Consider the following 106,160-nt stretch of genomic DNA (forward strand, 5'->3'; position numbering starts at 1 on the left):
TGTGCTCTTAAGATCCATGAGATGATCCATGCTTTTTAAATGACAGACTTCTCAGAGTTCAATTAGCCCAATTTGGACCACAGGCTCACGAGGAGCAGGGTATGTACCACTGAGAGGTTTGGAGTCAGAGAAAAGACTGGCCAAAAAAAAGAGAAATAAATAATGTGGCCAGTATTGCTGTTAGTTCCCAAAAAATACATCTTTTAAGAGGTTTGTTGCTTTTCTTCCACTTTTTTTTTTATATTTCCAAGAAGGGCTAGACCTGAAAAATGCTGTCACATTGTCTTTGTTTCTGCTTTCCCAGACCCATCAGAAAGTCCATTGCCACCAGAAGATGGAAACTACAATTCATTTTGGTGCTGTCCTTGCTGCACAAGCTGTTACCAAACCATTTATTTATTCTGAATGGTAATTCTGCCCCCATAAAGCAGCTGAAAAGATGTCTCTTGCCTCAGAGCTGGAGTTGCAGCCAATTGTGTACATTTGTGGAAGGGACAAAGCAAGGCCAGGGGGGTGACACTTACAGAGTAAAAGGTGCCAGGGGCACAGAAGCCAAGCAGTATTAACCCAGGTGAACTCTTCTGCTATAAAATTGTTTCTGTTCAATTTTCAAATGAGCCCACAGCATCCAATTCAGCTTCATTGCATGGTTAATTCAGGTTCCCTTAGCTGGGAGCCAGGCAGAGTGGGAGAGCTCTGAACATCTGAGGACATTTTCTGTGCCACACGTTTCATGTTCTCTCTTAGTCATTCATTGAGGTACAGGAAGAACAGGCAGTGGGCCATTTTGGGATCAGCTTCTTTCTAGAAATGGCAAACAAAACTCTGGGAGGACTTGCCTGACTGCATGACTTCTCAGAGAGGTGGCTGTCATGTTCTAAAAACGTCACCCAACTGGTTGTGGCTTGAACAACATGATGGCTTTGGTGCACCTTGTGCCCCCATGGACAGCCTGGCAATGAGAGTGACTGAATGTGGGCTGTGGCAAACAATTTTACTCGAGAATATACCATACATAGAGAATATAGTACACTGATACTTCATGCAGAGCAGATGGGCAGGGTCAGCACCCAGGTTCACTCCCTGGGGCTGCATTACACAGGGTGAAACAACGTAAGAGTTCTGATCAGCTGAGTGAGATGATCAATGCTCATGCAGCATTTTTGTGTTGCCACTTGATGTCTGAAGCACCCCAGCGTGTTACCCTTCCCTTTGCTTGAATTTAGTGCTCATCTGCAGGCAGCTGTTTTCCTTTTCCAGACTCTCCTGGCTGCTTCACAAACACCAGTGTTTTCTCTCACTCCCCTAAACTGTTCTTTCTGTATTTTGACCATGACTTTTTTTTTTTTCCCATTAATCTGAATGAGTTTAATCATGAAATCAAGTGTAATTGAGATGCTCAAGCAGGAAATCAGTTAAGCTTAGCTGCAAGGGCAGCTTTTCAATTGATTTTCTTGCAAGTGAGGCTGAGCTTTTCACAGAAGTGTGTGGATCTCAGATGTTCCCAGCAATACTTGGGATGCTATCCACACTCTGCCTTTCAAAGATCTGTGAAGCAGTACAAACTAGGCTTCTGCTCTTCAAAAACATTTTGAAATGTGTTCTCTGCATGCTGCACATGCTTCAGTGTTGAACTTTTAGACTTACAACTCTCTTGAAATCCTCTAAAGCCCCTTGTTGTTGGGAGCTCTGTAACTCCAGGCTCATTGATATGATGAGGGAAGTTGGGACACAGGAATGTTTCATCTACAATGCAGCATCTTCTCTTAATTAAGAAGTGTCTCTCATCAGGATGACAGTCTGTCCATGGAGACCTCTTGATTACAGAGTTCTGCTACAGCAACTTTCCTTTCACAGCTATTCACAAGAACCAGCCTGGGTTGCATTTTACTGAAACTGGGGAGAGAGATTTTTCATGCAGGCACATTACTGGCCTGAACAGAAGGCAGCCTCAGATCTCTCTTCTGAGGAGTGAAGACAAAAAAATTTATATGTATAAATATGTATTTCTATTTAAAGAGGAAAAAAAAAGAAGGAAAAAAAATCCAAACACAGACAGACTGGTCCTTAAGAAGGACACAGCAGTGGGCAGTGTATCTTTACACCTTTTATACACTTTACACAAGGTAAAGCTTTTAACTTTTTGTGCTGCTGCTTTACCTGATCTCCACCCTACTGGATGTTAAAACTCCTTGCCAATACTTTAATTCCAAGGTGAGCAGGCCTGAGGCCTGTAGAAACACACACTGTGGTTTTGCCAGGAAGCAAAGAACTTTCAAAGACTAAATTAATTAATGATTTAGAAGGCTCTTGACTGTGAAATGCAACCAGTTGGAGCCCTGCCTCTCACTACCCTGGAGTACCTATTCAGAGACAAGTGCACTGAGTGATTTGTTGCTCCAAGAGAAGATCTGATAACTGGGACATGAAAATCACTCCCACCTGCTCTGGAGAGGCTGATGGAAACCAACATGACATGTAAGCAGAAAGGATTTCTGTCACATAGCAGGGACTAAATGAAAACACTACACCTGCTGTAATAGGTGGTCCTGTGCCATTTGAGGCAATTTTTTCAGACTCCTTTCTCTAATTCAGAAATGGCCCTGAATCACAAACCTGTACCTACAGCCAAGTGCTTATGGATATGTGTACAAGTTGTAACCAGGAATTGCAGTGGGAGCTGCAGGGCACCTCTCCTTGGCTGGCACAGACACTTTCCCACCCAAAGTGATTTCCTGCAGAGCTCTGAGCTGGGTGACCTCTCAGTGTTTCTGCTGTCAGGTCTTCCTCACCCTCATTAGTCTTTAATGTATGGACACCTTTCCTGCTCCATGTTGGCTTGGAGACTTCTGCAGAGGGGGAGCATTGAGGGATGGACAGAGGAGTGATAAAGAAGCCCAAAGAAACACTGAGCACTTTCACAGGTGGTAAAATAGAGAATGAGTGACAATTTTCAGAGCCAAGGGATGGCTGTGCCTTGCAGAGGGAAATACAGGGCAGAGCTGGGAGCTGCTGCTCCTGCACCTGACTGCTGATAACACCTATCAGACACGATCTAAACATGTAAATGCTGTTTAGGTTACACCTACAAACGATGTGAGTCTTAATCCATTATTTACAACACTGAGACAGGATCCAAATGAAGTTGATTGTGACACAAAAATAATCAGTCCAGAGTACTGCAGACCTTAGGACAAAGAGACCACAAGAACAGAATATATTTGTACTAAGAAGATTAAAGTTTTCTGAATAAAAAAAAAGTTTTACATCTGCAAGAGCAGGGGAGAGTTTATCCTTTCTCTGAAGGAGTGTGGCTCCACAGGGCACCTGCATGGATTTTTTATATAAAAATACTGGGCAGAATGGTTTTTTGTATGTTATCCTGTGAATGGTATGAGATTTATAAAGGGTCTGCTGCTCCACTGGAAAATATTTGGTTTATTGCCCAGTAATCAAAAAAAATGGGTTGAAAACTACTCATGTAAACTGCTCATATCTTAGCAAAACTTGAGCAAATTATTTGCCTGCAGGATAATAAAAAGGCAAATTGGTGGGAGCTTTTCCTGCTTTTATTCTCCATGGTGACAACTCAAAGCCAACGACTTCGATGCTGTGTGCATGGCATATGTATAATGCCTGGTAATTGGGGATGTGGATGTCTCCCAAAAAGCTATAAAAGTGTTACATTTTCATTATAGAGTATTGTTACGTCCTTCTCCCCCTCATATTGAAAAAGTTCATTACAGGGGAGGACAATCTAAGTAAAATGACAGCAGCAAAGAAAGCCACTCACTCTCTGTGTAATGGCTGGGAAATGGCTGTGGTAGGCAGCAACTGTGGCAGGAAAAAAGCCCAGGCATTTGTAAACAGCAAGAGAATTGTACCCCTGGGCCAGGGCTCAAGCTTCCCTGGACTGAATTTTGCTTTTAAGCCAAGCCTGTCAACTTCTAGTTCACACTTCTAACTCACCTGCAAGTAACAGCACCCTGGAACTCCATTTGCTTTCTGAGTCATTAAATGCTGCTCCTTTTTGCCACTGCTCTCACCAAGGACAATGAAACCTGAATGCATTTGCTCCTGCTCTTTGCACTCCACACCTCTGACTGCAGCTGCCCTGGGGATGGAAACAATACGGACCCGTTTTGAAATTATGTTCAGCTTTCATCTTTAAAATGTTTCCAGTAACACCACTGCTTAGGCTTGAGAGAATATCTGGAGGGCTTGGGGTTTTGTTGTGGGCATTCTGTAATTTTTGTTTTTATAGGGGGTAAAAGTGCCTTTTTACAAAATGCCACTCATTCTACATCCAAACATCTCCATTGGAACCCCTAGGCACCACACTGAAGGCTGACTGGAAAGAGCCAAAGGAAAGCAGAGGGGTCAGAGAGGCACTACAAGCATGACAAAAAATGACAGGCAAAAGGGAGAGGAGGTGATGGCCTGCCCTGGCAAGGCCCCTGTGCAGGCAGGGGTGAATGTCAGAAAGAATTATAAAGGTCACAAGAGAATTCATATGGGAATCATGGCAGGTTCCTTCCTTTGGTATTAGCTAACTTTATTCTTTAGATTTCTGCTCTTTCTAATGCTGGTAAATCCAGCTGGCATTTCTGAGATCACATCAAAATGATTGCTGTTCCTTCACATTATGCAGTAGATACCTTCTCTGATCTTCCAGGAAATGAGAAAGGGACTTCATGAGCCCCAGGTGACATGAGGGTGGTTTCAGCATCACAGCTGTTGTAGAAAGCATGTACAGCCAGCACAGCCTGATGCAGATGCTACACCACAGAGGTTTCTGGAATTATAGAGGCAAATCTGCAGCACCTGGTAGATGCCAAAGGCATCTTTGCTCCTGGATTCTATTTGCTCCAGTAAAAAATGGGCTAAAGCCCCTTTAGCTTTTATTACCACGTGCCAAACCCTGTAACTGGTGACCAAGAACAGATCCTCATGCACATCTTGTGTGAAAGCTACGTGGAGAAACAGCTCCCTGCAGTTTCTCAACACTCTCCACATCATTAAAACTATTTTCAGTAGCCCAGGCATGACAAACACTGTGGTGCTGCATTTATGTACCTGGAACAGTTTGTGGGAAGGTTTGACTGCTGCAGTATTTTGTGATTGCTCCTTCTCAGGGATCTCTCCCAGCAGCTGTCCTTTATCTCTCAGAGATGCAGCTCTGGGGTGCTGATGGCCCCCCCTGACCCAGCTCCAGTAACAAAGGTGGGGATGTCACAGCTCCAGTCCCCTGAACCACGTGCCAGCACAAAGACCTGAGCAATTCTGGCTGCCTCTTTCAGCTCATAAATGTTGAGGGTTTCTCAAAAATGTAAAGTATTCAGAGTGCTAATTTTGTTAATTTTCCATTTCACTGGTAATGGAGTGTTCTGAGGATCTTCACACTGAAGCCACCCATTGGAACTTTTACAATGTACTTTGAAGGAATAAAGGGATTGATGAAAAGTCATTACCATTGATATTTATTTTCCCATTCCTTTTTTTTTTCCTCCAGTAGCCAAGACCACTTTTTTTGACAGTACAGCCAAATCTACTGCTAAAGCTTGATCCTGCATTTGCTCTAGGGGCTCTCTAAAATTTTTACAGGATCCTCTCTCATTATCTGTTTTCTTAGCAAATCACTGTTGTGATGCTGTTATTTAAAGACCACAAAACTCTCCAGGTCCTTGACATAACCCAGACATCCATATCCAGTAAGAAAAGGATTTTAATTTTATGTCAGCAATAAAAATTCATCACTGGAAAACTTATAACTTAAGACCCCAGATTAACCAGGCTCATTATTTCCCAGCACCAGCATTCTGCAGGTGTTCTGAAAGATGGCATAGACACAAACCATTACTCCTCTCCTGAAAAATGAGCTGTCTGTCAGTCTCTGGCCCCCTGCTCCCCTGCTGCAGGAGTCACAGGTCATTAGGGTTGTGTAGCTGTGCAGACAGTCACCCCTCACTTCTTGATTTGGTCCATTTGCTGCTGCTGCTGCAGACATATTTCTAATGGGAAAAATAAAGGTGGCCTGAGGACAGACATGATCAGTAACTGAAAATTCCTGCAGATTTGTACAGAGAGATAGGGAGTCCAAAATTGTAGAGCAAGGTTATTGCTGCTCAGATGTGACTTCAGGAAATTAAGACCTCCTTTTTTTTTTTTTCTTCAGCTGAATCTTTTATCATCTGGTTCAAACTCACAGAATCACTAGTCATAAAATATTCAGTACTTTTCCAGGTACTTCGATTCAAGAGATGCTTCCAAATTCTCACAAACAGTTGTCTGTACAATTAAAACAGTTTTCTTAAAAGAATTGGCTTGCAACTACTATTGGCTTGCAACTATTTATAAGCTAGATACACAAATGGCAACTTCTTACACACAGTGTACAGATGCCCTAAAGTACCAGCACTGAACAAACAAAACTGACTCAAACAAATGAAGATCTGTATTTTTAATACACACAGCTCATTCCTGAGGGCTTGATCAAATAAACTACAGTGACTGAGATAAGGAACAGAACATAACTGAAATGAAGAGATTGTAATGCTCAGGCTTTCAGTATGAGCTTAAAATATAGAGGTATTCAGAGACTGTAAAACCACTGGTTTGACCCCTTTTTGGGATAGTCAGATGCATTTTCAAATTTCTGTCAACTGTTTCCTGGGTCTGATGGAAACGATAGCAGGGCTAAGCTGCCTTGAAATTCATGGCACAGGGGTTGCCAAGATTGAAACTTTAAATCTTTAAATCTTGAAAGGCTACCTCTGCACAAACAATTCTGCAATTCCACAACTGTATGTTCCTGCTGGCTATTCCCTCTCTGGCCAGGAAGACCCAGGACAGAGATTTCCAAAACTACAGCCATCACTAGAGGAGTGTTAGAGAAGAACATCATCCTTTCATCAACTCACCTTCTCACATGAAAACTGGCATCAAATCAATGGAGATTATTTCTGTGGAGAAACATCAAATCTATGGAGATTATTCTTCCTCTCCCCTGACAATTCCTGGTGGATAAACTATCTGGCAAAGGAGTAACACAGAAATTAATCTATCATTTTTATAGAGAACTGCAGTGATGTTAATATACCTTGTGTTCCAAACAGTACTGCCAGTATGAGCATCTGAGGCCAGACAGTTTCCCAAGTTCCCAGAGGAGCAACAAAGATGTCATTTCAGAGGGTGATAATGTCCATAACACAATAGGGCATTATGTTGTTTCTAGGTGTAATAGGGATCAAGATACTGGACCTTAAAATGTTCTCATCATCTTCCCTCACATGGTGATTTTAGCAGCTAAATAAATGACTGTATAATACTCTATGAAAACCAGAATGTCAGGCTTCCACATGGTGTGAAGCACTCACTTCTAAATAAAGCTATTCCTGAGACAACAGCCACTAAAACCACATCCCAACCAAAGTGAATGGAATGGTTTTAAGTGAAAAGGGTGACTTTCAAAGCTTGTAGCCATCCACAGCGCTTGTTCTTTTCCCACTGTTGTTACTGCTCTCTTCAGTAGTAGCTTCTTCTGGGAAACTATTCCCAGAAAGGAGTGATACCAGTGGCACAGGATGAAGGTCTGCAGCTGCCCTCTCACTGAGACTGTCCCCTTTTTGCTTCCTTGGAACAAAAAGGCCACTCGCTAGAGTGGCAGAAGTGTCTGGTGGTGCTGGAAGCAGAGCACTAGGAAGGCCAGAGCACTGCTTTTAAAACAGTGGAGCAGGTGCTCCAGCTTGAAGCTCTACAGGCTCACAGCTGAGCTGCAAGGAAATGCAACAGCATCAAAACAAAACACAGTTGGGGGGGCAGGGGGGAAACAAATCATGCTCTCATCACAATAAAAGCTACTTTGACCCACTTTCAGAACAATACATCAATCTCACCTGCAACTCTCATCACACAACGAACAGAACTAAATATATTGAACAAACCAGCTCATAATTGTCTCTTTCCCCATTCAGCCCTTATCAAGGTAACATCTCATCAGTCATTTTCTTACAGTGTCTGAAAGGATGTGGATTTTCTTTCGTGATTTAGGGCCTGATCAGCTGGAGGCAGTCTGCAGTTGTAAGAACAAGGCCTCCTCCCAGCACAGGGGTGATACAGAAAAGGCTTTAGGTATGGAGACAATTTTGATCCAAACAGAGAACCGAGGAGACAGAGAGAGCAAGAGGCCTCCCTCTGCACATGGGACAGGGCAAGAGGCACCAAGGCAGCCTCACTTGTAGTTCAGGGCTGCAGGGAGGGCTGCAGAGGCAGTAGGGACGTGGCTGCCATCCAGAGCAGAATGGAGGGCACTGGAAAACAGGGTGCCAAAGAGAGCCCCAGCTTCATTTTCCTGGCAGACTCCCAGAGCCTCTGAGAGCGAGTGCTGTCCATGGGAGTCTGTCCCTTACAAAAGCCTCAGCTCCCCTGGATGGAACAAAAAGTTGAAACAGTCCATGGCTGATGGCTGCAAAGGTTCACAGAGGCATGTCTTGCTTGTTGCTCTGCATCTTCTCCACTGCAGTCACCTCATGATATCCAGCCCATCAACATGACAGGTCCACAACAACTTCAAACCACAAGGGACATCCTTGTTGGGAAATCATTCTGAGAGGAAAGAGAGAAGATTAAATGTCAACAGGAAATCTCCCATTGGTACAGACAAAGGGACAGACAAAGCTTTGACAGAGACAAAACTAAACAGCAACAGCTTTGCCCACTCACAATCCAGTCCTCTCTCCCACAGTCAAGTTACTCTAATGATAAGGTTTCCCTCATGGTGCAGATTTCCCCAGCTGGGTTAGATGGGGAAGATCCCCTTCCCCAGCAACTATGACCTTATCAGTCCTCAGCAGCTTGGGCTGTGGCAGGATGTTTTGCACTTGCTGGCATCATGGGTGAGGAATGCCTTTGCATGAATGGCCCCCAGGGGACCCCATGGGCCCATGCACCCATGGGAGTCTGTGATCTCACCCCTTTCAGAAAGATCTCCTTACATCATCCCCTGCTAGCAGCCCTGTCCCAGTGCAGAAGAACAAGAGCCTGTCAACCCTTCCTTAACAAGGATCAAGGCCAAAGCAAAGCCCTGTAATTTCTGCAGGGTCTGGGTAACTTCCCTACCACAGTCCTCCTGAACTCTAGATAAACTCCCTCCACCTTGGATTACCAGGCCAGATATCCCTTACCTCCTCAGTCCCAGGCACATCTGGCTTTCCCCTCCATCATGGGCTCCTGTGTAGGAGCCATTACCCTTTCCAGCTTCTTATCCCCCCATTTCCTTCCCCCCTTTCTACAGGGAGTGACACTCAGGTGTCACAGACATCTTTAATGAAAAATCCTTTCCTTAGGATTTTTCCTCCTGAGAAGCTGAGAGGCCTCAGGAACAAAATGTAAACAATGGTTATCTGCTGCTGTGGAATGCAACAGGTGCATCTGTGATTGGTCTCATGTTGGTTGCTTCTAATTAATGGATAATCACAGTCCAGCTGGCTCAGACAGAGAGTGCGAGACACAAGCCTTTGTTATCATTCCTTCTTATTCTGTTATTAGCTAGCCTTCTGATGAAATCCTTTCTTCTATTCTTTTAGCATAGTTTTAATGTAATATATATCACAAAATAATAAATCAAGCCTTCTGAAACATGGAGTCAAATCCTCGTCTCTTCCCTCAACCTGAGACCCCTGTGAACCCGGTCACACCCAGACTCCAGGTGTCACCCTCCTATAAAACCCCCTTCCCCATCAACTCTGGTTGGTAACCCCTGCCTGGTGGCTCTCCGCTCAGCCTATTTGGACCAGGACCACCAGACATGGCCTCACTGTTTTCTTGGGGTCCTTTTTCCTCTTCTTGTCAGAGGCATTGAGGTAGGCCTGTTCCCTGGCCCTGTAGGAAGGGCCTCGGCTCAGCTCCCTCTCACTGTAGGGAGGCAGGCTGTCCTCCTCCTCCTCGTCCTGCTCGGGGGACGACGACTGCGGCGGCGGCGGCTGCGACTTCTCGCCTTTGTAGGTGGAGGGCGGCGACCAGGCGTAGTAGGTGCTGCCTCCCCTCTGGCTGGGCTGCGAGCTCAGCTTCGAGGGGGTGGCACAGTGGTCACCGCTCTCGTCGTAGCTCCGCGATTTCCTGTCCAGGACGCTGCTGAGGTAGGAGTGATCGTATTTCTGGCTCCCTCCGGGCGTGCGGCTCACCAGCCGGGGAAGGTGCTTCTCCTCGTGGGCGCGCCGGCGGGGCGGGCTGTAGGACCAGCCCCGCTCCGAGTCCGTCAGCGGCTCGCGGCTGGCCCTGCAGCGCTTGCTGTAGTATTCCTCCATGGAGCTGTCCTGGCGGGGCAGGGCCCCGCCGCGCCCGCCGTGCGACTCGGAGCGCTCGAAGCGCCGCAGCTCCTGGCTGTCCGCCCGCCGCGGCCGCTGCGGCTGCTGCCCGTACGACTCGGCAAAGGCCGCCAGCTCGTCCATGGACACGGCCGGCACGCCCACCGAGAAGCTCTTACGGGACAGCATCTCCGACTTGGATCTCTGCTGGCTGCAACAGGGAGGAGGTAGAGTTAGATCCAGCTGCACTCTTCCCCCCGGCTGCCTGCACAGACAATGGAGGGAAACACGCCCTCCTGGGGGCATGAATCATCTGAGCTGTTTTCATCGTCTTCCATAGGAAGAGAATCTATCACATCCTTGAAACCTCGGGTTCTCTCTGCTGAGTGTAAAGGCAGCTTAGTGCACATAGCTCAGGTTCTTCGTGTCTAATGTTACCTGAGGTTATCCCCAGGGTGCACCTGCCCTGTCCTCCAATATGCAGGGCTGGACCTGCTTCTCCTTCATCCCAGAGCTTGTAGGTGTATATCCTGCTGGAAAAACCCAAGAGCCCAGCCATAGAAGCTCACAGCAGGGCAGTTTTGAAGCAGGTTTAAAGACAGTGAGCTGGTACAATAACCCAGTACCAAAGGAAGAAAATCCCTGCCATTGCTTTTGGAATACTGGGCTGCTTGAGGGAAGGTTGGGCTATCTCTCTTTAGGCACCAGAGTGCGAGTCCTTCAGCCTGGAGCACTGGTCTAGCTGCACCAAAGCAGAAGGGTGTGACTCCTATATAATAAAGCACACCAGCATTGGGAAGCGCTGCATGCATCAAGTACAAAGCTCAAGAGAGAGATTTGCACTTTCCCACCATGGGAAGAGTGGCATAGCTCCCTATTGAGCTCATTTTTTACATCCCACTGGGACTGGGGCTTGTACCTAGCTTTACCCAGCTAGGGAATCTTCAGCAGGCTCATTGTTCCTTAATGGATATGGCTTTGCAATACTCAGAAGGGGCAGAAATAAGAATAAATATCTACTTCAGGAAGAAAAAAGTATTATGACTCTTAATATCAGCAGGAATAGATGATTTTTACAGATCTGCTTGCCAGTGCACAAATGCAGCTCTTGTTACATGTTAGAGTTGCAATCAGCTTCATTCTGACCTCATCTAATAACCCATCCAGATTTCCTATTTCTCTCTAGCCCCTCTCTCCCACTAAGCAGAGCAAAGGCAGCAGGAAACAGGGGAGAGCTACCAGTCCATCTGTCCCTTCTGCTTTCTTCAGCCCTTTGCCAGACAGAGCAGCCCCCTGCCGTGGTGTCCCTCACCTGTGCCAGTAGCTGTCCCGCTCGTCCCTGTAGTCAGACACAGCCTGGGAGCGGGAGGTGCTGCCCACCATTCCCGCCCAGTACTCGGCGTCACCGTCCGCGTCCCCTGCGGGGGGCAGGGGCTTCCTGCGCGCCTGCCGGTAGGGCTGGCGGAAGTTCAGGTCCTCCTCGTGCAGGGAGCTCAGCTCAGACACGGTGTTGTTATCTGCAGGGGAGAAATGAGATGGGCACTGCCTGATGGCAGCCAGGCAGGGATTCTGAGGGTATCACAAACAGCGGGAGATGCCTGCTTTCCACATAACTGACCTCACCCTCTGGGAAGAGCTTTCCACCTGTGAGCTCCCTGTCCTTGCAAGGTGGTCACCCAGCTTGGTAGGACACCACTACAGCACACAAGTTGTGCCCCCTCCCCTTTTCCTGGCTGCCTCTGGATTTGGCCTGACTTGCCCAGCTAAAACAAAAGCAACCCCCTCAAAAAAAGATTAAGGAAAAAGTAAAAGTCTGTCTGAATCACTGTCAGTCTCTACCCCATCAAGCACACTGACATCTGTAGGCCTGACATACCAATCTGCAGAGGTCTTTTTATAGTAAATCTTGTGGGTGGAGAAGACAGTGTGCTCAGCAATGACTGTTTTAGAAGTATATATAATTTGTTCGTTATGCCTAATCTGTACAGAGCTTTGATGTAGTGTCATTCCTTAAAGCCCTTCCCTTCAATGATTTGCAGGATCCCACACGTCTGTTTCAAGTGAGCCTCTAGCAGTGCCTAACATGGGTTAGCTCTGTGTGCTGCCCACAGGAACCGAGCCCCCAGCCTGCATTGCACACAGCAGCCACAGGACAAGGAGCAGCACTGCAAGCCCTTCCCACACTCCTTGTTCCATTCTGCACCTCTGCCTCCTAATGTGGAAAGATCCTCCCTTGGGTTTGTATTCTGACACACATTAAGTGCAGCCTCGGCCTTTATTTAAGGAAATAAAGCTTGCCAGAGGCTATGGGAAGTTGCACAGAGAAGCTCAGTTCTCAGTTTGCACCATGTCCCTATTCACCCCCCTGCACCTTCTGCAGGGCAACAGCCACTCCAAACGAGCTTCCTGCTTCCTTCAAACCACACTGTGGTCACTGAGCCCACAAAAGACACTTTCAATAAAATCATCCCTCTCCTATTTTGCTATGCTGGGAATATACAGACACCACACTCTCAAGAAATTGTGAAAACAATATCCCAGCTATTATCACACCACAGGCTGTAGAAGGTATGAGTAGGATTTGGCTTTTCAGATGCTGACGATCCCAAAGTTTAATTATACAAGTGGACAATTTTAATGAGCTTTTCAGTATCCCTCATTTTGCTGTAAGAATGATTAGGTAAGCACCAGACTTTTAAAATCAGAACATACCTGTAGATACCTACAACCTAGACTTTATCTGTCCCAACTAGCTTATCCTGGATATCATATCCTAGGGGCTGACTCTGAGACAAACCAAGTGAACTTTTAAGTATGAATTTTCCAGTCTTCCTTAGGTCAGTGGGGAAAAAAAATCAAACCATGCTTGTTTCTCACATCGTTCTCGCATCCTCCTGGCCGGGTCAAACTGAGCCAATTCCTTCTCCACATAGTACAGCACCTTCATGGAGTCCCTGTCCTTGTCAGCCTGGATCCTGTACCCTTTGCGCACTGCTAGGGAGACAAAAAGAAAATATTAGAGGAAAACCCATGTAAGAACAAGGAGCCCTTCCCACAACACTGCTAATTCTATAGCTGAGCTCACGTCTGCAGGCAGGTAGGCTGCGTCAAAACACACTGAGTCAGCCGCTGCTTCACAAGAAATTCGTCTACAGTGTGGGATGTGAAGTTGTAAGAACTTGCATCATTTTAGAAGTTTGCAGGAACAGCAAAAACAGTTTGGAAATGCCCAGTTTGTACAACCCAGCGCATCCAGTGATGGACACTGAGCATGGTGGGACATCCTCACAGCACCTCACCCTCCCTCCTTTGAGACAGGCTCGCTCTGGAGTTGGTCTGCTTTGCCCAGCTAAAACAAAAGCAACCCCCTCATTGCCACAGAGTGATTCCAACTTTCAACTCCCACAGATGATGGCAGAGAGAAAAGCAAAACTCTTTTCTCCTTCCTCAGCACTAGTGAAAGGATTCGTCATGGTATGGGAGAAGCAGTCTCAGAAGATCAGGCTTCCTCTAAGCTCTGAGTCTGCAGGAGAAGCAGGTGGCTGAGCATTTGGGAGCTGTCACTGTGCAAGACCACTCCACCCTCCCACCCCCAAGAATTCTCCTCACACAGGTTGAAGAGCATGTGGCAGAAGCTCCAGAGAATATAGAAGGAAACACCAAGTCCCACAAAGCACACCACAGTGCTTTGAGATTTATACTGACTCCAGGGATGAGGCCAGCCAGGTCACTGGTAGCTGTGAAACTGTCTGCTCTGGGATTTGTTACAAGCTTTACTTTACAGAAAGGTATATATCTTAGACATGCATGAAATGCTTGACTTCTGGGAAGTCTGGACAGCTTTTTGACTTGTCCATATACCTGTGTGTAAATAAGAAGGCCCTGTACACCTGGAGCCAAAGCAGATTTAACTCTGGCAGGTTAGCTCCATGCACACTTTACCTACTAATAATAGCTACCAACAGCCTGACTACCTTAAGGCAAGTGTATGATCAGCAAGCAGAGAACTCCACCTTTCCACTCTTTCTTTGAAGAAAATAAGGGTTTTATAGCAGATTATTTAAGAAAAGTGCCAGCCAGGAGCTATTTCAGGATCGACAGAAATTCAGGTCTAGGTACAAGAGAGGACTACAACCCTCAAATTCAGCCTTATTAGAGAACCATCTTAAGGACAATTCACTGAGCACTACAAAATGGAACCTGCCTGCCTTGCATGGGGTTAACATGTTCCCTTGTGGGAATACTGCAGTGTTGCATGAATGCTCCTGCTGGGGAACAACTTAAACACTTGCACAGTGGTTCTGAGCCAACCTGTTCCTTCTGTTTTATCCCTCAGCACCGCAACACATTGAGCTATTACCATATGGGTTGGGTAGTACGTCGCATAGTATGTGCTGTGTGGGCTGAGCAAGGACTTGGCAGGGGTATTCTTAGGCACCTCCTGCCCTAAACTGCTGTGCATGTGTCTCTGTGCACTAGGAAATAACCATGCTGTGCTTCAGGAATGGCTGTGCCATGGGCAGACTTCAGAAGCAAAGTGCTTCACTGTGGGTTTGACTGTGTAAGATAAGTGATTACATCTTGAGATATTACCTTGTGTGTCTGCACTTGGGAATGGTATAGGATGTAAAAATATAGCAGAGGTCTATCAGGGTCCTTCTTTTAATGTGCCTCCAGACAACTGAGCTGACAGCAGTGTGTGCTTTATTATCCCAGTGAGTGAGTGAGTGAGTGCACAGTGCTGGAAATGCAGACAGTGGTTTACAGAACACAAGGAATCCTGCCTCTGCCTCCCAAAGTGGAAGCACAGCAGGCCTCCTCAAGTGAGGCTGCACTGCTGGCCTCAGAAGTGACAGCTCTGGCTGTACTGCATGAGCAGCAAGGGCAGTTCTCCACCTCACCATCATGGCTGGCACCTCACTTCTGTCTGGTACCGTGCCAGGAAAGGCCTCTCTCTATTCTTTCCTCTAATGTGTGGGCTAGGAGCTCAGCTAAGCTGCCACCTCATTTATACACAGCCAGCAAACCACTCTGACCTGCTCATAACCTCTGGGGAACTTGAACAGGCAGCTCCCAGACTCTGTCTCCCCAGAGCCACTGCTCACACTGAGGCTGTGCCAAACACTATTTGGGCAACCTCTACAGCTCCTGGAACTGATGGAGAATTAGCCAGGCTTCATGCTAGCTTCATACTAAGCTTGCTACTGCAGCTGTGTATCAAAAAGCAAATTTCTTGGTTAATTCTGCAAGCATCTAGAAATCAATTTTGGATTTAAATCTCCGAAGATGACTGTGAACAGCTCATAAAAAGTATTTTCCACTACAGAGGAAGCGGTTTTGTCTCTATGTTTGTTTATCAAATATTTCTCATAATGATACTAAATGTACAACTTATTAAATCTCTTCATTATTCCTTCAGCTGAGAACCAAAGATATTGTTTCTTCCTCACACTCTTCATCTGTACACTGCCATAATCCTTTAATCAGGTCTGAAGCATTTTAAGCTCATTTTAATTATAAAGAAATAAAGATGCAGAGATGTTGACCACATGTCCAGAACCACTTGCTGAAGTGAAAGGGAAAGGAACATTCTTCCCATATTTTCTTCTCTTGAACAGTTAATAAATTTCTAATCTTTAATTTGTATTTAAGTGGACACTATTTTTACTCTTCTGTGGGTGGAACCAACTCAGCCAAAACTGTAAGCTGTCTCCCTCCCCAGAAAGGGCAGCACTACTATTTTTTTTTCAGACAAGTCTGTTTAGGAAGTAAATGATGTCTCATCCTTATACCCTTTTCATGTTAAAGACCTAGGACCAAAAGCTTCCATGTGTGCAGAGTTTAAAGGATCTATGCAAGAGCCTTTAGGTAACCACTGCACTTAAAACAGAGCATAAATTTTAACTTATGTGGTGTCAACACTTCTAAATGAGAGAGCTAAATATTTTGGGAGTTTTTTTTTCTTCATTCAGCCCTAAGTTTAGAATAGAGTTCCTAGGCTTAATCTGAGCTTTGCCACATGGCGTTTATGTAACCCCAGAAAATTTTCTAAATATCCTCAGGCCTGAGTTTTCCCATTAGATCCCCTCAGAGGGGTCATTTATAAGCATGGAATCTATCTAGGGCAAAATGTAAGTCAAAATTACAGAATCTTCCAATCTCTGTCCCCCAGCACTTCCGATCCCATTTTTTAAATGGACTTGACAGAAAGGTGGAAGTCCCAAAGATACACAGCTTCAGATCAGACCTACACCAGCTGTGTGGAGGACACAGAGGCTTTTTATTCTCCTTCTGAGAAAGGCTTTTATTATAAACTCAACCATTACCTGTTTTGTTTAGCTTGCTGCCTGGCCAACAAGCAAATAAGTAGCTTGGAAAAGCCACACAATGTTTTCTCTTCTATAGCCTGTCATTAGGGGATATTCTGGCATTGTGGAGGACCTTAAAAGAACAGAGTACAGGCTATAACTCTCCCTTAGCTTCATAGCTCAAGCACCTTGAACAACAGATCCACAATCCTGACTAAGGGTTTGTCCACATTATTGCAAAAAACATTAACTAATTTTTAAAAAAGCTTAAGAATCTCTGTTGTCTTGCTAGAAAGGTTAAAGCTCTGTGATATATATACTACTTCCTGTCAAGTCCTGAGGTGAGGGATTGAGTCCAGACACCTGATTTGGCTGCATCATCTATTAAATGCATCCTTCTGTGTAAGGAACATAGGATCCTAAGAACCATTCCATTTGGCTACCAAACATATCCACTGTTTTTTATTCTGAACTTGTGCTCTGCTAGCAGAGACAAGACGGGGAGCTGTGATCTGACTCTTAAAAAATCCCTGGAGTTCCCAGAACCAACACCACACTCTATGTGCAGTGACATTTTTCACAGGAGAAAAAAATTGAAGCACTGGGGTGTCATTCATCATTTTCTGACAAAGGTTTTTGAATTGGATACATTCTACGTTGGATCAGTGATTGATTTATTTCCTATTTCAAAATAGGAAATTTCTCCATTCCAGAGCTCTGTTTTGATTTCAGTGACAAAAAAAAAGAGTATGATTGTAGAAAGAAAATACTTTTTGTTATTCCAGAAAGATTCATATACTGACTGGGGCAGCAGAAACACGCATAGGGTTGTTCCAGAAGCTTAATTAATTATGCTACCTAATCTTGTCTTTTCAGATGTGTTTTATCAACACACTATCGTGAGTTAATTTAACAACTGATACTTAGTGTGGTGCTTTGAAATCAGCCATGTAGCTGGGTCAGTGATGACTCTACATTGGTGAGAGTCATTTCTGCTACAGAATGTTTGAATTTAGACAGCCACTCTGATCCTGAAATGCATGTGGCTGAATAGCTGCCCTCTTTTCTCCTTGATGGCAGCTTCCTTTGCAGCAGCAGAAATGACCCTCCCCGAGACAAGAGGCATCACACTGAGATTCTAGGTCTGCTACTGCTCCACAACTCCTTTCTAGTCAGAAGCCTTTCATCACTCACATTTCACAAAGGCGAAGGCTGAACAAAAAAAGTGACCTACTGACTCCTGTGAAGTAGAGGACAGGGTCCAGCCCCAAAAGATCTTGGGCAGAAATACCAAGGGAATGGGTGACTTTGCCCAAAATGCCACAGGGACAGTGAAACATGCTGCAGCAAAAACTGCTGCCAGAGTCCAGACAGTGCCCTACAGAGGGTTGGAAGGACAGTTTACAAAGAGGAAGCAGCTTGCAAGGCATTAGCTCTAAGGGGAAAATGCCTCCTGCCTCTGCTCTCCTGAAATCACCTTCATCCTTTTGTCCCCTGCAAGCAAACATCTGCAGCAGTAATGAGAGAGGTCCTGTACACAAACTTGGCTTCCCATTCCCTGCTGACCTAATTAAGCACCCACAAACTGACTCTGTGTTGATGGCCCTAGAAAAGTTAGAGCACTTGGCCCTAATGCAAATGTCATTGTCAGAAACAGGAATAAAATGCAGTTTCCCTGTGTTTCTTCTCTTCACACCACTCAATCAGTAACAACCATCCCTCCCCTTCCCAGCCCTGCTCCCAGTAAGAGGACTGAATGTTGTGCCTGGTACTGCAAATTACCATTTTGGCTTCCTGCACTGGCCTCACTTGGGGCTAAGGGAGGGGGGTGTGACTTGTCCATCAGCACAGCAGGAGATGGGACACCAGCTACAGGAACACTGGGGATGTAGTATGGACCTGGCATGGCAGAGACTGCAGGAGGGTATCCAGCTTTTGCTGCTTTGCCTGCCACATACACTGAAAAAGAAAAAGAACAAGAATTAGCATCACACACCAGCCCCTCCAGACCCACTGGACACATGGACAAAACCTGCACCACCAACCCCACAGGAGACAATCAGAAAAATGAATTAACAGGGACCAACCCAAATTTCTCTAAGCCTCAAAGGGTACTGAGGGGAGTCTAAAATATGTGCTGCATATAATAATAGTGCATATAGTAATAATGGCACCGAGAGATGCCCAGCATTACCGCTGCCATGATTTAGTGGCAGTTCAGCTTTAAAAATAACTGATGACTCAAGCAGCAGGATGAGGCTCATGGAATCTGACAGATCTGACTGAGCCTGACCAGGAACCTTGCTGGGTTGCAAGGATTTTGCACTGTTGTAGAGGACATCTGATTTGCATTGCCAGGAAGAAACCTCCCAGGATGCTCTTAGCTCTGACCCACAACATTCACTGACACAACAACAACTTTGGAATGGGAGCACGACACTTTTGAAAAGCAGGCACAGCTGCCAAGGCAGGGAGGGCTTGGGGAATTACATTTGTAATTAACTTTGAGCATTCAACCATTGAGTAATAGGTCAGATGCTTCACTCCCTAAGAACCAGTTCTTTAGCCAAGCAAAGTGCTCAGGGCAAAGGAAACAGTATTAGCAGATTCTCCTCCTGTTCTGCCAGGGAGCAGAAGTAGCAGGGCAGATTTGCAGCAGGGTCACTCACGTGCCCGGGGACAGCAGCAGGACTCAGGACAGCAGGGGCAGCGGACATAACAGCAGCAGCTGTGTGGGCAGCACTGGCACCAGCAGATCCCCACCAGGAGGAAGAACAGGAACGCCCCCAGGATCACCAGGCCCACAAAGACCCACTCTGGAAAACAAGGGGAGAAAGGGAGATACTTACAGGACTGCACTTGGCTGTGGAAGAGAACGTCAGCAACATCCTCCCAGTGGAGAGCACAGGGACAAAACACACAGGTGAATAACAGAAATGGACTTGTTCTCTGTGGGTCTAGGACTGGGTCAACTCCTCCTCTTGTGTCAGAGCAGAAATGGCACATGACAGTATGAAATGAGCTACCAAAATGTGGTCCCTTTCCAGCAGCACAGAGGCAGGAGCCCTGGCTCCCCGGCCAGAAACCCTTCGCCCCACAGCAGACCTGCGCCAATGCCGCAGGACGTGCTCCATTAGCACTTGGCCCTCATCAAAGACTCATTCTTCTTGGCCATGTTCATGCCCTGCTTATGTGTTTGTTCCCTAGCCACATTCTGGTTTTAATGGGACAAACCATGGTGAAAAGCAGGCTATAAATAGCCCAGCAAACGAGCCAGGCCTGCCCCTTCGCAGCGAGGCCTACGCGCGCAATTATTCTTTTGAATGCGCCGAGCGAGCATCCTATTCAGGCGCCACTGCCAGCCAGGAAACCTAACAACCACTTTTTTCTTCCCCCATTGAAGCCTCAGATGATGTGTGCCAGGCCCCAAAAGGGAGCAGCTGAAAAACCCTACAAGTGAAAGCACGCCAGAGCTGGCCCACAAAAACCAGGATGGGGCTTAAAGGGGAAGCGAAGGGAGAAAAGGTTTCTCAAACTTTGCTGCTGGAAAATGTGGTGGGAGCAGGGCTCAGCCTGTGCCAGGGCAGCACCTACTGCCACACAGGAGTTCCACAGACCAAAGGAATGATCAGTGAGCACATGTGGATCAAGAAATTACAAGACTCTGAATATACATAAGGCTTGGAGTTGGTTTTAAGTCAGAGAAATGCACCAACCTATCTCAAAGCAAGAGACAGGAGATAGCAAGAGATTCTCCCCACTGCTGGTGGGGAAAAGACTTCAGGTGTACCCAGGTGGTTATTCAGCCACCTAGGAAACATGGTAAAAAGCAAATAAAGACATGGTGGGGCTGCAGAGGGAAAGGATGTATCCCCACTTCAGATTAAAAAAAGCAGCAGACCATTATTTCCAAGCAGAAGTCCAGCATTCACTAGAGTCTCTGGGTATGGTATTATTTGAGATTAAGAAGTATTGACACAAGGATTGCAATGTGCATGAATAATCACACTGGAAAAACAGTGCACCCCTCACCTGTGTTGCTAAGCTAAAAAGTCAAGTAAAAATGTTTCACTTTGACCATTCAAAATATAATTTTTCCTAGTTCTTAATACAATACAAAAATAAGAACTGTCATTTTTGATCCATCCACAGCATTCTGTTTGAACAAAAGTATGATTCTTTACTTTGCTGAAGTTTTCCTTAACTCTTTTACAAACAATTCCCCTTTTTAAAAAATGCCATTTTGAAATCTAGAATTTAAAATTTCCTTTGAAAAATGTCAGTCAAAGATCTGGCATCTACAAATCAACACTTCAGAAGTGTGAAGTGAAATTTTTTTAGTCCTTTAGTTCTTTTTTGGCTGACACACATGAATTTCATTTAAATTTGCATTTAATTTTGGTTCCTGTGGAATAATATGTTGGGGTTGAACTTACTATATGCTGAGAAAAATTCAGCTAACAAGTAAGGAAAGGGCAGAAGGGAAGCATTCATGAATGGGAAAGCAAGAGCTGAGAGATTACTGACCCAGTGCCTCAAGTTCTGCTTCTAGCAGCTGTTTTGCTTAATATTTTCATAAATTACCTTGACATAGAAAATAAGAATGTGCTAAAATATCATGACAGTAAGCAGTAGGGATGCACTAAAGGCTGGGACATGTTATACAAAGGGCCAGTTGTCCTTGGGTCTAAAATAGGAAATATGAAAAGCAGTATTATCCTGAATTTCAAAGTATGCAGTGTCACAGGTTCAAAGATAAGAACAATTTCTGTTCTGAACAGGACTTCACTGGTTGAGAAAAACTGAACAAGAGAAATGATCCAGTATACATAGCATTATTGTCACCACTCATGCAATACAGCCACAAAAAATGGCAAATGTAATCCTAGGCCAAATAAGGGAAGAATTTCCAGCAGTATTAAGAAAATATCTGTGCCATCACACAATGCCTCCTCTGCACTTAACTTCATCTGGAGTTACTGATGTTATACAGCTCTGGTCCTCTTTGCAGCAGAAAAGATGAATTTAGGCCAAAGCCAATGGAGAGCTGGGATTTATTTGAGGGATGAAGGGACTCTGGAGCCTGCCTGGCAGCAGGGGAGCTGAAGCCTGCTGAGTTACTCTATTAAACAGAAGGCTGAGGGAAGATGTAGCTCCTGCCTGTAAATATGGTAGGAGGATAAATGCAGCAGGAAAAGCAGGTATTATAGTTAAAGATCTTACATAAATGGACAGAAATAGATGAGCAGTGATGTAGAGAGAAGCTAAAAGAAGCCCATCAAAGAAAGTGGGCCAATGGGAAAGAGAAAGGCCAAACCTTAGGCCACTCCTAAGCTTGCTGATCTTACAGAAGGATGAAATTACATGGTGCTAGGGAGAGAATGGCAAGATAGAGAGCCAGACTATCCTTTCCCGTCCTGTACTTCCTAATCTGTGCCAATCTAAGCAACATCTTAGTGGCTTTTTCTTTGTTCTGCTCTCATCTTGTTTTCTGCAACCACCATGGACACAGAGAAAGAGTTGAAATGGTACTGCTTGACACAAGTGGCCAGCCACAGCTATCCAGTGAAACTCAGATGTCAGATCTCCAAAGCTATTAGTGAACAGTTCACAGCCACTCCATAAAGGACAAAAGCCTGGTAGAGGAAAAAACAGACAGCAAGTCCATTAGAAGTGTATCTGTGGTCTCCCTGAAAGCATCCTAGGAGTACAAAAGGGGGTCAGATTAGTGTGTACATTGCACATTGCAGGATACTCACTCAGCATATAAAGTGGATGTTTGAAATCAGTGTCCCAGCCACAGGGACCTGTGAGTCAGGACTTTACTTCACAGGAAGTTAGACCATTTCCTTTTCTGATGAGGTTAACAAAACAGCAAAAAGAGCCTGCTGGCTCTTCCTTTAAAACAAAACAAAACTGGGATTTAACCAGTTCCCAATACAACTGTGTAATGCCGAGATTCAAATGACTACCAAGCCGACATGCTCTGTGTCCCCCTGTTTGGAAACTACTGGTTTGTGTTCACAGAAGTATCTGCTTTTCTTTACTCAGGCAACACCAACAGCTGAAATGTGGTCTGCTGCTGCATCTTACACTTTCTTGTTGTCTACCCATGCAGTGAGGGTGCCAGAAAGATATCTGGCCTACACACCATAATTTTATACCCATTCAATAAAATTCTAAATAATGGGGGGAAAAGTGTTAGGCAATAGAGAATCAACTGTTATCTATCTGTGCTGAAAAGACCAATCCCTCTCCTGCCATGCAGGAATTCTAGGGAGCTTTGGTTTACACTGGAGGTGGGTGAGTGTCTGCCTTCTCTCTGTTTGCATCTCTGGGACAGGCTCTAAAATAGCTTCACACGTTTATGTGGAGTTGCATTTTTGCACAAACGTGTGAAAGAAACGCTCCTCGGGCACCACCAGGGAATGATCAGATGACTCGAGGGCTAAATATTCTCACAGCTTTTCCCCTTCAAGAACAATCTGTTGCACAGCCTCTGTCTCCTGTGCAAGCAGTGCCAGAACTGGTGGCTCTCGCTAGTTTTGGCTAGCAAGGGATTTATCGCGGGCACGGAGCTCTCGCGTCGGGCCCGGCCACCTGGTGCCACCAAGAACATGGCCTGGCCGTGCAGCACGAGAGGGGCTGTGCCACTGATGGGTGCTAGCCAATGCTCCATTCCCAGCACCTGCTGTGCTGCCATCTGTGCTGATGCTGGAGCAGAGCACAGGCCAGCTCTGGGGAGCTGTGACTGCACAGCTGACACACAGAGCCACCATGCAGGGCTGAGGGGTCTCCCAGGCTGAAGCACACTTTCCTCTCTGCTAGCAGAGGGAGAGCAGAGAGCTTGAGAGAAAACATCCCCAGAACAGCTCTGGCATTTCTGCTCTCACACTGATGCATGCTGGCATGACATCACCCATCTCTGTATGTGGCTCCCAGCATCAGCTCCCTGGGATCCAAACCCAGCACTTTCCCAGTAACTGAAAGGCTTTTCTCTTTAAATCCCCAGGTAAAACACACACACAAGTGAAACATACACCACATAAAGATGCTGCAGAAGGATAAACAGACAAGATGACAGAAGAATGGATGATTAAGGGTGAAATGACTGAATACCTGGCATAATCTCCACAGCAAAACTGGGCAAGAGATCAGCAAGCAGCCCTGTCCTGCCTAGAAAAGACAGAAGGAGGAGAAGGAGAGAGGTTACTGCAAGAAAAACACACTCCCCAGCCCCTGCCTTAGCCTCCAGCTCCCTTCCTCATCAGCCCACTTGCACTCTGTGTTATGTGAATTCCTATCAACCACAGATGTCATCCTGCTCGGTGCCTCTGCACTTCTGCCATTTCTGTGTCCTTGCATTTTATCAGCAGAGCTGGGGGGAAAGAATCTGGAACAGAGCTTCTCCAATCTAGGCACAAAATGACAAGGAAAAGGAGTCCCTTTAGCATGGTTACACATGGTAACATCTTCCTGGAGTTATGCTCTACACATGCAAAAGCTCCTGGAAATGCACAACAGCCCTTAAACAAAAGAACACAGTTTATTTTTGAAACATACTGATGTAGTTTCTACAGATATGAAACATCTTTAACTTAACCCAAGGCTATTGATAAATCAGCCACGTGCTTCCAAAACCCATGGATGCTGCTCTCCATGTGGGGCTCTGTGAGTGCACTGACAACTCCAGGAAAGGAGCCTCGGAGGAATGCTGTGCATATCTGCTAATTATTTGGAGATGCACGAGAATTATTTGGTGAGACTGTGTGACAAAGCCAACACCCAATGGAAACAAACCAGCCAGGGAAGGATTCGTGTAGAAATTTTAGGATCACTTTGCAAAAGAAAAAGGAAACAAACAAAAACCAAAAAAAAAATAAAAGGCAAGTCAGCTTCAAATTTATAATTTACAACCAAATACAAACAAACAAACTCCAAGCCCAAAGGCAGCTTGGTGCCTGTTTGTTTTGGCACAGAATGCCTGGGATATTTCCAGTACACAGCAAACATCCTGCACAGTGCTCAGCTGTAATTTACTCACACCTGTGCATTGGCAGAACAGCCCAAAGTGCAGCTGTGCTGTGAACTCTCCCATAGAGCCCCAGGATCATGCTGGGATTTTAGAAGACATGCATATGGTAGGAGAGCTGCACTCTGAAGGGAGACACACATTGTGGGCATTACAAAGGAGCAGCTAAGGGTAAGCCAATGCAAAAGTGGTATAAAGCTACCTTTAACCTCCCCACATGCCCTCCAGGTCCTGCACTAGCAGCACTCAGACACAGTGATGAACTGGATCCCAAGCTCCTCGGCCTCTAGTCTGTCCTTGAAGGTTTTTACAATCAAATTCCCACCAGCCGCTTTTTCTCAGTGCTTCAGCAGGGGCTCTGTAGAGATCAAAAATCCACAAGGAAGCCTGCTGGAGCCATAATGAGTGTACCATGACTACAGGCAGTGCTTTGCAACTCATCAGAGCTCACTAGTACTCACAGGAACGCCCGTCCTGATGAAGTGGTCCAGAATCCTTAGCAAAAGGTAGCATGGTGATGCTTCACATAACTGCTCCCCATCTACCACTTTGAGGGAGGGCTCCTGCCACCAGTCTGCTGCAACACTTTCATCTACATTTACAGAGAGTTTCATGATATTCTTTGCAGTCCATTTCCTGGAAGGATCAAGTGTCCAAGCCGCTCACAACTAGCTTGTTATGTTCCACGTGCATATTAATTATATTCCTTATTTTGAAAAAATATGCAATTCTTTTGCAGGCCTTTTGAGCATATGTGAACAGCACCCACATGAACCACATGCATGCAGAATACGGACAGACATGAGCATGTAGCTCACCTCCCATGTGTTATTTCCTCTGCACAAGCTCACATGCAGCCCTAGTGTGAGAGCAGATGCCACTGGACAGATTGCTGGAGGTACACAGCTAATTTAGGGTGTCTATTTGTGGTAAAAAAAGCCAGGAAATTACACCTTTAAACAGCAGAAACTCCTTCCAAATGGTCATTAATAAATGGGTGCCTGCTTCATTTTGAACCTACCTGGAGAGCCTCAAACTCTGCTAGTGCTGGGTACCTACTATGTCCAAAAGGAATCACATGCCCCTCAGGGGAAAAGCATCACTTAATAAAACAGTGCCTGAGAACTTGGTTAACAAACAAACACAACCAAAGCAGCTCCTGTGCGCTACCCACAAGCAGCACAGAGGCTGCTTGTGCAGCCTCACTTGGCTTGTCAGAGATCTGCCTGGGGAATTTGCATCCCTGCCTTGCCAAGGGGACTCACAAAGCCCTGGGGGCCCCAGAGCCCCCAGCAGGGATGCACAAAGCCTGGGAGGAGCCGAGGCAGCAGCAAATCCCACCACAGCTCAGCCTGAACTCTGCCTGCCTCGCCCAGCCCGGCTGAGCACAATGCCCACCCCTGGACTGCCTGCCCCAGCAGCTTCCACAGCTCAGCCCCCTCCCTGCCCCAGGCTGGACAAATCCCCTGGTTAACCCTTCCCCACACCATTCCTTCAGGGAAGCCAGCAGGCTGAGGCTGCCTGTGGTTGCCCCAGCAACAGGAGGCTCCCTCCACTGTCCCTCATTGAAGGCGACTTCCCTCCCTCTGCTGCTGTGCCAGCAACAAGTGGAGCAAAAATCCCTCTGTCCTGCCAGCCAGGGGACACAGGGACAGCACTGCCACTGGCTCTCACCTCCTGCCCTCTGTAAGCCTGGCCCACACAGGCACAGCCCAGAGCCTGTGGTGGCCACAGAGGGGATGCCAGGGCAGCAGCCTTGTGGGTCACACACTGCCCAAAAAAGAGAGCAGGGCATCCTTTTGGACTCATGGCTGTAAGAGCAGGCAGGAGGCAGAGCACCCATGGCCAGCATCCACCCATCTCTCCATGTCTAGGATGCTCCTTTCATGGGCTTTAAGCTCACCTCCTTCTCTCTTGTTTCTTTAAAGGAAGTTTTTAAGTGGATGCTGGGGCCAGGTAGCAATTGGTGGGGAAGAAACAATTCAGTAAAACATGCTGCCAAGAGACCATCTGGCCACACCATCTCTGCACAGAGTTCTGCCCACCTGAGAAAGGGCTGCAGGCACTCCAAGCCATGGCTGGGCACCACTGCTGGGTCACAGATTTGTGCCCCCACCCAACACAAGCTTTGTGTCCTCTGTGCAAGCTCCCACCACTGAGGGGACAGAGGGAACAGACAGTGGCCCCGATTTCCAGGGTTGTCCCGGGTGACTGTGTCAGAGCTAGGAGCTTGTCCTCATTCTGCAAGGATCTGGGACACGTGGCATGTCTATTCCCACCGTGCTGCTGAAGGGTTTTACCTGCCCACAGTGGCCTCTCACCAGGCACCTCACACGCCCCAGGCCCCTGCCAGCCTTGAAATGCAACGGAGCTTGCAAGCACCCCATCTGCACTGGCAGAGCACGGGAGGAGGGATGGGAGAGGAAAAGCTGAGGGGATGCAGAGCAGCTCCAAGAGGTGCAGACACACAGCAGAGGCCAGCGAGGACAGGAGTTAATACACAGCAGGCAGGCAGGCGACAGAGCAGTGAGCAAATAGCAGCGGAGCAGGGAAGACCTGGAGTCAAGCACACAATTAGCAGAGAGTCTGCAGAGAAGAGACACAAAAATAATTAGGGTAAGTGGTGCAGCTGAAAAGAAATGATGGCATGAATAAAGTAGGCGCAGGTGCAGTCAGAAACATGGCAATTGGGTAAATATGGGAACATGGCAAATACTGGCAGTTGCATAAATGTGATAAATATTGGGTAACTATGGCAGGAACTGCTGAACTGTTTTCCTGTTTGAAGGCTGCTTCCACAGCCCAACCTGCTGCAGTGTGATCACAGGACACAGCAACTACAGAGGGAATTATTTCCTTCTCAGTGGTGGAAGACTTTGCCAAGCCATGTCACAGCAAGAGGCCCCTGGCAAGGGACACTGGCCTGAGGAGAGGCTGGAAAGCACAGGAGAGGAAGTGTGGCCCTTGTAAATCAGACACTTTTCCAAGGCAGCTGCTGTGAGATTTACTGGGGGAGCACGGCTCTGCAAAGTGTCCCTCTGTGCTCCCTCTGCTTGGAGTAAACTTTATCCTTTCTTCCCATCCTTCCCTTCAATTGGAGGGAGAAACAGCAGCAGCCCCTTTTGGAGATCAAAGTTTTAGCAGGCAACAAAGACCTCCAAGGAGGCTGTTGCCATGGCTGCCTTGGTAACCGCGGTCTTTTAATCACACCGGTCTGCTTTGTGAGCAGCAGCGTGTGGCTGTCGCTGGCAAATAAGGAGGAAAACAGGGGTAAAAAACCTTGGCAACAAGTAGCACTTCTAATGGGTGTGAAATAAATAACCAGGAGTAGGCTGGGCTAGGATGAGGGGGACTGGAAGCAGGTTCCAAAGGAGGCAGCACAGTGGTCTGGGGCAGTGCATCCCCACTTTTCCAGGATTTTTAAGAGGAAGTTTGCAATCACTTCCTTCCCCTGCAGGCACCACCCACCTCTGGTCACAGCTCAGGGCTGGTGAGCCCTCTCCATGGAGCTGCTCACAGACATTTTCCCAGCTGAGATGTGGGCCAACACATCCCCAACACAAGGCCACCAGCACAACTCAGCCAGCTCCTGTGACCGAGCACTGGCTCGGATGCTACTGGCAGCTCTTCAGCAAATCAGAGCAAAATCCTAAAACCAACATCATGTAAGGGAAAATTCTGCCAAGAACTTTTCAATCTCCGAAATCATGTCAAATTTTATTATACAGTCTCTCCTGGCATAGAAGAGACTCCAAACCTGGCTATATTTATACCAGCTATTGAGTCACTTTGCTGAGTAAGAACTGCCTTATTAGCATTGCACACCATACACACGTGTCCCAGTGGAGATTTATCCTCACTGAAAGTCAACACATGTCTCTATTAGCACATTAATTACTGTACAATATGCTGTGTGGATATGTATCTACATTCTTTACTTTACATTCTTTACTACTATTACTATGGGTGTGAGACTTTTTAAATTTTGGGTTTAGCCTACATGGATACTGGCTGGTTATATAAACAGCAGAAGATGTCAGCTTACCAATGTTATTTGCCAGCTGTCTCCAGAAATTAACACAAACCTCAAGTGCTAATTGTTGTTATTTAAAGCATAACAATGGGAGAAGCTTCGGCTTCTTACTTGGGGAATTTCAGGTCTGTCAGACTGACCTTGGTGCTTGGGAAGGTTATGGAATAACACACGGCACATACAGGACAACCAGAGGATCAGAAGGATCCAGCATGGGTTTAGGAAAGGCAAGTCCTCCTTGACCAAGCTGATCCCTTTTTATGATGAGGTAACCCACTCAGAGGATGAGAGAAAGACTGTGGATGTGTCTTCCTGGACTTAATAAAGCCTTTGAGAATGTTTCCCACAGCATTTTCCAGCCACAGGCTGGGGAAGAGTGGCTGGAAAACTGCAATGAAAGAGGACCTGGGGAGCTGATCAACAGCAGCTGAACATCAGCCAGTGTGCCCAGGTGGGCAAGGCCAGTGGCATCCTGGTTTGGATCAGGAACAGTGTGGCCAGCAGGAGCAGGGCAGTGATTGCTCTCTGCTCAGCACTGGTGAGGCCTCTCAAGTCCTGTGTTTATGTCTGGGCCCCTCACTCTGAGAAAGGCATTGAGGGGCTGGAGTGAGTCCATAGAAGGGAACGGAGCTCAGGAAGGGTCTGGAGCACAAATCTGATCAGGAGTGGCTGAGGATGTTCAACCTGGAGAGAAAAGGAGGCTCAGAGGGGACCTTACCACTCTCTACAACTGCCTGAAAGGAGGGTGTGGAAAGATGGGTTGAACTCCACTCCCAGGGAAGAAGTGACAAAATGAGAAGAAATGGCCTCAAGCTGTGCCAGGACAGCTTCAGGTTGGACATCAGAAGAATTTTGTCACTGAAAGGGTGGCTAAGCACTGGAATGGGCTGCCCAGGGAAGTGGTGGAGTCATCATCCCTGGAAGTGTTCAAGAAACAACAGGATGTGGCACTTAGTGCTACGGTTTAGTTGAGGTGGTAGTCATCAATCAAAGGTTGAACTCGGTGACACTGAAGGTCTTCTCCAACCATAATGATTCTATGATTCACCATAAAATAATATTTTACTGATACACAGTTTATGTAAAATTAGCTGCTGAATTGGATGGAAAAGAAAGCTGGCAATATCTGTCTAGCAAAGTGCATGGATCACTAACCAAAGCATCAAACCAACAACTGGAATTAGTGGAGTACTTTCTGGCCTCTTCCAGAACCTCACAGGGAATGGAGTCACTGTTTTGTGAAGCATGTCTAAGCTATGTAAAATCTCAGAATGCAAACATCACCGAGCTAGCACAGACCTATGGGCTCCAGGGTGCCCAGCTGTGCTGAGCTGTACGTTCAGGCACTGCTCTTTAGCTCTTCCAGCTTGGGAAGGGAGCAGTGTAGCAGCTTCCATAGGTCCCTGCACCTGGTTAGTGAATTCTGGCTCTTGGGAAGGCTTATTGGGCTGTATGCAAGGCCATGCAATGAAGCTGGACTGCCTCCTGATGTGAGCTGGCGACACGAAGCCAGGATGACACGGCCACTGTCCTGTGGTTCTGGTTTGAAGGTTACTCCAGGCACGCTGCATCCCTGCACTGGTACACGTGCAGCTCCCTTCAGAAAGGCTGCAATGAATTACTTCACTGAAGCCCATTGACATTCTCATATAAAAAAGCAATACACAGGGGCTACAAATAACAATATGATTAATAGCACTGCCTGTGTTTCAAGAAGCAGGACATTAGCTGCCAGCTACTACAACAGCAATGTAGACTTTCATCAATTTAGGACTGAGCCTTTCAGATTCAATCACATTAAAAAGTTTAAAAATTAAAATGTATAAAGTTTCAAAGGGATTCATTAACGCAGCTGTAATGTCAGCAAAGGTTCTCCTTTTCTAATAAAACACATGAGTGCAGGGAGATTCACTTGATTCCTGCTGTGGAATTGCTAAGTTCTGGACTAGTCTGCAGCAGAAGCAGAGTTCATACAACTTCCAGCACACTACATCCTGTTTGGAGATTCCAAATGCCATCAAAATGCACATATATCAGAGAATCAGAGTCTTGTAGGTTGGAAAAGACCTCTGAGATCTTCAAGCTCAATGTGTGACAAAACACCACCAGACCATGGAACTGAGTGCCACATCCAGTCTTTCCTTAACCACCTCAGAGACAGTGACTTCAACACCTCCCTGGGCAGCCCATTCCCATGTTTAACCAACCTTTATGTGACAAAATTCCTTCTAATGTCCAACCTGAAACCCCTCCCAACACAGCTTGAGGATGAGGCCCCACCTTGCTACAACCTCCTTTCAGACAGTTGCAAATAATAAGGTCTCAACTATATTTTTAAAATATAATAAATATGTAATTGTATTTTTTAATTTAAATTCTCTCCTTACTCTAGAAGAGGTTCACCATCCCAATCTCCTGTGTTTCTGAGACAGAGATTGCCACTCCTCTTCCCTCACCTGCATTGATTCCCTTAGAGAGGGTTAAAGTCCCTGACTAAGCAGAAGATACCGAATGGTCTTTTCAGCAAAGAACATAATAAACACATGCCTAACATCAGGTATGCTTTACAAATCCTATCAGCTTTGCTGAGCACAAATGGATATAAACAAATGCTTGTATGCTTTTCTGAAACAGGCGTGACATGAGGACAGCACATGGGATTCTCTGATGCTGACCAGCAGCTTTGAGTGTCAACATGACACATCCAGGTAACAAAACCAACTTGCAATCCCATCATGACCCAGGCTCCCTGGCTACTCAAGAGGCCACTGAAGGTCTCTGTGATCGCTTTCCTAAAAAATAAAGGAAATACTGTAATTTGCCCAGGTTTTAGATTTTGCTATAAGTTGTGATAAAGTGCCTTTTGATCAATTTTTCATGGTATGATTCACTGTATAATATCAGGCCCCTGCACTTCTAGCTAAACAAACTTCCATTAATTTATTGATGCTATTAGTATGATATCTACCATTTTTGCTTCTCAGTCCTTTCATGGTTTCAACAGGGTATTAAACTGCCCTTTTATCCTGGCATTAATATGAAACCACTTGAAGGGATATTTTCCTATTTCCTTTTCCGTTCTGATTTTTCTGTCACCCCAAGGATAACATGAGTGGATAGAACCTCTGCTCTATTCAAAATTCTAATTTATGCTGAAATCATGCAGCAACCCCAAAATAAGCAATGTAAATTGTATCTGAGAGACCACTGTCAGCAGGGAGCAAACAGCAATGTGCTCTGGGAATCGTAGCATCTCTCACACACTATCCCTCTGCTGCTCCAAACTCTCTAACAGGGAATCTGGGTTCCACCCAAAGAGCAGCAGAACAGCAAACAAAACCCTTTTATCACATGTCCTCTAGGACTGTAAAATTGCTGCAACCTACATCTGTATTCAGTGTCTCCCTCCAAGCAATGGGAACAAAAAATATCCCAGAATATGCAGAATATTAAGAAACAGTATTTTCATCACTGGCTGTTTCATCCTTTAGCCATCAATAGGGAGAGATAAAGGAAAACAAAGAAAAAAGTAACAGCAAAGGCAGAAGGAAAAGAAAAAGGTGGGAAGGGGAAGAGGGGGGAGGAGGAAAACAGGCAGGTAATCCTGGATTGCACCAAAAGCTGGAATGTTGCCTCTACCCAGGAAAAGCAATATACAGAAGCTGCCTAACAGCATGAGGCAGAAGGAAGCCCACGACAAGTCTGCTCTCATGCTGCTGCCAAACTTGGCAGAGAGCTGCATGGAGGGCAAGGTCAGCCCCAGAGGTGGAAAAGGAAAGCACATGTGGTCAAGGGTGATGCAGCCTAAACCACATGTCCCCCAACATAACCACAATGAACTGGGGGCAGAGACATCAAACCAGCTCCAAAGGAGGGGATTTCTGTGTTTTCTCCCCACAGCCCTCTGCACACACTGAAAAAACAATTTTTCCTGTTACCATGGTACTGTCTCATCACTGGTGTCTGAGCACAGTTGTAGATATACAAGAGGAAGACACCAAATCCCAGACAGGAAGGTGAAAAAGGGACAAAAATTCAGCAGCTCATCACTGCAGAGACACAGGACCTCAGGAGAGGATTTTAACAGCTACCACTGCCACCTGGCAGAGATAACCTCACCTGAACCCACACAGGTTGGTCCTGGGTCTGTCACCAAGTGGCAGATGATACACAGATGTCACACTGTGGATTTACACAGGCGTGTGACACTGTTCTCTGGAGTGACCAGACTGACCTTCCACTCTCTGACCTTCCACTCCAACTGTCCATTGTTTGGCTGACATTAAAGGGGTGAGGAGAGGCAATGGCACTGTGACAGCCACTCACCCATTCAGTCTGGTTTACCTGGTGATGATAACTACAGCTCCAAATATAAACACCAATTAAACTCTGACCTTTGGTAGGAGATGAAGGGAATGCTTGACATGTTCTACTGTACACCTCCACAGATCACCTACACACTATCACCCCAAGCTTTTTAATATTTCCATCACAAGATGCAAAATCTGTACACACAAGAGCCATGGTGAGGTCTTAAGGTAACTTGGAAAAACTCAGCTTGCTCTCCTGGAGCATCCAGGGTTGAAGTACTACAGCCAGCTCCAGGCATGTCAACAAAAGTCTCTGAAAGGCCCATTCCACTCTGTTTTTCTCCTCTAGCTTTTCTGGCCTTTACAGTGAGCTGTATCATGGAAGCCACCATTGAAAGCAAACCCTGCAAACAGGGAAGAAACTGATCCTGCTCAGCACCCTGCTCAAGGGAACTTAACAGAAGCAGAGCCAAGCACACACACCACAGAGAGGGCAGGTCCTGTTAGTGGCAGCACCAGGTCAGACCAGGTTAGGATGACTGTGAAACTGCACCTCTAACTGGACAAGTGTTATCAGGCACACAAAAAAAATCTCCCAAACTGACACGTTCAATACAGTGCTTCTTGACAGCCTCACAGGTCAGAGGAGTGGGATGAGGACTGCAAAAATCACAGGATCTGATGTCTTCTGGGTGTCTGCTGATAAAAGACTCTGTCTCAAGTGTTCATTTTGCTGCAAGTTTTTGTTTTATCCCTTAAAAACAAGGGTTCTGCCTTTCCATAGCCCCGCACTCTCTGCAGTCATTTACGCCTGTGTAACGTGTGAGCAGTGTGGGTGTAAACATTACTATTCTGGTTTGGTAGCATTTGCCACCCACTTTGCCTAGGTGTGAATGACTGCACAAGGTGCAAGGCAATGGTGACAGCACTGCAGGGACTGTTTTACATAGCTCTTACACCCATAGTAATACAGTGCATGGGGATGGAGAGACAGCAAGAGAGCAGGAGGAAAGATGCATCAGGTATCTGCTGGAAAAGCAGCCCAACAAGAGGCCTCACCAAGCACAAGCAGCTCCACTGATTCTTCATTCTTGCCCTCCACATCATCTGGTGTGATAATAAGGCAGTAATAGAGGCCACTGTCTCCCCACATCAACTTCCCAATTTGCAGGTCTGCATCTGGAAGGCAAAAAAGAAAAGTCAGGTTTTCCCTCCAACACTTACAGGAAGAATGCACTGGATCCATCTCTGTGCCCCAAATCCATTTCATTTCCTTTCTAAGAAGAAGGTTTAACCTCATCCAGAATATCACAGTATTCAGGAAAAAACAACAGGTCAGGACTTCTGGCTGTAGGTGGGAAAACAGATAATGCTGCAGAGGCAGCTCACCCTGCAAGTGCCAAGAGCACAAGGGGTCACTAATGTCTGTCTGTCCTTCCTGTCACCTAGGGCATGGGTCCCAACACTATTCCTGTCATGAAAGAAGGGCTTAGACAGTGTCTCCTCTACAGCACCTCAGCCATTTGTGAAGAGGTTACACAGAGACAAAGGAAAACACTCCCTCTTGTGAGGCTGATCACATTCCCTCCACACCAATGAGTCTCCACTTCTGGCTAGGGGGTCTCCCCGGTCAATCAGACACTTTGTACTTTTGAGGGACAAGGTCTCTCACACAGCCTTCCAGACAAAAATGTTTGAGGACCCTGCCATCCCTCATCTCCACCCAACCTGACTTCACCCCACAGAAATCTCTTCCTTTCACTCTGCCCAAGGCTGTGTGAGTTCAGGTTCATGACAGGCTAAGTCTGTGGCTGAGCAAACATGAGGTGTAGGATAAGCTTGGTATTTCAGAACTAAGAAAACAGCAGTGGCATTTGCAAGGAAGAAAAACCTATTCTGCAGAGACTGAATTTGTATCTCTTGCTACCACCCCTTTGCTAAGCAAAATCTATATACACAGCAATATGCAGAAGTCAGGAATAAAAAGCTTCCACTTCATGGAAGGGAAAAAAGGATACTGTGTTTGAAGACCTAGAGTTAAATGAAGGGAAGTGCCAAAGGAAATTATCTTTGGATCTAGGACTGGTTGGCTGAATCCTAAATGTCTGACATCCAGACATCTCTTCCCACAGCCTTTTCTGAGGGAGTCAAGTGAACAATTTCTGCCAGACTCCAGTGTCCCAAACTGCTGAGGGTCCATCCCAGCCCCCACCAAGCATCCCTGGGGTAGGAGAGTTACCATGGACAATGCTGACATCTCTTTCCTTGTAGAAGTCTCCTATGGTGATGGCAGATCCCTGCTTGGAGGCCACAACACGGACTGTCCTCCTGCTGTCCACACAGTCCAGGTAGGGATCCCAGTCCAGGTTCCTCTTGCTCATTGTTTGCAAACCAGAAGTCACCATTCCCAGAGCTTCTCCCATCCTGTCCTGGCAGTAGGATTTGTACCTCCACTGTACCACAGCTGGCTGGGTGGAAGAAGTAGAGAAATGGCAGCGAAGCAGAGCAGGCTGGAATAACATGGCCACCTTCTTCTTCTCAGGCACAGTGACCTGCAACCCTTCCACCTCAGCTAGAAGACAAAAACATGAGTATCATATGCCTTGGCACTGCTTGAAGAGGGAGTTACTGCATTTTACCCCAGCATTATTCTCCTCACATACAGAAAATTGTCCATCTGTTTCAGGTGCTAGGGAGCAACACTCCTCAACGTATGTAAGCACGGATGCTGGCAGCAGAAATAAGTTTGCTTTTTCATAGCTTACAGTCACAAAGAAAAACACAGCATGATAGGGCTGAAGGCTCAAATGTAGCATCCTCATGCTATGGAAGCCCTAACACAATGGTGTGATGATTCACAGCTTCTGGGGCAAGTTCAAACATAAGGAAGAGGTATTTTAGGGATGGCCATGCTCCACTTGTACAGCAGGTCAGCCAAGGGGCCGGATCCTGAATCCATGACAATCCCACTGCACAATTAGTCACCTCCCTCCCCATTTCAGTGGCACCACACCTCCTCTTTACAAGTCAGGCAACAAACAGTGCCTGGACCAGCACATTCTGCACTGGTGCCCAGTTAGTGCTGCCTGCTCTGCCAAACTCCAGAGATGCACAAAGGAGCGGATCCAAACCACACAGCTCTTCCCAGGGCTGGCAAGAACCACTGAGACAAACTGCTCCATGTGGGAGGTGTGGAGAAAAAGGGCCCAAACCCTCAAGTTTTCCCAGGGAGGAGAGGGATCTCAACATGTAATGTTTATCTAGCAGCTGACAGGGGAGCTGCAGCCTGGACCTGATGCATCAAGGCCCCAGAGAAGATGCAGGGGACTGCTGTTACACCCTTGTGCAGCTGAGGGAGAGTCAGTGAGCAATGTCAGCCCTCTAGAGAGTGAGGCACTCCATCCACCCACAGGGATATGGCCAAAACTCCCCCACATGCCCTTCATTGCTTCCCTCCTTGTGCTGCAGGCAGCGATGTCTGGGAGCATTCACACAACACCAGGAAAAGAGAATCAGGCTCAGTATGGAAAATGTTGGTGATACCACAGCCCTCACCCAGAGCAGGTGGAAAAGAGGGAATGCACAGGGAAACAAGGAAAAAGAGGAAATACAAGGAAACATTCAAGACAATAAAGCAGAAGAGAGTCTACACAACATCTGCAGAAGGAACTGGTGGACTTGGGGAAGCTTAGTGAGGAATGAAAACACTGAGGACAAAGAAAGACTTCCTGATATCAATAAGGAGAAGAAAAGGGAAAATGCAAGAAAGAAGAAAAACAAGTAAAGTATCAGGGCAAATATAGGAAGCAGAATGATGAGCAAGATGACAATCAGGAAGCTCTCATTCAGTTGGAAGAAGCTGGAGAAGGTGTCTCAGCCCAGGTCAAAATAAGTACAAAGGGCTGCAGTCAGGTTGCAGGAGATTCAGAAATGATGTAGAGAAGAGAGGAAATGGAGTCAGCAAAAATAACCCACCCACTCCAGAAAGCAGAGATGAAAAGGAGATGGAAATTGGCAAAAGAAAGTGAAATGACAGGAGATATCTTTAGAATGGGGAGGGGGGGAAGGCACAGACTAAAGCACTGGAGCTTGAAGCAGACAGAGAGCAATAAATGCATCAACTGTATAACAGCAGGCATGAAGAGACAAGGTCAGGCTGGAGACAGCTGCAGACCTGAAAAGCAAGAGCGAGCAGAGATTGCATGATCAGGATTCAGAACCAAAGGGAAGTGAAGAGGCTGATAAAACAGTGAATATTAAATTCAACAAGTTATCACTGTCTGCAGTGAACTGTAGAGCACAATGAAGTCTATAAATCCCAGCTGGAAATGGAAAACACAGCGTGGACAGAACCCTAATTGCAGAGAGGCAAGGTGGTCACTGCTACAAACAGAGTTACTAATCTAGACAGGGTTTGACCTTTGGGACTTCTATGTGAAGGCTTGAGGAGCACAAGGGTGCTCTGGCACTTGCACAGAAATGCTGTGTTACGCATATAATGAATGCAGGACACCGTGCACATTGTGCTTGTGCCATGTGGAAGTTGCACAGGAGATTTTCAGTTTTGCCAGAAGTGCCTGGACCCAAATCCAAACACTGATGCGGCTGCTCTCCAGAGTACCACCAAGCACAGCTGAGGTCTCCCACAGGACAGGCAGGGAATGAGGCAGCTCCTGCACTCTCCTGAGACACAGGCAGAGAGATTATTCAGGAAGGGGCAGCTGGGCCATTTCTGCCAGGCTTCCTTTACCCAGGGACCACGTGGCACTAAGGGAACGCCACCACTTGCTTCTCAAGGTGAACCCAGTGGTGATGTCAAACCCTCACCTCTCCAGAGATTCACATTTTCTGGATTTCATCTGAGGGCAAGAAACATGAAGAACACCTTGAAAGCCCAATGGGTCCATGTCAGGCCAGTGCCTGGCAGCTCCAGGACCCCTCAGAGTGTGAGGCCACAGCCAGGATGTGGCATGAGCTGATCAAGTGACTCATCACGTTACCTCAGCTTCAGGGACAAAACAGTGACACACTGAATATTTAAATCTTTCCCTTGTGAACCAAGTACACTGCTTGGAAAACACAGTGCTCTCAGCTAGCCATGCACCACAGCACTCCTTCCCTGTTAATGAGATTAATGAGTTTGGCAAGCCAGGGACTGCTTTAATAAATGATTAGCTGAGCTTTAGCAAATTCTCATCAGACTAACTTTCCCCACCCTACCCCCATGTGAATGTCTATATCAAGAAAAGAAAAGCAGCTTTTGGGAAAATACAGGAATTCTTTTTCTACCGAAAAGCATTTTGGAGATGTGCAGAAAATTATCTGGCACGTTCTACACCCTATCCCAAGCTCTCTATTAACTTCTTAAGTATTATTTTCAGATTCCTTCCAGGAATAGCATTTGAGAGCAACAGAGTGCCTCAGATTGGGAGTGTGGAGCAGAGGAAACTTTAGATCTATTTAAGTCAAATTATATATAATTATATATGGCTGAATTGGGAAATTATACACCTGTTATTTCCTCTACCAAAAAAGAATTACTGGAATTGATTCATGCAGTATGTCACTGCTGTAAGAGTGTCCACCAAAAAGGCCACCAGGATGTCTGACTGCCTGAAGACAAGATGGTGGCTTTACACTGAGCAGTTATGTCCAGGCATGTGGATTATAGGACTTCCTCACCTCCAAGAAGAAACTGCTGACCTCAAAATGCAGTGTAGCCAAGACAAGAAAAGCCTCAGATGTATCAGAGGGAAGAATTCTGAGTTGTTAATGGAGCAGAGAAAAAAAAGAGTGAAATATGTGAAAAATTATGAGAAGCTCAGTGACAGCACCATGGTAGCTCTGTCTAGTTTAATACAACTAGGACTAAAAAGAAACTGAATTGTGTTGTGCTATGTTTTGACTGATGCAGACAGAGCAAAATTAGCCTTTACTTCAAAGTCATGATGGAAATGCAATTCCTGCGCTCTAGAGAAGGAACCTGTTCATCGTGAATTTCACAATGTTTCAAGTTCAACAAGAATAAAATCCAGCTCCTGGGAATCTCATGACTACATGACTGTTCTCTTTCCTCTCTTCTTGCTCTCCTAAACCCAAAGAAAAAGGTCTGAAAATATTAATCAATTGCATCTTATAAAGACAGTTATCCTTTCTCTTAGAAAATAAAAAGAATCCATGATTTTGTGTGTCTGTACAAATATATATACACACACAGACTCCCGGAGAAAGAGCTTAAAAATAATCACACTTCCGAAATATAATTGTATGGGGTTTGTCTGTTTCAATTGGCAATGTGCATTTGTCTCCTTGCTCTGATTCCTTTCCTGAGCTATCCTCAGATTATGCATTCAAACTATGCAATCAACACTCCACACAAGCTACCACTAATACATTTCACTGGTGATTAAAGAAAATTCCAGGAAGCGATTACAGAGGGGATATTTGTAAGGGCGGGTTTGAGCCTGGTGAGCCTGATCTTCCTAAGCCCCTTCCCCGAGCAAGAGAGAAGGCAACTGAGAGGTGATAACTGAGGCTTTTGCTTTGCCATTGACCTCCAGAGAAGCCCATGCCTCCCCGAGATGAAATGAATCCCAGGAAGATTTAACTTCACTACACAGCCCCTAGGAATAGCATCACAGAATGGTTTGGGTTGGAGGAGACCTTAAATATCATGTGGTTAGAATAAAATTGATCTGAAGCACCAAACCCTGGAAGTAATGGCAAAGCCCAATGCTGTAGTTCAGTGGAACATGTCTCAGGCTGCATCCTTCTGGAGCACACAAGACTGCAGTCCAAGAGGAGGAAGGCAGCACACATTATTCTTCAGGTCACATGGGTCTCCCTATCTGTTCATCATATCATATCATGCATCTCATCTCTTTCTTTGCAATTATTTGGCTCATGCTACTGCTTGTCTGAGGTAGTACAGCTGATTCTATGAAACTACAAAAATTTCAAATTTTCATGTTCCTTTATTGATAGGAGTGGCAGCTGAGCACACAGCAGAATGGAAATCACTGGATCCTGAACCAGGCACCTCAGGAAAGCTACTCCTAGACTTTAACCTCAGGGCTTTGGCAGAAAAGCATCCATTGCCTGGTAAGAGACAGTGCCCTTAGGGAAGCTTATACCCCTACCCAAATAAAATTAACTGTTGGGCAAAGTATCGTCGGTTTTGGCACCTTGGATATTCTGCATCATTTCAAAGTGCTCTCTCCCCCACTGCTGAATACTAGCACACCATTTATACTTTCATATGTGGATCAAGCTTGAATCAGGAAGGGCAAGATCTGGGCTTTGAGACCAGAAAGTCAGAAATTATAAAGAGATGCATAAACAGATGAATGGAGAGCCAGTGGGATCACTGAGATTGTATTGTACAGGTTCTTGCCTACTCACGTTGGACTAAATCCAATCCATGCAATTTATCAGCAAAAGCCGTCACCATCAGACTGTGTCCAGTGCTTATGGGAAATTAATTGGATGTCTTGGTCTGGTTCCTATCAGACTTAGCAACATGACCACTAATTGTCAACTTTTTTTGGAAGCAAGAAACCAATGCCTGAACAAGTCAGCTGCAGCTGAGGTGAAAGCATGGCTCTGTATTCAACAGCTCCACAGCAAACCAAGAATTTCAGCTCTCCAGCTACTTAACCTGGAAAGGGGAAAACCCAAAGCAGCTGCAGAAGAGCGTGGCCTTGCACAGGCAGCACTCACAGCACAGAGCTTTAACACAAAAGCACTCCATGTAGGACAGCCCAGGCTGTGCAGAATGACTGCAGCAGGCACTGGACTATTCCTTGCTTTTCCCCATTCTCTGTGGTGCTCTCCCCAGGCACTCCCTGCTCCTCACTTCTTTCTCTTTATCAGCTTCCCTGTGCTCCTTACACTCCCTTACCACAGCCCCTTTCACACACTCACAAAAGTCACTCTGGATGCTTTCAGGTGAATTATATCTGCCCACCAGATCAAACCCACCCTGTATTACTGCTGTCTGAAACCTGTTACAGTTGTCAGATGCCTCCTGATCTAGACTTGGTTCAGCATCCCAGAAATCATTCCCAGAAATATCACTCATCAGAAGCCTGAGAGCAAAGCAAAAGAAATGTGAAGAATCCCTCCAAGCCTTGTAACACCAAGTCATAATACCTGTCCTGGGGATGGCATTGGGATTTCCACTGCTGCCAGTCTCACTCAAGGTGACCTCACAGGAACACAAAGTAAGAAAAACACGAGATTTCTTCCCAGTTATCCTACACTGCTATGCTCCGTGAAGCCAGATCAACACTTTAAATCAGGACCAGTAAAAAAGTCCAACCATTTCCCTGCCTTCCCAAGAAGTGTGGTCAGCTGGCCAAAAACAGCAAAGACACAACTGTGCTCCAGCATGCCCCCTCTGCCTGCCCTCCTGAACTGTGGCTGGAAAGAACAGGTACAGCAACAGTATACAGGGACTGAGTGCTGAATTACTGGTGGAAAAGCACTTATCAGAGAGAAAAGATCTCATTTTAACATGGACAGTCTTCTAATTGTGATTTTTCCAAGCTTGGTCCAAGTTGTGAGGCAGGAAAAATTTGATCTGCTTGTTCTGTACTAAAACTGAAGTTCAGTAGCCAGCACAGCACTATGCTCTTGTTTCAAATGCATTAGAAATTACAGCATTAATAAGAAAATGGTAAACACAAGGGGAGGATTCATTCCAGAATCAAGCTGCACTTGGTAATTTACAAGAACAGGCTTTACACAGGGACTGAGGATACTTGGCAAATTGCGTCTTCTTTTTATAGAATGAGAGCACAGTTCCACACATATCTTAACCCGTGTGACCTCACAGGAAGGAATAAAGAACGACCTGCTCTTCATCCATTTGCTGTTATTAAAACACTCGCTTCAGGCACGTGGGAGAGCAGGACAGGAGGGGGAGAAGCCAAACCAAATCCATTGTGCCTCACACAGGATTTTCTGAAATTGCCCTAAGAACTCACAATGCGCAAAACCAAACAAAAGATAAACGCAAGAGCCAAAAATTAAAGACAAACAAAGGACAGAGAGGAATTGCTGCTGGGAGGAAAGGGACTGAAAGTGCTGATTAGAAATTTCTCAGCCCACCTCGAGGAGGGAGGAGGGGAGGGAAGGGAACGAGAGCCTTCTCTTTCTGGTCCCTTTTGTCTCCCTGCTTCTTCCCCATCCTGCACTCTGTCCCCTGGCCCCTCCACCTCCCAACCCCCACTCCTCCTCCCCAGAGCGGAGTGTACCACTCTGGCTGGATTAGGGCTCCTTACCTCGGTGCAGACCTTTCATTCCTTTGCACAGCCACTGGGGAGAGGAAAATCTCGAATCCATGTTTGCTAGCTAGCCCCCTCCTCCTTTTCCGTGCACACACACGCACACACATTCACACACCTTTGCTTATTTGCTTTCTGCCGGCTGTGCAAAAGGACAGCAGCACCTGATTTATGGCTGGGCAGCAGCGGCGGGAGGCTGGAGGGGAGCAGGGAGCACGGAGTGCCTCCATCCCTCAGCACACAGCTATGGGGAACCTGTTGCCTTGCCGGAAGCCGGTGCCTGCCAGCTCTCCACAGCACCAGCTGCACGCAGCCCTGTCTCCAAACCACAGGGCTGGAGGAAACTGGAAGGTCTTCCCACTGCAGCGGTACCTCTCTCTCTTCCTCTCTCTGCATTGACCCTGCATGCTCCAAACACTGCTCGCTGCCAGGAATCGTGAACTGCCCTCAGTGGAAGGAGAAAAGTGTCAACAGCCCGGTCTTTTAGCTTGATAAAAAAAGTCCTGATTAGCCTGACATGTGCAGATAAAGAAGCTCTTTAGGAAGAGGGAGGAATGTAATGTCATGGGTGCTTGGATGCTATTTATCAGCACACCACTGTGGCTAGTAGGAAAGGAGGGGCACTGTGGGTGTGCTGCCACTCCGGACCAACTCACTGAAGCGGGATACATTTGGAAGCAGCCAAATGGCAGGGAAGGAGGAAGGGAGAGAAGGGAGGGAGAATGAGCTGGAAGCTGCTGAAGCCCCAGATGAGGCCGTGAAACCCTGGAAGGGAGCAGTAGGCAGGCACCGGTGTTGAGGATGACTCAGAGTGAAAATGCAAGGAAAGGGGTGGGTGGCTGGTGGGAGAGAGGTGTTATGACTAAAAGCCGAATTTACTGCTTGTGAATCCTAAATCTGAATAGGAAAAGGGAAGAGGCTGAGGTCTTTTTTGTGGGATACATAGGTGACAGTGGGAAATATATGCCACTTAACCCAGGTGTGTCTGTTTTTCTTCTTTCAGCCTGCCTGGCTAAGTCATCCTACTGCATCTTTTCCTATATCCTGCTGCTCCTGCCTGTGCCTGGCTGCTGCACCGGCTCACCGGAGGCAGATCTTTCTCCTGACCTGACACGGCTTTCTCTTTCTCCCCGGCTGCCCCACCGCTCTCACCCTGCTGTAACACCCTCCCTCTTCTCGCTGCCCAGCTCTCAGACCCAGCCCCTTGTCAGCTCGCCCCCCCTGCCCTCTCCCCATCACTGAGCCCTCTCTGCTCGCCTCTCCGGCTCCCTCCCCCTGCCCTGGGGGGGACTTGCCCGACCTTTAGGGGAGGCGAGCGGCGGGCTGGGCTGGGGGGCAACCGGGCTGACAAAGGCCTGGGTGAAGCTGCACCGTCACGGGGAAGGGCCCCCTGGAATTCTGCCCCTCTGGAAGCAGAGGCAGGGCAGCCCCCTCCTCTCACACCTCTGTTGGACGGCGTGTGCGGTCAGGACACGGGGTGAAGGAGAAGTTCCTGCAATTGTTCCCAGCCGGGGGTTCGTCGCCATCCCTCTCGCCAAGGACACTCCGACACCCCCGGGCAGGCCGCCCCTTCCCTGGGACGGGCGCGCTCCCTCCGAGCGCCGCCGGGCCGCTGAGGGAAGGGAAGCGCCGAGGGCCGCCCGGAGCTGCCCCGAGCCCCGGCAGGCACCGGCTGCCCCCCGTTCCCAGCCCTCTCCGCCAAGTCCCCGCAAACTGCACCGCGGGACGCCCCCGAGCATCTCCCGGCCTCACGCCGGCTCCCTCAGGAACATCTCCCCAACCCCCTCCTCAGTTTTCCCCCTCGGGAAAGCCGCGGAGCCCGGCGGGCTGGGCACGGCGCGGGGACGTCGGAGCCAGCCGCGCCTCTGCCCGCGGCCCTACCTGCGATCCACAGGAGGACGATCCATCCCAGGACGTGCCCATCCATGTTCCCAGTGGTCCCGGCGGCGGCGGGAGAGGCGCGGGGGCGGCCCCGCTCGGGCAGCGCCTCCCCGCAGAGCCGGCCGGGCTGGCGGGGCGGGCGCGCCGTGCGGCTCCGCTCGGCTCCGCTCCTCCCCCGGGCCGGCTCCCCGGGGCCGCCCCCGCCGCTGTCCGGGCTCAGAGGGGAGGGGGACGCGGCTGCCCGAAACTGCCTCTCTTCCCGCCCTCCCTCCGGCAAAGGCGCGTTTCGGTTGCCTGGTGCCGCTCCTCAGCCTACGGGCACGTCCCTCTGCAAGTCCTGCAGCCCCCCGGCATCCCCGCTGCTCTTACAACTTCTCCAGTGAGCGCTGGAAAATGTCCCCCCGCCCATCATCTGTCCTCCCCAAATTAGCCAAGTGTATACCTGGGGAAATGAGCGTAGAAGGTTCCTGTTCTAAATTTCCCTGGGGTTTCCACTTCCAGCATGGGCACGGCAGCTAATTATCGTAATTTTAGATAAAGGAGTATCATTATAGATGAGGAGGTGTTCTGTCTGCTAACAATGGGCAGGCGAGTTGCGGGGTGTTAAGTTTTCCTGGTAACATGATACTGAAAGGTGATGAGAATTTTTTCTTTGTGTTCGGTTTATTGTGGGGGTATTTTTGTGAGAAAGGGGTCACATGCAGCCTTAAAGGACATTTTAGAATATGGATGTTGCTTAGAAATTAAATGGTCCTGGCCGCAGCAAACCCACGTGGATACACATTAACTGTACTTAAAACTTTTAAAGTTTCTGTGAAAACTTAATAAGTCAGTGGAATTATTCATGGGCCTAAATAGCTGGCTAAAATAGCATCACGCTTTCTTTTGTGGCTCAGCACCGGCGAGAAGCACAGAGTGCAAAATGGCCCTCCCCATTCACAGCAGCCAGCACGGCTTCCCTTTGAGCGTTGTTCATCCTCAGGCACTTTTCTTACGGGGTTTGGCTGGAGTTTGAACCAAAGCTGGGATGCTGAAGGCATCAGTGATCCGCATGAGAGATGGGACTAGTCTCCAACTTCGTCTCATCTGGAATCTGCCAAAAAAACAAAAACTATTCTGATTTTTCTAAAGCAAAGCGCTCGGTGTGTCCTGCTGCTGAAGGCTCAGGGACGCCTGCAGCAAATCTGCACAAGCTGTTTACATTCTAGCAGGTGTTCTCCGGTTGCTTGTAGATTTCTCATCATTTCGCCTTTCAGACTGAACTTCTCTGCAGGCAAAATAAGCTCTTCTTTAAAAGTGCAAATAAAAAAAGATCAATAATTTCTGAAGGAAAACCAAACTAGCATGTTTGCTGTGATAAAAAAATGTGTTGAAACATCTTTGGTTGTTTTCAGACAAGAGTAGTCCCTCTGTTAGTACAGTTAAAATGGAATTGAACAAGGAGACAATCCTTAGGCAGTTGCTCTGGTTTTAAGTGTTTTATTTGGAGCTATTCAATGCTATTTAAAAATATTTTTTCACATGGAAGTTTATTTTTATTCAGCATTGCTTTGAAAAAACAATACACACCCACCCCAATCAGTGTCCTGATGTTTCTCTGACCTGATACATTACGAATTTAACTGTTTTGCAGTACTAGCTAAAAGTTACCATTAACAAGTTCCTGTTACACTAAATAATGTATATATGTGCAGCAGTGCTGTTCTCCTTCGGCACACTGATCTGACACTCCACTGCCTTCCTGCATACTCGCAGGTGGAAGACAAAGTAGAAACTCTCAATAGGGGCACAAATTCAGCCTCCAGCAACGTGTGGCTGCAGAAAATTCTGATGGAACTTTGCATCAGCACAGGGCCTGCCTCACCACTGTTACCTATCTATAGGATATAATTCTATGAAAGTTTTTATGGCTTGAAGTAAGACTCCTAAAAGGAAAACACAAAGCTATTTTTCTCTCCTCCCCCTAACCGTTTTTCCTGATAACCCTCAAAATTTTAAGTGAAATCCCGGTTCCTTGCCTTTTTGTAACTTAGCTGGCCAGGATTCTGATCCGGAGTTTCCTGAGACAATGCTGATGTTGATATTATCTCATCTGTTTAACACTGGGAGCAGTACAATCCCTTATGCGTCACTATTGTTAGCTACCAGTGGGATTTTTTTGTTAGTTGTTATTTTTTAATCTACTCCAGCTTTTGCAAATAAATTTGGCATGCATCACTTTAGCTAAACTTTTGACTCACGACAAAGGAAGGAAAGATTTTCAATAGAAGGAAGCACCATTGTTTCACATGTAACGTTGGATTTATATCTGCTTTGAAATTCTCATAAACTTACTGTATGGTCCTTTCTCACTTAATTTTAGCTGTCATTTGTATACATCCACCTAAGATGGATGACCAGGCCCTGAATTGATGTTCCAGATCTCTGTAGACCTTTGATCTCCTGATTGCAACATCCGAGCTGGTTTAATAGTTAATGTTGGGATGTTGCCTTTCCTTTTAGCCCAAGACAGAAAGCTGCAGGACTGCAGTTAGCCCCAATTCACCTTCAAACGGTGGGGAAATTCCTGTGCAATTAGCCAGATGGCTCCAAGCCACAGCCCAGCAGGGATTCTATCCTTTAAAAACAACACACTGGACTTAAACCTTCATCTCCCTCAGTCACTAGATAACCTTGTGAGCAAATTCCCGGTGTTTGCCCTGCGTAATTTAGTCCCAGGCAGAATCGGAGGAATACCGCACTGCAACCCTGTTTGATTTCGCTGCTGATATCCGCTACTCCACCTGAGGGAGTTCTCTAAGCCGTGGGATCATGAACAAATTCAGCCGAACAATGGGGAAACAAACAAACTAATTTTTACTCATGCTGTAGCAGCTGCTGGCTCTTTTCTTGCCTTGCCAAGTACTTCATTCCTCCCTCCCTCGTCTCATCTTCCAGTACCAATCTTTTGTGGTCGCTTCCTCTGCTGATAAGCGGAGTCAGCTTTTTAAGTTACCACCACGTGGAACGATTTACACCAGCACCTCAGTCAGCATGACCCATCTCGGCAGCATCCTTGCATGAGGATTCTCATGCTGCTCAGCCCCCTGGATTTCCCTTGCAAAAATTTCCATAGAAACAGTGATTCCAACAGCTTTTCTGGGATGCCATGCTAGACTCAGGCATTAGACACTGCTCTCTTGATTTAGTACTGGGATCAGCACGTCGCAGAACTGACACACCATCAGTTCACAGCGTTTAGTGACTCTCTTCAGATATCTACTAAGTAAAACTTTTCCTCGTTTGCTGCACTGGAATCTCCTATTAATCCTTGATAGCTTCACAGCAAGACACTGTGGAAATATATTCACTCTCTGTGTTGTTTTTTATCCAAGCTGCCTGGTTGCATTTGATAGCACAATAATACAGAGCTTTTACATCCCATTAACATCAGGAGTGAGTGATATGTATATATAAACTGCTACTGTTTTTTAATCATTATGTTTGTACCAAGAAATGCTTCGAATATTTAATGGAGAAATTTGGCTTTCTCACTACAATGAACCTTCAAGTCTGTAATATAAATTCAGCATTAGGAAGAGCCCAAGAGAACAGCATTCTCCTATAGTATTTACTCCTCTGGATAAATTTCCTGTGCTGCTCCTGACTCATTTTTAGACACCAAAAATCACAGCATGCCTTTGCTACACTTACTGACTGAACCTGAAATTTTCATTTAAAACACTAATGGCATGTCAGCAATAATGTTTTGTGAAGTTATCACATAGGTAAATGATCACAAGTGAATCATCCCAGCTTGCCATCTTCTGTGTGTCATTATAGGCAAAAATACACAATGGGACAAACTCTGCTTGCATATCTACAGATAACCTAGGAGGTAACAAGCTGCTAAATCCTCTGCGGTTTTGGCTGTAGAGGAACTGTGGGCAGCACAAATACCTCCAAGGACTTTGAGTTCACAGCCTGGACTTTTGTGATTGCCCAATTCAGCTCTCCCAATAAAATAGGCCACATCACTTCACCACACTACATCGATTAGTTTGAACTACAGCCTGTATGTTACAAAAACGAATCACAGATTACTTTGGGTAGGAAGGGACCTCACCCTGCCCCTAATTTAATCTAACTTCACTTTCTAGTACTGCCAAGTCAGAGGGCAAGGCATCCTTAAGGCACTTCTGAAGAGGTAATGGCAGGCTGTGATCAAAGCATCCTTAACATCCTCTCTGGAAGTTCAACAGACTGTTAGTTTGTTTTATTCCTGAGCTAACACCAGAACTGGAGAGCACATCCCAGGCCCGGTTGCTAAAAGCATGAAAGCAGAAGTATTACAGTATCATCATCCCTGCTCAATATTTGTTTATCCATCCAGGGATGATGCTGTTACTCCTTTTGATGTAGCATCACTTAAAAAGCTCCTCTTTGGTCAATATCCCACTCTATCACCTACCTTATTAAGTATTCCTTCAATCTTTGTATTTTTTGCAAGTAACTGTGATGACTACATGTTTTGTTGAAAGCTACCAACAAGTATTTAGTAGTATGCAGCCAAGAAACAACCTAAGAAAGACCTTAATAAGAAGTGTGATTACAATTCCTCATTTAAAATTACATTTTGAGACACCTTAAGATAATGCTTTAACCAGGGACTGGATGGTCTTTGTATCATAAATCTCTATCCTTAATTCAGTGTTGTGTGGTCGAGTCACATGCTTCACATGTCTGAATGCATTACCTTTAGTAACCACACTTAATATCTTTTTGATGCAATTACAAACCAATGTGACAGAATGTATTTGCTGCTAACCCATGTTGATTGGCATTAATTACATTACTTTTCCTTAATTCATTATTGAAGCAAATCCTGTATCAGTGATTCTATTCTTTTGCCTGGGATCTCTGTCAGTCTAACAGGTCTGTAATTACTCAGGTCATCCTACTTAGAGCCAGATCCAAAACAAGACTTTGGAAAATTTTTGGTACCTAACATTTAGAACTCATATCTAAAAAGAAACCTCATTCAGCAGCAGATTGAGACTGAAAGCACACATGTCCTGTCAAAGTTGCCTAAAGGCTTACAGTTTTCCTTCTCTGCACACCCAGATAGCCCTGAGATGTCTAACAAACACCCACGGCAGGGCTTTCACACATTTGGCGTGTCACAGCCAGGTCCTTGATTCCTACCTAAAAACCTGGTCTGATCTGATGCTAAGGATTTCCCAGACTTTGTCCAGGGTGCCTGGAACATGTGGTGGTTTCACTGGAGCCCTGGCACGAACAGTGTCTGGAACTGATGGCACAGAGGGGATGCAGCTGTAGCACACCTGGGCTGCTGGTTGCCATGCACCAGCTTTAGTGCTCCTGGTCAGCAGGGGTACAGCATTTGCCCAGCAGGTCCTGTGCATCCACAATTCCATGACTGCTGCACTGGAACCCCAACACAAATGCTACCATTTCTGGGGAGAAGACAGAGGCATTGTCAGCTGTCATTTGAGTTCCCTGAGAAACCTGGAAGAAAGGTGCTGATACCACTCATGAAGCCTGGTCCAGGACATTCTCAACAGGTCCAACACTCAGCAAAGCCCTGCATGGGAACAGGGCAAGGGGAGTTGTAAAAAGGCCTCCTGACTCCTAGGTGTACTAAGTTACATCCTTGATCACATAGGTGAGGTGTAAGGCACCCTGCACTCTTGCAGTCGTGGCACTGTTCAAAAAGAAACCCAGGATTCACTAAGTCAAAAGGTCAAAAAAGAAAGCTGACTGGTTAAATCATTCACCTGGGGAAGGGAGGCCTGCAGGCTCTCATCCCTGAGATGTTTATGTATGCAATACATATGAAACAAAAAATAATTACTGGCCTATACTTTGTATCACTCTCTAGAGAATTTGTATGTTTTTTAATTTCCATAACCAGGCTGGGAAAGAAATCAGCCGTGAGATTATGTGACAAAAGCTTGTCTCCAAAGCACACAAAGGACTGCAGAGGGACAATGGCACTTCAATGGTTGGCAGCCCAACTAACAGCCTGCCCTGGCTCGTCCCACACCCACCACAAAAGCTCATCAATGGCCCATTTTCACAAGTCCAAAGAAGCATGGGGACACAATGGCAGATGGGAACCCTCAGATAGGAACTCAGAATGAAGGAAAGCCATTCCAGGCTCTTCCTAGGGCTGTCCCAGGAAAGTATCAGCTCCAGGATAGACTCCAGGATACAGACTGGAGCCTGTCACGATGAGCCAACACTGCTGCAACTTTAGCACTGAGGGGACTGTATCCTACAGATTTAGGACTCATTAGGAGATGCAAGGGAAGAGTGTCGCTCTAGGACATGAAATAAACGAAGCAGACGCTGGACTCTCCAAGGTAAAAAGGAAGGAAAGTTTAATTCTGACTCCAACATTTATAGCTTTCTAAAAGTGACAGTGGATTGGAGGGTGACAGTACCACCTCTCCCATGACACTGCCCTGGTCAAACCAACAGTCCATCAAATTTCTCCTCCTCCATAAAAATGCAAAACAATACGTTATTTACAGAAAGTGTCTGAGAAAGTTTGTTACAAGAATGTAAACATCAAAAGGCTTAAAAGAACTTAAAAAGCCAGGGTGACAGAAGAGCATCTCAGGATTGCATAGCACTCCTCGTGGGATGCTTAGGGAAAGAATCAAAGGCAAAGAAAGGGAGAGATCTAGGTGGTTTAGGAAGGAATAGGTAAGATAAATAGATGGATAAGGGGATAGAAAGAACCAGTTGGTGTGAGGGAGTGACCAGGGTTACTGTCCCCTAGAGCAGACCAGCAGCCCTCATGTCAGTGGTGCCAGGAGGGAGGGACAGTGACAGTGTTAGTTACAATCCAACTGGACTTCTCTGTGGGAAGGTGCTGTGCCCTGAGAGCCAGGGAGGGGGAGAGGATGGCTCATCCCTACTGGGAAAACCACAGCAGGAGCTGGGTTAGGCTGGGAATGCATACTTGACCTCCCTTCACTTGGATCTGGGAGTGTGGAGTTGCATCAGCCTTGCCTCTCCTGGGCTGATGGATCTGTCCTGATTCCTCCAACATAAACATCAAATATTTCCCTTTGTGAGGGAGTGCTGTAGCCCCAGAGCAGCAGGTAAGTGGGCAACAGCAGATGTAGTCACTGCCATGCTTTGTAGAATAACTTGGCTCATTCTTTCTGACAAAAAAAAAAAAACCAAAAACAAACAAACAAAAACCCTTCAAAGAAATAGTATAGCCTTGAATCCTGAATTTATGAGAATACATTACTGGCAGAAAAGTTCCAGATAGTTTTTCTGTCTGTATAGTGCCAGGGTACATAGTCCCTATTTTGAGATGCTGGCAAACTCCATACATTGATGGAAAAGCAAAGGCTGGCAGAGGAGTTCTCTGGACCATTTATACTGATTTTGTAAATTCTGGAGCTGTGTTTCCAAAGCCAGGTACAGAGGATTTTAAGTGTTGGCATATCAATTAACTAAATTAAGTGCTTAAATGAAACAACAACAAAAAAACTCCCAAGTAATATATAAATACTGGCACAAGACTTGTTATCTGCTGGAAGGGCTCCAGTGGTACAAATGTTATTTTCAAATCAGTGTAAATGGTGCAGAAAAGTCCTTTGCCCACTAAGTTAAACAGCAGGCAAATGAAGATTTAAAACATGAGCTCTTCAGAGGCGCTGGGCTCTCCTCAGGGCCCTGGGGAAGAATACTGATGCTATGATGCTCTGAGGATGATCTGTTCCCTGTTTTCTTAATCTGACCCCCACCCCACAGTGGAAACTCCTTTCTCTCTCTACTGCTTATGAATTTTATTTTCCAACCACACCTCTAGCCCTAGGAGAGCTATCACTGGAGCCTTGTGTTTTTCAAACAGTTGATGCACACATTATCTGAATTTCTTTAGAAGGAAGGGCTGCTGAAGGGTGGGTCCCAAAGCTGCACATGAGAGAAAAGAATATGATGTGAAGAAAAATAAAGCACAAGTGCACAGATGCACTCCTAGCAACGACTCTTACAGTAATATAACAGTAAACACTTGCCTTTCTGCCTGAAAGAACTAGGCTCTGTGCAGATGTTTATATTTACAAGATACAAGTCATTTCTTGCAGTCTTTCCTCAGAGACTTAGCATTAATGTATCTGGCACTAGACTGGAATATAAATTGTTTTCCACAGCAGTAAAAGTGACTTAAGAAATGCTTACCTTGAGGTTACATCATGATTTTCTACATTTTTAGCAATGTGATTGACTCCACCTGTATGTCTAACTGCAAATTTCCTAAGTGGAACACAAACCAAACTGTTTCTCAAGATTTGAGCAAGACAGAACTGCCTCCAGAATGAGCCAGCATTTTTTAACCCTCAGAGAAACCAGCCACCAGGGAGATGCAAGAGCAATCTGGTCTGAGCTTACCTGACAGCAGTTCCAGCATTGACAGACATAGTCAGCTAAGTCAAAGGTTTAAGCCTGAACCTCCTTGGGAGCTGAGCAGACTTACCCAAAGATGAAAAAAAGTGGCTAGATTGAGGAAAAGAGGCAGATTTTTTCAGTGATTTGGAATGCATAGATGTGTTTCATAGCTGTTTTTATCCTCATGTCTGAGTTTATAGCAAATTCAAGAGGATTCTGGGATGGACAGTTGCAAAGAATCTTCCATGTCAGTGCTGCACCATTTATTTTCACGGAGACTGGATGGCTCCACTGAAGATGGCTGCATGAGAAGCAGATGGATACTGGAGGAGATTCCCCAAAAGACAGGGGAACAGCAAGGAATGTGGGAGACATCACATGCCCTGGTCAAGGAAAATAAGGCCAGAAGTTAATCAGGGCCTATGCCAATATTGCCACTTCAGTAACCCTGTCTTATGTCAAATGTAGGGTCCTCTGGTCCAGGCAACCAGATTTCTGCAAACTGATTAAACTTTGTTTTAAAGCAAATTGTGATTATTGACCTGCTGTGATTATTGCCCTGCTAGCTTCTCTTTATTTATTTAATTTTTTTTACTATGGCCAGTGAAGATCATTTGATTTTTGAGAGATCAATAGAAAGCTTAAGGCAGGAAGCAACTCTGTGCCACTTATCAAAATGATGCAGATCAGATTATTTCCAGCTTTTATTTCATCTGAACTGTGGTTCCCTATGCAATTTCAGCGAAGGAAGTGTCAGTCAGGTCAACGAGATAAATGAAGGGAAAAAACCCCAACAACCACAAAAAGCAACCCAAAACCACAAGAAGAGAGTCTGAACAGCAGCCTCAGTTTTGTGTAACATGAGCTCCCAAATAATTTTTAATAAACAAGTTTGCCATTCCAAGTGCACACATGCCCACTCACCTCCTCCACTTTCCTGCCATATATCTCAAAAGAAAACCCAGGGCTCTCACCTGCTCCCATGGGGTATTCATTATCCTTCAGCACCCAAAGAACATTTATAAAAAATAATTAAAGAAAAGCAGCCATGCTACACTCTCATCAGGACCTGCTGTGAGGTTGTTGTCCACAAAATCATCTATGTTGTCCACAAAATTCCTCTATGTGGTGTGCAACAGGCCAATAATTACACACTTGAGAGAGACATTGATTATTTACTTATTTTGGAGCTGCACAAGCCTGGATGCCTGGTGGTATTTCACAAATCAAGCACAGCCCATTGGGCTTTCCATGCCATTACTTACACACAAAAATGTTGTGTTAGTAACCTCCCAAGTATGATTGCTAATAATTACCATACAATTACATAGTTCCACCAGATTCTTATGCATGCTCAGGGGAAGGATCTTCACCTACACAGGGATCTTTTTGACCTGCAGGTGAGATTTTTAATATTGTAATGAAGGTAGTTCACCAATATCCAGGTGTGTTTAAGATGCACCTGGATCTGACACTGGATGATGTGGTTTTGTGGTTTAGGGATTACAGTGATAGCGCTGAGTTAGAGTGGTTCATCTTTAAAAATCTCCCAACCCTAATTTTAGGATTACACAGGATGCAGGGGCTTTAAACCTTTTGCCAAGTTGGCAATATATGCATCAACACCTTGATTTACTTCATCCATCGAGCTTGTTTTCTACACAATGTCCTTGACTAAGGGATGCTAACAGCTTACCTGGTTCTACTGACATACAGCACCTCGTTTTGTTTTATTTTATGAAAGACAGGAAACCTAGGTTGGGTATTAGAAAGGAATTCCCTTCTGTGAGGATGGTGAGGCACAGGAACAGGTTGCCCAGGGAAGCGTTCAAGGCCAGGCTGGATGGAGCTCTGAGCAACCTGCTCTGGTGGAAGGCATCCCAGGAACTATATAATCTCTAAGGGCCACTCCAACCCCTTCACATTCCATGGTTCTGTTCACATTCCATGGTTCTGTTCGCATTCCATGGTTCCTTGGGGCTTGTTGGCAGCTACCTGTCCCACTGATAACTCTTCTTTATTGCTGATAAGGAGCAGGCTATGAAAAACGCTAATCACTTGTTTTTAAAATTTTAAAAGTGTAATAGTCATAAAATGGTTATAAAAATAGCAATATAATTAGAGTAATAAAGAATTTGGACAATTTGAATTAGGACAATATGAGACAATAGAAACAAAGAGTTATGGACATCCGGGTACCTTTTTCTAGGCAGCATAAGCCTGAAAAAGGGTACAGTTAACAGAGGATCAACCCTTAAAAACAACAGCCTGTTGCATATTCATACACCTCATACATGATGCATAAATTCCATTCAAACACAGGATTCTGCCTGGTCAGTGTCAATTTCTTCCTCATAATCCTAATGGCGTTGTCCTGCCTGAGCGAGGCAGGAAGAAGTTAGTTTCTCCTGATAATGGGGCAAAAAACTCTCTTCCTCTGAAAGATTTGGGTGTCCTGTGACTGCTATCCCGCTGTGAGTCCTTTCTTTGGAAAAAAAAGTATCCTACATAGCGCAGTTTCTATTTTAACATTTTGTTATCACCTAAAACTACATTTAACACGCTACTTAAGAGAATTAATACAGCATCACTTCCTAACGCAACACATATAATATTCATTTTAACATTTGCGAAAAGCCAAATCATAAAATACGCATTTTTCACACTGGTGAGGAGCAGGCGAAGCTCAAACAGGGCAGCACACGCCAGGCCCGGCGGGGCTGGAAGGGGCCGCCATGGCTGCCCCGCCCCGGCCCGGGCACCGCGCCGGCGCCGCCCCGCCCGCCCTCATGAGGGGCCGCGCCGCTGCCGCGTGCGGGCAGCGCTCTTCGGCGAGGCCATGGCGAGGCGCGGTGGCCACCGCACCGCCTTCCTGTGGTTCGTGCACGATCAGCTGCCCGGGCTGGAGCGCCGCGGGCTGTCCGTGACCTGTGTGGGGGACGCCGTTCCCTACTGCTCCCAGGCATGGGAGGTGAGGGTGGGATGCCGGCGGGGCCTTTCCCGGAGGGTGGGCTCGGCGCCATTTCACGCGGCTCTCCCCTCAGCCGCCCTCCCCTCAGCGCGGGGACTGCTCCGGTTTGTGTGCCGTGGGTGGGGTGGGGTGGTGGCGGCGGCATCCCCGGCTGGCAAGAATGGTTCCAGGAGGTCTCTTCATTGTGGCTTGCCCTCACTCGGAGGTTCTTCGCCTTGTTGTGTATTTCTAATCAAGGCTTACGGCGTTTTTAGGAAAAAAGCGTCTGGGAGTGTTTTAGTTATCTTGGCGGCCATCAATGATGTCCTTTGGAAGGGCAGGAGTGACTTCTTACACACGGAGTTTGTTGGTTTGTGGGACTACTAGAAGGAAGCAGAGAAAAAGGTAGAAACCTTTGTGTAACAGCTAATTTTTCTTCAAGTCCCTGACAGAGGAAGAGAAGATGATGTATGCAGAGAAGGCTCGTACATGGAATAGCAAGAAGCGCTCTCAGAAGACGGTGAAGGAGGTAAATGCTGTTAATGGAAGGCCCTCAGTAGGGAGGAGGAGTAGACGGTATCGGGCTCTGTGTGCTCAGTTCCGTAGGATGCTGTGCAATTTCCACCTGCTCGCCTCATCCTCCAGCCTCTGGAGGGTATGGCTGCACTAGTAGTACCTATCATTATACGGTTTGTTTTGGCTTGAATTGAAGGTGGAAATACTTGATACCTCTTTAAACCATCACAGCTTGTTCCTTTGGGCTCTTTTACCAAGTAAAATGTAGTTCTCTAACACACTAGCTTTATTTTTAACAGTATTCTGCAGTGCTTGACTTAATTAATTTCTTTTTTTTAATTTATGCTGAAATTGGCATTACTTCTTGTCATAGGTTCATGTTGCTTTTGCTTTTTGGTTGTCATTGGTTTAGGTAGTTCTTGTCTGATGGCCTAAAAGCACATCTTAGAGGCAACTGATTTGTTGTTCTGGAGGGGTTGTGTAGTGAACCAGGTCAATGAAGTGTTGTGGCCTATGCACAAATAGAATAATTACACCCTGCCATTATTTTTAAGTTGGTTGGATGTGGGAGAGAGTAGTAACAGTATTGGGGAGAGCAATACAGAAGTAGGCAGTTGGTTGAGTGTGTATGGTTGTGTCTGAAATGGTGCTAAACAGATAATTTCTGCTCTTTACTGCCTTGAAAAGGTGTTTGTCCCTTTTGTTTGCCTCTGTCTCTTTTCCTCTCCCCGCTCTTCTCTGAAGCAGTTACTTAAGAGTTTGAATTATGTGAGGTGTCAGCTTATTTTATTTAATTTCAGTGTTTGTTGGTAGTGTAAAAAATGGTGTGTCCAAGGAAAGAAAGTCACATTTACTGTCTGAGCAAATGGACAATACTGCATTTACTTCTTAGTGCTCTATTACTGGATAATGACTGTGAACTATGAATTAATGGTGAGGATAAATTCCAGGACTTACATGGTGATAGAGGGAATGACAGGATGAGTGTAGTTTGCAGTAACTAGTAAAAATGGATTAGTTAAATTAGTCTAGACTAGAAGGGATATGTTAGGCAATGTTTTCTGGTTTTGAGGGCCTGCATGTCTGGGAAAAAGCTGTTTAAAATGTGATCATCCTTGTGTCCTGTAGCAGGCTGAGTGTGTGAAGAACTCAGAACTCCATTTTTATGTCAGAGAGAACTAAGTGAAATGGCAGGTAACTCACAAATGGTGGCTTCTGTGTTTCCTTCCACAACTTGTAGCATTTTAGAAGATTGTAATCAGGGAGAGATATGAATAATTGCTTTACCAGAGTAAATAACACCATCCTTAGTGTATCAGTGGAAATAGGCAAATATGGACATATGAGATTATGTGCTCTTGTTTTATTAATCCCAGCCCTGTACATAGACAACCACGGTCACTTTGTGTAGTGAAAGTTCATGTTCATGGGAATAATTACTCATTTGGTTTTAAATAGTTCAAACTGATAATTAGCTTTGGCTGAGATGGTTATCTGCAATCAGCGTACCTGGGTGTGGATGTTATTCCCAATTTGGGTTTGAGTGATCGGGTCTGTAAGGCTGCCAGGTTTCTTTTCCCTTCCTATTAAAAGCTTATTGTTCATTAATGGATTTTCAGAGCAATCCAAAGACTTCCTAAAGGCTTTATCAGCTTTTCATGAACCTGTTTCCTAGTCAAACACAACTAACACATGTGCCTGGTGCTTTTTTCATAAAACTTAGGGAGAAAAGTTATAAATTCTAGTTGGAAGAGTTCCTTGCCTGTGGCAAGAGGTTGAATTTAAGAAAATACTTCTTTTTTTCTTTGCATTACATTTTGTAAGTTTAGCTGTAGTTCTTCAAAGCAGTAATGGGTTGACAGAGATACTGAAGAGAAATGTTGCTTTCCTGGCCTGCAAGGATCAAGGCACTTTAATATGTTAAACTTTTCCACCTAACCACAGCTATTAGTGGATATTGCATTTTCCTCTGATGTAAGGAGCTGAAGGACTTGATTTGGAGCAAGAAGACTTTTGTTGTTGTTGGTTTTTTTTTTTTAACTCTCTCATCTTTTCCAGACTCGTAATGTGCCTGATCCAGTTCCTGCTCCTCTGACCACAAAGATGCCCTGTGTTACTCCTTTGCCAGATGCCTCTGCTCTCTCTTGGAAGAATGATCAGGGTATGGTGATTTTAGAGCAGTTGATCCTGGTAGATAAGAGCTTGCCCTTTGAGGTGTTCTTAATACCTTTGAGGGTATTCTCAGTGGTACCTGTACAAAGACTGTTTGCATTTTGCTAAAAGCCATCTGTGTCAATTATTTTACACTACTGGGCTACTGCTGTGAAAGGTAGAAGAACATCAAAGAAAATATTGTTCCCCCCTCCACCCTCCAAGAATTGTATCCTCTGTTTTTTAGCTCAATGAGAGTATAGCCACTAACAGTTTCTTAACAGTTATTTCAAGGTTTTAAAGAAAAAGGTAATTTTTCAAGTCCTATATTTATGATTTGACAAGGTTAATCCAAGTTCAGCATAAAAGAATACCTGTATTGATTTCAAAGGGTTAAGAATTGCTAGACATCAATGTTCAAAGTTGGTATGATAGAGGTATTAAATAAAACAGGGGCCTGGCCTCATTGGGAAAATAAAAGAGGGAATATGCACTTTATAACATCCTGACTTGCTTCCTTATTGAAAGAACTCTCAAAAACTAAACCTTTCTAACCTGTACCTGTCTTCACATGGTTGTAGTGAACACATTTGTGATCTTCTACCCAATGAATATTACATTATCCTGAAAAATGATAAAAGGTAGTGCTTACAAGGTAAGTCAAGAAGCCAGTTCATATAAGCTGTGTCTGCTGTGTGGTTAAGTCTCAGCTCCAGCTTTTTACCTCAGTCTCTTGAACTGTTTTCATGTTGTCATGGTTATGGGGGAGCAAGAAACAGTAGCTCCATAAAAAGTGAAATGCTTATTAGTGCCCTCTGTGCCAGGGGTCATGCTCTCCTGTCATTGTGATGCAGATTTGATTGGGCTGATCATGCTGGCTGCCTTGAGTTGGCACAATTCATCTTTTAGCTGAATGAAAAGCATTATGATAAAGGATAATTGAGATACATTTCATGATGCTGCTCTTAATATTTCCCAGTTGAAGTTCTGTATGGTTCCCTGGAGCTGTATCCATTTTTTCATAAGGTAGGAGAGGTGTCTTTCTTGTGACCCCTGGGCTTGTACAGTTTAAAACCCACATAAGAGGGAACATGACCATTGAGGCTTAGGGCAGCTGGTGTTAAATGTCCTAAAGACTGGCATATAAAATTATTTATGTGTGAGTTACACATCTCTAGTAGAGCAAGTGGGGCTTTTTTGATGAGGGGCAGTAGAGTAAGGTTTAAATAGCTGTGTTAAACTTCACTGACAACATTGTGACAATCATGAAGAGAAGGATTAAGGTGTACTGTAAAATATTTGTCATAGTTGGATACTTTTTAATTAGTAAATGATAAATCTGTTCCTTAACATTTGTGTTGGGTATTCTTGCCACTTTCTTTGGGAGCTCATTTGGTGGAGAAACAATCCTTTTAATTAGCAGACTTCTCATCTTCTTGCCCCACAGGATTCCTACCAGCTCGTTTAAGTGGTGTAAGCTGCCAAATTTAGCTTGTGAAGCTGTTTTGCAGCCACTGATTTGGTTTTTCCCTAACCTTATTTTATGAAATAGCAAAGAGATCTATCCTTAAAAAGAATTATGGTTCCTGTTGAATTGCAGGCCTCTTAACATCATGTGGGTTCAGTTGCTTGTACTTGTTGGGTTTTTTGCCCCATCTCTGCACACAGCAGGATCTCTGGAAGGTGTCCAGCGTGCCTGAGTTCTGCATGAGTGTTGTTATCTGGGACACAGAGCAAGAGCTGTGTGTTTTGCATGGTTGTTACTCTTCACTCACTCATAGGAGAAATTTCACCAAAACTTTCCCTGGGTGAGGGGAGACCAGCATGGCTTCTGTAACCTCTGAAGGTGGGTTTGTTCTTTTTCTTCCAGATATGGTTGCAGACATCTTCTACTTCCTGGACATTTACAGCTACGGGAGGCTGCCGCCGCACTGCGAGCAGCGCTTCCTTCCCTGTGAGATTGGCTGTGTCAGGTACTCCCTGCAGCATGGCATCCTGGCTGATTTCCACCACTTCATAGATCCAGGTGACTTCCAGCAAAGGCAGAAGTACTGGGGTGAGAGGGAGGCTTTCTGGGCTCACTGCTGCCCAGCTTACACTTCTGGTATTCAGACAAGTTTATTTCTTTGATTGTAAATGGTCAGACTTCTTAAAGTACCACAGCAGTGCTGAGCTTGTTTCTGAAGAGAATTACTGTCAGAACTTCATGTAACTCCCAAGAGGGTAGGCTAAACCCAGGAGGTCCTGCATGTATTTTTGCTTTATATTTCATGTCAATGAATGTTTCTTTTAGTTGGACCTAAACCCACTCTACAATGCACTTTGTTTTTTAAAGTGCATAGAACTGAAAATAAGTTTTCCAGAAATAGTTGTGGCACGTTCACAAGGCCACAAGGGAAGATGAAGCTGCTCCTTTCTGTATGTGAAGCTGTGGTGTGTAGTGGAGAGTTAAGGATCTGTCCTTGGTGGTGTTGGATGCTGATTGTGCTTTCTCCTCTTGTTTGCAGAAGTACCACCACGTGGTTTTCGGTACCACTGCCAGGCTTCTAGTGAGTATTAATGGAGAAAAAGGATGGTGTGCAAAGATGTGCAGTTTTAGACTCAGCTTATCTGACCTCTGTCCAAATGTTTTGTAAGTCTTGATAGTCCTTGTGTGTATCTTCAGCATGGAGTGCTGATTATCATCAGGGTAACTCCAAGGTACTGCTTTATATTTAAAAGTTCTTTTTAGCAGCTTGGCATATATTAGGAAAATTAAAATATCTGCACCATTGTTGTGTCTGGCTTGGCCTGCCTGTTTCCTTTGTGACTCTCAGTAATGTTTATAGACTCCAGTTTGTTTCTATTAGGACACTTCCTCTCCTTGTGTACAGAGGGAACAAACTTGGCCTGTGTACATCTAATACTTGGATAATGGCCTTTTAGAAGGGGCAGGAGTGTGAGTGTTTGCTCAGAGCCCAGAGCTGCTGACAGAAGCAAGGTTTTGGTAGCTTAAACACAGACCCTGTCTGTGGAGAGCAGTTTGTGTGCATATATATGTATACAGATAGATAAAAAGGAAGAGGGAACTGTATCTCTTAAGGAAACTGGACTTCTCACAATTTTGTGATTTTTTTTGTTGTTGTTTGTTTTTCCCTGTCCCCCTTGCCCCTCCATAGGTGATGAAACCCACAAGATCCCCATATCTGGATTTCACCATCCTCGTGCGTGTTACGCAGTCGTCCTGCGGGAACTCGTTGAGTTTGCCCAGCCAGCCAGGGGTGCTCGGCCTCGCTTCTTCTGCAGGGTATGGCCAAGGGCAAATCTGCATCTCCCCTTCTGCTTTCACTCCTGCTGGGTGGCTAAGGAGAGAGTTTACTCTAAAACCTAATCAGTGGGCAAAGACACTTTTACCAGTGTGTCCCAGTTCCGGGCAGGAAGAAATGGCCTCTAGAAGCCAACCTTTTTATAAAGCAGAGACCTAATTTTCTGCCTTTTTATTTTCAGCCTGCACTTCTGGCTCTAATCTACTGATGAACAGGGTCTTTTGTTCTCTGACATTGTTATGACTTTGGTTAAGGGCTCCTAAGATTTGACTTAAATTGGATGTGCTCAATAATAGTCAGAAATCCTGCGTTTTTGAAAGGATATTTTTACGTTTTCGTGACTCTTTTTCCCATGAGAATTACATGCGTCTTAAATTTTTGCTCAAGTTTCATTTTTCCAGGCAACAGAACAAAATGTTACGATTCAGAGATGTTAAAATTCCATAACAGGTCTATTATGTTTCAATTTCATTCAAACCTAATCTTAATCCTTAAAAAATAGGGAGGGGCAAGATACTGGGTTCCATCCATAAATACAGGGCTCTGAAGAAGTATGCATGAGATTTGGGTCCTCTTCTAGACAGTCATCAGGGAGATTGCATTCATTGCCACAAACAATTTTGCTTTGGAGGTGGCTCTTTCAGACCTGGATAGAAGTCATGGAAGTGTCAGAATTCTTTACTGTACTCCTTTGAAATGACAGCAATTATTTTTCCTCCAGTCTAATGACAGATTCCGAATTAACTGGTGTCTTGGTCGAATGGCCAGCATAACAGGTAGGGAATGGATCATTTTTGTCTATCCTTTTCCCCTCCTACCCCCAGAAATAAGGGCTGAGTAATCATGGACAGCTGTCTTTGTCTAAATAGCATGTCTCAAAGTTTTCATAAAAGCTGGTTCTGATAGCTAGAACTCCTTTGCATGCTCCTTCCTCTTCCTTTCTCCCACCACTTTCCAGGAAGCCAGGTTTTATTAAATCCACTGGTGGAATATCTTGGAGCTTTGATGCTGTGATTAGAGGCTGGGCTGTGAACAGGGACTGAGGGAGAAATGAGCTGAGCAGGATATCCAGTGACTCCTGTTCTCCTGGCCTGGATTTTCACTGCACTGTAGGCATTGAGAGCCACTGGGAGCTTTTTGCAGTAGAAGACCTGATAATGAAACTGTACCAGAAGAAATACCAAAAGGAGCCATCCAACGTCTGGGTGTATAGAAAACTGGATGTGTGCCTGTGGGATTTCTCCAGTAATACCAGGTGTGTGGGGTGGTTCTTGGTGTAAATGTACCTGCTTTCAGATTCTTCTGTGTTGGTACAAAAAGTGATATTTGCTTGCAGTGCTGTAGGAGCATATTGGGTGATTATGCAGTTAGTTTAGAAAGAGACTCTAGTGCTTCCTCTGCTACTAATTTAAGAAAAGAACCAATAATATAATCTTAAATTCCAGTACATTTTAAAAAACTATGTAAATTATTCTTGGAAGTCTGCTTGGAATATGGATTTTAAGATCCATTGGGTTCATTGTTGTCTTTTTATAGTTGGGCAGTTTTGTGTTCCCATGAGTGTCTTCACCCTAGAGGGGGACCTTAAGGAGGATGGAGAAATGTACTTTAAAAGACAGGTTTGGAGAGGAAGGTGAGGGTGTTTATGCTAGGAGGAGCTATTTCACATTAATGGGAAGCTTGAAATGGTTCAAATGGTTTAAATTCCATTTGTCTCTTAGAGTTCTCTTTTCTCCCTGCCCCCCAGCTCAGCATGAAGCAGATTTCCTGATAAGCAGACCTTTAAGCTCTGCATAAAGTACTTGAACTCTGTGAAATTTTAAAGGTACTGCATGATCACAGCAACAAAAAGATGCCATTTTTAATATTTGTTCCTGTTCATCTGGCCAGACCAACTGTTCTTGTTGATTAACAATGTAGGTGCTTCTGAAATAAGCCTGAGCTTCATTTCATGTAGGTGCAAGTGGCATGAGGAGAATGATATAATCTGCTGTGCTCTGGCATCCTGTAAGAAAATGGGGTGAGTATTGCTTGAGGAGTTGACTCCAGAATGATGGCTTTTATTTTGTTAGCATTGCAGTGCTGAGAAAAGTGTTAATTACATTAGATTTCATTGTTTGACTTCAGAGGTATTCTCATTATGCTCTGGCATATCTCTGCTTTGGAAACTTCTATACTGCCTGACTTAGAGTGTAGATACACAAGGTTCTGTAACCTTTTTTTGGGGAGAAAAGAAAAGTAAATAGTTTGGAAATGAGGAAATGTCATTTATGATCTCTGGCAGCAGTGGTAGCACTTAAAGAGGCAATAATAGATAGTCTTTCATTCAAAAAATTCATCATGGACTGCTATGCCCTGAAAAAAGAAAAAAAGTTGCTTTTCACACTTCTAAGTGCTGCATTTGATAATGTGGAGGAGCAGTTTGCTTTTATTTCATGTGTAGTTGTACAACACGCTGGTGCTCTTGGAAGGATGCAGGGGTGCTGGCAGAAAGTCCTTCTGCCCTCTGCTATCTGTTCTGTGCATCTCAGGCTTTGGCTGCTTTTGTTTGCCAGCTGAAGAACATAAAATGCTGTGCTTCCACACATCAGCATTCAAACCCTTAGCCAGACCTTTCTTGTTTTCCTTTTTTCCTTGGTCAAGTTACTGCATCAGTAAATCCTTTGCTGGTGTGTATGGAGTCCCACTAACAGCAGCTCACCTCCCTCTGCAAGACTCTGATTGTGATCAAGGCACAAATACCAGGATTGTAAAACTGGATGCTGGACATAACCAGGTCAGATTTTTTCACTTGATACCCTGATTTATTTCCAGTTGCCAATTTCACACGAGGTGTTTTGGCTTTGGATGCTGTCCTTTGTGACATATGTTGGGCAGCCTGATGAACTTGCAGGGTTTTGACCATGATCCATAGCTTTGATGGACAGTGCTGTATGTTTCATGTTAGCAGATACATGTACCTTATTTTGAATATTTATATTTTCATACAGAAAATGAAAGCTGAGAGTTCTGGATGCAACAAACCTTTGGGCTGTCCAAGACAGGATCAAGAGTTTGTTTCTTCTAATTGTGAGTTTGAAGCTTCCACTTTTTTTTAGTGAAAACTTAATCCTGTTGTTACTTTTTCAAATTTCTGGGCTTAGATGTTGCCTGAAAGTGGTGCACAGCTCACACACTGGAGACTCAAGCAGGAAGAGCTGGACAGAATCTTAGGGTCAAAAACATCTCTTAATTTTGAGTTTTTCTTAGAAATGTTGCTCTCTGATTTATGTTCTTCTGTTACCTGAAGCCATTCCCATGCCCAGGTACTTTGAGGCAGGGTCATGTTTAAAATATTCTCCATGTTCATAAATCATTGTATGTACAGACTGAGCTGGTCCTTGTTCCAAGTGTTCTGCCACAACTCAGTTAAAAGACTTCTCTTTTAAGGTTTCTATTTGCAGAAAGGATGTTTTTACTAGAAGGCCTCTGAGCTCAGTTCATTTGGCTATTTCATGGCCAACCTTCAGAGGAGCAGGTCTGCAAAATAAATAAGAATTGAGAGTTTGCAGCTTGATATTTTATGCATAAGATCCTTGCTGAGTTAAACTCTGTTCCACATGGAAATCATGATCTTATGCTCTTGGTGTTTGTGGAGGACACAACCTGCCTGACTTTTTGTATCTGAGCTGTTGAATAGGTTCAGCTCCACAGCATGAAATACAATTCTGTTACTTTATGCAAGCTTTAAAGGCTGATTTGATGTGCAAACTGTATTTAATTTATTAGGTGATTCTCCATGTGGTGTGAAGACCTCCCCTTGTGGAACAAGTGTTGTACAAGGAAGAGGAGTTATTCGGTTGCTGAGAAGTGCATCTGATCTATCCAAGTCTTTCAGTAATTGAAAATCTTTCACATCCAGGACAGCTGTAAATTATCATTTTCTTTGTTTCCCTAAGATAACTAGTAGTTTCTCCAGACTGCAGTTTTTCATCTTCTGTGCAAACCTTGACAGTTGAAGTTCTTGTTAGAATGATAAAACTATTGAGTGGATTTAAAGACTCTTGTTCATTATGTACAGGAAAACTTATTTTGAAGGGACCAACAGTCCCATCTTTAAAACTGCATGCTGTGCTAGTTATATTTCTTAATGAATAGAGTGCAAATTCAAGATTGATTAATCAATATAATTGAATTAGAAGAATTCTTTAGTGACCAGTGTGTAAACAACTTAAACTTTTTGCTTTATTTCTTTTTTTAATAGCCTTCCTATCTTCTCCATGTAGAAGATGGACTTTGTGTAACAGTCCTGCTTCAAAAACTGATGCAGGGCAGGAAGCATTGAAGGTGTGAGGGGCTGCCCCAGGGGAATTAATTAAAAGTCAGCAGTCCCAAAAGTTTGCTGTAATATATCAGTTATAGCCATGAAAAATTTGAGTGGTCTTTCAAGGCAAAAAAAGCAGATTTTATGTAAAATGTCTTGAAAGAAATACTGTGGCAAATTTATCTATCTGTTAATGTTCTTAGAGGCACAGGCTCTATTATATACATCAGGGACAAGTACTGCATAGATTTTTTTTTTGCTTGCATCATTTTTCTTTTTAAGAAATGCATGTCCCTCAAACTTTAGAGACTGAAGAGAAGTGTAGGTGTTATGGGGTTGGTTTGGTTTTGGTTTTTTGATAGTTTTTTTTTTTGGAAAGAGTATCAAATTCAGACTGATACATTTCACAAGAGTTTTGTCAGGCTGGGTAGATACCAGTCATCATTATTTGGGGGCACATAAAAAGTGCCTTGACATTTTTTAGGGAAGTTAGATGTTCCTTTTTATGGAGGTAGTGCTGGGACTACTCCCCAAAAAGTTTTCTGTCTGAGCCTTGTGCTTAGTCCATGTGTCTCCTAAGCAAGTGATTCTGAGAAATAAGAGCTTATTTTGTTAAGTTGTTCCTAGATTTTGTAGCAACAGATGTCCAGTTTTGAAATACTATTTCCATAGCAACTCACTGTGTGAAGATTTCATTCCTTGGTAGGTACTGAAACTCAAGATGAGGTGGTTCATTCCCTTGTATAAGGAAAAAACAAAACAAATGCAAGCAAAACCCAAAATGCAGCCAAAATAAGAGGTTTATTTGAGCATGCTGATCAGTGTGTCAGAAAAGGCCAAGTGCTGCAGTTGAACCCTTTCTCCCAGTGTTTTAGGATCACTGAAGCATTTCTATTCTTACCCAGCTATTCCAAATTCAGCTCTATCACTGAATTTCCTCAATTGATTCTGTGTTTCCTTCCTTGGAGGCTGCTGTCCTACCTGCTGGTTTTCACCAAATAAGGGCCATTCAAGCTGTAAGGCTGAAATTTACCAATGGAGCACCTGGGAATGTGTTAAGTGACTGACAGTGTCTATCAAGTAGTGCTAAAGGCTTTTCTGCATTTGTATAGACTTGTCCAACTTCCTTAACTGACAGCCACTGCTGCATTGATATTTCATAATGTACAGAGCTGTTGTTTTTGAAGTATTTTCAGAGTTCACTGTTGCAATAAAAGTTTGTTTCAGTTCTTATGTAGGAGAGAATTTATTAAAAATTGTTGTTAAAACACTTAGTATTAAGTACATAAACCTAAGAACATTTTTTACTAAGCTTAATGTATTACATATCAAGAGTGAGATAAAGAATGTGAGCAGAAGTGGGAAAATGCCATTAGGATTCTATGGCATATCTGTACCTTGCCACCTGTAAATTAAAATAGCACATAAGATGTAGAAGATCTAATTATGTGCTGTAGGCAGTGGGTTGTTAACTGGGGCAGTGACTGTCTTAGTGTAATAACCAACAGCTCTAGAGGGGGGTTTTGGTAGTGAAAAATGTAATATCTGTGCCATTAGAATGAGTACACTAACTTAAAGTAGCCCATTTCATAGTGTTACTCTGCATTTATTGTGGGGGAGCCCTAACAGCTGCTGAAGGATGATAGAAAATTCTTTCATTTTGGAGCTCTGCTTCCTTGACTGTTCTGCAATTTGCAGCTCTTGATTTCTGGAAGAGCAAATTCTGAAAAACAAGCACAATAAAGTAATGCTTCTCTCCTTTAAGTAAAGAGGGTTTGCAGCCTTAGCCCACATTCTAAGTGCAAGGAGTAGTACTGGTAAGGCACAAACTGTGTCAAAATCAGGCCCAAATTCTCACCACTTGAATGATAAAATTCTGAAGGGGACACAAAACCAAGACAGGGCAGAATGGCTGTTGAGCAGAGTTTGAGTGGTGCAGCCTGGGAGCTCTAAACATGCACCTTCCACAGGATAAAACCTAATGGTGACAGCACTCTGCATGTGGTGTTTGGTAGCACATCTGGTGAACTGGCTGAAGAGCTGGTTTTGTAAATGAGACATCTGATAGATTCTATCAGACCTGACTTTCTGCCCTCCTGTTGGAGCAGCTGACTCTCTGCTGTGACAGGAATGAGTAAAAAGTCATCCTGGTTTAGCACACACATTGCAAACTTATTGGGTATTTTTGCTCATTTTGATAGCAGTAGACAAGTGGTTAATTGCACATTGTTACTCTGAAGGTTTTGGCCAGAACAGTTGTCTGAGGATCATGGAAACAATGACTGCAGTGACAGCTCTGCTGATGTACATTGACCTGTTATGTTCTTTTACATTCTGTTCAGAGTATGTTAACATGGAGTAAGCAGCAGTTTTGCTGTGCTTCTAATTTAACTGTTACTTATGCATTGCTGGCTTGTCCACCTTCTCCTTCCAGTAAACTGCAGGAACCAGGGATGTGGCAGAAATTCCAGCATTCTCTCAGAAGCACACATAGGTACTGTAGATACAGCAAAACCTGGTTTTGACATCTTTAACTTGAATTTTGCTTTGGAAGGATGATCTTACCATTAAATCTCAAGGTGAATGTGACTTTAGCCTTGTCCTTCATGGCCAGCTGCCCATTCCCACTCAGCTGCACCACAGCAATCCTTCTTTTTGCCCTCCATGTGCTTCACCAGATGCAGCTTTGAGTGTGCTTTGGCTTTCCTGTCCCCATACCTGCACACACACAGCACCTCTGTGTTTCTCCCAGGCACTTGTCTCCTGTGTGTTCCTTTTCAGGGGTGAGTTCTGTCAGGAGCTCTATGGTCAGCCTCTGCTTGCTTTGCTGTTTGTCTTGGAGGAGGTGATACTTGAAAAATCACCAGGCTCACCTGGACCTCTTTCCAGCACTGTGTGCCACAGGAGTCTTCCAGGCAGATCTCTGAACAAGGCCAAGGGCTGCTCTCCTGAGCTCCAGGGCTGTGATGCTGCTTTTTGCTGTTTTCCTCCCTCTTTGGGGGTTTGTGGTTACTGAAGCTAAATTTGCCCCCCTGTCCTTCACATCCCTGAGCAGTTATTTCTTGTCCATAAGGATGAGATCCAGCAGGGACCACCTTGGCTCCTTGGCCACTTCTGAGTGTCAGGCTCCTCCCAGGTGTCTGAAGGCCTTGAGAGCTCCCCTCTGGCAGGGCTGTCTGCAGCAGACATCCCCTGTTGGCCTGTCCTCTGTGTCCAGCCCAAGAGCTTCAGCTGGCCCATTGTCTGTTCCCAGGTGCAGCTCTGCATTCCAGCTGCTCTCACATGGACAGCAGCTCTCCCTGTCACCTCCCAAGGGTGAGAGAAGCTGGCAGTGTGTGATGTGTGGGAGGGGAAGGCACACAGTGTTATCCAGGGATGCTGGATAACAGCAACAGCTGATACTCGTTCCATGGGGTGTGTCCTGTGCCAGCTGCCTGGAGTCAGGTCCATGCTGAGTCATTCCCCAGTAGCAAACTTGCTGCCATTTCAGGGATTCTGGCCCTTGAGCTGTTACAGTCAAGTGGTGATGTGCTGAAGGTCAGAATCTTCTGAATAAGTACTTGTCTGGAGTGAATGAAAACCTCTATTCTAGGAAAGCCTGTTTTGATTTTCTTGTAAAATAGTTGTATTTATCTTTTCTTTATAAATTTTAAAGAACCTGCATAATTCTCATAGAATGGCTGTGTTTTTGGACCTGTTAGGGTTAGAACTTTTTAATTCAGCTTTCTGCTAGCAAGGATTTCAGACTTTGCCCAAAAGTGAAATCACTCAAGTGTATGTGTGAAACTGAGTTTATTTTCTGGCTGATAGATAGAAGTAGCTGCAGCTGACTGCAAAGACTTCAACAACATCATTCCTTTTGGCAGAGTAAATGTACTGTGGTGGAGCAGGAGAAAAACAAGTTTGTTATCTAGTTTCTGCCCTCCTGATGACTTCTGCAGGATTATCATCCCTCACTGTCACCCCAGAGTGGCCAGCCAATCAATTTTATTGCAATGATTTAGTAAAATGAAGAAATTGGCAAACACTTCTATTAATCTAACCCTGCATTATCTCTATTCCTTCACTTTTCTATGGTTCTGTCTTAGAGGTTCCCATTAACCTTCTCTGCCACTTTCAAATAATTCCCTTCAATCCCTAGTGAACAGGTGAAGTGCAGCAGAAGTTACAAATTCCCTTCTGTTGGGCTGCAATAATTTTAGTAGAGCTCTAACACATCCAGAATTAATCTTGGAGGTTTGATCATTGTATTGTGAACTTCATCAGGCAGAACATTGCCTCGGTGTCTTTCCTGGAACAGTTGGTACAAGTAAACAGAAAAGGAGTGCAGTTGCTCTAGCAACAGGGATGCTGGGATAATTAACTCCTGTCTTCCTGACAAGTTGTGAATTGTGCACTGTACTGAATCTGGAAGTGGGCAGCACCAGCCTTTGTGTGTCTGTAATACTGGAAACGCTTCCCAAGATCCTGAGAAGAGTGGGGAAGGCAGTGAGAGGAGATCTTGGTGGTTGTGTGGGAAATGGGGAGGGGTGGAATCCCTGGTGCCAGCTCTGTGTGCATTGAGGACAGTGTCTCCCAAACACAAGAGCAGTCCAGGAATGCAGGGAGATGGATTGGGAAGACTCTCTTGTCTTCACAGGGATCTTGTGGCTGCATCCTGGTGCATTGGAAAGCAGGAAGAAGCAGGTGTGGGCTACAAGGGAAGAATCCCTAAACACTGGCCAGGGCTGTAGGGGTGTTGTTGGGAAAGCAGATTTGTTCTCAGGAAGGGTTCAGGGATGAGAGCAGCAGCACTGGGAGTTCCAGACCCATGCAGTCCCTCCAGCCAGCTGTGCTGCATCCCAGCATGCTGGGGAAGCTGACTGACACCTTTTCCAGGCTCTTCTCTCACCTTTGGAAGTCGCAGAGAGCACAGGAAATCCACAGCAATGGGAGGCAAATGCTGCACCCATCTGTCAAAAGGGTGATCTAGGAAAGCCTGGGCTGCTCAGTTCCTCTGCAGTCCTTGGAAAAATCATGGAGCAAGCCTTCTTGGGATGTGTTTGGGTACATGAAGGAGAAATGGGGGACTGGAAGGAGTCAGCATGGATTTGCCAATGCTAAATCATGCCTGACAAGCCCATTTGCTTTCTGTGATAAGTTTGTGAATAGAGTTGAACATAACTAAACAGTAGTTTACTGATTGCTATGTGAAGAATAAAGTAGGAATTTACTTTTCTACCTGGTTATACATTTTCTCCTGCCTTCCTGCCTTCTGAGGGAAGTGGTTATTGAAGTTCAGTATAGATACATTAAATCTTTGGAATTAGTTAAGTATCACTAGCTTAATTTATCTTCCCTCCAAACTCATTATTGCTGGTTTAATTCTGCATAAGGTTGTGGCTATACTAGAGGTAGCTCTTGGAGTTATTCCTTTTTCAAAAGACATTCAAGACAGGCAGGACATTAATTCAGTCACAGGAAAACCCTGGAATAAGGCATGAGTTTGAATATGTGTGTTTGTGTATTTCTGGCTGACAGAGTAGAACAAATTGGTTGAGGAAAAATGCATAAAGCATTCTAATAAATGCACTACTTCCAAGGTATTTTAAAAAAGGTAAAAAATGATGCAGCACTGAATTATCTCAGCCATAGCTCCATGTGCTTAGTTGATTTCTCAGTGCAGAAGTGAGCTTAGCATTGCACAACTTGAAGCAGTTCTGTTTTAAATGTTGTCAAGTTGGACTCTTGCTTTCCTTCTGCTAGCTGTTATGGAATCTGCTTGCAGAGAATTAAATTCATGGGTTTGGGGGTCATTTTGCAAACTCCTCTGTATTCTGTGGCTGGTTTCTTTAGACAACTTAGTGCAGTTGCTTACTGCTAATCTGTATTTTCTTCATGCCTAAAATGACCACTGTGCAAGTGTTACTTGAAGACTTCAGCTGACAAACAACAATTAAGCTTCACCTATCCCAAAACTGAAGAGTGTGGGACAGGTAGCAGAGTGTTACAATGGCTTAGTGGCCACTGCCAGTTTCTGGCTATATTCTGGCATTATTCTGCTGATAATTTTCAAGTCCTTTCTCTGGACTTTCCAGTTAGGATCTTTGAGAATGCACACTGTTATCCCTCACTGTTATTCCTGGTGGAGGAAACAGGTTGTGCTGACTAATGTCTGTAACATTTATAAAAGAAATAGCTTTTGTTTCACAGGAGAGATGTGTTACAATGGTAATTAGATAATTCACACTAGCCTTGCTTGTTACAGTGAGATTGGAATACATACCAGCTCTGAGCTATGCACCAATTTTTTTTATCTGCCTTCAGCTTCTCTGTGAAATGTTCTTTTTTAGCCATCCATTTTTGCAAAGTTTTCTCATAAGGTCCTCAGAATATCTTGCATTTCAGATTATCCATTGCCAGAGAGATTTGGATTTGTGTGTTCTTTGTAAAGAACCCCTGTGGTTGGTCTTTGCAGTTGGTATTACTACAAATGAGTAATTGTATTTTAAGTATTATGTAAAACAAAAGTAGTCAGAAAGCAAGCCAGAATTACAGTTCTGATAAACTATGAAAACTATGGTTTTTAGTTTGAAATCTGGAAAATACTGGTCCTGTGTGGGAGGATGGCTGGTTCTTCTTTGAAGTTAAATTTTAGATTTTTATTACAGTAACTGTTTGGGGGTAAAGGGTATGTGGGAGGCATTGCTGAAACTCCCGAAGTTGAAGATGCAGTAAGGAGTTTTGAAAGGAGAAATATTTTACTGCAGAAGTATCTTAGAAAAACCCACCTTTTTTTAATTAGCTTTGATAGCCATTGATAGTCCTTGGGGATGGACAGTCCATTCTCTTCCAGAGATACCAGTGGTAGGATTTCCCTCCACATTTGCACATAAAATGCAGTCCTTCTGATTAAATTGTTACAGTTTTGAACAAAAAGTTATTTTTCCTTTTTCCTTCCACTCCCTCCCCCTTTTTGTTTTAATTAAGGATGTACTTGCCATGTACATGCTCTCACATTGTCATTTTTTCAGAAGCAGCAGGAGCAGTGGACTATTTCTGACTTGCCCATGCAACAATCAGCAGGAAAAAGTAATGCTATGAAAATTAGGAGCTCTGGGAGCTAGAACTCAGAAATTCAGGAGTCAGACAGTAAATGGGCTACTAGAGTGTTTCTAGTTCTTATCAGCTGCCCATCTAAGTTCTTACCTTATCTGTGACATTATTATGTACTGTAGTCCCAAATAGGGGACTCACTGTTGTTTTTTCCATATATTTATTTATATGTGTATGTATAACACGTACAAAATACACATTTAACAAAATGTCTTTAAAAATCATCTTGCTTCAGCCTCCATAAAAACAGTCCCTGTGTTGAACAGTGGTGAAAGCTGTGACATTTGCATGACTCAGTAAACAAGACCACCTTTCCTTGATGAAAGCAGTTGGTGACCTTCAAACCTTTTGTGGATCTGGGGATACATCAGCAGCTCTGTTCCTCTGTTCTCCAAATAGACCTGATAGTTTCTTTTTTCAGAAAGTTGGAAGGCTGGAAGACTGGTTATTTTTGGATGACTGGGTGCAGCAGTGCTCCATGTGCATCTTTTTGCTGTGAGAGTGTGTGTTATTGCTCACTGTTCATCAGCTCTTATTTCCAGGGAAGCAAGAATGTTCTCTCCCAGAACTTGAAGGCAGAGCCTTTGGCTTTCATTTTATAATTCAACTTGTTGCTGTAAGAAAGAGGGATTGATTTCTTTTCTACAGTGATGTCTGTGCCTCAGCAGATCCTGGAGATGGCAGTGGTTTCTTCATTCATTCTCCTCACTCTCCACATACTCCCCTTCGTTCTCATGCCTTGGTGGCATCTGCCTGGAGGGTTCATTTCTGTCTTCTTGTGCCCTAAAATATTGTTTGGGAGTAGAGATGTTAAAACCAGCCAGAAACCTTGCTGAAGAGATTTTGTGTTAGGATACTTTTAAACTGCTCGAAGCTGATCTAGAACTGCACCCAGCTGAAGTCCACAACTTCAGGCTTGCTGGTGATGCAGGAGCTGTGGGAGCTACTTGTTTATTTTTCATAGCATGTGTGCTAATGCACATCCAAGGTTTGAATGTGTGCTAATGCACATCCAAGGTTTGAATGTGTGCTAATTCACATCCAAGGTTTGAATGTGTGCTAATTCACATCCAAGGTTTGGATAATTTGGTTCTGCCCAGAGACACAAAGGTGTCTGGGACTCCTGGGCATCTCCCATGAGGAGAGATGGCAGCCCCTGGGGTGGACACTGAAAGGAGAAGGCAGTGCATGCTTTCCCAGATTTTTCTCCCCAGTTTTCCACTCCATCTGTTGGTGCTGGAGGGAGAAGGAGAGCCCTTGATCTGTTCCATTCAGTGCTGCAGGGAGAGGTACTCACGTCATCTCGTAGTCGGTGTCCTTGCTTTCCCGGCAGCAGCAGAAGTAGGCAATGATCCCAATCACCACAATGGCAGCCACAACTCCCCCAATGATGCCAGCATACAGAGCTATGTTCATGGATGCTGTGTGGGAAGGGAGGAGTTAGCAGGGGCAGTGATGTCAGAGGGGATCAGCACAATCACTGCACTTCAAACCCTCCCACCAGACCTAGACTGAGTGCAAGCCACATCAGTTTGACTACAGCAACTGGAAACAATTCTGGACTGGGTAGTACAGGAGGAGTTAGCTACTGACAGGGAGGAGCCCCTGGATCTGAACACCTGCTCTTCTTTTTCTATAAAGTTTCGTTTCTGACATTGCAAATTCAGTGCTGACTCTACAGAGCTTTCATCACTTTTTGAACTAATCCAATGCATTGGTGAGTGCTCTACTAGCATGTAAACCACTGGAGAGGGTCTCTCTTCAAGATGTTCAGAAACCAGATGGTAACATTCCCCTCCTTTAATGCTTTGCCTCTGAGCTGAGATGTTCTCTCTGGTACTTCCTTTCCCCAAGGCAGCCCCATCTCTTACGTGGCACAATGCTGACTGTCATGTTGCAAAACTCCGTTCCCACAATGTTGGTTGAAGTGCAGATGTAAAAGCCAGAGGTGTCTGCTGAGATGTTCTTCAGAGTGATTTGTTGCCCTGTTGTGAAACACAAATCAGGCCAAAAAAGATAAGAATAAAAGCAGGGAAGGAAGTGGCAACAGTGGCGCTCCAGTTCCAGCCCAGGGTGGCTGGAGTGATGAGAGGTTATTAGAGCTGATGGATTGCTCTGTCTTGCTCAGGAGCTGCCATGCTCATCCCTAGGTTTTAGAGTGATTTGTGGGAGGATAAACAGAAGTGTGCTGTTTTGATTACAGGGAACATGGTATTTGAACATTCCTTTTAGAAAGAAAATTGTAGGTGGAGGGTAGAGAAGTGTCTGTGCTTAGAGAAAGCTTTTTTTTTTTGCTGTTGTTTTGGCATTGGATTTTGAGAAGTGTCAGATGCCCAGATCAGGACCTGGCTCTGAGAACTGGCCATCTTGATAAATTAACTTGTTCAACAAGAGAAAGCTCTTCGGTCCTGCAGCTCTTAAGATTTCAGATATGAGTTATTTAGCAGTGGGGGGAAATGTTTTCTAGTCTGGGAGAAGCCACACAGGCTGTGTAAATAAACAAGAAGAACTCTAGTGACAGGATTGCAGTGATGCTGATGCTTTCTGTCCAGCCTCACACAGCTCAGAACCACGGGCTGAAGCTCAGCTCTGTCTGCTCAGCCAGTCAGTTTGTTTGTTACATCTCCAGCTATATGGGATGTGTAGTCCATGCTTTTGGTTTGTGAGATAGGTCCAGATCCCTGCTCTGAAAGCAAAAGACTGAATACTTCTTAATGGCTTTCCTGTTTCCCTGGGATCTCACTTTTTACATTTAGGATTTGCTGGCACCTAGTGCCAGATAGTAGAAGAGCATGCAGGCTGAGAAGTGACAGGCCATATGCTTGCTTGATTGATTTTTTATTTTTTTTTTTTTTAGTCTCTACATACTCCTTGTGTTTACTTGCCTCCCTCCTGCTGATGGTGTGTTGGTTTTTCTGGGGTTTTTTTGGGTTTTTTTGGTGGGGGGTTATGTGTGATGTTTGTAGTTCTCAAAGTCTCAGTCTAGAAGTGGAATTTAAGTGCTCCTAATAAATCAAAAGTGACTGAGTGAGTGAAATGGGGGAAATGTGGGTCAGGTGCTGTGAGCTCTGAAGTGTCTCCTGAGGGAGTTGTGCACGCTTTGCAGCAGTGGGGCTTGCTGAGCACAGAAGCCATTGCCTGTGGTGACAGCAGGGCACCCAGCCAGCCTGGGGCCCCTGGGGACAGGCACACAGGGCTTGGCCACGGGTGCTCCGATGAGAGCACAAATGAGGTGGGAATAGGCCAGCAGAGATTGCTGTTCCAGGGAAGAACAGGGTGGCAGCAGAAGCTGCTGCTGTGACAATCTGCTGTGCTCAGGGCTGTGTGTGATGCGCTGGCACCACTTAGTGGCCACTGAAATGAATGAAGTTCCTGCCCCTGGTGATAGATATTTCATGCAAGAATGGGCTCTGAGTGTGGAATATCCTGGGGAGTCTCATCATCTTTAGTCTACTTCCCTTAAACCAGGAAGGGTAGGTACAAACACTTAGTCTTCCTGAAGCTGGAAAGGCCAGAAAAAGCAAAGTTGTTTAATGAAATAAATCTGAGTCCTCTGTCACTGTTACACTTGAAAGAGTATTAAACCCTCCTTCCTGTATAAATAGTTCTGTTGTGGAAATTCATCTCCTTTTTCCTTCCAGATTCTGACTTAAAATGAAAGCAAATACAGTATTAGGGCCTGTGTGCCAGTCCTAAAGAACCAGAAGCCTTTTTCATGCTCAAAGTAGCAATGGTGTAACTTTCTCATACCCCCTTCCTCTCAGTGAGGGGTTGTCTCTGGAAGAAAGCTTCCAGAGCCAGCTTTTGTTTCCTTCAGTTTAGAAAGAGATCTGCTCATGGTCAAGTAAGCTGGGATGTAAAGACAGTTAGAAAACTCAGTGTTGTTCCTCATGTTATGCCTTACTCCCAGCAACTGAGAAATAATTATTTCTGTATGCTTCCAGAGCCATCCATCTTTCTCCCTAGGGGAGAGATGAAGTTAAAGCCTTTCTGACCATTCTTATTTCAGGTGAGAGTCCTTTCTGCTAAGTTACTCCTGAGCATGTCTTGTATCAAAAGGACAACTTTTCAAACTCCTGTGCAGAGAACATCTTAGAATAAGCCTGAAGAGTGTTTTTGTATTTGCATTTTAGAATCTTCCCAGCCCTCATCTGCAGAGACCTCAATGCTTCGATGTGTTTCAGTTTCTCATACCTTCTGTGTATGCTAGCGCACGGGGCTCATTTTGCACATTGAAGCTTTTCCAGGTGTATTTGGGCGCTGGGGAGCCCTCCTGAGAAGCACAGGTCAGGTTGATTGTCTGTCCATATTCTGGTGTCCCCAGAATGTTGCATTCGGGCTTGGATGGTGCAACTGAAGGAAGGAAAAAGGAATTGTTTAATCAGAAGCAGTTTCTTGTTTCAGCCCATTTGCATCTGTTGTTTTTATTCTTGCAAGCAGAGGCTGGTCTTGTACCTCCCACCTTCTTCTTAAAAGAACTTAAAGGGAATTTGGATCTAATTTGTTTCTCCCTTTTTGGGAGAAACAAGGAAAGCCAAGAAGGAATTGCAAGATGCTTTTTGGGATCTGCCTGATAGTGTTTGGTGACCCATCCTTTGATAAGTGGAGTATGACAGGCCATAGGGGGAATGAGGAAAGCCCTGTAATGATGCTTGGGTTATGAGGAGAGTGAGCTGTACACACAGCCAGGTGTCTGAGGGAGCTGCCTGCTCTACGCATCCCAGCGTCCTTCCACAGGGAGTAGGAAAAGACCAGAGGTGGGATTGGCTATGATATTGTTTGCTGTTAGAAGATCTGTTTAAGCTGATGTGGACGTCAGAGGAAGGGCAGGTGTGTGTGACAGGGCTGTGGCACTCCCGTGTCGCCGCACCCAGGACGAAGAGGTCCACGAGCGCGGCCTGGCGCGGCGGGTCGGCGCGGAGGCGGACGCTGCAGACGTAGGTGCCGTTGTCCTCCATGGTGACGGCGCCCATGGTGACGCTGATGTCCCCGCCGGCCACGTCGCCATTGAACTGCAGGCGGTGGTCGTAGCCCTCCCCGTACTGCAGCAGCCCGTCGAAGTAGCGCGTCACGGCGTCAACCTGGCACACGGCGAGGGCACAGCGTCAGTCCCTGCTTCTGCTGTGTCATCTGCCATCTAACTCCATCCATCAGCCCCCTCCTAAGGAGCAGCTTGGGAAAGAGAACCTTAAACTGCAGCACTTTGGGAAAAAGCCAAGAAAAACCTAGAAATTCATCTCTGTTTCCATTTGGAATCCCCTTCTCACGCCTTATCTGATTTCTTTTGCTGGGGCTTATTCACCTTTCCTCACCATGAGGAGAGGACAGCCCAAGACTTGTCTGACTGACTTGTCTGTGTCAGTCAGATTGCCCTATGGTTGCACAACCTCCCAGCAAGGATCTCCAGAGAAGAAACCCTTGGCAGTTCTTGCAAGGAGATCTCCAAAAGCTGCTTCCCCTCTCACTAATTCCCAAGCAGTCAAGGAGAGCTTTAAAATTTAATTTCTTAACCATCCAATACTTCAGATGGATATAGGACACCTCAAGAATCTCTCCATGTACTGTTATCAACTTAAAACTTTTTACATAATATCAAAGATATATGTATTAGACATACACATTTATGTATATGCATATATTTTTTAAAAATTATCTGAGCGTTTCACATGTTTTAATAGATGTAAATCCCACAGTACATACAGTGCTGTATCCTCAGTAAACAGCTGTAAGACCAATAGGGGTGGGAGCTTTCCTGGGGTTGTGCAATAGATTTGGGATAAATTGCATCTAGTCTGAGCATTTCTGTTTGCACAGTTCTGGGATTAAAAAAAAATCTGGAAGAAGTCTTTTTCTTCCAGCATCCATTCCCACTAAGATTCCCTCTCCTGCCCCTTCTTGGTTGCCCTCTCATCTGTTTCCTTATGCAGCTCAGTTTACCTTGCTATCGATTTTCTTCCAGACAACCAGGTCTCCTCTGTCAACAGCTGAGTTTGTTTTAAAATTACAGCGCAGGGTAGCATTTCTTCCTCTTGCCACTTGGATTTGCCTCTCAGGTGCTTCCACAGTGAGGGCATGAGCAGACACCAGAACTAGGAAGAGAATAAATGCTGCACTCAGCAAAAATAGCAACATCTGGATTCCATGGTAGTCCCTTTGGCTTCCTTAGGTGCCACAATAACCCCTAATTCCCTGTCATCCAGGACATTCCCCACTGAGCAAGAGGTGATGTGTGCTGCAGCTGATTGGCTCTGGGAAGCTGCTGCACAGGATGGCTTAGAGCTAAACTCTGCTCTCTGTTCCTTGCTTCCCTCTTCTTCACCTGCTCCTGTATTGCCATGGAGTTTAGAAAGATGCTGTACTTTTTTCTCTGAGCCCTCCTTCAGCGTGACTGACACCCTTTGACAGCTCAGAATGTACAGAGGGAGACAGATAAACAGATACTACAAGTGCATCAGCAGTCTTAAGGATTCAGGCTAAACTAACAAACTGATATTGTCAAATTTCAAGGATCAGGAAAACTGTCAAATAAGTTGCCTCGATCCAAATCCATAGAAAAGTGACATTCTGTGCTAGGGAATCAAAACCTGTTCATGTTTTTCATCCCTGAAAATAGAAAAACCTAGAGAAGCAAAGAGTGGTTGAAAGAAACAAGGGAAGAAAAGCTCTTAGTTTTTTCTAAAAATGAGTAAGGTAGTAGTCACCTTTGTTCAAAAACTCCAGCTCCTGCCTCTGGAGCACAGGAATAGCTGAGAGCTGAATAAAACAGAAATCCCTCTGTGCCCTGGGGAAGCACGCAGGGCACAGGGCAGGTGGTTTTTTTACACTGAATTCCCTCTGACTTGCGCTTAATTCATCATGTCTGATCGTTGCCTGGTGGGCAGGTCTTTGTTATTCTCAGAATTGAGCTGGACATTTATGTCTGCCCTGCCATAGGTGACCTTCATGCCTGCAGGAGTCCATGGTTAAAAACACCTGCATTCTCCTCACAGTTTGTGTGGGTTCTGCGTTTGGGTTTGTTGCTTTGAGGGTTTGGTTTTGTTTCTTTTTTAATGGCACTGTCATTTGTGGAAGATATTTGGGAAAACTGTAAATGGCAAGGAAGGAAGTGCTGCTCAGAGGTGCTCCCATGGCAAAGAGGAATGTGGTGCAGTAAGGAGGAAAGAGGAGGAAGGCTTCCACCCATGCTGGGGATGCTGCATGTGGTGATGAAGGTTTGCTTCTGAAAGCTGAATCACTGTTCCCTGGGGAAGATTCATCTGAAAAGTTGCCACCTAGCAAACTTTGGATCCTCATTCTGCCATATCTTTGTCCAGGTTAGATCTATAAGGAAGTGTAATGTATAAGGGAGAGAGCAAAGCGTTTCTAGATTGCACTCTGAGTTGCAAGCTGGTTGTGAATGGCCACTTTTTTAGACAGGAAGAGCACACAGCCCCCTGCTCTGGGTCAGTAAGTGAATGCCATTGCCAAGCTGAGCACTGCCACATCCTTGACTAGCAGTGAACAAGAGTCCTTAGAAAATAACAGTGTGGGGACCCAGAAGGTTGTGTGGTCACTGCACTAAGAACTTGGGGTGACAGTTCAGATAATTACACAGGTGCCATGGGCACAGCAATTTGCTTTTAGCCTAAATTCCCTCCTTTTCTGCATACTCTCAACAACTGAGTTGTTCTATGGGCTCCTACAGAAAAATGAACAACTCAGTGACTGAAATGTTCTTTGGGCTCTCACAGCTCAGAACAAGGTGGTTTTCACCTCTTCCTCTGTGACATGGCTGGAGCAGCTTCTGTTCTCTTGGGGATTATTTCATTTACTGATAGTCATGAGAAGGAAAGCGGGGCAAAGTATTGCTAGCTTTTATTGCAGCCACTCCCAGATCTTTCCCTGCCCTCTAGCACCCAGGGCAAGGCCCATGTTTGCACAGCCCCTGGGCTCTTTCTAACTGCTGTTTTCATGTGCCCTCCCTATGAGAGACATCTGGGAAAGCTTTCTCCTTGCTTGTTGGGACTGGATAGAGATGCTTTCTTGCATTTAAGTGAAAAGCACCACTGTCTGTACTAGGAAATGGAGCAAAACCCATTTCCTGATCTTTTTGTTGCTCAGAAACTGGTTCCACTGGGCTGGGGTTCACTGACAGGTCATAAACACAGCCCTGAGGCAAAGAAACCACCCAACCCTCAGACTTCTTTTCCTTCTTCCAATTGGATGAGTCAAATCCTACAATAAATGCTATATTTCTTTTCTTCCAGACATGTTTGGTGCAGAGTTGGGGAGCAGCTGAACCCAACACTGCATGTGAGGCACAGCCCGTAACACATTTATTCATCTGTTGCTGTCACCCTCGTGTCCCACTGCTTCTGGTGCTCTTCATTTGTCACCCACATCTCTTGCTGCTTCCCTCTCTCAGGGAAGCAGCAGTTTCATTCTGGGATGTCACTGACTCAGGCTCATTTCCTCCTTCCCACCACGTTTCACTTCACAGTCAGTACATTTAGAAGTTGTGGTTTATTCTTCAAAGGTTGGGGATTTTTTTCTGAGCAGAAACAGAATCTATTCAAAATATGGCTGAAGGCAGGGGAAGTAAATTCTGAAAGAACTTCAAAAAAGGAGAGAGGACAAATAGCCTATGTGGTACTAGAGAGACAATGTCACCTAGATTTAAGCCTTAGAGTTACTTTTTTGCGTGTTATCACTTTGTGTGTTTATAGCATTTTAAAGAATGTGAGAGACATTTTGTATGTTTATAACTTGTTAAAAAATGAGAATGGTTTTCTCCCCCTCTGCTTAGAGATTGTACTTGTACAAAGGAAGAAGAAAATCAAAGTGACATTTCTACTTTCACATTCCTTACTGAGTAATTGTTAGTAGACTGAAGGGCAATTAATACAATTACAGGAATATTTTCTTTGCTGAAATAAATTGAGATTCTGATCAAGCAAAAAAACCCATAATTTGCTTAGCATGAAAGGTGAGAATGTTGAAAAAGAAGAGTGAATATCAATGGCTTTGCAGTAGTTACATAATGATCATCAAACCATGACCCAAGTCACATTTGTTGCATGTGGAGCCCATCCACTTGTTCTGATCACTTTAAACTTTGTGAATTTCCCTTTTGTGGTCTTATGGTTGAAGTGAGGTTTTCAGGATTTTTAGTTCAAAAACCCCAAGCAATTCCCATGTGTGTAGCTTGGTCTGAAGCTTGGAATGAGGTGTAGGAACATTGATATAAGAATATGAGGCAGGATAAAAAGCAGTGGAGCTGAGACTTCCAGAGGAGGAAGTTCCTTCTTCAGAGATAAATATTGTATTAACAGAACCCAGGAAAACTGTTTATGAAAAATACTTTCAGCTTCATGAAGAACAGCATTTTTTCCCACTCCTAACAGTTTTGGGAGATGTGTGTGGATATGCAGCACAGAGATGGTACACACACTTGTCTGGCCATAAGCACAAGGAACCTTCACTAAACAAAAGAGAGACATACCAAGTGCACTGGAGTCCTTGTACTCTGTAGTGCTGGTTCCTGCCACCCAACCCTTGAGGATGTAACAAAATTAGTACTCACTTGCACTGAAAATGAGGAGCCCAAGTCCTTTCATCGCCGTCCCCCTCATCCCTCCTTTGTTTCACCTCAAGGTGCTCTTCTTGTAATCTCCAGGAGGCTGGGTAGGTAATTGGCTTTCCCTGAAGGGCTGCTTTGCAGTGGCATTGCAGGTTCACTTCCTCAGTCCCTTAAAAGTGCTTCTGCCCCAGCCTGCCCCTCCCTCCTGGCCACAATGACAAGTCACATCACCTGCTGCTCTCTGCAAACTTGGAGCTCCTTGCCCAGTTGTGAACTTTCTCCCACAGTTGAACGGCCTTTCCCGGTTTCTCCCAACACGCAGGTGCACGGAGCAAGGGAAGGGTGTGGTGGGGCTGGGGGTGGAGTGTGCAGTGCAGCTGAAGTCATGCATGTGATGGCAGGCACCTAGGGGAGGATAAACCTCATTTTTCTCAAATTTTTATTAAGGAACAGAGTTTAAAAGGTATTAAAGTGTTTTACAATGCAGGCAGCTTTAAGGATCTGAGGGCCTAACTCCATTTACTGTAAATACTCCTACAAATACATAGTTTATGGAGTTGGGTGACTAATGAGTTATGTAAATATAAGTGAGATGCATCTCAGCCAGGTTCTTCCTCTCTGATGCTCACTGTTCCACTGCCCAGTGTGTGGCTTGCACAACAGACGTGGGTACCAAAGGTGCTGCTCCCTGTCTGTGCAGAAGGCTGCACACATCACCCAGCCCATGGCTTGCGGCATTCTGGTGATGGGGCTGTGGAGGCATGGGCACTGAACAGCCAGCACTGCTCTCATGCTCTGGAAGGGCACTTGGGAGTCACAAATAACCACTGATATAACTGACTGAAGAGTAAAGGGGGGACTCATGGCAGCTGGGGCAAATATCTGACATTATGTTTAACTGAGGGCAGTGTAACTTCTAAACACTTCACTGCCACTAGGCAGCGAGGGATGTGTCCATGTGGGATAATCATCTATGCTCTGTTTCTAGCCATTTGAGGGACAAAGTCACTTCTAGGGTGTGAGTGACCATTTCAGGCATCTAGACAGGACATCATGTTCTTAGATATCATTTTGAGATTAAATTAGTTGTATAATGCAGTATATTATTGATGAACTTTGTTGAGGATTTTGAAGGAGGCTTCCTCAAAAGTAGTTGTTGACACTGAATAGCTGTGTTCAGTGCACTAAAGCAGATCTGTATCTTGCTCTTGTGTGGTAAATCTGCCAGAAGCCACACTGAAGATTTGCCTTTTGGTCTATATGGCAATTGTTCAAAATGCCTGCATGACAATGAAACTTAGGAGTGACTGGAAATCCAATCCCTCTGATAGAAAGGACCATCTATCTGTACTTCTGTCCTTGATGCATAACCTCAGTTCTCTTCAGACTGTTAGCACAAAGCAAAATAAAGCGCATAAAGTACAGAAACTTTATTCTTCAGGAATCTTCCATATGAGGACAGCTGGTAGGAAAATTCACCCTGTTGTGTCTCATCTTTGACCAACTGCAGGAGATGGCAAGGACCCTACAAAGGGGGAGAAGGGAAGACATTTTCCAAAAACAGCTTGTTAACTAACCTCAAAATGTTAACTGTAATTTACTTAAGATATAAACAAAGCTGGAGCAAGGTCAGTAGTCTCCTTTCCTGTCTTTGGAGTCCACAAGGATGAGGTTCCTCACAAGGAGGAGTTTCTTAAATGTTTACCTGCCTTAAAGACCTCAAGATATTTTTGACTTGATCCCACATCCTCCAGAAAGAGACATGCGGGATCTTAACTCCAGCTTCCACTTTGGATTTTGCTCCCATTTAATATTTTGAGTGTGGTGACCAGAGGTAGTGACAGAAATGCTATCACCATCTACCCACACTTCTGGTGTTAATTCTCAGTTCTTCACATAACAGCTTCACATAACCAAAGGAGATTAGTAAAGTGCAGACACTATAACCAATTTGGTCAGCTTGCTGTTATCCTTTTCACAGGATCATTTATACAACCTCTCATTCCTTTCTTCTTAGTTCTCCCAGTAACTTCAAAACCCACTTGACTGATTTCAGTTGAATTTGGTGGACAGACAGCAATCTTAAAGATAGGAAGTTCTTTCTGTCTTGTAAAAATCAGTAATCCCAATCAGTTGGGGTAAGAGAGAAATCTAAATGGTACCTCTTAGGTGTCAATACTTGTCTTCCATTCCCAGAATCTGTGGTTTCACAGTGTGATGGGTGTCACCTTTTGTGCAGCCAGGCAGACAGGGAAGTGTGGCAGAGTGAGTAGTCAGAGACTGCCTCATCTCATGTTGGTATGAAAGTGATTCACTGCTGGGGAGATTTTTATCTTGCCTTTATTAGCCACTCTCATGCATCACAGGTAAATAAGTTGGCACTGAGATGGATTATATTCTGCTGTTTTGGAGACTTGGCTGAGACTGGTTTCTTAGGTATTGTGGAGAGTGTATGTTTCAGCACCTGATACAGAAATCTGATATTAAGATGCTTGTTTTAGATGCTCTATATTTATAACTTTTTTGAGTTATTTAAGCCTAGATTGGGTAGGGTATTTAGGCACTTTTATCCTGTCACTTTTCCCTGACAGCTCTTATTGGGGATCTCAGGAGCAGACTGTCTTAATGTGGGCAATTTAAAGAGATTTTATATTTGTTTCTAGGTTGATTTGCTTTCCCTCTCTAGCATGAGCTCCCAAAGCTCACAAGCATTGGCACCACAGCTAAAAGAGCTGCCACTGGTACCAGCAGCACTGCCAAAGCTTTGTATATCAGCTTCTTCACCCCTCACCTGTGGGCAGTGCAAACCCTTGAAGTATTATTTTTGCTGATGGCTGCACCTCTGGGTAATCCTTTTGCTGATATATAGGACTTTTAAGGGATATTATTATGTTATTTAAATAAAACTGCCATTGACATGAAAAGCTTCAGTACAAAACCAGGGTGACTTGGTTGTGTTGCCAAAAGTACATGCTGTGATAAGGCTTGCCTGTGAAAGCCAGTGAGGAATATGCACAGGCAGCACTATAAATCTTTGTAAATCCTGTAAAGAGAGTTCCTCTTTCCCTTTAGAAGGAGGAACATCAAGATCCCACCTTTCTCTCCTAAGAGGACAGTACCTGTCCTCTTGTGTTCAGTTCAAGTTCATCTGTGAATGAATACATTAATCACCAGTGACAGGTACCCAACCACTTAGAGCTGTTTTTGCTACATTTGCACGTGCAAATGGTCATTAGCAAAGATTTCTGTCATCCTTGCCTCTGCTCTGTATGGTCACTTTGAACCCAAAACCCAGCAACCTGTGGTCAGCAGTGAGGAGGAGCTGCTTGGCTGTCTGCTTTGAGTGTTCTCCAGAAGTCTGTAACCTACAGGCCCCTCTCACCATCTCTACATCTGAAGGGCTGCAGTGGGCATGGCAGGGTCTTCACCATCCTCAGCTGCACTTGTATCCTAAAGATTCACAAACAGGATTGTCAGATGCAGCTCAGTGACTTCTAAAAGCATCTGTTTTTATTGGATGGCAGTGCTCCCACATTTAGGTCCTTTGAAAGCTCTGTTCTCCAATATAAGGCAGTCTATAAGCAAACATCTTGAGACCACTTCTTGCCACAATTAGCAGTAATTAACAAGAACACATGGTCATTGCATTGCAGAAGCAGCTAGAAATTGCGTTGCCCAGAGGAGGCATCTGCAGGATCAACACAATTCATGCTCTTTTTGTGCATGAAGCTGTTGGGATCTCTTCAAGCCCCAATCAGCCATCCCTTCCTCCCCTTGCAGTGACACCCATGATTCAGTGTACCACCTTCTTTCCCTGCTCTCTCAGCCCTGTACTGCATTAACACAGGTCTGGGCTGTGAGCACAGCAAGGCTTGAGTGGCTGTGTCCCAGCTCTTCCTTGCCATGCTGTGGCATCCCTACAGACACAGCTCCCATCCCCACGAGGTGGGCAGGCCCAGCATGATACAGCACCAAAGGTATCTCTGGTATGCAGTAAGTGAGTTTCATTTTCCACTTCCTTTCTGGTTTGCTTGTTTGCTTGCAAAGGGAATCTACAGCAGGATGTTTCTGCATGACTCACAACTGGAGCCCCCAGTACAGATAAACAACACTCAGACTTTCATCTGGCTCTGTCCTGGGCCAGCCCATGAGCTTTCCTGGGGGGTCAGGAGCTGGGAACTAGAGACTTCCTTTTTGAAAAGACATCAGAGAAGACACAGTGTGGCTCAGTCCTAGCTCTTCTAAGAACAAAAATCAGCTATCTTAAAACCACAGAACTACAGAATTATTTGAGTCTAAAGGGACCTTTAAAGATCATCCACAAGCAGGAACATTTTTCACCAGACCAGGTTTCTCAAAACCCCACCCAATCTGGTCTTGGATACTTGAGGGATGGGGCATCCACAACTTCTCTGGGCAATCTGTTCCAGTGCCTCACCATCCTCGAATTTCTTCCTTTTATTTAAATCTACCTTCTTCGTTTAATTTCATTGCCCTTTGTTCCATCACTACAGGCCCTGGGAAAATGTTTCTCTCCCTCTTTATTATAAAATCCCCTTTAAGTACAGAAAGGCTGCACTAAGGTCTCCCTGGTACCTTCTCCATGATGAACAGACCTGACTCTCTTAGCCTTTCTCCACAGAAGTGTTCCAGCCTTCTGATCAACTTTTAGCCCTCTTGTGGATGCTCTCCAAGAGGTCTGTGTTTTGTGCTAGGGCTCCAGAGGTGGATGTTGTACTCCAGGTGGGGTTTCACAGGAGCAGAGTGGGACAAACCCCTCCCCTGACCTGCAGGTCACACTTCTGATGCACTTCTGATCCATATGGTTGGCATTGTGGGCTGCAGGTGCAGCTGGGTCACATCCAATTGTTCATCCACCAATATTCTCAAATCCCTCTCCTCCAGGCTGCTCTGGATCCATTCATCCCCAGCCTGTACTGATATTGAGGACTGCCCCAACCCAAGTGTAGGATCTTGCACTTGGCCCAGTTGAATTTAGTGAGGATCACGTTGGCCCACTTCCCCTCTGGATGGCATTCCTGCCCCTACTGAATCCAGAGCACCACTCAGCCTGGTGTCCTCTGAGGAATTCCTGAGTGTGACTCAGTCTCACTGTCTGTGTCATTATTAAAGACTCTGAGCAGTACTGGTCCCAGTGCAGGATCCTGAGGGACACCACTTGTTCACAATCCCTGTTGGGATGCTGAGCCATTGACTGTATTTGGATCCCGTCCAGCCACTTCTTTATCCATCAAATAGTCCATCAATCAAATCCACCTCTCTCCAAATGAGAGGTAAGGATGTTGTGTGGGACCATGCCAAAGTCAATACAGAAGTCCAGGTAGCTGACAGGTAGCTTACTTTCCCTTAGGTTGGAGTGGTTTCAGCCTGCACTGCATTTCCCAAGGATATCAGAGGTCGTACCTGCGTTTCAGTTTGTGCCTGCTGGGATCCCCCTTGCCTGGAGGCTCTCTGCAGGCAGAGGTCCAGCCTCACTGCCTCTGGGCTCTTTCCTGCAACTGAGAAACCATCCAGCCCACAGCAGGGAAGGAGTTAAGTGCTTGACCAGCTGCTGTCTGTGAGGCACTGAATTCCTTCCCGTGCAATCCAGCAGCCAGTGTCAGGACAGCTATATTTAGAAAGCTGATAAAGGTTTGGTGCCAACAGTTGTCCTGCCCCTCGATGAAGAAGCAGTAGAGAGAGTGAGAGGGGGGCAGCTGGTTGCTTTCCCCCCAGTAGCTCTCCTGGCTGTCTTCAGTGGCCTCCTGCGCCGTGCTGCCAGCAGGGACCCCCAGTGGAGCCATCAGGCACAGGGTAAGTTCCCTTTCCTTGCTCACCCTTCTCCCTGCTCGCTGCCTGTGGGTGACCACGCGGCCGCCATCCCCCGGCCTGAGCGCGGCTGCCGCTGCCCCTTGTGGCACTGAGGCTCTGAGGCACGGGTCCCTCTGCCTGGGCCAGGACAAGTGCTGGCTGCTGTGTTTCCACTTTCCTAGCTGAGCTGTGGTGCCCTCGCTCTCCCACACCCAGCGTGAGAACAGCAGCCTCCACACAAAGGATTACAAGGACAAAGTCCCAAGCCTTCAAGCTCCTTTGGCCTTAAGCTTTAGGAGCGTTTCATTTTGGGGACACGAGGTCTCATGTTTCTTGCCCCTGACCCTGTTTCCAGCCCAGCTCTGGCTGTGTACAGCTCCTTCCAGCCACCTCGTGCAGTCAGGCGAGTATAGAGTTTCTGCCCTGCCACCCCTTCCTTCCTGGCCTTCCAGCACCCTTACTCACAGGCCAAGAGCATTGGTGCTCGCTGGGCAGCAGCCAGGGAGCTGCATGAGGCCCTGGGAATGGCAGGTGCCCTGGAAAAGGAGCCACTGCAGCCCTTGTGGAAAGGGCTCCTCACAGGAGCAGTGTGGGAGCCCTTCTGCTGTACCCCTGCCACTTGTGCCCCAGTGCCAGGGACTGGCCTCCTGCAGCCCTGTGTAATGGCTGTCCCTGCTCCCTGCAGTGGGTCCGCAGCAGCCGCCATGGCCAGCGGCAGAGATTCGGACAGCGAGGAGCCGCCGGTGCCCCAGGAGGAGGAGCAGGAGGCGGGCCCGGACGTGAAGGCCGTGCAGGCCCATTACCTGCGCAGCCCCTCGCCCAGCCGGTGAGTCCCCAGGCACCAGCACGGCTCCTGGCAGCACGTGGGAGTGCCGCCCTTCCCTGCTTCCCTTCCTGTCTCCTCCACCCTGGCACCTGGGCCAAGCTGAGCCCGGGGATTCCCTGCCCTCCCCGAGGTGGGGTCAGTGTGCCACTCACACAGAGCCTGCAGACAGGACTCCTGCACTGATTAATCCACCCTGCTGGGAGAGTGCAGCAGGGATAAACTGCAGGAAGGATTACTGTGGGCTGCTGGTGTCCCTCTTCCCTGTCTCACCCTCTCATACCCCTATGCTGAAACTTCTGATCCAATTTCAACTCTTCACAAATTCAGCTTCATCTTTATGTCCATTATAAGGACTTGTGGATTTATTGAATGTTGATATTAGGCTTTGCCAGCCCTAGAAAGACCAAAGATCTTGGGATTTGGGTTTGATTCAGAACCAGCTTTAGCTACAGGCTTCAGGCACTGAACAGGAGGCTGTCACAGCACAAGCAGAAATTGAGTTACCTCAAGCAAAACAAGCATGATTAGATGTGTTTTCTCCTAACACAAGGAAAAATACACCCCTCTGTTCTCTTTTCCTAAAGCAAAATGCTCTGCAGGGCTTTCTGTAACCTTTGAGATGCTTTAGCTGAAAGCAGGGAGTAGGGATAGAGTTTAAAAAGAACCTTCCCCAGTGTCCCTCGACAAGTAGGAGGTTATGAAATGTTTCCTGCTAACTGTGGGACACTGCAGAAAAATTGAGTACTTATTTCATTTAACCACATGAAATCAAAATTGTTTAGGAAGATCACTGAGTTCACATAAAGTAAAATTATGTATTGTAAAATTATGTATTGAGCTCTGCTCATCAGTCACTCAAAATGAACGGAAACATCTCTCCAGATTATTCCCTTCCTTTTTCCTTTTTCCTTTTTCTCCCTTTTTTTCTTGCTGTTAGTGGCAAAACACAGTGATGAAAATGGCAAGACCATTCCCAGCCAGAAGGGGGTCCTTGAAAGACCCAGGCTTGGGCAGATTCTGTGTTTCACAGAGGCTCAGGGCAGCTACAGGTAAAACATGTTGAGCCTGTGGTGGCAGATTATTGCCAACTGCTACCTTTTTATTGAGCTTAGGGGCAGCCTTTACAGCAGAAGGAATCGAAGGCAGGGCAAAGCTGCAAATTTGTGTCAGCTCCTGTAAATGAGACTGAGACTCCCCTTGCTCATCTCGTAAACTGCTTTGAAGAACTAGAAAAGGATTACTTGCAGTCACGGTTGACAAGTGCTGGAACTCAGCTAAATGACCTGGATGAGCCTGTTAAGTGGTTTCCCATGGCTGTGCCCTCTGTTTTGATTCTGGAGCCTGAAAGCAGTTCAGCTCTCCAGACACTGCTGCACCCTGACTGCATATTAATCACCCTCCCTCTCCTGCTTTAATCAAACAAAAACAAACAGTCTGCAAGCCTTGCATTGCCAGAGAGCTTCTGTGATGGCAGCACACTTGTCCTGGTGATTTGTACCATCTATTTGGAAGGCAGTGTAGAGGGTGTAGATCAGGGAAAAAGCTCTGTAAAATATTTTGTTAAGATGTTCTAACTGAGAGACTGAATCTTCTTGGACTGTATGGGTGCACCCAGAGGGAAATATATTTGTTTTTAAGGTTGTGGCCTTTTTTGCTTAACAAGAACTTATTACACTGTGTCAAATAACACTTCAGATGTGTTTGTGGGTGTCGTAGTGGTTTCTGACCCACAGTTACACAACACTGAGTGAGTGGAGAGACTGATCACAGATTCATGCTCTGAAGTGCCCAAGGTACAAAGTACTGGGGGAGAGATTCATGGGCTTCAATCTCAGTGCTTGCACTGCAGCTTGTGGTAGCTCAAAGGATGCTTGCAGGCAATTAACTGGCAGAAAGAAAACCCAACAGTTTTCTAGTGCAATCTGTTTTGAATTACTCAATAAATTCTAGTTAGAGCCATGTTTATGTCTGTCTGTCTAAGTGGGAGTTACTTGTGAGACTATTTCTTGTGATCCATCCCCTCCCAGTCTCAAACCAGACACTGATGTTCTCTGCTCATAAACTCCTCCACCAGGCAATCTGATCACACTCCCAGCCCCCTGCAGCTTCTCCTCATGGGACCTGTCTGCATCCTGCAAACACTGGATGCCAAGGCATCTTTGAAACCTGTAGTGCCATGCTAGAGATTGGGGTGGGAATGAGATGTGGGAGAAGAGCTGGGACTTCCCTTCTACAATCAAAGAATCCCTCCTGCTCCAGTTCCCTGCTGTTCCCCTCTGGAATGGGTGAAGAGGGCTGAAGTGCTGGGGATGGGATCCCAGTGGATCCCAGCATTTGCCTCACAGGCAGTGTGGTTGGTTGGCAGGTATTCAGTGATATCAGACACTGACACAGAGAGCATCTTCATGGAGCCAATCCATCTGTCATCTGCTGTGGCTGCCAAACAAATCATCAGTGAAGGTAAGAGACTGTGCAAGTTACAGAGACCTGAAGTTGCACTTGCTTTGCCTTTCTCATCTACAGATCCTAAATGATAAAAAAGCCCTTATGAGAAAACTCCATCTGAAGTAGAGAAAGAAAGAACAACTTACAGAAAGGTTTGGTGACCTCCTTTGAAGCTGTGCAATGAATCTGTGGCAGAATTGTGTACTGCAGGGGTAAAAGTTTGAGTGCTGGTTGCTTGCTGCAACAAGCTAAATCAGACTAGAATGGAATAGAATAAAACAAAATGGAGTATTTCAGTTTAAAGGACATATGTGATCATCTAAGTCCAACTATCAGGGCTGACCAAAAGTTAAATCATATTATTAAAGCACTGTCCAACATCTGTTAAACACTGTCAAGGATGGGGCATTAACCACCTCCCTAGGAAGCCTGTTCCAGTGTTTGACCACTCTCTCAGAGAAAAAGTGGTTCTCTATGTCCAGTCTGAATCTCCCCAGCTCAGCTTTGAACCATTCCCACGTGTTTGATCATGGATACCAGGGAGAAGAGCCCAGCAGCTCCCTCTCCACTTCCCCTCTCTGGGCCTGGAATAAGGGTGCCCTGAGGCAACTCCTAGGAACACGTACCTGCCCACACTGCAGACAGAGCAGGGTGGTATTTCTGGGGAAGAAAAGCCACAAGGTTTGTCCAGGCACAAGTAATGATAGCTCATCCATTTGCATTGTTTTTGTGTGCTTTTGGTTACAATGTCAGTTTATTCCAGAGCTGAAGACAAAGGATGTCAGGGTGGACTCGGTGTGTCCCAGGATGCTGGAGTCTGCGCAGCAGCTGATGGTGGAAGACCTGTACAACCGAGTTAAGGAGAAGATTGATGACACCAGCTTGTTTAACACGCCGTGTGTGATGGACTTGCAGAGGGCACTCATGAAGGACAGGCTGGAGACCCCCAGGGATGCTGTGGATGAAGTCTGGCCTAATGTCTTCATAGCAGAAAAGTGAGTGTCGGCTTCTGTCATCAGGCTGCATGAGATTCCCAGTAAAGGGTCAAATGGAACCATTGAAGGCATAACATGTATTACATGCATCTAATACCTTTCATCCCTAGAGAGCCCTAAAGTGTTTTTCAGACTGTGCTCACAGAAATCTCTATGCACTGGAAAGTAAATACTTCTGGAATAGAATCAGCAGCTTTCCTATTCTGTTTAGATGCTTCAACAGTTTAAGAGAGGAAAAGACAAATAAGCCCAAATTCCACTGTTCTGACTGGAATTTGGCCCTAAAATTGGAACTAAAGTCTTTGGTATGTAGAAGGGAGTTTAAAAGGTAATGCCAAAGCAAATGTCAAGTAAACATTATTAGGTATCCTGTACCGTGGTTCAGCTATATGTGTAAGTGAGCAGACAGAATTAGAAGGGGATATAAAGCATTGATTACGGAGTGGTAAAAATTGATAAATAAGTACATGGTCTTATCCTAGGATGGCAGTATGAGTTTCAAACCAAGCTGGAGTGAAAACAGAGCATGTGGCTCTACAGGCAAATGCAGGCTTCTTGTTTTCTTCTCAGAGTGAGTATTGGAAAGGGATACCTGTAGAACTCTCAAAGGACATTAAGATCTGAGTGGCGCCTCATGCTGAATGAGTTACAAGGACTGGGAGTTATGTACACTTTGTAGCATGCAGCTCTTTTCCCACCTAAAATAGGGGCACTGATATCTAACATGTTTTTCCCTTTTCTGCAGAAGCGTTGCAGTGAACAAAAGCCGTTTGAAGAGACTGGGGATCACCCATGTCCTGAATGCAGCTCATGGCACAGGTGTCTACACAGGAGCAAGTTTCTACAATGGTCTCAATATCCAGTACCTGGGCATTGAAGTGGATGATTTTCCAGATGCAGATATCTCCAAACACTTCCGCCCAGCTGCAGAGTTCCTTGACGAAGCCCTGCTGACTTACAGAGGTACGAGGAGATTGAAGTGGTTCCAGGTTCCTTGGGAATTAACAGGGAGCAACCTTACTCTGATAAACAGCTGATATGCCACACTTGTAATGGGGTAGAAGAGCCTTTGCCCTCTGCATGACAGTGAGCACCTCCTGCCTGTTTCTGCCCAGTCTCATTCAAACCAGGAGGGAGCAAGCTAGAAAGGGGAGGCAGCCCAGCAGCCCCATGGCTTCAGGTTCAAAGTTGGCTGCAAGTCAGCTCCTGCAGCTGATTTGAAAGAACCTGACTATAGCAAAGAGTAGAATTCCTGCTCTAATAAATTTTTTTTAAATATTGATGGTCTATAATACTATATAAATAGAGAGATAGGTATATTCCTGTACCCTGCACTTTCCAGTTTTGCCATGATGCCATAAACCAGGCTGATTTACCAGAACAACCCAAGTGGGTGAGTTGAACCTCTGGGTGTCTACACCCAGGCTGCTGTCAGATTTGCTGGACTTCAATTCCATGGCAACTGTTACTCTGTGGACCTCCAGCACACACACTGGTCATTTTGTTGCAAATTCAGTGGACAGTTAGAAATATCTTTTTGCAGTTCAGTATTGAAAGAAGCACTGGGGTCTGTGATATCACTGATATTCCTCATATAAATTGTCAATTAATCTCATTTCTGTGGAGAGGCAACAGAAAGCAGTAGTGACGGTAAGAAAAGTGTAGAGTTTTGTTAGTATGCAAGGAATGTTGAGCCAGTTTTAATAGCTGAAAAACACAAGGAGGATGCACCAAGGCAGATGAACCTTGGAAGAAATGAAAGGAAGGAGATCTCCCCCTCTTGGTGAGCTGTCAGATTGGTTTAGCTGGCTGGTAAAACACTTTGAAGGCAACCAAGACTTTTGATGCTAAGATATTAAAGAGATTTCAGGATGGTAGGAAGAGGTTCATTAGGTAAACCTCTTGTGGTAACATATCAGCAGTTAGAAAGATGATGCTTAAATTGGCTTCATTAAGTTTCAGTGCAAACAGATTGATTGAACTGGAGTTTATCACACATTTAGAAGCAGTAATTTCAGTTGTTTGCAAGCTTGCAAAGCCTCATTTACACTCTCTCCGTATTTACAAGCTTATCTTTAGCTGTAATTTGCCATACAAGTAACTTAAACCCCAAACAATTTGTCTGTGCCAAAGTTTGGTTTTCTGCAAGACGTAGTAAATGCTGTAAAATAAAGCAGATCCTCAGTTTTGATTCTTGCTTATACAGTTACTGGTGCAGGACAGTGGGTCCCACTAGTTTAAAGCATCTGGATCAGTTTGTCAGAGTCAAATTCAGCTCTTTTCTGATAGTTGCTTGGTTCTGTTCTTGTAAGATATAACAGGACTTTGGCCTCCAGCCAGTCTTCAATGTAATTGTTTGAGGGTACCTTGCAAAACCAATCTAGATTCTGGCAAAAATACTATTAAATTAATATAAAATTGTTATTTAAGTCCTATAATGTCCCTTATAGAAAAAATAAGTTACTTGCTTATCCTCCCAGTACCTTCCTGGAGGCTAATGCTAATATCTCACTTTTTACATATTGAGAAAAAAGCATGGAGAGCTTAAATGTCTGACCCTATGTCAGCCAGCAAGTCAAGATTATCTCACTTGCCTTTCTAATACCTATTATGATCTTTTTGACTATTTGAGTAAGTGAAGTGTGTAGGTGAAAATACAAATACTATTTAAATTGTTTGGAAATGTGCTTGCCCACAGCTTTTGAGACTAATGTGCTTTTTATTCGTATGAATCCAGATTTTTATTAAGGTAAAGCTAGTGAATATTTAGTGTTGGTTTCAGTCTCTGAAACATATAATCAGTGTAGTTTTTAACACTATGCAGAGAATGCTTTTGTGCTACATACCAGAGCATCCTGTCTGCTATTGGAAATAGCTGATGCCTTTCATGTTCACTGTCTGTAGGCAGAATCCTTGTCAGCAGTGAGATGGGGATGAGCCGCTCAGCTGTGCTGGTGGCTGCCTACCTGATGATCTACCACCACATGACTGTTCTGGAGGCTCTGATGACCCTGAGGAAGAAGCGTGCCATCTACCCCAACGACGGCTTCCTGAAGCAGCTGCGGGAGCTCAACGAGCAGCTCTTGGAGGAGAGAGAGCTGGAGCGTTCTGGAGATGAGGATGTGACTCCAAGCCAAAGTCCTCTTCCCTGTGCAGGGACTTCTTCACGGCTCTCTGGAGCGGGGGACTCAGAGAGCATCAAGGGAGCCAAAGCCCACTCCATCACAGTAGAAGAAGAGGACACCAGCAGCATTCTGGGTAGTTTTATGAGCTCTTCATCAGTGGAAAAAACTAGCTGGGTTTCCAAACACTCCACCCTGATCACTGAGGAGGAAGAGGAGCAATTGTATGAGGAATGGAGGAAGAAACAAGGCCTATCTGTAAAGGAAGCAGGAGTTCACCGTGAAAGAAGAACATCTCCAAAGCATCTGGATCAGGAAGAGGAACAATCTGATGAGGATGTGGAAAGGAGGATCCACGATTGGCAGCGCAGAAATGAGAAATACCAGATGGCAGGTACAGCCAGGGAGGAGGATGGTGAATGCAGCATGGGAGGAAGACCTTACCCATCAGGTGAATTCAGTGATGTTGAGAGCGTGAGCAGTTTTGAGATCCGAACCCTAAAAAAGCAGCTGGAAGCCAGTAGCTTTAGCAGGATGAGGAGGAGCCGCACAGACTCTACGTCTTCTGAGAGCACCTGGGACATGTGGAATCAGAGGCTTCTGGAGATTGAGAAAGAAGCTGCTCAGAGGTATCATTCTAGGAATAAAACCTGTGGGGAAAGACAATCCCCAGAAACGGGAAGAAAGGAGAGGGATGTGGATGAGGAGAGTGTGCTTTCAGACTCCTCCTGTAGCTCCTTCTACAATTTCTGCCAAAAGAACAAGGACAAGTTGACTCCTCTAGAAAGGTGGAAGGTCAAGAGGATCCAGTTTGGCTTTCACAAGAAGGATTTAGAACCATCATCTGCACCATCTCCAGCAGAGGATGGCAGCCAGGCAGGTCAGGAGGAAACAGAAGGGAAGAGTTTGTCAGATATTGATCTGACTGCTTACCAGGCTTGGAAAATGAAGCGGCAGAAGAAGGTGGGCAGTGAAAGCAGCAAGGAGGAATTTGTGGAATTTGCCAAAACTGAGGATTCTGCTTCAGCTAAAAAGAGGCAGAGGCGTGTAGAGCTCCTTGAACGTTCAAAGAAAATTTTAGAAGAAAGCCAGTCCATGTGCAGCTGGGAGACAGAGAGTACAATGAGTGGGAGTATTCCCCTGTCAGCTTTCTGGTCTTCAGCGCCTTCTGCAAGCGGTGCCGACGATGCAGCTTCTGCCCTGAGCATGCAGACAAATCATTCATCTTTGTCACAGGCCAGGAGTTGTACTGGAGCAACACAGATGCCAAATATACCCCTTCCCAATCTCCCAGTTGGCCCAGGTGACACAATATCCATGGCGAGCATTCAGAACTGGATCGCTAACGTGGTCAGTGAAACCATTGCTCAAAAGCAGAATGAGATCCTGATGCTGTCCCGTCCATCGTCCGCCATGGCCTCCCTGTCAGGAGACCTTGGCAGGCGAGCAGATGATGACAAAGTTTCTCTTCTCAGTGCTCAGAGTGGCTCATCCCTGGCTGCCTCTCAGCTCCACCAGCAGGACCTGCGCAGGGCTGAGTCTCAGTCTGTGCTGTCCTGCAACACCGCCGTGAGCGCAAGGACAGAAGGGACTGCTTCAAACATGAAGATGAGCCAGACAAGCAAACCACTGTATAGCCTCTTTGCTGATGATGTTGACCTAAAGAAACTCAGGAGGAAGGAGAAAGAGATGCAAATGGAAATGAGAGAAAAAATGTCAGACTATCAAATTGAAAAGGTGATCAGAGACAATAAACGCAGCACTTTATTTAAAAAAAAGGTGACCAAAGCAGAGGAAGATGAAACAGAAGATGACAGAGAGAGTACAACAAACAGCCACAGGCGTGCCTTGCAAGCAGATTTGGACAGAACTGATGCAGTCTTTGATCTGTCCAGTCAACCTGCAGCCTCAGGTGCACCAAAGTCAGAGGTAGATACTGATATTACCAAGTGGCTCAATGGCCTGAAAGCAGAAAGAGAACCACCGTCATATTATGATCAGACTGAGAAAGCTAGAGAGAAATATAGATCATCCAGAGTTAGACAGATGGATTCTGAGACATCCAGTTACAGATTCTGCAGATCCCAAAGAAAAGAGCTAGATAGCTGTTCTTCCTACGAGTCAACAGGAGATTCACTGAGAACCATGTCAAGATTTTCCTCTGCTTCTGCAAAAGAGGACAAAAAGATGTACAAGTTCACAAGGTCCAGGGTCAGTGAGACAAGTTCCAGAGGAAGCAGCCCAGATCTGCATGTTTTCAGCCAGTCACCTGAACCACCCTTTGACTCTGAATCCCCTGAGCCATCTACACAAAGCCGAGTTAGAGCTCATCACGTGGAGGCATGTGAAGAGGAGGCCAGGTCAGACGTGTCAGAGTGTGGAGCAAAGAGAAAGTTCACCCAAAGCTTTTCAAAGTCTGAAGAGGATGGAAAGAAGGAGGCAAAAGTGGAGCAAAGTGAAGAAAGGTTTGCATCTAGGCAGGTCTCTCAGTACAGGCGAAGCACACGTAAAGAAGAGGAAGAAGAGATGGATGATGATGCCATTATTGCTGCTTGGAGAAGCCGACTAGAAGAAACTACAGCAAAGCTCCAGCGGAGAAGGGAAGAGTGACCAAGATCAGACTCCAGGAACACAAGCAGAGCCACAGAGTCCCTGAATCACTCACTCATCATTATATTTTTGATAATCCTTTGTGGTTTGTAGGGCATTTCCTGCAGATAGTTCTCTTCTTAATCAAAAGCGATGAAGGGAAGAGGTCAAGTTCTGCAAGTGTTTGTGGTTTGTCAGAAAGAAGATGCTGGTATTAAATGATCAATGTAGGTAGGAACACAATGTTAGAAGCCATTAGGAGCCAGACGATGTTTCAGCAGCAAAAGCAGGTAACGGTTACACCTCAAGTCAAAAGACCAATCACATCCCATTTTGGTTATTTCAATTTCCTAGTGTCGTTAAAGACTGGACGTGTTTTTTCTAGGATCTTTTTGATCATAAATGGAAGAAGCCAACAGCCTTTTCTAGGAACTTAAAAAATGTTTTTCTCTTAATCAGTTTTACTTTTTACGACTGAGAAGATATTACCAGGTAGGCTCCATTTTCTGCACCAGCCTTACGAATGTCTAGAGAAGTAAGACAGTTCAGGTTTATATGTGTTCTGTTTTACTTTACTAAGTGGCAGAAGCAAAGTGGAATACTTGAAAAAAGAAGATGCCTCCTGTTTAGAAGTTAAGTGCAGTAATGAATGTATTCATTGTTTCCCATTAGATAAAGTCATCTCTGCTCCAGTATGGTTGGTTCCTCCTAATAACTTCAGGTCAACAAAGGAAAAACACAGTAATATAAGCAGCCATCTGAAAATCTTTGTTTAATGTAGTTAAAGAGATAGAGTTAGGATTAGTGTTAGTGTAGGCTGGGTTTCTGAGTATTGACTTCACTTTGGTTTATATGCAGCTCAGATAAATTGGTGCTTTTGTGTTTATAGTCAGATTAATTTTCAACATGATTGCCTTGAAAGAAAAGAGCAATACACAAACTGACCTCATAATAAAATTGTTTAATCAGACCATAGGTGTAAGGTATCGTGCAGCTAAGGAGAAATTGTGTGTCTGTGAAGGGGGCACCTGGAAGCTTGTTTTTAGGAGGCGCTGGTAGGTTCAAATGGCATCTTCCAGTTAAAGTGTTCTTATATCCTGAGCTACCCAGGAAGAAGCCCAGCCTCCATGGTAACTGAGTACTCCAGGATAAGAGCCTCGGGTCTTTCCATGCCCTGCAGAGCCTTGTGAGCCTGTGTGACACAGCCCACCAGCTTGCCACAGCATCACTTGTGTGTCTTTCCACACCACAGCACCCAACCCTCACCAGTCAACATCCTCCACCTCTCTCTTGTAAGCACATAGGCCGGTTTCCACTGACTTTGGCTCAGGAATTGTCAGTTCTCTCTTCTGTACAGACTGTATTTTGAACCAACAAAGCCCTCTGGCAGAGCTGAATCTAAAACAACAATGGAGGGATGATGCAGTAGCGCTCTCTCACAGGAAGTTTGTCTTTTCCTTGTAATCTCTTCTCCCTCCCACTGTGATGCTTAGAGCTCACCATTACCATTATGCTAGTACCTCTCCCTTTTTTAATTGTGTAATACAGACAGCAAGCTCCACAGGGCAAGGGCCTGCTCTTTGTCCCTGTCTGTATGGCGCTACGCACATCAGCAATGCTATCTAAATAATGGTTACTGATAACAAAATGCAGCTGGCAATTTTCCTAAACTTAGAATCATTTCTCTCAACTATAACTCACTGATCAGACATTATCCCTGCTTCTCTAAAGATAAAGATGATTCTTTCTGACAGCCAGGACTGGGGTAAATGATAGCTACTTATTGTCAGGTGAATGGAGTCTCACAATCAGGTGATTAACCAGTAACAAAGGTAGAAGAAATATGAGAAATCACTTACTTGTGTGGGTTGTTTTGGGGTTTTGTGGTTTTTTTTTTTTTTTAGTAAACTCAGATTACATTTCTGAAATACATAAGGAACATGGTTATGCTAATGTTTCAGGCATGCAGAGATGCTCTATGGTTTATAATGCTCTTCTACTATAAAATAATATATTATACAATGCATCCCTTGTTTCTGTATATTTCTGTGAGTTGTTATTTTTAAAGTAGTGAAATTCCAGGCCTTCAGCCACATTCTGAGAATTTATATTGAATTTCAGCAGTGTGTGTTAGGATAGGCATTTTGCTCTTTCCTCCATCCCTGGTAAAGTTGCTCCGCAGAAAACAGCTCTGCATAGACATATTTGGAGCTTGCTTTAATTTCATCCTAGAAAAGGTCTTAAGTTTTGATGGATCAAAGTGGAAGTGTGCAATACCTTCTGGCACTGAATTTACTTTTTTATCAAAGGATGATTCCCTCTGAAAAATCCCTCCTGCTTCCTGTGCCTGGATGTTCCCAGCAGACAAGCCTGTCCTCTGCAGTACTGCAGGGGGCATCTCGCGCTGTAAAAGACGAGCAGGAGATGATGTAGTAATTGGTTTCATTTTGCACTGTACAGCACAGCCTTTGTTTGGGCAGCATTTTGATTTAAACACTAATCTAGGTCTGCTGCACAAATAAATTATTCAAGACCAAGGGGCAGAATATGGTTCTGTAACAAGTCTGAGCCAGACCATCCTGATAGCGAGTTTTGACCCTTGTGAGAAAGGGTTAAGTGGGTTCTGCTGACTCATTGAGGTAGGTGGCTTATTAGTTCACTTGTGTAAAAGGGAGATAAAAATGGTTTGCTGGGGAGAGGCCATCTAAGATGCTGGCTGAGCAGCCATGAGGGAGAAGCCTTAGAAATAGCTGAACTTTATTTTCTTATTGCTTATATCCTTGTTAATAAAGCCAAACCCCCAAAGCAATAAGGGGGTGGGGATCATTTTGGACTCCATGCAGTATATGGCCAGTGCTTGAAAGCAAGATGGGAAAGGCTCCAGCTCACAGGTATAAATTACATGAAACAGTGACATAAAGACCTTGCATGGTGAAAATATTAAAGCATTCAGTCATAAGACCAATAACCAAGAGAGACAGAAATGGAGGGGTTGAAGGCAGGCTAGAAAGTCAGGTTTTAAGATGAGAATTTAGAAGGAGATAAGGAATTGCTGAAAGGGGAGAGGTCTGCACAGATTGTTTCAGGTGACCAGAGCTGCAGAGTGAATGGTTTTTCAGCAATGACACCAGTCTGACAGTAGATTAAAAGAGTAAATAAGTACCCAAATTTATCTAGGAAGGATTTTTCAGCAAAGATGTGCTGGGACTGATATTTTTTCCCTCTCAGTTTGCTGCCGTAGGGAGGAGGGGTTTTTGGCATTGTATAGTGGAAGGTGAAAGTGAAAGGAGCATCCATAGGGTCAGTTAAGAATATAAACACAAGAACATAAGAAAGGCTCTATGGGGTCAGACCAAAGGTCCATCTGGCTCAATATCCTGTCTCTGATAGAGAACAACAGCGAATACCTAGGGAAGAATATATACAGTGATAAAAGTGCTATTTCCCCAGCATGATCTTCCTGCTTCTAATCATTTGCAACTCAAGGCCTTCCTAAGCCAGGTGTGATATTTTTGTATTTAATAGCCCTTAATAGGTTTTCCTTCTATGTAAGTGCCTAGTAATTTCTGAGTTATAACCACTATAGCCTCGTACCCACTAGCCTCTGTGACCTCTTGTAGCAAGAAGTCCCACAAGTTACTGCACACAAAATGCTAAGCCATCTTCTTTCTGCCTATTCTGATCCCTCTGCCCACTGGCCTTCAATGCCAATCTAGTGTCTGTTTAGTATCTACATGTCCCATGAGATTTTACCCCCCGTTCAGTCATTCTGTCTCGTCCTTAATTCTCTGGTTTTTCACCTGAATTACTTATTCCTCATATAGGGTCTGCCCCATGTCTCTTCATTATCCTGGCTGTTCTCTGAACCCTTTCTAGCTCTGCTTTGTCATGTTTGAGATGAGGGACCAAATCCTCACACAGTATCCAGGGTGCAGGTGCGGCAGGAATTTATCCTATGGCATATTGACCTTTGTTTTCTCTTTTCTATTCCTTCTCTATTGACTGCTAACAGTCTGTGTGTTCCTTTGGCTGTTGTTGAGCACCAGAGTGATGTTTTCATAGAACTATTTATTTTATACACCAAATCTTGTTGGATGGCAATGGTCAGCTGTGAGATCATCATTTTATGTGTTAAGTTTTCTTATTTGTAATGTTTTACATTTATTAGCCTTGAACTTCATCTGCCATCTTAGTTCTCAATCTCTGTCACATTGTCCTTCTGCATTTTTCCACATCCTCCCATTTCTACTGCTCTGTTTCCTTAATGTCATTTGAACAAGGTAGAAACTCAGAGGATGTGGGAAGCAAAGAAGTTAAGGAGGGATAGATGAGAGAGAAACCCATTTGATGTTGATCTGCTTGAAGTTAGAAATAAGAAAGTGATGAAAGTCAGAGAGCTAGGAGATAAATGTTCAAAAAAAAATCTGAAGACAATAGACAAATTGAGAAGGGAACCTGTAGTGGTCAGAGACAGGAAGATACAAATGTAAACCAAAGAGGCCAATGCAAAATATTAATTTGTTTAGATTTATCAATGTCTGGGAAAAGGCTAGGAGGCAACATCTCTGGGAAGAAAGGAGAAATAAAGAAGTTACAAGTCTGTGAGAAATGTGAAGGGACTGGGAGAAATGGAAAGAGTGAGACATTAGTGGGACACCAGTGATAAAATGACATTGGTGCTGGATTGGGAATTCAGTGTAGTACAAGCAAGTCTGAAAGAAGTGGAAGTGTGCCAGAAATATGTTATTCCTACTGTAAGAGCTGCATTTTGCATTGTAATACTGATAGCTGTGGGGCCATGGCCCATTTCCCCCATCCAGGAATTTCAGGACAATGTGATTTATTGCATGCAGCACTAGCTTAGACTGGATAATTTTAAAAGGAGTTTAGCACCATTTCCTTCCTTTACAGCTCCTTGAGAAATGCTTACACATTAAGCTGTGGTGGAGAGATAGGTGAATTATGAGACAAAAAGTTTTATTTGGGGAGGTTATGTTGCATTGCCTGCCTTTCCTTAAAGGGTGTAGCTGGAATCCATTCAATATAGACATTATAATGTGAAAACACAATATCCATGAGCTTCCTAAATTTATAGACAATCCAACAAAGGTACTGAAAGCATGTGATTAATATAGTCTAGGGCTTGGAAACAGACACTGCATACTCATGTAATCCTGCAAAATCTCTTTGAGAGCTACCTGCCTATTCTCTGGAATTTCACTTGTCATGTAGAAAAATGAAAGTGGGTCTGATCTCTGGCTGCTCTTCTAATTGTGAAGAAAACTTCCAGAATGGGAAGTATGTGTAACAAATAAACTGTTCTCTAGAGAGGTGAGAGCATAGGTCTAAATGGTGTGTGAATTGCCCCAGTCATTTCAGCAAGGTTCTAACTTATTTGCCCAGAAGTAATAATTTAAATGCCAATAATATTTGTCACCCTGTAGTTCATGTAATAAATTGAAAAAGGTTCAAAATGCATGTATTTAGCTTGTGTATTGCCAATACCAGCATAATCTGCTTGAATGAGCACCCTGTCATTGTGGTTGGTTTTGTTGTTTTCTGGTTTGTTTGGGTTTTTTTTTACTTAGGCTGCCTTTTGTTCTTTGGTACATTTCAACATATTCAGGAGCAGGTTTCATGTTGTTTCTAGCTATCCTCCTGTTACAACCACTCAGTAGCTTCTGAGCTTGGTGTTTTCATGTGACTGCTGTACCTCTGCCACAGGGTGCACACACACCCAGAAACACACACAGATATAAAGAGAAAACATTATTTGTGACTTATAAAAGAATTCTTCCCAGGACTATCCAAGTGCAGTGATGTGAAAACTGTCTTAGAGAGCTGGAGAAGGGACATCCTGTTTGTGCTTTGAACCTTCCCCTCTGGATTGCATTTCATTTTTATTTGCATGTATCTTTAAAACAGACAATTTTAGTCCTTGCACAACAGCATAACTGCTTCCACATCTGATTCATATCTGCAGGTAGACTGGTTTACTTTTAGTTAAGATCTGTGTGCCCAGGAAGACAGAAGTGTGGGTAATAGAAAACTAGCTTCATTGTTAACTGTGAAGAGAACACTGTCTCTACATAATCAATCAATCAATCAATCAATCACTTATTTCTTTCCAGTGCACCCTTCATGCCAACATGCCTGAATGCTTTATGGTCATTAAATTAAATCAAAGAACACACCACAGAATGGACAAGGCCAGATCAATAAATCTTAAAACCTGATTCAAACTTACCAAGGACTCTGCACAAGTAACCATGACAGGAAGGATGACTCCAGTCAGGAGGGCATGTGTGTGGGCATAAAACTGAAACAAGACTTAGGTGATACTAATTAGAGGACAGAAACATTTAAAGAAACTGTAATTTTTATAGGATCACCCAGCTGCCAGCACCATCAACCTGCAGCTTAATGTCTGTATTTTCAGGTTTATGAGTGATATAAGAAAATAACAATGGCGGCAAGAACTTTTTATAACTTTACAGCTGTATGCTTCAGGGCACCTCTTGCCTAATTTTAAAGATGTGCCTATTTGTGATCTCTCCATTTGATTATTGCAGGGCACCATATGAAAGAAAGATGCAGTAAACACCAGCTGGCAGTAACCACAGTATGGCTGCTCTGTCTTCATGGACCATCCCAGCAATTTGATCTTTGCAATGACTCCATGCTGAACTCAGATCCAGTCAGAAGTCATCCATTAGTTGGGCAGAACATTTCTCCCTCCTTGCTTGAGAGGAGAGCTTTATGAAACTGCAATACCTTTTATGAAGCTGCCAATTAATGGGGAGCTTTGTACATTTTGCTCATAGAAATATCCCAGTAGCTGTCACAACCTATGGAGGTTCATTCCCAAAGCACATAAAATGACCACAGGCCTAACTACATTCAAAACTAAAAGCAAACCCCAGTTCTTCAACTTAAACTTCCCTCCCTCAATAATGTCGAGGCATGTGCTCCTCAGTCTGTGAATTGGATCAAAAATATTGCCTAGAGGCAAAGGGTCAGAGGAGATTCCACTTATGAAAAACAGGAGGCCCTCAAAAGGGTGCAACCTCAGTTGCTGAACAGACACCACAAATAGGATGGATAAAAGCCCACATGAGACTGGTATGTGAGCAAGCAGAAGCTGACAGTTGCCCCTCAGGAATAGAGTATAAAGCTTTCAGTTCTGCAGGAGATGTGATCTGAAAGTCTGCTTCCTGGAAGCAATCGCACCTGAACTGTTGCATGGTGCTGCAGTTGCATAATTTAATAGTTGTCATGTTTCATTCCAAGGTGAGTGTTCTTGGTGGTAGTGTACATAAAAAATTTGTATGTCATTAGGGATAAAAGGGTCTGTGCCAGACAAGGTCAGATATTATCCTCACGAGTGGCAGAAGAGGTCCATATTAAAACAAAGAAGGTGTTTGATTTCCTTTTGAATGTGGGCAGATGATTCAGACCCACGTGCCCTTCATATGCTCTGTCTCTCCCCTTCCTATCTCCTTTCTTTTGAAACAGATTTAAGTCCATCTACTTTTATATTTTCAAACAAAACCCATAAAAGGGCCATAAATATCATGACTCGCTAAAATGAAAGCTGTTTTCTTCTTCTCCCAGGAGACTCCTGCCTGAGAGAGAGACAGAAAGAGTTCACCTCTTTGAAAATTTCCTCCTCTGTCGAAGTAAAGCTGGTATCTAAAAGCAGCCTTCAAGGCTTTGTTCTTATCATCTTGACCTGGCTTTGTACTGGCTTCTCTCTGTATTGCTTGTGGAAGTGTGAAGGACGGGGCTAGGGGAAGGAGTTTTGGCTATCACTGGCAGAGCAAGGGTCATGCTTGGAAAGGGATTTCATTGTGGTTTCAGAAAACATTATAAACTCAGTGCAGTGGCAGAAAGAATGAAGAAACTCATTCCCCTCATGGATCAGAC

General features: G+C 44.9%; 4 protein-coding genes across 13 annotated transcripts; 2 read left to right on the plus strand and 2 right to left on the minus strand.

Annotated features, from left to right (window-relative positions):
- Positions 1 to 5,707: 5,707 nt before the first annotated feature.
- Positions 5,708 to 45,239, minus strand: ILDR2 (immunoglobulin like domain containing receptor 2). Of its 10 annotated transcripts, XM_064727644.1 has the most exons (11): positions 45,096 to 45,239; positions 41,308 to 41,314; positions 35,227 to 35,559; positions 34,047 to 34,166; positions 23,732 to 23,788; positions 19,282 to 19,428; positions 18,395 to 18,571; positions 13,182 to 13,298; positions 11,617 to 11,821; positions 9,816 to 10,515; positions 5,708 to 8,604 (listed from the first exon to the last, which is right to left on the minus strand). In XM_064727644.1, the coding sequence occupies exons 1-11, from the start codon at positions 45,129 to 45,131 to the stop codon at positions 8,569 to 8,571; spliced, it is 1,935 nt and encodes a 644-aa protein (XP_064583714.1). In that variant the 5' UTR covers positions 45,132 to 45,239; the 3' UTR covers positions 5,708 to 8,568. The 10 variants fall into 10 exon arrangements, with proteins under 10 accessions (XP_064583714.1, XP_064583677.1, XP_064583659.1 ...); XM_064727607.1 differs by lacking the exons at positions 41,308 to 41,314; positions 45,096 to 45,239 and adding an exon at positions 44,156 to 44,312 and having other exon boundaries at positions 13,182 to 13,295; XM_064727589.1 differs by lacking the exons at positions 41,308 to 41,314; positions 45,096 to 45,239 and adding an exon at positions 42,272 to 42,383 and having other exon boundaries at positions 13,182 to 13,295.
- Positions 45,240 to 55,389: 10,150 nt separating this feature from the next.
- MAEL (maelstrom spermatogenic transposon silencer) lies at positions 55,390 to 65,670 on the plus strand. Its single transcript, XM_064703632.1, has 12 exons — positions 55,390 to 55,538; positions 55,960 to 56,046; positions 58,092 to 58,194; positions 60,055 to 60,210; positions 60,692 to 60,733; positions 61,343 to 61,470; positions 62,211 to 62,265; positions 62,603 to 62,744; positions 63,447 to 63,509; positions 64,133 to 64,265; positions 64,480 to 64,558; positions 65,258 to 65,670. The coding sequence occupies exons 1-12, from the start codon at positions 55,407 to 55,409 to the stop codon at positions 65,371 to 65,373; spliced, it is 1,236 nt and encodes a 411-aa protein (XP_064559702.1). The 5' UTR covers positions 55,390 to 55,406; the 3' UTR covers positions 65,374 to 65,670.
- A 7,909-nt stretch (positions 65,671 to 73,579) lies between these two features.
- On the minus strand, positions 73,580 to 82,550 carry GPA33 (glycoprotein A33). The gene is made up of 7 exons (XM_064701919.1): positions 82,450 to 82,550; positions 78,825 to 78,976; positions 77,758 to 77,968; positions 77,082 to 77,240; positions 74,759 to 74,872; positions 74,185 to 74,308; positions 73,580 to 73,670 (listed from the first exon to the last, which is right to left on the minus strand). Exons 1-7 carry the CDS (start codon positions 82,496 to 82,498, stop codon positions 73,580 to 73,582), a joined length of 900 nt encoding a protein of 299 aa, XP_064557989.1. The 5' UTR covers positions 82,499 to 82,550.
- A 5,568-nt stretch (positions 82,551 to 88,118) lies between these two features.
- On the plus strand, positions 88,119 to 98,598 carry STYXL2 (serine/threonine/tyrosine interacting like 2). The gene is made up of 6 exons (XM_064703645.1): positions 88,119 to 88,260; positions 88,943 to 89,083; positions 91,449 to 91,543; positions 92,292 to 92,523; positions 93,269 to 93,486; positions 95,428 to 98,598. Exons 2-6 carry the CDS (start codon positions 88,962 to 88,964, stop codon positions 98,253 to 98,255), a joined length of 3,495 nt encoding a protein of 1,164 aa, XP_064559715.1. The 5' UTR covers positions 88,119 to 88,260; positions 88,943 to 88,961; the 3' UTR covers positions 98,256 to 98,598.
- Positions 98,599 to 106,160: the final 7,562 nt, after the last annotated feature.

Source organism: Zonotrichia leucophrys, chromosome 1 (genome assembly GCF_028769735.1).
Source record: "Zonotrichia leucophrys gambelii isolate GWCS_2022_RI chromosome 1, RI_Zleu_2.0, whole genome shotgun sequence".
Classification (NCBI taxonomy): Eukaryota; Metazoa; Chordata; class Aves; order Passeriformes; family Passerellidae; genus Zonotrichia; species Zonotrichia leucophrys.

Coding starts and splice junctions, on each gene's coding strand:
- GPA33 (XM_064701919.1), bottom strand. CDS start 82,498: ATGAGGGGGACGGCGATGAAAGGACTTGGGCTCCTCATTTTCAGTGCA. Junction 78,977..82,449: donor GCTCCTCATTTTCAGTGCAA/GTGAGTACTAAT, acceptor TTCTCTTCCTAG/TTCTGGTGTCTGCTCATGCC. Junction 73,671..74,184: donor GACACCGACTACGAGATGAC/GTGAGTACCTCT, acceptor ACAATATTTTAG/GGCACAAGAAGACAGAAATG.
- STYXL2 (XM_064703645.1), top strand. CDS start 88,962: ATGGCCAGCGGCAGAGATTCGGACAGCGAGGAGCCGCCGGTGCCCCAG. Junction 89,084..91,448: donor CGCAGCCCCTCGCCCAGCCG/GTGAGTCCCCAG, acceptor GTTGGTTGGCAG/GTATTCAGTGATATCAGACA. Junction 92,524..93,268: donor AATGTCTTCATAGCAGAAAA/GTGAGTGTCGGC, acceptor CCTTTTCTGCAG/AAGCGTTGCAGTGAACAAAA.
- ILDR2 (XM_064727560.1), bottom strand. CDS start 42,332: ATGGATTCGAGATTTTCCTCTCCCCAGTGGCTGTGCAAAGGAATGAAA. Junction 19,429..23,731: donor TGCTGTGGAGATTATGCCAG/GTATTCAGTCAT, acceptor CTTGTTTTCCAG/AGTGGGTCTTTGTGGGCCTG. Junction 18,572..19,281: donor CTGCTGCTGTCCCCGGGCAC/GTGAGTGACCCT, acceptor TTTCTTTTTCAG/TGTATGTGGCAGGCAAAGCA.
- MAEL (XM_064703632.1), top strand. CDS start 55,407: ATGGCGAGGCGCGGTGGCCACCGCACCGCCTTCCTGTGGTTCGTGCAC. Junction 56,047..58,091: donor CTCAGAAGACGGTGAAGGAG/GTAAATGCTGTT, acceptor CATCTTTTCCAG/ACTCGTAATGTGCCTGATCC. Junction 64,266..64,479: donor TGGATGCTGGACATAACCAG/GTCAGATTTTTT, acceptor ATTTTCATACAG/AAAATGAAAGCTGAGAGTTC.